At 42.0% G+C, this 123,882-nt stretch overlaps 1 protein-coding gene across 2 annotated transcripts; it reads left to right on the forward strand.

The window, feature by feature from the left end:
• The first annotated feature begins 5,314 nt into the window (after positions 1-5,314).
• Positions 5,315-82,454, forward strand: LOC150075697 (uncharacterized). Of its 2 annotated transcripts, none has more exons than XM_090388236.1 (23): positions 5,315-5,393; positions 54,522-54,904; positions 55,176-55,330; positions 56,284-56,449; positions 61,828-61,976; positions 62,253-62,458; positions 62,577-62,783; positions 62,915-63,007; positions 63,089-63,307; positions 63,425-63,685; positions 63,829-64,035; positions 64,136-64,327; positions 66,394-66,535; positions 66,732-66,892; positions 71,070-71,150; positions 71,307-71,486; positions 73,042-73,114; positions 74,599-74,796; positions 74,907-75,080; positions 75,259-75,437; positions 75,547-75,724; positions 76,893-77,098; positions 81,351-82,454. In XM_090388236.1, exons 2-23 carry the CDS (start codon positions 54,597-54,599, stop codon positions 81,513-81,515), a joined length of 3,900 nt encoding a protein of 1,299 aa, XP_090244362.1. In that variant the 5' UTR covers positions 5,315-5,393; positions 54,522-54,596; the 3' UTR covers positions 81,516-82,454. The 2 variants fall into 2 exon arrangements, with proteins under 2 accessions (XP_090244362.1, XP_090244363.1); XM_090388237.1 differs by lacking the exon at positions 5,315-5,393 and adding an exon at positions 54,312-54,405.
• The last annotated feature ends 41,428 nt before the right edge of the window (positions 82,455-123,882 follow it).

Consider the following 123,882-nt stretch of genomic DNA (forward strand, 5'->3'; position numbering starts at 1 on the left):
CCACTGGAATTGGAATTTTTCTTAAATAAGCACACTTTCAGAAAGATTTAAAAGTAAAGCGTAAATATCAATCCAGTTGCAATTCCTTTTGGCCTCCATGAGAATGTAGCGGTTTCACAACTTGTCCACTCGTTTGAACAGCCGTGAGTTCGAATCCCATCGATGACTGGAGTTTCCAAGAATCTCTTCGATGCGGCTGTAGTTGGCCAATCACAGACGTAGGGAGAAGGAACCGCAACGAGTTATTTCAGTTTTTTTCAGTCCGAAAAGAAAGGAAACACAACTGTCAACAAGCGCCAGCTGGCCAAAGTGTTATTGATTTTTAAGGGCAGCACCACTTACAAGTTGCTCTGCTGTGTCTCTACAAATGGGCGTTGAGGGCTCCATTTTTTTTCCATTTATTAATACACACAGTTTACATACATTCATATACACTGTGCTGCCACTTTATTAGGTACACCTATCTAGTAGCGTCTTAAGTTTCCTTCAACCTTCAAAACTGCCTGAATTCATCTAAGCATGGATTGAAGAAGATGCTGAAAACGTTGTGCAGGAATGAAGTACCATGCAGACATAAGTGTGTCACGCAGTTCGTTGAGATTCGACGGAGATGTAGTCCTACAACGAACAGTCCTTTCTAGCTGATTCCAAACATGTTCAATAGGATTGAGATCCATGTACTGAGCTGGCCACTGCAGCAAAGAAAAGTCATTGTCATGGTCCTGGAACCATTCCATAGTGTTTCAGGCTTTGTGCACCGGCGCATTATCCTGCTGGAAATAACCATCTGACTGAGGATAGTCAACATGAACGGATGCACTTGGTCAGCAACGATGTTTAGGTACAATGTGGCATTCAGACGTGAATCTATGGGTATCAATGTACCCAACGTGTGCCAAGAAAACATTCCCCACACGATAACACTGCCCCCACCACCTTGTACAGTAGTCGTCAGACATGACGGGTCCATGGACTCATGTTGTTTTCGCCAAATTCTGAGCCTTCCATCAAAATAATGCACAAGGAACTTCGACTCGTCAGACCAAGCAACTGTTTTCCAATCCTCGATAATCCAGTGCTGGTGTTGTTGTGCCCACAGGAGGCGTGCTCTCTTGTTCTTCATTGATAACAAAGGTACGCGATATGACCGTCGGCTGTTGTAGCCCATTCGCGACAAAGTGCGACCAGTGGTCCGTTGCGATATTTTGTTCTGCGCACAAAGGTTGTATTCTGACGTGATGTGCAACATTGTGGCCCGTCTGTTTGCTTGCACAATTCTAGCCATCCTCCTCTGACCTCTCTCTCTCATCAACAAGCGATTTTCTTCCACAGGAGTGCCTTTGAGAGGATGCTTTCTGTTCGTTGCACCATTCTCGATACACCCTTGAAACTGTGGTGCGTAAAAAGTCAGGAGAACTGCAGTTTCAGAGATGCTTTGTCGAGCACGTCTTGCACCTACTACCACGCCACGTTCGAAGTCCGTGAAATCACTCCTTTTCCCAATTCTTGCTACGGTTTGTATGTTGATACTAGAACGGTTGTTCCGCTGTATTTCAATCCACAACTGTGGTCATGTGACTTGCAACGTTGTGGGACAAACCATTTGTGTGCAGAGCAGGGTGTACCTAATAAAGTGGCAGCACAGTGTATATACAAAACTTACATAGAAGATTTATATACCATTAAATATGCATTTCCTTTCACATCATCTAGGGCATGTGTTCGTGTGTACGTATATAAGGTGTCCATCTGCACCTTTGTTCTCTGTGATGATGCTGAAACTCTAAGCCACTTCGCCTAGAGTTCCAGCGCCATTACAGAGAACAAAGGGTGCAGCCAACACCTGGGCAGTTGCCGCCTGGTGCCCGTCCCGACGCACGATGAAACCGGCCTGGCTCTACTCTCCTACGTGTGTACAAAATTCCGCAACCACCGGAGGTAGTGCAATGCCGGTGGATGCCAGCGGCATAGTTACCCATATTAGCAGCACCACTACCTATTTTTAGGTAAACATGGCACTCATTGCTTAAATTATAGCAATTTAACATTAATCACTACTTAATTAAGTGTAGTCATAATAGGGACAAGTTCAAAGGCCTGGAGTAACATCAAAACGAGTACACACAACGGCAACCAACACAGCATCTTACGTTTTAAGTCTTCTCACAAACTGAAGGATTCTTTACAAGTGGTCCCCTCAGAGCCATGTACTTACACAAAATCATAGCTGTAGTTTGATTGCAATTAGGACACGCTCGCTTCAGTCTTCAAAGCGTATCAGATGTGTCCAATAGATAAGATCCAACACAGAAAAAGCAGAAAGTTCTTTTGTCTGCAGTTTTTTTTTTCCAAAACAACAATGATGATAGTATACAGAGCTGTCTAACGCGTTTCGCCTGAAGTCCACATCCAAGAAGTCACTGAGAATAGAGTCCAAGTCACACCAGATCTAGAAATTGCACCCGTTGTTTTATACTGTGGTTCTAGGTTAGGTGACTTGTCACAATATGGCAATTATGCCCCAAAGCCGATTTCCATCTATTACTTTAGATTTTCAAGATCTACTAAGTGAATTGCCTGGCAGTTTGAGCTCTCAGCTCAATTCTCTTCTTGAAAGCCAAGGAGGAGAAAATCTGTAATGCCTCGAAATTAGTTTTATTTTCCACAAGTATGTTTACATTAGCCTCCGTGAGATCTGGAACTACGGTTTGTAGGTCCAATCTGACCTGTGAGTATAATAGGCAATGGAAAAATACATGATCCCACTCCTCCAAGCCTCCGCAGGTGCAATAAGGATCAGGTTCCAGTCCTCTATCGAAGAGCTTAGAACGGAGGGAACCATGACCTGTAAGTAAATAAGATGTGGTCACAGAGCGTCACCACGGGAAAACTTGAATCTTTGATACAAAATGAACTTTATTAACCGATTTCCTAGTAATAAATCAGTGCTCACTTTCATCCCAACGGAATTTGCTACACCTTTACAAGTTCCTCCCAAATTCTGGTCTTTTATATCTTTAAGTTGTTTGCTGGATCCGAGGAAATCCCCAATATTTCCGTAGATAAACAGGTCAAGGGGCATCATCCACCTAACACCTGTAAAGCATTCTTAGATACTGTTCTAGGAGCACAATTGATAGCCAAAAGAACAGAGCGTTGTAAGATTATCATTTTGGTACGTATTTTCACTTTGATAAATTTCTGAACCATACACTGGGGGCATAAGACACTATCGGTAAGAATATTATCTTATAATATAATGAAAGGCAGGCACAATATGGCCTTAGCAGCCCTTGCGCTATTAAACAACAAACCAACAACAACATGAATTCGGAAAATCATAAAATTTTTCTTGCTGGTTGAGATCTTTAGTTTATTCACTTGTGCCCAAGCCAATAGATCGTCCAGTATGGGTTGTATTCGCTCTTCAAATATCCTCTTTGACCGTCCTTCCACTCCAATAACCAGCTCGTCGGCATAAGCTATTTTGAGAGTGTCCTCGTGATCTTTGATCAACCACTGGTCCAGCACTGTGTTCCATAGAAGAGGTCCCAAGACCGACCCCTGGGGGCATCCTCTGGAAACAAGTTTTAAATAGTTTAAGTGCCCTGCACAGACCTTAATTAATTTATCACTGAAGTAAGATCTGATCACTCGATCAATGTAGTTATCACAGTTGGTTTCACGCAGCGTCCTGAGGATGCTTTCCCACCATAGTGAGTCGAAAGTGCCCTTGAAGTCAATGAACACAGCTATTACATATTTTGAAGTAGAATTTTGAATGTAATCTCTTAGGGAGTTGATGGCATCTTCTGCTGAACATCCTTTTTGGAAGGCAAATTGATAATTAAATGTGGTGCGAGAAGCCTCTCCAACAATTTACCCATATTTGCTAATAAAGATATTGGCCGGTATGCTCGTGGATCAGATTTAGATGTCCCTGCTTTATGAAGAATTTTTAATAAAGCTATCTTCCATTGTCTGGAGAAAACCCCTTCTAGTAAACACTAGTTCATAAGATTCAATAAAATTTGAGGAAAAAAGTTCGAAGAACTTGACCAAAGCTATATTTTCCAACAAGTCCAAGCCGGGGCATTTTTTAGCGTTTAATTTTGCAATAGCCAATCCTAGATGAACAAGTGTGAAAGACACTATATCCGACTGCCCAACGTATAAGGAATTATCATGGTAGATTTGTTCTTGCTCAAAGGAGTCACTTTCAAAAGAATCCCTTGGGAAAAGTTTAGAAACAATATTATTATTATCATCAGTTTACCGTCGACGTCCGACCCTGTGTTCCTTGTTCACCAACCATCAGGGTGTTGTGTATATCTCCGCATAACATTTTATTTCCAGATAGCCTGTGAACGAGACCCTTGTTTACAGGATTGTTCACTTTTAGATCTAATTCCAAAAATGGCTCTATAATCGCTGTTTACAAGGTTAGGAGCCACATCCCAATCAGAGACAGAAATATTCATCCATTTTGCTTGTTGTTACCGTTACATCTACATTTGATTCACCATTCATGGTGGAGAAAGTGAATGGATTATTAGGTAGATTCTGCACATACGAAAGGACTGAATCTTCAAGTGGAGAACCTTTGGAATCCGTATATCCACAGTGCCATAAAAGTGAATTTGGATTAAAATCTGCCAGATAATTAAATTTCTGTTTCCAAATTTTGGACAAATCCTGTCTCAATAGTGTAAAGCTTGTTGAATATCTACAAGGGGGATAGATGGAAACCAAGTAGAAGGTAATGGGGGAAAAAAAGGTGGAGCCCTCAACGCACATTTCTAGAGACACAACAGAGCAACTTGTAAGTTGCTGTTGCCCCTAAAAATCAATAACACTTTGGCCAACTGGCGTTTTAAATGCCTTCTTTTCTTTGCACTTCTTCGCTGAATTGCAACTCCCATCTGGGAGCTCGAAGTTTAAATAAATTAACAACGAGGGACAACTACGACTCGGTGGGACTACTGCTTGTGTGTGTTGGGGGGAGGAGGGGCCTGTACTTCGTGATGCGAAGCAATTATTAGTGAGGAAAGGAAGTTTCTTTTTTAATCCGTGACTTTTTCTCCGTGGCCTGGTGTTCCGTGCTCGTTTCAGTTGCCGTCCCCATCCCACTCTGTTCCTTCCCCCCTTCCGAACTTCTCTTTTCTGACGTCATCGGCCGCTTCCAATTAAGCGCGAGGCTAAAATCGCGCTAATCTCGTACGACGCTCGCCACGCATGACAATCGGTGCGTGCACGCGGTTGCCATGGTGAACGCGGTGCCGTGTTTGTTGTAGTGTGGACCGAGCTCGCGAGGCGTCAAACAATTTCTCGGCGTCTGCGGTGTCCGAGTGAAACGGCGTCTTAAAGCCAGCCTTTGTCTTTTGGCTTCCGAGGTAAGTTTCCGTTTCCAGACCGCGCGTGCGTCAAAATCGCGCCGAAAGATGCTTCGCGAACGTTCTAAGGGGCGAGAGGGGAGGCGTAATTTCGGTCGAAGTGTTCTCTGGGGCGTAGTTTCTGTCGAAGTATTCGCAACATGCTCGAACATTTCTTGTATCCCGATACCAGCACTCTTCTCCCTCCCCCAACAGTCAGTGAGGTTTCGAATCTGCTGTTTCGTTGAGCACCTCCATGATTTTCGCTCGCGAGTAGAACGCGGCTCCAGTAGTGCCGCATTTACGAATTGTGATAGACTAGAAATACGCCTCCCCCCAACAGCGATGGTCCCTCGGGTCGATCATCACTGTTGGTGGGAGGATCGCGGACGAGCATTAATTCGGGCTAATTCCTCCATCGTTCCTCAAATCTTTCGCCGGCCCTTCCTTTGATGGTTGAAAACATCGAAATCTCGATTTGCTTCGCAGCTACGAGTGCGTGCGGCACACCAGCGCCCTCTACAGAGTTAGAACTGTCCTAGTGGTAGCTGTAGATTATCGAGTCACGTCCGAGTGGACGCTGTAGGCGGCGAAGGGGCTTTTTGTTCCCGGAATAGCCGCTGTTTGTCATCACTCGCCGCTGGTATTCGTACGGTATCCTGGTAACACCGCCGTTGCGTGTTTTTGGCTTCGCCGTCCCTCACCAAACGAAGAAAATTCAATTAATTGATCACGGACGGTAGACGTTTGCTGGTGGGAGGGGGAGGGGGTCGCCACGTGCCATCGCATTACCGAAGGTCTAATTTCCCACGGGGACGCATTCTTCGGGCTACTGGCGGCCCAGTGCTTTGTGGAAGGGAGATCAGCAGCGTGGCCCGTCGATGCACCTGAGCACACTATTCGACATTCAGGCGCTAACCCCCACCTGGGGCTCGCTGCTCCTGTTCGGATTTCGTTTTTCTGCACTCGTAGAATTCATTTGAAAAAGAGAGGCACGCTGCAACGCTTTCCATTACAAATAAAAACAAGCAGAAAGAATTATTATCAAATCCGTTTGCTATTATCTCGAGTGACCCCTTTTACGCATCCGACCGGCTAGAGGGATGTACAAAAATGCAGGAATGGCAATTTTTACAATATTTACAAAATTGCAATTATTTTACATTTAAAGAATGTAATTATCGACAAAATTAAAAGAGGAAATTATTGACAGCTTCATTTAAAAATAGATGTCCAACTCTTATTTTATATGTTGGTCATTCCATCCTATTTATAAAGTTCAAGTTCCTAGTTTCTTCTTTCTAGTTCAAGCTTCTTCTTCATACTTCCATAGTTCAGAGAGGGTCTTCACTCTGTACTGCTTGCCTTCACAATATTTCACAGGGTGGTTGGTCTATTGCCAATGAATTGAAAAGGGGGACTGCGTTGTTCGGAAAGAAGTTCTTCAGACAGCAGGTTGGGCAGTGTAAGTAGGGATTGTCATTACTGCATCCAGCACGTGGAGTAGCGATAACTCCGTAAAGACTGGAGGCGTCAATCACACCAGTAAGCATCTGAGACAGAAGAAGAATATTCCTGAATGCAATGTGAACTCTCCAGGGAGTGATATTTACGTTGTTTGGTATATAAAACAGCCCTGGGGTCAGATGGCGAATGCGTTGCCCGTGACCCTGTTCATCCATCGCATTACCCACTACTCGACTGCCAGGAATCTGTTTAAGTACGACATCGGGGCACAAGACCAGATTGGTGATGCATACACGTGATCACAATGAGTTGTAGGCATCGCTGGAAGTAACCGACTACATCAACGTGGAGTAACCCCGTCAGCTCGCCCACATCGACGAGAAAGTCTTCGATTTCATGGTAATGGGGCTGAAAAGTGAGGCCCTCGAGGTAATCAAGCCGAGATCAGTGTGACACTTCACTTTCCTTATCTGCATTCCGTTGTGATTTTTGATTCTCTTTTTTGTAAATGTGATTTGGGCTGATGTAGATATGTTTAACTCCAGACCTGTCTGCAGTAGATAGGTTACAAGGCTGTTCATCAGGACGGCAGATCGCTGATTTATCACATGAGTTTGTTCAGGGTCTTTTGATTTTATATATAATTTGAGGTAGTAGTAGCAGTGGCATGTGATGCAAGAAAGCAAGTGTATGAGCTTATGCAGCATCAGCCAAAAAAAAAAAAAAAAAAAAAAAAATCACACCATTCCCTCCAAATGCCTGTCCAGTTCCTCCTTAAATTTATTCAACCTATCAACTTCCACAACGACAGATGGAAGTTTGTTCCAGCAATTAACCACCCGCTGGCTAAAGGCAAATTTCAGCAGATCTGTCCTTTTTTAATTTGAATTTATGCCCCCTTAGGTTCGTAATCTGAACAAGTGGAAGGATCCCATCAGAATTCAGCGTGCTCAACCCATTCAAGGCCTTATACACCTCAATCAGATCACCGCGCAGGTGCCTAGTCTCCAGCCACTGCAATTTGCAGAACTTAAGCCTCTCTTGGTAAGAGGATCCCTTCATTCCCCTCACCAATTTTGTTGTCTGCATCTGATGAAAAATCAGCCTACCTTGCGAGGAAAGGTTCCAGGGCCGTGGCGAACAACAAACCGAACAGGACACCTCCCTGCGGTACTCCTCTCGTTATAATGCACTCCTGTTGGAAGGATTTATAGCTGCTGATGAGTTGTCTTGGTGTAAGGATGGCTTTTAACAGGCTTCCTGTAATACCGAAGTAATTTTCTAGAATGTAGATGGGAACGGGAATTGAGAGCTTATCATAAGCAGATGAAATATCAAGGAAGATGACGTCCAGCTGACACTTACTGTTGAGAGCAGTTAGAATTTTAAATAGGGTGTCCAGTAGGTTTGTATATGTAGATCTTTTGGGGATCACGGTATGAAGATGTTTGGGTCTATGAGAGACGTGTTGATAATATAGTTTTCTTAAACATTTTTAATAGAGAGCAGTCCACTGAGATCGGTCTGAAGTTCTTAGGTTCCTTAGGGTTTCTTCTTTTGGGTATGGGTTGTACCTGTAATGATTACACATTGTAGGGATTCTTCCGAAATTTAATATCTGATTAAAGATTGATAGAAGGATCTCCACAATGAAGGCACTACACACTTTAACCATGAATAGAGGGAAGCCATCAGGACCAGTTGTACATTTATTGGTAACTCTATTGATGGTATTTATAATGTGCTGTTTTGTTACAGTTATAGTTGAAAGGGAGTGTATGAAGAAATCGCTCAGGTTTAGGGTGTGCTTGGGTCTGATGGCACCTCGTCGAAAGTCAAAGATACTCATTCCTAAAATACCTACTCTTCGTATGGAAATCCTTGTTGCATTTGGATGTAATACGTTTGTAGTGAATTATTCTGTTGAGTACCAGCTGCCGGATTCCTTTTCGTTTACATTTAAGGAAGGTTGCCCGCTGTTTCTTGTACATCTGGTAGTCAGCTGAGTATTGAAACTTTTTCCATTTTCTGAAAGTATTTTGTTTCCTCTTGAATGCTTCTCTGACTTCAGCATTGAACCATGCATTGGATCTGTCAGATAATTTTATTTGCTTGGATGCTCCATGGGAGGCAATTTCAACTAGCTGGTTAGCAAGGCTAGATATTGCGAAGTCCATTGGTTCTTGCTGTAGATCCTTCCAGTTTATTTCTGTGAGACGTGCCAAGATGATCTCTGGGTTTAAGTACTTGATGGAGTATACTGTTTTGGTCAGCACTTCATTCCCGAATGCTTCGCCAGCGTTTGAGTCGTTAGTAACGTTGAACTCAAACGTGATGGGAGAGTGATCAGAAGGGAAGCTGTAATGTTCAGTGGTCACATTAAAGTGTGGGAGATTGTGGAATAATTGAACCAGTGTGTGGTTTTTCCCTGGTAGGAGGTGTGGTTTGATGAACTAAGCCAAATGTGCTAATGACTGATATGAGATCTTCAGTGACTTCATCTTGTCTAGTTTAACGAAGGTCAGGGTATTGGGGGCTAGGTTGGCTGCTATCCATGTTCGTAGTTCACTGCGGGAATCTTCTGTATGGTCGAACAACAGACAAATTTGTAGTAGTATAGCAGCCTTTCTAAATGTGGCACACAGGGCTTCGAAGTAATCTGATTTTGTCATCGAAATCTGGATTGCTTAAAACTGGATGAATATAGCAACGCAACACTTCCACCATGTCTGCTATCCTTGGAGTTATGGAGGCTGAGATAATCGAGAGGTTGACCTATTACATCTAATTGCCTTCCCTGAGATAACCAGGTTTCGGTCAAGCAGATGAAGTGCTTGACCGAAACCTCAAAGAACTAAGATATATTGGCACCGGTTGTTAAAGGCTGAAGTCTCGATATGAAGATTTTCGATTTGGTTTGAATGGATGTTATATCGTATATTTTCTCCATTTTGTTGGATTGGTCGACTGGTTTGGCTTTGTTGGGCCATGCTTGGGTTGTACCTTGAGTGGGACTAGCCCTCAGGGCGACCATTCTATTTACAGAGCTATCTTGGTGAGAAGGTGGATCATTAACCATTAATGTCACTTCCAGAGGGGATTTAGGTCGCCATTGTTGTAAGGGTGACTGCTGGGAGGCAATATTTGCATAAGTGGGTTTTTCATTGGTGTCACAACTTATGCTTGAGTGTAGGTACGAGGTATTTTGAGCCTCATTGTGAGAAATAGTTGCATTTGATGTATAATCGATATCACACCTAGGTTCACAAGGGTGCTCTGATACAAGTAATTGACTTATATCTGGAAGGGGGGGAGGATGGGCAGGTCGTTCATTAGTTGAAGACTTTCGCTTTAGTATGGCTGGGTTGAGATTTAGTGGGTTTCTTCATACTTTGTTGGCTCTTAGTATTAGTATTAGTATTAGTAACGGCCGTATGGTGCAAGAAAGCCTATGGCTTATGCTGCACCAGCCAAAAAAAAAAAAAAAAAATCCGAACAAAACAATGATAAAAACAAAAATTAAATAAATAAATAAATAATAATAATTAATAAATAAATAAAAATAATAAAATGAAATTAAAAATTAAATAAAAAGGAAATTAATCCTATCATCCTATGCGCTTCCCTTACCCGAAAGTACTATCCAGATGACCTTTGAATTTCCCCAAACTGTCGGCCTCTACCACCCATGAAGGCAACTTATTCCAGTAATTTATAACTCGCTGGCTAAAATAAAACTTCCTGCAGTCCAATCTAAACATTTCCCCGCGTAACTTGAATTTATGTCCCCTAGTTCTAGCATCATTTATAATCTTGAAAATTTTGTCCTCATTCATTTTACTGATGCCTCTCAGAGCCTTAAACACCTCAATCAAATCTCCTCTAAGGTGTCTAGTTTCCAAACTCTGCAACCCACATATTCGAAGTCTTTCTTCATACGGACGCCCTTTTGCCGATCTCACCAGGCGAGTTACCCTTCTTTGCACCCTTTCAAGGAGCTCGATGTCTTTCTTTAGATGCGGTCTCCATACTTGAACACAGTATTCCAAGTGTGGTCTAACATAGGCCTTATATAATGGGATTATCACGTCCTTATCTCTACTTGCAAAAGTTCGATAGATCATCGATAGGACACCATGGGCCTTCCTTGCAACCTGTTTACAATGCTCAGAGAATTTCATGTCTGACCGTATCGTAACACCCAAGTCCCTTTCCTCCAGTACTGGGTTTAGTTGAACTCCACCAAGTGAATAAGTTATTTTGGGATTACTGTTTCCCAGGTGTAATACCTTACACTTTGTTGGATTAAAGCACAGCTGCCATTTTTCTGACCATTCTTGAAGTCTATCTAGGTCTCTCTGAAGAAGCTCAGCTTGACAGTGATCATTAACTACTCTCCCAATTTTAACATCATCTGCAAATTTAGACATCACGCCCTCTATCCCTTCATCAATGTCGTTTATGAAAATTAAAAACAACAGTGGTCCTAATACTGATCCTTGGGGAACCCCACTTCTTACATCAACCCAATCTGAGGAATAGCCATTTATCACAACCCTCTGCCTCCTGCCCTGAAGCCATCCTTCTATCCATCTAAGGATTTTTCCAGTGATTCCAACCTGTTCCAGCTTATAAAGCAACCGCTCATGTGGGACTGAGTCAAAAGCTTTGCTGAAATCTAAATAAACAATGTCGAAATTATTCCCTAAATCCAGCTCGTGAGTGACCCTTTCGAAATAGTGAACCAGATTTGTTAAACATGATTTTCCCTTTACAAAACCATGCTGAGTATCCTTGAGAATTTCAATTCGATCCAAATGATCCTGAATTCCACCCTTGATCAATGCCTCCATGATTTTCCCTACTACTGAAGTCAGACTGACAGGTCGATAATTTCCCACTTCACTTTTAGAGCCACCCTTATGTACGGGAGATACATTTGCACTTTTCCAATCCAAGGGAATCTCCCCAGAGTCTAGTGATGCTCGCATAACCAGCCTCAGTGGTTCAATGCACTCGCGTGCCGCCTCTCTCAAGATTATAGGGTATATTCCATCAACTCCAGGACCCTTACTGGTGTGTAGGGTCGAACGTTTTTTCATTAAATAATCTTGCGAAATTTCAATATCATTAATTACATATTTTTTAACTTCGCTCCCACAATTTCCCTTTGCCACAAAAGGCTTTTCATTTGTAAATATCGATGCAAAATAACTGTTGAGTTCATCTGCAACGGCAGCTGGTGTATTTATTACGATGTGTTGGTGTTATGTATTCTTTTATTGTAGCTCCTTTGCCATTTTTGAAGTTGGGTTGTATGGTAGAAGGCTGGTTCACTACGGTGAACTTACTTGTAACTACTTGTGCCTTGAGTAGTTGTATTTCTTCAAGTAGGCTTGAACAATTGCTTTAATTTGCTTAATCTCATTAATAAGAACATTCAGCCGACTGTTTTTGAGCATCACATAATCATCACTTATCTGTGGGCAGTTTTCTCCGTGCATCAAAGTTGTTAGTTTGTGGCCGAGATAGCTACGTCATCCATGATGCTTCCAAGGTGGCGTGAAGCTGTCGTGTTTTGCAACTGAGAAGTGGAGGTAGCCCCGTCATCTGTGGAGGAATGATTGTCACCATCGGCAATTTGTACCTGCTCATCGGTAATTTCCGATGTGGTGGGGTAGCTGGGGTGTGGTAGGGTAGCTTTTTTCCCTACCTGTGCAGATGTTCAGTTGTTGTGCAGGGTATCTCATTACTTTGGAAAGGTGCCCTTGATTCACTGTTGAAGGGCTTACTGTCCGGTGTTTCATTGTAGGAAAAACACAAAACATTTCGTCTCCGTTGCTTATTCGTCTTTTTTTTTGGGTGAATTTTGAGGCATGACCCACCAAAGGTAGAGCAGCACGTAACGCAGATAATGCAAAGTACACTGTTTAATTTACATAATTTACATTCAGCTGTGGTAAAGACTTCATTTAACTCGGTCATGTTTGGATGTCTGATGTCACAACGTACCAAAGAATTGTGAGTAAAAGTGAAACTTTCTGCTTTAAGAACAATAATAATTTGGTAAGCTGTTTTGACTGGAAAAATATACCTTCTCTAACAGTTGTGCGAATATGTAAGTTGTATATGGAATTACTCATTTGTAAGTATATGATTTGTATAATGTATGTACACAATCATTAATGTGTAAATATTAAATATAAAATGTGTACAAAATGTATTTCGGGACGAGACTACGTGTTCAGCCCATATAACCCATAGCTAATTACAAAGCCAGTAGTACTGTGCTTTGTAATTAGCACCATCAGGGCACTTAGCCGACCCTGTGTGGTTCCTTTTGTGGAATGAACAGATAATAATAATAATAATAATAATAATAATAATAATAATAATAATAAAGGCCCTAGCAGCAATAGGTCTTCCAGTGAACACCTACAAGGAACTTCAGAAAGTCGCAATCCTGAACACCTGTAGGATAATCAGAGATTTCCTTGACCAACAGTAACACAAGACATTACAACAACCACCCTGCGTACTTGGCATCAATACCCGTCACGAGGGAGAAATAATGTAAGAGCAAGAACAATAATAATAATATTTATTAGAGTTAGTTTGGAGAGAGAGAGAGAGAGAGAGAGAGAGAACATGCAGCAGAAACAGAACGTCTCTGACGCACAGTGAAGCACCTTTGTGAGGTTCAAATTGAGGTAGTGGATTTGTTGAGATGCGCTTACGAGGTCTGAGGTTGCGTCTGGAAGTTTTGCGAAGTTTGGCTCGACGAAAGCATAAAAAGGCGCGTTTTGCTGCCAGTTGGTTCTTAAGGAGAACCAAATCTTTGACGATCACCAGGGTATTAGAAAAGAACAGCTTGCATACACTCGATGCAAAATAATTTGGGATTCTCTCTGTAATCGCTCGCGAAAGCACCGAAGCCGCAAATGCCGTTAGAGACAAATTCATTCTTGCTTTCACGATGGATCCCAGGAGTGTCCCCAACTGCAGTTATGTGCAGTGAATTCAAGGGAAAATCTGTACAGAGGTGTAGCTTCGTTACCGCTTCCTCACTTGGTCCTCTTCGCTTCAGTCACCCGACGACTCGACGCTAAAACTTCAACATGAAAATAACGCTAACTAAGCGTTTTCTTCATCAGGTGTGTGCTGAATTACAGGTCCTCAAAACCGCCAATGATGGGCATTAAAACATTCTTTCCCTCGACTGGCTCCTTCCAGTAACATCAGTGGTCAATGCATTCCGTTTCTTTCAACTGCCAAGTACGCAGCACTAAAATTGGACAATGTTCTCACCTTTCTAGATGATGTTAGTCATCTTTCGGATAAAATTTAAAAGTTCTCTTCAGTGTTGATACGTTTCTCCATCCAAGAATGGGGACTTCAAAGGCCAGTGAAAACCTGTTGTCCTAGCATCGCTACGTGTGGTGCTGGAGCTTCATTTCTGGCACAATATACTGTAATAAAGTATATTGTGCCAGATACTCACATACTGAACTTTGCTCCATTCAGTGGTCTTTTCTACTTGGATTAGCTCATGTGTGTTACATAGTCCGGCATTGCAAATCGTAGCTGGCTGCCCTGCCCCTCGAATCTTCTTAAAGTACGGATTCGTTTCTTTTTAAATCAGCAAAATTCGAACGGTGGATTTCGATGTTATTTCCGCAAATCTTCGCCCAACCTCGAGAAGTCCCGTTGTTTGCTGATCTTGATTTCAAGGTTGTCGAATCTCTGGACCACTCGCCCTTCTAAACAAAGAACCGTTTCAGTTCGCCCCCACCGTGCATCTCTTTTCTTTAGTTGCCTCCGTGTTCACCACACGGATCTGTTAATCCAGAGTGACCCGCTTGTGACCTTCGTTTGTGTGGTGCCACGGAAGACTTCCCGCATTCGTTTTCGACGTGACGCCTCGTCTGTAATAAAAATTGTTTTTCACAATTACCAGAATGATTGTCAATCTCTTGAGGATCATTCCAGTAAATAAGACCAACTTCTGGCAACATCAAGGGTTATGTGGTGTTGCTGAACGTGGCTTGTTCCAGTTGTGCCAGTTTTGCTGCGAAATACCATCGTCGCATTCGAGCTTGACCTGCATTTTAGAACCTTCTGTGATGTCAGCGCCTAATGTTTCTCGAAGGGCTTTAAGTTTGTCGAAGGTTTCTCAGGCATCCTCCCCGCATGACCTCCCCTCCCCTTCTCGTCCATCGAATCGCGTTGCTTCCTGTTAAGTGTAACCTGTTGCGTTTGCAGCAATCCTTCCTCCTCTCCCCACTTCAGGGACTAAAATACCTCCCCTAACGGTCGCAGATGCGAATCGCCGGTAAATTATGGGCTTCGGACGTACTGATCGATTGCACGAGCGACGCTTGCAGCTGGACTGCGTAACGCTCAATTAGGGTGGGGATGCGTCGGTCCCTCTTTGTGCAAAATGGCCACCCATCCACCGTCCCTCCCCCATTCTTCTTCGAAATGGTTGCCTAGGACGGCGAGAGAAGTGCAAACAGCACGTGCTGTCGTCATGAGTGACAACGGTCTCTTTCGAGGTGTTCGGTGGAGGGGATACGGGGGAGATCCAGCTCCTCGAAACCACAGCGTTCATCGAACACGCATTGTAGTCGATGCGGCAGTTCGACGAAGTCGCCCATTGCGGAGGGGAGGGGAGGCACGAAGAAATCTTTTGTATCTCTGCTTCGTCGAGTCCCTCCCCTCACTCCTTGTCCCTAGCGCCCCCCCCGCGCCTCATTACTTGCAATAGTAAGGCAAATCACGCGATGATTATGGCGGTACCGAGAAAACTACGAACGTCTCTAGTTTTGTATCGTTGAAAAGGAACTGCTCGTGCAGGCGACAGGAGAACTATCAGCAAAATATCGGACATTTATTCTTGAGAATCAAGCTCGTGATTTCTCGTGTTTAAGACAGAACATTCTCTCGTAATTTAAAAGTTTTTGCTGAAATCGATGTCAGTTTTGAATCATAAATAAAGATTCGAGTATCAAAGCTGTCCGTTCATATCAAATTTCATTCTGCGTTGCTTAATTCGAAGTTTTAAGCGGAAATATGGTGACAGTGAAACTTTATGTCAGTGACTTCTTTAATTGGCCCCGCGTGCTCCCAAGCGATCTCTCTACTGCGATTTTCTGTTTTTTTTTTGTTTTTTTTTCCTAGCTTGGGTTTTTTCCCCTCTAGTAACTGCTGTGATCGATTGGTCACTGATTGGCCCCGCTCCTGCCTCCGCGTGGCGGGATAGAAAACCTGGGTGGAAAGCGCAGTTCCCTGAGGGCTAAAAGAGGCAAATCACGGATTTCTACAATCACCTTCCATTTGAGCCTCGTCATACTCTGAACCCGGTTTGAATTCTCGTTATAAAACTGATTCTCACTGCCTGTCCGTCCCTCGTACTCAACACTTATTTGGAAGTCTTCTGTTTCGTTTCCTTCAGGTATTGAATAATTACAACATTAATTTACATTTCGTCCATCTATCTATAAGAATTTGTTCCTAACTCTGTTTTCTTAATCTAAATTTTGTATTTTAATTCTAGTTTTCTATTGATTCTGTAACTCCGTGTTTTCACCATTATTTAGGGATTGTGTGCCCTGTGGGTGAGAAGTATGTATATAAATAAATAAATAATCCATGCGGTTCTCTTTTTATATCTCACAGTCTGATTCCCAATATAATTCGTTCCATTCTTCGCTGTGTAGTTCTTAGCTTCTCTTCCATTCTTTTGGTGAGTGCCCAAGTTTCACTTCCATAAGTCATGGTGGGGAGTATACATTGGTTCATTATTTTACGTTTCAGACAAACTGGGATATTGCTCTTCAGTATGTGACTATATTTCCTGAATGCTATCCATCCAAAATTTATTCTTCTCTTGACTTCCAGCCATTTATCATTATTACAGCTAATAACTTGTCCCAGATAAGTATATGACTCCACCTTTTCAATTACTGCTCCTTCAATCATTATATCCCTTCCTATGACATACTAGTTCATCATTACTTTTGTTTTATCCATATTCATCTTTAGTCCAAAATCCTTACTAACTCTGCATAAATGATTAAAATTTTCCTGTAATTCTTTGGGATCGTGGCTTATGACCACAATGTCATCTGCAAATCGTAAATGGTTTAGGTACTCTCCGTTCACATTGACTCCTTTCTGCGACCAGTCTAATCTTCTGAAAGCTTCCTCAAGGGCAGCAGTAAACAGCTTCGGAGATATTGTGTCTCCTTGTCGAACTCCTTTCTCAATTTAAATTTCCTACTGTCTTTGTCTAGTCTAATAAAGGAGGTAGCACTCTCATATATTTTCTTCAAAATCATAATATATGGGGTATCAATGCCTTGTCTTTCCAGTGCCCGAAACATTGCCTTATGCTGTATGGAGTCAAATGCCTTTTCATAATCCACAAATGCCAGGCATAATGGTGTTTTATATTCATTTGCTTTCTCCATTAGTTGAGAATCGTGTCCTAAAGCCAGCTTGCTCTTTCGGTTGATTCTCATCAAGTATTCTTTCTAATCTGTTAATAATGACCATTGTGAACAACTTGTAGATGTGGGATAACAAGCTAATTGGTCTATAATTTCCAATTTCTGATTTATCTCCTTTCTTATGCAGCAAAACTATGATTGCATTATTCCACTGCTTAGGCATCACACCTTTTCTAATGCACTTTGTGAAGAGCCTTGCAGTTTTTGTGTTATGCCTCTTCCTCCCAATTTTAACAACTCTACAGTAACTTCATCTTCCCCCGGGGCTTTCTGATTCTTCATTTTCTTCAACGCATGTTCTACCTCATCAGGAAGAATATCGGGTATGTCGTATGTGTTGCTACTTTGCAATCCAGCTTCCCCACTTCTGGTATCATTCCCTCACTCCTTGTATAATTCTCTATAGTAGTCTTCTGCTATTTGAATTATGCCTTCTCTGCTATTTCTTTTATTATTATTGTTGCTCTTAAATTATTTCTCCCTGTGTGGGGGGTTCCACCTCGTGATGGGTATTGCTACCAAGTACACAGGGTGGTTGTTGTAATGTCTAGTGTTACTGTTGGTTGAGGAACTCTCTGACTATCCTACAGGTGTTCAGGATTGCGACTTTCTGGAGTTCCTTTTAGGTGTTCGCTGGGAGACCTATTGCTGCTAGGCTCTTTGGCACCATACCTGTTGTTGACACTATAATCGTTACTTGTTGCATATGCCACATCTCCTTGACCTCATGTCTTAGGTTCGTGTACTTCCTGATTTTTTCCTCATGGGTTTTCTGGAGGTTGCCAGTGTTGGGTACCGCTGTGTCAATCAGATAGGATTATTATTATTATGATTATTATTCACTGACAGTGGGCTAGGAGGGCGTACAGATATTTTGAAATATACAGCGTACAAATTAAGATATTAACAATAATTATTAAATAGATAATCACATTTAATTAATTGCAGTACAATTCACCTTAAAATAAAATTGATCTCAATAATTAGAGAGATAAATATACAGGTTGACTTGTATATCTTTTCTTTAGCAACTGACACTACAAATTTACATTTTTTTTCATTCTATTATTGCATTTAATTATTTTCATCATATAAATTTCTGATAAAAAAATTCAGCTCAATTTTCACGGTAGTTCTGGTGATTTAGTCCAGATTTGGTCCATAATTTGGCTTCTGTATGTTTTATTGACTTCGAACTTTACTGGATCAATGGAGGTGTTGAAGAGTTCAATGGTGTTACGTGGGAATATTCCTTTTTATTAATCCAGGTTAGATAGCTTCATCCTAAGTGGGGGAATGCTGCCTCTGGTGGTTTCTATTTCTTGATCTTGTGAGTGCGTTAATATCTATCGATGGGCCATCAATCTGGTGAGTTAACAGCTTGACGAGTGTTGACAGATTCTTTTTGAGGATAGCGAGCTTCCAGAAGGTCATGCCTAGATTGACTAGGAGAACGAATTTCGAGATGGTGAACGGGTTCCCTCCCAAACGGTTGATCCACCGCACAATTCAATATTCCATTGTCAGAAATGCGTTACACTGAGAGATAGATGCAGAGGACCAGATTTCGGAGGCATATAGTGGTATAGGTGTGGGTCATCCATTGATGTATTGTCCGTTCAGTTTGATGTTCTCTCACCCTGTGAGCTCTTGGCTGTCCGACAGCCCAGAAAGCAGCACAGGTCTTCTTCTTTACCTTTAAGAAGTGTTCTTTGAAATTTAAGTCTTCATCCCACGCTAGCCGAAGATCAGTATGAGAGGAAACTTTGGGGGTTGTCGCACCATTAACTATAACTCGGATGTCACGTGAGCTGACTTGGCATTGTTTAGTTCAGTCCAGCAGGTTGTAGCAAGTCAATTAATTTGAATTTGCTTGGAGGTTTCATTATTAATTTCCTTTGGGTTCTTTCGAAATGAAAGATAATTTTAGATCATCAGCGAAGGATCTAAAATTTGGATTTTTTTTTTTTTTTTTTTTTTTTTTGCGAGAAATGGTTCAAGTAGGATTGCAAAGAAAGTTGTCGACATCACCAGGGGTGTACTTCAAGATGGTACACCACGAGTGGTGTAACATCTTGAGGTACACCCCTCGTTGCACAGGTTGTTTTCTGGTGAGTTCCATTTGCTATAATTAACTGTCTCCGCTGCAGTAAGGACTTCAGAATCCTGACAATTTGGTCAGATACTTTGAAATATTCTGTTAAGATGCCTATAAGAGTAGGAATGGAGACAATATCAAAAGCAGAGTTGATATCGAAAAAGATTATATCCAGTTGAGCTCTTTCATTCAGGAGAGTATCGAGGAGATTAGTGGTCATGGACCTGTGGTGTTGGACTGTGTGGAGGAAGGGTGGTCGGTGAGCAAAACAGTGTTGAATAATCAGTGGGCGTATAAGTTTTTCAAATATCTTTAATAATGTGCATCCTATGGAGATTAGACGGAAGTCCTTAAGAGTCTTGGGGTTTCCAATTTTACACCATTGCTATTTTTCAGTTTCAGTATCATGTTATCCTACAGTTTCACTATCAGTTATCTCACACGCAACATTAAATTCCTCCAAAGGGCTAATTGTAGAATGGGACTTCAATGTCATAGAAGATGAACTGGTCCATGAGTTAAAAGATCAAAGAGTTCAAAGAGTTAGGCAAGCTAAGTGAATTACGATCAACAAAAGTAGTAAGCTCCTGTCACATGGAACATTATTCTTACGTTTGGTGCGCCAAATTTATCTCTCACGGTTAAAACTGGCTATATATATATTTTTTTTTCTCTAAATTTCCATTCTCATGGCCATGGTAGACAACGCAGTAGAGGAATCACTCAGGCAACGTAGGTCATATTTTGGTGCATTTGCCAACACATATGCCTTTCCTGAAGGGCGCGGACTGACAAAATTTTGAACTTGGAGGACGTGAGTTCAAGCGAACGAAAAAGGGAAGCTGCAGCAGGATTCCAATCAAGCGGAATCGAATTGCGATGGTAGAACCGATGGGAAAAGTACCCATTTCCTGCTGGACTCAGGCTTCACTTGGAATTTGATTCGTAGTAACGGAGCTTCAATTTATGGACGAAATCCAAATCACTTCCATTGCACAACAGATCACGACGCCGGCTCTGACTGCTGTAACCAATGCCATTCTAAAAATTCGTCCAGGTCCTTTTAAACATGTTAATCAGGGGAGGAATGATGCGTGCCAGCTTGTCAAAAAATAGAAAAACCGGGCATGGGATCTGCTCGTACGCATCCAACAACTGAGAACCTTATAAATTTCAAGAAAACAGTGTGCCCAGGATTGCCCTTTGGACGTCCAGGACATCGCTACTCCAAATCCAATGAACCTTCACTTCACCTTAAGAGAAAGATGATGTCCATTAATTATGCGGTTAAAATACATCGCCTTCCTTCCTTCTTATCCTATCTGGTCATACCTCTATGATCTTCAATTGGGTAAACCTCTTTTGAAATGGACCTCATGAAAACAAACCTAGAGGAGCTCGCCTACAAGAACTAATTCAACAGTGGAATATACATCTGACCAATGTTCATCAAGATATAGAAAGTGTACAACCTCCATGGGAATTATGCGTATCCTCATGCGATAACTACTTCCATCGTCGGGGGCAACAGTCTCTGGAAAATCAAACCTTTCAGAAACTACACGCAGCCCACTCCTTGGCAAATGCAGAAACTAAAAATTTATAATGAAGGCGCCAAAAGTGACACAGTTGTGGGAGCTGCTGTGGTCCTACCAACATTAACAGTCTCTGTCTTATTACCACAGGAATGCAGTGTGCTCACCTGTAGAACTCTGGGCCATTAATGATGGCTTTGACCTTTCTTACTAATGATTTCAGTCGGAAGATTAAAAACTATACAGACTCTTTGAGTGTAGTAAGGTCCTTCAAGACAATTTTCACTCTTCGCGTCAATTTTAAATCAAATAAGACCTCGAATATCGAAACTCGATAACAATAAACAGACTGCCATATTCTGTCGGATCCGGAAATGAGAATGCAGATAAAGCAGCAAGAAACCCCCTCTGACAACCACCGCATCCAGATTCCTTATATAGATTAAACACCAATGGTGTGCCAAGTATGCATTGAAAAATGGACAGGAATTTGACAGTACCAGTTATACAAGAAACACAAAACGGAATCCAGAGGAATGGAAATCCAGCTTCCGATCAAAATACAGGAATTGTGCTGACCAGAACCCTTATTAGTGGCACCACTTTTACACATCTGTTTATCGCAAGGAAATGATCCCTCACTGCGCATGCACTGCAGCTCACCACTAACTGTTCTTACGTTCACTGACATATTCTTATAGAATGCATTCATTAGCAGTCTTCTGGATCCATGCCATTCCGATACCTCTCTTCAGCTTCGTCATGGCATTGGGGACAATTCCAATCTGATTCTGTTTTTCCACTGTCCAAAACTGATTAATTGATATTGCTCTTCTAAACTTATCTTAGCAGAGCCTTCTCTCTCTCTCCGCAGGAAGGCCCCTTTAACCCGTAAAAAAAAAAAAAAAAAAATCCAACAAGAACTTCGTTAATTGAAATGAATTTTTTCCCTTTATAAAAAGTACTTCATTCATTGTGTGATTTAATTTTCTTTAGCAGATCTGGAAAAGAGATTTCGGAAAGAGAATTCTTTATTAATTGAAAATTGCAAATCAAAATCGTATTGGTTTAATGTTCCTGACATCTTGAATTCGTGTATGACGTCATAGAGCGCGCAGGTTTTTCTTGTTGCGCGTCACGCGGGTACCAGAAGCGCTCTTCCGTGACTCCCCCACCTGCTCCGTTGAATCACTTCCTGATGACGAGGAGAAGTTGCTTTCGGGGATTCCCCTTCCTTCCTTCCTTCCCCCACCTTGTTCACCACCACTGCACTGTTCCGTGAGTCTCGTGCTGTTCATCTTCGTGCGTTTCTTCTCCTCTGCCTGTTTCCAAATGGACTCTTTTGTTTAAAAGCACATCTAACGATACACTTTGAAACTTTCTCTCTCTCTCTCTCGTTTTCTCATCTACTTGTTATAGAAGTTGCGAACTGCCACTTTTTAGTTCTGCCAAACGGACAAACCGACCTTAACAACACGCACTTCATAAGCAATGTCATCTTTTGCAGTATACATTCTTTATCTTAAGATTTTTTTATTATTTCTATTTTCTTTCATTTAAGAAAAGAATTTAATATTCAGTTAACAGTAATGTAACAATAAAACAAAATATTTACAGTAATTAGAATAAAGTATATAAGCTATTTACCCTTTATTTACAATGTGTATACGAGGTGTAGCAATAAAGTTCTAGGACTGGTACTAGCGGTCATGTTTGTTGGGTTTGAAAATAAACGAAAGTGGTGCGTTATAATTCAAACTTCTTCCAACAGATGGTGGTACAGAGATTGTCCAGTAGGCTGACAGGTGACAACTGCAACTAACAACCAGTTTCATTAGTAGCGTTGACGTACCTTGTTATGATTTGCAGTGGAGCAAAATTTGCGTTAAACTTGAAAAATCTGCAACAGAATCGTAAGAAATGTTGAAACCTGGTTATGTTGATGGAACATTAAGTGGCACAACTGTGTCTGATTGGTATCGGCGGCTCAATGACGATCCCTGAGGATGTTTGCGATGACCCAAGAATTGGGTGTCCATCATCCTCTACGTCAACGATTAAATTAAGCACGTGGATCCCAGTTCTGTGATCCATCCGAGGGAATTCCTTAAGGTTTGCAAATCATTAATAAGCTCCAGTTCATTAACAAGGATGTTGATCGGAGCAGAAACCTGTTCCCATGAATGTTGAGTTCGGATCTGGGAATGTGAGTTATTGTCTCGTGCCAGCAGAATGTGAAAAGAGAGGGATCTGAAGGAGATCTGGTGCCGTGCGAGGATGTGCCCAATGATTTGTGGAGCAGTTTTAAATCATTCTGATGAAGGGACTTTGAACTTGTTCCAGTTGGTATTTCAGGAAATTATTGTTGGATTCTAGAGTATGAGACAAACTCTCTAAATGAACCGACTCGATTCAGTGATTGTACAATTATCTTGCTGATGTGACGATCAAACTTGCAGGAGCTCGAAAATAAAACCCCTAGATCTCTGACTTCTGGGGCCGTGGCCTCAATTTGAGCCTCAGTCGAATACTGGAAGCCACAGCGATCTTTCTTTTCAGGACCAACGAATGAGAGGATGCAGCATTTGCACTCAACATTCTTTTGCTTGTTGGATCATTGTTGGTACCCCTGTTAGTACCAAAAGGCTATAATAGCCTTGTGGTAACGTCGAACAAAAGTGTTTTCTCTTTTGTAAATTCAAATAAGCAAAAGAATTAAGAGCTTTCTCAAAGCAAATGCCATTCCAAACGTTCTTTGCAGACCCGAAAATTTTGACATCTGCGTGTAACAAGAATTTAACTTCGATGTTGTCCAATGCGTTGCTAAGGTCGCCGATAAAGGCATTCAATAGAACGGGACCGAGGAAAGAACCGCGTGAGGCTCCGCTCTAAAGGAAAAAGGAGTTGAATTTCTTTCACTTGGATGAGAACACAAAGCTGCTGTTCCTGAGATAATTTATTATCCTAGCATGCCGAGGCGTAAGTATTGCGTAAGGCGCAAGTTGGGGGCTTAGAGGGGAACAGGTATCCTGTGTGTTATCAGACACTCAGCCTAAAACACTGATGGATCCAATATCTCTCTATTACAGAAGATTTAGGAGAAGTCCGGTTGGCCTGCCTCCCTAAAATCCACTCATGCACACCTTCTCGATGGTAAGCCCTGTTACGTCACTTAGGTGGCAACGAACGTGTAGAGTGGTTCTCTTCAAGACGCCTGGTCAGCGTGAAGAGGAAAAGACCAAACCCTCCAGCAATGAGAGCACAACAATACAAATGGCCCTCAGTCCCCAGCAGCTTTCACTCTCCCTCTTACGGCAGCGAGAGGATCAGAGTGGAAGCAGAGGGTGCTAAGAATCTCTGGGTACGACCAGGCTGCCATGCACGGAAATTGAACTTGGCCTGTTATAACGTACGATCACTCATCGGTGAAGACAGGATATTAGAGCTGGAAAAGGAATTAGAAAATGTGAATTGGAATATCATCGGTTTGGCTGAAACAAGAAGAAGAAATGAATCACTTATAACTTTATCAAGTGGAAATCTGCTGTACACCAATGGAAACAGTGAAAGGAGTGAAGGTGGAGTTGGGTTTCTGGTCCATAAAGATTTTAAAAACAACATTTTGGAATTCAAAAGTACATCACCAAGGGTGTCAAGACTAATACTCAAGATTTCTAAGAGGTACAAGCTAAAGATTGTAATGATTTATGCACCAACATCGAGCCACGATGATGAAGAGGTTGAAGACATGTACACTGAAATTGAGAGTCTTCTAGATGAGCAGAAAACCCACTACACTATTATTATGGGGGACTTCAATGCTAAGGTTGGAAAAAGGCAAAACAGCGCAGAAAGAGGAACTATAGGAAATTTTGGAATTGGTGAAAGAAATAAAAGAGGTGAAAGACTTGTGGAATTTGCAGAATCTCAAGGACTGTCAGTAATGAACACTTTTTTCAAGAAAAGGGTGAACAGAAAGTGGACATGGAAGAGTCCAAATGGATTAACAACTAATGAAATCGACTTCATCCTCACTAACAGAAGATTGTGAATGATGTTACCATCCTGAATAAGGTAAATGTTGGAAGTCATCACAGAATGGTAAGATGTACACTTGATATAGATGTAGGAAAGGAAAGGAAAAAACTGACTCGAATAAATAATACAAAGGTCTTTGAGATAACAGAAGAGGAGAAAAAGCAGTATGTACTGGAACTTAAGAACAAGTTTGAGCTTCTGCAGACTGCTCAGGACCAAGATATCGACGAGGAATATTACAACTTTCTGAAAGTGATAAAGCCCAAGAAACCTATAGGGAAAAAGAAATCCAAAGAAGAAAAAATTAGTCAAGAAACACTTGTCATGATGAACCGAAGGCGAAAAATGAAGAGCAAGAAAAACACTGACAGGGAGAAAATTGAGTATACTGAGTTATGCAAAGCCATTAGAAAGAGACTCAGAGAGGACATAAGAAGATTTAACACAAGAAAAGTAGAAAAAGCATTAAGGGAAAACAAAGGATTTAAATCAGCAGCCATGAGCAGTAATACAGAAAGACAAATGATACTGAAACTGAAGAATAGCGATGGTGTACTTATAAACAGCAGAGAAGGCATAATTCAAATAGCAGAAGACTACTATAGAGAATTATACAAGGAGCGAGGGAATGATACCAGCAGTGGGGAACATGGATTTCAAAGTAGCAACACATACGACATACCCGATATTCTTCCTGATGAGATAGAACATGCATTGAAGAAAATGAAGAATCGGAAAGCCCCGGGGGAAGATGAAGTTACTGTAGAGTTGTTAAAATTGGGAGGAAGAGACATAACACAAAAACTGGCAAGGCTCTTCACAAAGTGCATTAGAAAAGGTGTGATGCCTAAGCAGTGGAATAATGCAATCATAGTTTTGCTGCATAAGAAAGGAGATAAATCAGAAATTGGAAATTGTAGACCAATTAGCTTGTTATCCCATATCTACAAGTTTTTCACAAGGGTCATTACTAACAGATTAGAAAGAATACTTGATGAGAATCAACCGAAAGAGCAGCTGGCTTTAGGACAGGATTCTCAACTATGGATCACCTTCACGTAATATCACAGCTAATGGAGAAAGCAAATGAATATAAAACACCATTATGCCTGGCATTTGTGGATTATGAAAAGGCATTTGACTCCATACAGCATAAGGCAATGTTTCGGGCACTGGAAAGACAAGGCATAGATACTCCATATATTATGATTTTGAAGAAAATATATGAGAGTGCTACCTCCTTTATTAGACTAGACAAAGACAGTAGGAAATTTAAAATTGAGAAAGGAGTTCGACAAGGAGACACAATATCTCCGAAGCTCTTTACTGCTGCCCTTGAGAAAGCTTTCAGAAGATTAGACTGGTCGCAGAAAGGAGTCAACGGAGAGTACCTAAACCATTTACGATTTGCAGATGACATTGTGGTCATAAGCCACGATCCCAAAGAATTAGAGGAAAATCTTAATCGGTTATGCACAGTTAGTAAGGATTTTGGACGAAAGATGAATATGGCTAAAACAAAAGTAATGATGAACAAGTATGCCACGGAAAGGGAAATAATGATTGAAGGAGCAGTAATTGAAAAGGTGGAGTCATATACTTATCTGGGACAAGTTATTAGCTGTAATAATGATAAATGGCTGGAAGTCAAGAGAAGAATAAATTCTGGATGGATAGCATTCAGGAAATATAGTCACATACTGAAGAGCAATATCCCAGTTTGTCTGAAACGTAAAATAATGAATCAGTGTATACTCCCCACCATGACTTATGGAAGTGAAACTTGGGCACTCACCAAAAGAATGGAAGAGAAGCTAAGAACTACACAGCGAAGAATGGAAAGAATTATATTGGGAATCAGACTGTTAGATAAGAAGAGAAACACATGGATTAGGCAGCAAACTCAAGTAAAGGACATTCTTATCAAAACTAAAGAACTAAAATGGTCTTGGGCAGGACACATAGCTCGAAGACATGATGACAGATGGACTAAGAAAATAACAGAATGGTACCCAAGAGGAGCTAGAAGAAAACCTGGAAGACAAAGGCGGAGATGGATAGATGAAATTCATGGGTTTTTGAGTAGTAAATGGATGGACAGTGCTCAAACAGAAGGAACTGGAAAGTTGCTGGAGAGGCCTTCATCCTGCAGTGGATTGAAAATGGCTGATGATGATGATGATGATGAAGGCGCAAGTTGGCATCAAGCAGGTGATGTGGAAGTGTAGCGAAGGTTGTGGCAAGGTTGAGATGCACATCAACTGGATTACCACTGCCAACCTTATTGATGACAAGGTTCCGGAAGGAGCTGAGGTTGGTGATCGTAATTGTCATTCTAATGTACCAATGAAGAGTGAGCTAAGTTTCCTTTGCTGGTTTTTTAATTCTTTATCTCGCCCTTCTTCTGCGCATGCGTTCCTTCCAAAATGACCGTCGTCTGTGACATTTATTTCGATCTTCAACCAATTTACTACCGCGTAAATTTCTTCTTAAACCCGGCGATAGTGAGCACCCAGCAGATGTTACATACACGACAAGGGGGAGGTGTGTCCCTGCATTGATGTGCGTCAAATGCTGGTGCCAAAAAAAAGTATTTTTAATACCGCAAAGCTTGGGGGGGACTTCTCTAATGAAAGGGGCACGAATGGTAACATTGATAGGAGCGAGTGGAAGAGACAGAGTTCTGTGGAACTGGTTTCGTGCGAGGTGACTTTGGAAACACGTGAATACTTATGCACATATTGTCTCCCAGCAGTCATCCTTCAAACGATTCGGACCTAATTTCCCTTTGGAAGTGACATTAACGGCCAATGATCCAAATTCTCACCAAGATAGTTTTGTAAATTGATTGGTAGCTCAGAGGACTAGTCCCACTCAAGAAACATCACCAACATACCACCAAAGCCAAACCAGTTGGCCAATCCAAAATATACAATATAACATCCATCCAAACAAAATCCAAAATCTTCATAATAGAGATTTGGACCATCCACAGTCGATGCATATAGATCTAATTCTTTGAGAAACAAATAGGAATCAAGGTGGCTGTGAGACCTGTGAACATAAGATGTCCCTCCTATGCCTCATTCACAATTACTTCTGGCAAACAGGATGAACTAAAAGTGCTAGACACCAGCACCTGGTCTCCAGGAACTCTAATAAAAATGTACAAAGAACGGACCTCTTCCATATCCTACCGCATGAGATCAACAATAACACAGGGACAGCACTCAACCTCATCTTCATGCCAACTTGTCCCATTTTCTCCCTTAAATGCTTGTACCAAAATGTATGCTGTATCAGCAACAAACTACACCCTCTACAAACCATCATGTTACTAGCTGCATATCAGTTCATCTGCTTGACCGAAACCTGGTTATCTCACGGAAGGCAACTGGATATCATAAGTCAGCCTCTCGATTACCCCAGCCTCCATAATTCCAAGGACACTAGACGCGATGGAGGTGTTGCGTTACTATACTCATCCAGTTTCAAACAGTTCAGATTTCCTTGAAGCCCTATGTGCCACATTAAGAAAGGATAAATAAATAAATAAATAAATCTTTATTGTGAAGTAGAGTTACAGCACAATATCCCATCACGGCGACGAGCGCCAGCGGTTCACAGGGGATGCAATACAACCCCAAATTTGTCTTGTATATCTACCCCACCCCGACCATACGGAAGATTCACGAAGTCAACTTGACCGAAACCTGATTATCCAGGTTTCGGTCAACTGTTAGCATGGATAGCAGCCAACCTAGCCCCCCAATATCCCTACCTTCATTATAGGCGATTTCAACATAATGCCTAATTATAGACATGATGAGTCCACTGAAGATACTCATATCAGTCATTGGCGCATTTTTCTAAGTTCACCAAACTACACCTCTTACCAGGGAAAACCAGATGCTGAATCTATTATTCCAGAATCTCCCACGCCTTGGTCTGACCACTGAACACCACAGCTTCTTGACTGATCACCCTTCCATCATGTTTCAGTTGAACTTTAATAAAAACTCAAACGCTAGTGAAACTTTCAGGAATGAGGTGATGAGCAAAACAGTATACTCCATCAAATACTTAAGGCCAGAGATCATGCTTGCACGTCCCACAGAAATAAACTGGAAGGATCTACAGCAAGTATCAGTAGGCATTGCTATATCTAACCTGGCTAACCAACTACTTGAAATTGGCTCTCAAGGAGCTTCCAAGCAATTAAAATTTTCTGATAGATCCAATACATCGAATTCAAAGATGAAGTCCGAGAAGCATTCAAGAGGAAACAAAAAAACCTTTGAGAATATGGAAAAAGTACCATAACTCAGCTGACTACCAGATGTACAAGAAAGAGCGGGCAACCTTCCTTAAACATAAACGAAAAGCAATCCGGTAGCTGGTACCGACAGAATCAACCACTCTAAACATATTGCATCGAAATAAATAAGATCTTTATTGTACAGTTCACCGGTACACGCAGGTACCACGACCATACAATACCCTTCACGGCACAATGCCAGAGGTTAATACAACAAGGATTTCCATATCGATGAGAAGGCATTTCAGGAATGGGATTCTTTGACTTTCAACGAGATGCCATCAGACCCAAAACCCCCAAACCTAAGCGATTTCGTCATGCATTCCAGACAGCCCCTTTCAACTATAACTCTAACAAAACAACATCTTGTAAATACCATCAATAGACTTCCTAATAAATGTACAATTGGTCCTGAGGGCTTTCCTCTTTCATGGTAAAAGTGTTCAGTGCCTTCATTGTGGAGCTCCTTCTATCAATCTTTAATTTAAAATATTAAATTCCGGATCCTTTTTCATAACCACAGACGAAGAAGAAATATCGTACAATCTAAGAAATGAAGCCAACCTGAAGATTCCGCTTTTCAGAAAAGCATAAAATAGAGAGGTGCTAAAACGTGGAACAAACTTCCTGCAAAAATCAAAAATGTCACTTCACTAAATGAAATCAAGAAACTACTAATGGAACACATCACCAGGGATGTCTGATTCAAATTACCCTCCACTCAACTCCTGGATTTACAAACACCAACGTGGAAATAATGTACAAATGTTAAAGGAAGCAGTTGGCAAATAGTTTCTGTGCAGACATCTCATCATTTTCCTTTTCTCTTCTCATTTAATTGTAAAAATGTTCACAATGATGTTATAAGTACTGATGCTTTTTGAAGTCTTCTATAAAGAAATGTACAAAAAACTCCAATTTATTTATGTCTTTCCTGTTGAACATTACCTGTACAATTTCAGAGCTGTACATTTTTCAATTGTGTACATTTGTATTTGTATATTCATCATTTTTTAAGGGAACACCCCTAAAGGGAGGCTTATGTGTTCTCCCTCCCTTTTTGCTGTTATCTCCCAAAAATGTGTAACATAAAATAGGGATAAATAAATTATTAACAATCCCTACAATGTGGAATCATTACAGGGTAAAACCCATACCCAAAAGAAGAAACCCAAAGGAACCTAAGGACTTCAGACCGATCTCAGTGGTCTACTCTGTATCAAAAGTGTTTGAGAAAAGTATCTTATCAGTGCTAATCGACCAGTGCTTCTCTGATAGATCGAAACATCTTCATATAGTGATCCCAAAAGATCTACAAACCTACTGGACACCCTATTTAAAACTGAAACTGCTCTCAACAGTAAATCTCAGCTGGACGTCATCTTCCTTGATATTTCATCTGCTGATGACAAGTTCTCAATTCCCGCTCTCATCTACATTCCAGAAAAGTCCCCTTGTATAAGGCAATGGTCAGGCAACCCCTTGAGTACTGTATACAGGTCTGGAGGCCTCATTTCTAGAAGGATGTACAGCTGCTGAAACGAGTACAGAGAAGGGCAACAAGATTAGAGAATGGAACAAAGGGGTGCTCTTACGAAGAAAGGCTTAAGTTTTTAAGTTTTGCAGATTACAGTGTCTGGAGACTAGGCACCGGCGAGGTGATCTCATTGAGGTGTATAAAGCCTTGAATGGTTTGAGCATGCTCAATGCCGATGGGATTCTTCCTCTTGCTCAGAATAATCACCTCAGAGGGCATAAATTCAAATTGAGGAAAGACAGATGTAGGATAGATGTGTGGAAATTTGCCTTTAGCCAGCGGGTGGTTGGTTGCTGGAAAAGACTTCCATCTTTTTTTGTGGAAGTTGATAAGTTAAATGAATTTATGGCTGAGCTGGACAACAGCTATTTGGAACGAATGGAGTAGTGAAATGGGAGCGGTTTTTTTTTTTGGCTGATGCTGCATAAGCTTGCTTTCTTGCATCATATGCCTCTTCTAATGCTAATGTGAAGTATTTTGGAATTACAGGATGCCTTTTAAAAACCATCAACTATCATCCTTAACATCCTTATCATCCAAGACAACTCATAATCAGCCATAAACCTTTCCAACAGGAATGCATTATAACGCGAGGAGTATCTGTTTATTAATGTAACACTTTCTACCTTAGTTAATAATAATAATGTTAACGCTGGGTGAAAAGTCGAAATTTTTTACGAACGATTGAATAAAGAAGGAAAATTCCAGTTGATGGTCATTGCAAACGGATTGCATTTCGCCATGCAGCTGCTTGACACACAGGAGAGTGAAGTAAGAGGTCAACACTTCCCGATGCATGTTTTATTTTTGTCGCGGGGCTTTGTACAACCATCACTTGACTAAAGTAAGCTAAAATGGCTTCTTGAGGTCTCGTCCCGATGAATCTTCTAATCAGATTCAGTTAAAGTAATTTGAAATGAGCTTGAAATGAAATAATTTCCTGCAGATGGAAGAAGGCGCCTTCTGGTAGCTTTAAATGAACTGAAAAGCGCTCTTTTGACTCTTTTTGAGGGTCATGTGTAGCACAACGAGAACAAGCTGTTTGCGCGATTCAGGAAATAAACCGGGAAGAAAACGCGTTCCACCTGTTCTGGCTAAGGTCAGACGGAAACCTCCCATAAATTATGGATACGCGCTTTCGACGCAGCTGCTCGGCCCCTACTCACGAACTGCGTATCAGTCTCTGTTTGTCGACGGACCAAGGTGAAGGCCGCACTAACGGGACTCGTGAATCGACCACGGAAAGTTGAAGAGAAAAGAAAGAAAGAAAACGACTTATAATAATAATTTTCTGTTTATACCCCGGAACGGCCACACAGTCAGAGGACTTAAAGGTGCTTAGGTGGATTCTTTGGGTTCGTGGGGTGGGGGGAGATGAAACGAACGTCGCGGAAGACACAGAGAGAGAAAATGTTTATATTGCAACTGGATGAATACAATGCAAACAGATGCAACTAAAGTTGCAACTGTCCAGTCATGACCAAAGACCGGAGGCTCACATCAGAATTAAATAATTAATTGTGCACACAACGATTAAAAAGTAAAAATTAAGAAAAATGTAGTAGTAGTGGCAAGAAAGCAAGCGTATGAGCTTATGCAACATCAGCCAAAAAAAAAAAAAAAAAATACAAAACAATTTCTTCTAAATATTTATCCAGTTCCTTCTTGAATTTTTTCAACCTATCAACTTCCACAACGGCAGATGGAAGTTTGTTCCAACAATTAAAACCCGCTGGCAAATTTCCGCACATCTAATCTACATCTGTCTTTTCTTAATTTGAATTTATGTCCCCTTAGGTTCATAATCTGAACAAGTGGAAGGATCCCATCAGAATTCAGCGTGCTCAACCCATTCAAGGCCTTATATACCTCAATCAGATCACCGCGCAGGTGCCAAGTCTCCAGCCGCTGCAATTTGCAGAACTTAAGCCTCTCTTGGTAAGAGGATCCCTTCATTCCCCTCACCAATCTTGTTGCCCTTCTCTGTACACGCTCAAGTAAATCTACATCCTTCCTAAAATGAGGCATTCAGACCTGTACACAGTACTCAAGGCGTGACCTGACCATTGCCTTATATAGAGGGACAGTCACCTCCTTCTCCCTGCTAGCAAAATTCCAATATATCATTGACAAAACCCCATGACCAGCCCTGGCAGCCTGTCTGCATTACTCAGAAAACTTAATATCTGACTGCACAATTACTCTCAGGTCTTTTTCATTTTCTACCACCTTAAGTGTAGTACCACACATTTTGTACGTTCCTCTGTGGTTACTTCTACCCATATGCAGTACTTTGCATTTGTCAAGGTTAAACTTCAGTTGCCACTTCTTAGCCCATCTGCCCAAATTATCTAGATCCTGTTGCACTAGCACACTGCCATTACTGTCGTTAACAACCCTGACAACTTTGTATTGTCTGCAAACTTGGACATTAAGCCTGGTATGCCTTCATCAATATCATTTATAAATAAAGAAAACAACAATGGGCCCAGCACCGAACCCTGTGGGACTCCACTAATAACATTAGTCCAAGAAGAGCAATACCCATTGATTACCACCCTCTGTCTTCTCCCACTCAACCATCCTTTTATCCATTGTAGCAACTTACCCTTAATACCATTCTGCTGCAATTTGTACAGCAGCCTTCCATGTGCAACAGTATCAAAAGCTTTCCTGAAATTCAAGTATAGGATATCAAAAGTATTTTTTTGCATCCAGTTCCATTGTGACCACATCATAGTATCGAATCAAATTGTTATTACCATTCCTCACGTAATGAATTATGACTGAAGGTCTGGCTTGGTTATTCTTCAATTAGACGAATCCCAAATGGACGGTGTTCAGAGTTGGTCAGATTTGCAAGAGTAGCTCATGGAGTATTGTCAATGATGTACAGGAATTTTTCCAGCAGGGATAAGGAGGTGATTATTCCATTGTATAAGGCAATGGTCAGGCCACACCTAGAGTACTGTATACAGGTCTGGAGGCCTCATTTCAAGAAGGATGTACAGCTGCTGGAACGAGTACAGAGAAGGGCAACAAGATTAGTGAATGGAACAAAGGGGTGCTCTTACGAAGAAAGGCTTAAGTTTTGCAAATTACAGTGTCTGGAGACTAGGCACCAGCGAGGTGATCTGATAGAGGTGTATAAAGTCTTGAATGGTTTAAGCATGCTCAATGCTGATGGGATTCTTCCTCTAGCTCAGAAAAATCACCTGAGAGGGCATAAATTCAAATTGAGGAAAGACAGATGTAGGATAGACGTGCGGAAATTTGCCTTTAGCCAGCGGGTGGTTGGTTGGTGGAACAGACTTCCATCCCTTGTGGTGGAGGTTGATAGCCTAAATAAGTTTAAGGCTCAGCTGGACAGGTATTTTGAACGAACAGAGGGGTGAAGTGGAAGTGGGTTTTTTTTTTTTTTTTTTTGGCTGATGCTGCATAAGCTTGCTTTCTTGAATCATATGCCTCTACTAATGCTAATAAATAAATAAATAAGTTCTTTATTGTACAGTTCACCGGTACACGCAGGTACCACGACCATACAATACCCTTCACGGCACCATGCCAGGGGTTAACAAACGGCAGAGATAATAAAGGAATTGGAAAGATTAATTATAAGCAAATTATATAATAAAAAAAAAAAAAAAAAGTACTCATAGCAGATAACATTGACTTGAAAGGAAAACTAATACAAAATAACAAAAATAACAAATTGTGATAACAAAAGATATTTTTGTCGAGTCCAGTTTTTTGAGAGTCTCTTGCCCCGCCATAACGATCTGAGATCAGTTGGTAGTTCTGGAAACCCCGTGCAGATCTAGGATGATCCGTCTATACTTTTTATCATCTATGATTTTAAATAAGTCAGCATCCAGGGATTGAACCAGATGATAAGGGAGGAACCGATCTTTCAAATGTAGTCTCGAAGGAAGAGCAAGAAGCTTGGGAGTGGAGCGGAGACCTGGTTGGGGAATCCGCCAGCACACGGTGTCCCAAACGTTGGGTGCTGAGACTCTCCCGGCAATCATTTTTACGGTGAAGATGAGTCTTCTCTCGTGCATTAATGCTGAAAACCTGGTTAAATTCAGCGCGTTGGCCATCGGTGTTGTGCGCTGCTGTGGTGGGAGATGACACTTCCAGGTTGCCCACTTCAGGAGCCAGTATTCAGCGGCTTTTAATGGTTTAATTGTGGTGTCTGCAGCTGAGCCCCACAACTCTACTCCATACAGTACACTTCCAAAAATCATCATCCTGATATACATTTCTATCAGGTTTCTGTTGTGAATGTGTAGCAAGTGCTGCTTGGCAACCCACCGTTTCTTGTTGAATTTAGCACAGAGTTCTTCTATATGGTGATGGAATCGTAATTTTCTGTCGAAGATTACACCCAGATCTCTTTGCTTTTCAACGCAGGGGATCGGGACTCCGTCAATCGCAGGCTGAATTATGGTTGGTATGGGTTTAAGAGAGAATACCATGATGGCAGATTTCTCAGGGTTCACTTGCAGTTCAAAATTCTTGAGGTACTGCTGTACTTCTGATAAGGTCTTGTTGATGGTTACTGTGGCGTTTTTGGCTTCATCAGTCAAATTTATTTTTGTGAAGATCTTTAAATCATCTGCATATGATATCATATCTGTTCTATTGTGTATTAGTGGGTAGATGATAGCAGTGAAAAGAATTCCGGACAGGACTCCTCCTTGTGGAACGCCTGCTTGTATTTGTCTAGTATACCTTTGATTTCCTATGTACATTTGGATGATTCTATTCTGAAGAAGGGATGTCAGAAACTTCAATACTGGGCCTGTGATGTGATAGTAATTTCGAAGGAGTTTGAGCAAGGCTGGGATGTGAACACTATCGAACGCAGTTTGTAAATCAAGATATGTGATTGCCATTTCTTCTTTCTCCTCAAATGATCCAAGGATTGCATTAGTAGTCATAATCAGGTTACTAACTGTTGATCTGTTTTGCAACGAATAATGAATTTGCTGGGGCCTGTGCGGTAGAATGTGCGTGGTAAGTGTTTTCAGTACTGTTTTTTCAAGTAAATTCAATAGACACGAGGAACGAGAGATGGGTCTAAAGTGCTTGGCTTCAGTTGGCTGGGAAACTTTTGGGAGTGGCCTAACAGAATATAAATTCCATATTGGAGGGAAAAATTCTCCTTTTAATATGCTATTGAAAATTATTAGGAGGGGATCACTTAGAAATGGACTCAAACATTTAATGATAAATTGTGGTACTTTGTCGATTCCCGCTGTACCAGTTGCAGGCAACTTATTAATCGCAGATAAAAGGTCTTGTCTTGTTAATTGAATGGTTTCAAGTGCATCTCTGGGCACATCATCATCAGACATGGGAATATCACTGGGCTCATGTTGGTTTTGCTGAACTCGTGCAATAAAGTCCATCCACCTTTCAGGATCAAACTGTGGAGGGAGTTCACAGTATTTCTGTCGGTATGATGGACAGCCCTTATGAAGTGTGGTTTCAATGTGATGTTTTATGGCTTGAGACTTGAGGCGGTTGAAGCTTGCTCGTCCTTTGGAGTACGCAATTCGGTCCGGAGCTAGTCCTGTCATTTTCCATTGTTTGTACAGTTCCTGTTTAAGCTTAAAACTGTTGCTCAGCTCAGGAGTCCACCATCCTCTCGTACGTTCAAAGATCCTTATTTTCTTTGAGGCTGCATAATTAGAAATTGTGATGAGCCAGCGAGTTAAAAGGTCTAAGGCAAGTTGATTATCACATTGCTCAAGTGCATTCCAAGGAATTGCAGTGGCTGCTTCTAGACATTTAGTAATGTTGAGTAATTTTGGGCTCGTTATTATCTTGGTGTGGACCTGAGTCGAGACGTTGTAATTTGGAGTCGGAAAATATAAGTTAATTAAAATTGGCATGTGATCAGATTGAAAAGCTATTTCTGTTGTAGAATCAAGTTCACAATTGCTCGATGATAGCACAAGATCAAGATGGTGATCACCCTGGTCGGGAGATTATTAATCAGTTGGATTCCTAATGGGTGAAGATTATTTAGCAATCTGGACTGAAGATGAACAAGTTGAGGGGAAAAGTTAAAGTCTCCACAGATAACATGCCTTGCTGAGTGATGGAGCCCATGAATGAGCCAATTAGTTATCTCGTCGACGGTTTCAGCATCGGGTCCTGGAGGGGTGTATATAACTGCAAAATCAATGTGAGCAGATTTAAATTCGCATGACACAATTAGCCCTTCGAACTTAGTGGACTGACTTTTATAATTCTTAGTAACAAGTATGTGCGGTGTTTTGTAGAAGAGTCCCACTCCACCTCCCCTTTTGTCTTGTCGGGAGCAGAGAATCACATTATATCCAGCCGACACTGCATATGGAAATGCTCCTCGTTTTGGCCAAGCCAGGTTTCTGTTAAGCAAAGCACATCAAACTTGTGCGAAAGTAGAAGTTCTTCTACAGTTTCAAGCTTGTTACGGATGCTACGGGCATTCTGATAGAATATAGAGATGCTATTATGTCTGGGGATATTCCTTAGTACCCTCTGCGGTCTTTTTCTCTCTTTTTTTAAGGTGTTTCTTTCAGATATCCTAACAGGAATTATTGTGAATTGGCTTCCATTCATGATTTCGGTAGTGAGTCAGCTAGTGGGGTTTACTGGACCCTGAATGTGATCGTGGCTTCATTGGCTGTGCCTCTGAAGTCTGGTGGGGGGGCGAAGATTGAAAGTAGGGCCTGATGAGGAGCCCTTGAGGCCAAGTGGATGGCTGACACAGGATTTTATATTGGGTACTGTTGCAGTCTAATCTGAAAGATGAATAAGAAGGCCATTTTGTGGGTAGTTGGTATACATCAACGGATATATTCAAATTATCACTTATGCCATTTTTAACTTGCTCAGAGGTTGTGTGTGGAGCCTATCGTGAGATGAATAGGCTTTTGCGAGTGGGTTGTTGGTCGATGTGTGCTACGTTGCCACTAGTCTTGAGCCAAGTAGTTGGGGCTGTCCCAGTTATATATGATCTTCTCGATCTCTTGTTTCTTCGTGTCTCAGGTACCATCCTTGCCGTTTGGCGCTTTTCCTTCGTTGTGTTTCCTTTGGATACATGAGGGGACGGCCCGACGACAACCTCACCCCACGAGTGGAGGCCAAGGTGAGTTTCTGTAGGAGTTTCCTGACAGTGTCTACGGATATTTGCCCTCCGCTTGCTTGTGACGATTAAAATGATAGCGGGTGAAGTCAATACGCCAAATTTCTGGCAGATGTGCAATTGGAGGATCCCACCAAAACCCTTAAGAGCCCTCCCCTCTCTGCAGGCTGTGGCGTGGAGGCTCAGAATAGGGGATAGATTCCTGCCCATGGATATGCTCCACAATGTCCAGGAGATGGATGTGGACTACAAAAAGTTCATAGAGGACAAACCGTACAGAAGACGCATCATCAGGGACCAGCTTTCGTCTTCAACCGAGTGACTGTCATCGTCCTTTCATGTGTCTTCATTTCACATGTTAATATTAATTTTATATGTAAAATATGTAATTATACGATTTATGTCCTAATATATGTTTTAAGTAATTTTTCCTGTATAAGTTATTTAATGTTAAACCCCTAGCATTGTCGCTGTTGTGGGTATTATTGCATCAGGCAATCATGTAACCAATCACTGCCTGCAATAAAGATATATATATATATATATTAACAGAATTGGGATGAATGGTATTTGTAATCATGGATCTATCCAAAATTTGATTCGGTGCGTCAAGCTGGTGAGGTGTGCACGTTCGGCCTGCTATAAAGAGAGCTAGGGGATCTACACATGCAGCGTTACTTTCATACGTTGATACCTCATAGGTTTCTTTTTGATTCCGCATTGGGTTCTTTTTCAGTGCGGAAGTCTGATTGTATGCTGTTACATCATTCTCGTTATGTGTCATCCCATTGGTGAGTATAGAAGAGGTGAATGGGAATCCTGCACCTTGGCCAGGCTTCGAAGTGAAACTATTCATAGTCATGCTCTTAAGTTCTTCAAGTTGGCTCTTCAGATGAGATACTTCCTGCAGGATTTCTAAGTTTTGAGCCCGCAGAAACTGGTTTTCAGTGAAGAGATCAGCGACGCATTCAAAAATTCTTTCCATCTTGTCTAACGTAATCCTTGCAATATCTGTTTGTAGGGCTGTGATAGTTCTCGTGTGTTCAGTGATGATTTCTGTAAGGCTTCTACTAATTAAATCGTTGGTGATTACTTGGTCAGTATTGGCCATCGGGCTTTCAGGCATAATAGTTTTTGTGTTGGAACCATTACAAACAACCTCTGTTCCGTTTTCGTTAGTAACAAGACAGTTAGAAGGTTCGGCAGGCGGTAATGATGTCAGTGATGTGGAATTGTCGAGGTCAGTGTGTAGGATGCTGCTGTCTGCTTTCCGTGGGTTTACGGTTTCATTCTCTCTGTTGATTTCGCTCGTTCTGTTACAAATATCACATGTCCACACCTTTCGCCGTTCTTTATTCAGTTTCCATAACACTGTGGGGGTGCACGGCTTACAAAATCCCCTCTTGCACGAAAGACAGCTCAGAAATACAGCTGATTTCAGCACCTTACAGATAGCGCAGTTGAATTGATTATTTGGCATTTTTTCGTTGAGTATTCTCTTTCCACAGCTTTAAGTTCAGTTTGCACAAACTGCGTGATCAAAAATGTTCAACCAAGGGAATGTTCTGTAAAGTTTTCGGCAAGGATTAACTTTACTACCCTTTAGCAGGTTACTCTTGGGAAGCGTGTTAGGCACACCTTTGACCTTGTTTTTCTAGCATTCAGAAACGGGGTTAGATAGGCTTTGAGCAACTTCTATATACAGTACTGTACTAAGCGATAGTTTCAAATGAAATTAATATAGAAGATTACCTGAAAACAATCATATTCAGAAGACGTGACTATGGGATCTGCGACGATGAGACGAACCATCTGATATAAATTGCTTACTTGCGAGAATAAGAAACGCTAATATTGCATGATATAGGGAGAACTTCGTTCAGGGCGACCTTACACTACTCGCACATGCACTCTATATCTTAACTTTAATCGGAGCTCATTCGCAGGCTGCCACACACTATACGCGCACGCACTTCTCCAATTCAAAACTTTATGGACGTATTCCCAGCAATATCCACTAGGCCTAACTGTCCACAATGCGTGTGTGACTACAGCAAAGCGTTAGCAGAATGCTAAGCCTAAAGGGATTAGGTAGATGACGAGAGAGTACAGACAAGATAACCCTCGTAATAACAAAAATTTCTCACCCACGTAATCCTCTTGCGAAGTTCTTTGAGCTGGCACACTTTTCCGGTGGAAAAAAACACTTTAAACACATTAAAATAATGCTAATGCTAATGGTCTGTGACGAAATGAACTGTGCTACCATCGCTGTACTTGAATTATATCAGGCAGTCGTTGCATCCCCAGTGAAGTGGATAAGGTTATAGTTCTTTCGTGCTGTGGGAGGCAAGCTTTCTGGTCAGCCCATTTAAGGGACTAGAATTAGTCAGCGAGGATTGGCTTCTTCGTTGTAGTAGCTGCTGATGCCCAGACTTCAGCGGCATAGAGGAGTAGAGAATAAATTAGTTTTTAAATCCCAAACCACCCTGCAGATGCAATGGTTGCCAACGCATTGAGGCTCGTTGTCACAATTGAAGATACATCAATAACTGCCACTGAGAGCATTAAGCACGTGGTACTTAAACAAATTCGTACAAATGAATTCTGTCATCAGAGGAGCAAAGTAGGGTTGGCCAGAGATTCCATCTGGAGGGGGATGATCGTGAAATGTTGCTGGATAGTCCCTCCACCAGCTATTAGGCCAGCTCCTCAGCTGTGCACCCCTGAAACTCGACCTTCAGACCGTTTTCGGCCAGCTCAGATGCTTCCAGCAGCTGGAAGCTTCTGAGCTGACCGATAATCACGCGTTCCTTTTTTAGAATGGAGTTCTTCTTAGTTGTCTCCATGTGAGCCGTCCATATTTTTCTCGGCTTGCGCGCGTTCATTTGCGCACTTTGGTGAAGATAAACATCGCTGAGTGACCCCGATCGAGGTCACGTAATTGTGATCGCGTGTCACACGAATTGTTAAGCCAGCTCAATTTGCTTTTCGCGTCCACTTCGAAACATTTGCGTTCTTCTTTCATTTCCCTCCACGAGTTACGTCATCCCGCTCGTTCTTGTCAAATAAATAAATGTACAAAAGGATGTATACAATGTACTCTTCACGGCAGGAACACCAGAGGCTTCACATTGGCTGGGGGACAAAGGCGTTGAGGACAGGGCCCACATTAAAGTTCGTGTTCATCCCCCAGGGCCAACAATATGATAAGTTTCAGTTAAATTATTCACAATATATTCATAAAGGTATCATACAGTATTTTTGACATTATATACAATACACAGTATATATATATATATATATAATCTTTATTGTATACAAACATGGTATATACAATAGACCCTTCACAGCAGTAATGCCAGGGGTTTTACATTGGCTGGTGGACAATAATAGCCTTGGGGAGACGGGGCCCACATCGAAGTTCGGGCTCATCCCCCAGAGCCAACAATAAAATAGAATCAGTGTCAGATTGTTTACAGGATATATGCTTTTGACAGTATTTACAATGAAATAATAAAGATATTCGTATTTACATTATGTTATATTAATATTTATATTCATAAAGACATCGTGCTTTGAACATTATGTACAACACATTGGGCATTATTATGCTGCCCTTATTAATGTGCACTTTGCCTGGCCAAGGTCAGGCTCTTAAGGATCTGTCTTCGGTACCTCCGATCCTTCACAAACCTACAGAGGTCGCCGTCAATTGAAACGATTGTGGGAAGCATCTCCTTGGGGAGAAAGCGGTCACTGAGCGATAGTCTGTTATAGTGAGCTGTGAGCATGGGAGCTGACCTCAGTCCGGGTAGAGGGATCCTCCAGCCACACAGTTCCCAGATGCTTGGCTCCGAGACCATTCCGGTTGTCATCTTAACAGTGAAAACGAGGCGTTTTTCTAATACAAGATCTGGAAGTCGGGCAAAGTGAAGTGACGTCGCCATCGCAGTTGTCCTTTGCTGGGGTGGACGACGATGTTTTTGCGTGATCCAACGAAGGAGCCAGTATTCGGCGGAGTACACGCGCTTGATGTTGGTAGGGGCCGCGGACCCCCAAATTTCCGAGGCATACAGTACGACGGAGTATACTGAGGTGTATACGTATCGACGAGTCACATCCAGATCCCTAACGTGGAGCAGTTGTTGTTTTGTGGTCCAGCGCATTTGACAAAATTTTGCTATGAGCTTGTCAATGTGGGGGTTGAAGCTCAGTTTATAGTCGAACACGACGCCCAAGTCTGTATGCATCTTGACCGCTGGGAGGGGAATGCCGTCTAGTGAAGCTTGGATTTCAGTGGGTTGGCGCTTCAGAGAAAAGACCATTTGGGCTGATTTGGCGGGGTTAATGAGGAGGCCAAATTGATGGAGATAGGATCCTAGGTTATGTAACTTTTCACAGATCTTTTTATTGATGTTTGAGAGATGTTCGCCGGGGTTAATCTGAGTATATATTTTAATATCATCGGCATAGCAGAGTATGTCTTCTCTCTGTTGCACAAACGGAATAATAATTGCGGTGAATAATGCTCCGGAGAGAACTCCACCTTGGGGAACTCCCGCAGTGATCTTTCTCCAGATTGTGTGTTGATCCACTTTGAGAAGAATGGTTCTGTCAGAGAGCAGGGCTGTGATAAACCACAACATGTCACCTTTTATGTAGAAGTAGTTTTCTAGGAGGTGAACAAGTGAGGGGATACTGATGGAGTCGAAGGCAGCTTCCAGGTCGATGTAGGTGACAGAAAGCTCTGCTTTCGCTTCTAGTGCACTGAGAATGGTGTTGGTTAACGATGTTAAATTGGTGACTGTGGATCTACCTGGAATTCCATAGTGAATCTGGGGGGGTTTGTGAGGCATGATTTGATTGATGATGGTGGAAAGTAATGTCTTCTCCATGAGCTTCAAGAGGCTGGAAGAATGAGAGATTGGCCTGAACTGTTTAATGAGGGTTGCAGATTGGCATTTAGGGTGTGGCCTCACAGTATATCTGTTCCAGAGAGGGGGAAAGTATTGCTGCGTTAATACACGGTTAAAAATTGATAGTAGAGGACCGATTATAAACGAGCTAAGACATTTAATCATGAATTGTGGCACAAGATCGGGGCCTGCAGTTGCAGTGGGTGGCAATCCATTTATAGCAGTTATAAGCTGCTTCCTGGTGATGCGAACGGTGGCGAGCATATCAGTAGGGACGTCGTTGATGGGTAAGTTGCCTAGGTGCATCGGGGCCACATTGTTTGAGAACCGTGCAATGTGGTCCATCCACAGTTCAAGGTCCAGTGCTTTAGGGATTCCTGTGTGCTGAGAGTCATAAAACGATTTGCCTTTTCGTAGGGTTGAATTTAAATGCTTTTTAATTGCAAATATTTTCTGACGGTTGAAAACTGCCCGGGCTCTGGAGAAGGCAATACGATCTTGTATAGCGCCTGATTCTTTCCATCTCTTATGCAGATTTTGTTTTTGTTGAAAGCTGTTGTTCAGTGCTGGTGTCCACCAAGCTCTCGAACGGGGAGTGATGCAGACAGTCTTTGTAGCACCATAACTTGCAATGGTTCGAATCCATCTGGTCATGAGGTCCACAGCTAGCTCGAGATCACAATTATTGAGAGCCTCCCAAGGTATCGAGGATGCAGCTTCTAGACATCGTGGTGGATCAATGAATTTGGGTGCTGTGATGTCTTTTTTCTTTTTTGGGCCTTGGATATCAAAGTTAGGTGCGGCTAAGTGCAGGAGTATGGCAATGGGTTCGTGATCGGATTGAAATAGGTTTTGAGGACTGTCTTCGAGGTCGCATGGTGCTGAAGAGAACATTAGATCCAAGAGATTAGATCCTCTCGTGGGGTGGCAATTAAGTAGGCCGATACCCAGTGAATCCATTCTTCTAATGAGTTTCCTACTAAGATGTGTGAGAGTAGGTGGAAGATTGAAATCTCCACAAATAATGTGCTTAGCAGAGGCATGGAGGTGATTTACCAGCCAGTGGATCACATCTTCAATGATGTCACTGTTTGGGCCTGGTGGAATGTATACTGTTGCTATGTCTATCAGGTTGGCATTGAGCTTGAGGGATACCATAGCGGCTTCAAATGCAAGGGATTGGGTTACTACAGAATGTGCCAATGAGAAGATAGTGGTATTATAGAATATTGCGACTCCCCCACCTCTACGATCCTCTCTGGAGGAACTGAGCATCTGGTACCCAGCCTGAGGAGCACAGGCAAGGGAGTCCCGCCCGTTCCCAAGCCACGTTTCAGCAATGCAGAGAATATCAAAGGTTTTAGAGAGGAGAAGCTGTTCGACAGTGTCTAGCTTGTTACAAATACTCCTTGCATTTTGATAGACAATTCGAATGGTGGTAGCCATAGTAACTGGAGTTAGTACAGGTGGCTGGTCTCTTTTTAAGGTTCGCACTGGTCTACTGTGCATTGCCATGTGTACAGGGATATTCTTTACAGGTCTGAAGCTCTGGGGATTATCATTATAATCTGCTGAGAGTTGGATTGAATGATATGTGGACAGTTTGTTTCCTATGGTAAGTTTGTTCTCAGTGAAGTTATTTGATTTCTCATGCGTTTTGTTGGCTTGGGAGCTTGGTAGCTTTAATTGCTATTGCGTTTGATGTTGATGGTTTATTGCGGTTCTTGGCTTCTGATCTAGGAAGGGTTTGATGAGGGTTCCAGGGGGCCATAGCCTTGGATCCAGTACGAAGCTCATCTTCTCTGGGTGGCAGGTAAGGATGAAAGAGGCATAAGTTGGATACCTGGTTCTTCTCTGTCTCACATCAATATTCATCCCATGTACTTCTGTAAACATGGCCTTAATGCTGTCTGGTTTAGTAGTCGGTTCCAGTCGAGATATAAAGATTCGACCACGAGTCTGAACTGCTGTGATATTGTACGAATTAGCACGAATACCCTTAGAGGAAAGTTCTGTGGCATCTCTATTGCCGTGTCGTCTTCCATGTTCCATGTTCTGATATGTTGAATATGTCATCCGGGTTTCTTTTGAGTGAACATGTTGGTCGGTGAGAGATGCCAGGGAATAGAGGCTGCCTATGTGGCCTGCTGGTGGGATCTTTTGGTTATTCTCAGCATATTTTTTGCCGGTGACTACTTCTGCAAATGTGGGTCTTGTTGTACCCTTTCCAGTATGGATTGTCTCCTTTAACCTTTTAGATTTAGTAGTATTTTGGGTCGGTATTGTGGAGAGGGCCACCTGAGAGGTCTTTGCGTGGCTTCCCCCAGTGTTGTTAGATGCAGGTTTGGGTGAGTTACTGTCATTCAGCCCTGTGTCTCTGCTATTAAGCTGATTATTATCTCCTTGTGTTATAGCTACCATTGGGCTAAGGGTGACAGGCATATGAGGCATTGCATTATACAAAAATTGGGGAGTATAATTCCTTTTAGCGTTGGAATCATGTATCAATTCTACTTCTTGTGGCTTGTTTTCCGAGGTTCCCAGAGCCACGTTGTTGGATATACTATTTTCATTGGGAAAAAATAAGGTTGTTAGTTCACGCACTTGATTGGTTAGCAGACCTATTTCTTGTTTCATGTCATTGTTCTGTACACGAAGCTGCCGGTTCTCTTCAGATAAATTCTGCAGACTGTCAGAGATTGATGTGAATTTCCACATTATGTTTTCCAGAAATTCTGCAGTTTGCATGTGGAACAATTTCATGTGTTCTGTACAGATGCCATCAATGTATTTCAGGAACCTGTTTTGCTCATCATTAAGGAGGGCACTTTCCCCTTGGCTTTCTTTCCTGCATTCCACAGGATTTTCATGTGTCGCGATGATTGGTTGTTGACTGCAGACCTCTGGGTCCATTTCACACTGCGGGTTAACCGCTACTGAGTCAGTTTGACTTGCAGCGTGAGTCTGACTAAAGCTTGATGTTTGGACGTTTGTTTGGTTATTTTCGACCTCCGTATCATTCTGGATATCCACATATTCCGTTGCATTTGTTATTTGTTCTTTACTTTCTTTGCAGAATGGGCAAATGTACTTTTGACGTCGCTGCTTGTTGAACCGCTTGATATCGCATTTGGTACAGGCCGCGCAGTAAAATTGCCGACATGACGTACATTGGATTACTGCTTCCTGATGATCCACTTTACAACGGAAGCACGTGGGGGGGCTTGTCGAAATTTCTGATTCTGCCATTCTTTGCCTTTAGGTTGAAATTTGTCCGACTAATTACTTTTCTGCGAAGAATTAAAACCGTTTGTATTTTAGGCGTTCTCTTGACGATGGTTTGCCTGTGGGGGTCGGAATAAGGATTAGTATTCTTACAACCACTGTATTTCTGCTGAGAGGGGAGGTTTTAAAGCTGAAAGGATAGGAGAGTTTAACGTACCCTGCGGGTTCAGCAGCGCAGGACTTTGTGACTTCTCAAGGTTGACCACGATGTCGTCATATGCCTTTAGGGCACTATTGTTTGCTGGCTGTATACGGGTTAGAACTAATATAATGGAAGCAATAGCATAAAAAAGTATAAAACATGAAGTACCTGTTTGTTTGATGATGGTGATGATGGCTCATCCGTGTTGGGCGGAAGAAGAGGAATCTATTGGTACTTGAATCATGCTGTACGGTCAAGGATAAGTAACTAAAACTTGTTATCTATGAAGAGCATAACCGAACACGACATACATCAACTCGCGCAAGCGCACGCATACAGACATCCTTTCTAAATTTATTATACTGCCCACTTTACATGGTTGAGTTTAGGTCATCAAGGATCTCTCTCTCTCCGGTATTTTCGATCCTTGACAAATTTGTAGAGGTCGCTAAGGGCTAGTCTGTTATGGTTGGCTATAAGTGTTGGAGCTGACCTCAGCCCGGGTTGAGGGATTCTCCAGCTGCACAGTTCCCACATGTTTGGCTCCGAGATTATTCCACTGGTCATTTTGACAGTTAGGGTGAGGCGTCTTTCCATTATAAGGTTTTGGCAGTCGGGCAAAGTTCAATGCGGTTGCCATCGCAGTTATTCTTTGCTGGGGTTGATGCTGGGACGATGATGTTTATGTGTGATCCAACGAATGAGCCAGTATTCGGAGGAGTACACACGCTTGATATTCGTGGGGCTGCAGATGCTCATATTTCTGAGGCGTATAACACGACGGAGTATACAGAGGTGTATACATACCGCCGAGTCACATTCAGATCCTTAACGTGGAGTAGTTGTTGTTTGGTAGTCAGTGCATTTGGTTGAATTTCGTTATGAACTTGTCAATGTGGGATTGAAGGTCAGTTTGCAATCGAAGACGACTCCCAAATCCGTATTTTCCTTTCCTCTGGAAGGAGAATGCCATCTAGAGAAGCTTGGACTTCAGTGAGTTGGTGCTTTAAAGAAAATACAATTTGAGCTGATTTTGCAGGATTAATAAGTAGTCCAAATTGATGGAGATAGGATTCTAAGTCGTGTAGCTTTCGATTGATCATTTTATTAATTTTTGAGATATGTTCCGCCGGGTTAATCTGGGTGTATAACTTAATATCGTCAGCATAGCAGATTATGTCTTCTCTCTCTCTCTTGCACATAAGGAATAATGAATGACTGCAGTAATCCTCAGGTGGATAAATATAGTCATGTTGTACATATTTCGAGATCTCGCTGAAGTCCAACTAGCAGGATGTCAAAGATTTCGAGGACCTCTTTGGTCCGGGAGCAAAAATAAGGATATCGCATCCGGGCCGCCATTTGTACTCCCACTTTCAGCAAACAGAGAGAGAGCTGCCGTCGTCTGTCCGCATTTACATCGTTCGTGTTGCCCCAAGCCTCGCTCAGAGCGACCTCTTCCCCACGTGCTGGCTCTGACGGGGAGGCCGCGGTGTCATCATTTCGTCATCGAAGCGTTGAGTGCGGAGAGGAAAGTGCACTCTGGCATCAGCGGGGTGGGGAGGAAGGGGGATGGAAATCGATCTCATCCTCCCGACAGGTGGGTGCGCCTTTCATGCGCGCATTAAGAGGACGCTTAAGAGGACGCTTTGTACGAGGAATTGATTCCGGATGTCGTTTGGCAATTTGTTACAATTTGCCGGTAATAACCCCGCGGCGAAGAAGGGGAGTGAGTGTCGCTACTGCTCCGTTGCCGGAGACAAACTTCGAGAAGGAAAGGGCACTGCTGAGAGAAAACGGCGGCGGATCTCGAGAAACGAAACCAAGTTGCGGGGAATCACTTTCTTTTATTTTCTTTTCAGCTGCACGCGCTTCGCTACAGCGATGAAAATCGTTCCTTCGCGCGACCAGCGGTGCACGTTGACTAGGGTTAGCCGGACATCCTACGGAGCGTGACGTCACGCTTCATCGGGAACCCCCTGAGATTTCCGGACGCAGCCATGCGTTTCTCCAAACAGATATTCCGAACACGGTTCATCTCGCCGTCGCCGACTCGGGTGTCAATCGATAAACGTCTTTTCTATTTTCTTTCGAGGACCTTCCCCCCCCCCACTATCCGTACAAACGCCAAAAACGCCTTTTAACGCCATTCGCCGCCCGCGAAGTTTGCGACGTTACCCTGGAGACGACACACATTCACGCGGCGTGTCGGTAATGCCGTTATCAACGGACCTAGCGAGTGTGCACGTGACCCGAGTGGAACCCATCGCGCACTTTGCATTTGGAGGCCGTGGTGTCGCGGATCACACGCTGCAAACGCCAGCAGGGTGGCTGAAACACCGAGCCGGATTGAAAGGAGTGACCCACGAAGGAGCGAAATATGATTTCAAATTTCACCAGCCCAAATGGGTTACGTGAATGCTCTGTCCGGCCCCGTAAATGGTTCCCAATGTACGTTGTAAGCGGCGTGTTTGTTTCGTGCAGTGTCCACCGGACGTCGTTTCCAGTGGAACCACTTCAACAAACCTCCCCCAACTGGCGCAACACGGATTTCCCGGCGTTGTTTTTTCCCAAAAGTAAAATTTCCCAGCTTCACCCCGATGAAGCTGGGGTCTGTTGTCCGCACGGGATAACTCTGGTACGAAACGGCTTTCTTTTCGAGGCCGAAACTTCACCGAAAACCCGAATCGATGGGTGCTCGGTGTTTAAATCGATCATCCGTATTGGCTGTGAAGCGCGCACGAAAGAGTTCTTTTAAGATTAAAGAAAATAAATTTTATTTATAGAAATTATATGAATATCGATTTATTTTTTAATACCATCATTGGGTGGACAGAAGTCCGCTAATAATAATAATGATAATAATAATAACCCACCATGGATCACACGGATCACTTCGAGCTGTACTCGGCAACCGAGAAGCACCTCCAGCAACTACTCCGGATCACCGAAGGATTCAGCGAGGACATCAGGATGGAATTTGGTGCAGACAAATGCAAGATGGCCCACACTGCACCAGCAAAAATTAGTCAACCGGAAACTACAGCTGCTGACTGGAAGAGAGATCGAAGCCATGGCAGAGGGAGAGGGAGAGGCCTACAAATATTAATATTATTAAATCCGTTTATTAACGTTGCGAGTGTTTACTTTCACCCCTTGTACACAGCCGACCCGGATAGAAGGGTGTACAAAATGCAAGAATTGCAATTATTTGCAATATTTACAACATTTTACACAAAATTCAATTATTGACAAGATTAAAGTTGAAGTATTCAGAGAGGAGGCTCTTCACTCTCTGCTGCTTCCCTTCAGAGTATTTCACAGGGTGGTCACAGACCAATGAATTGAAAAGGTTGTTTGGGAGGAAATTCTTCAGAGAGCACAGGTTGGAAAGTATAGTATGCAACTGTAAGTAGGGGTTGTCATTACTGCGTCCAGCACGTGGAGTGGAGATAAAAGAAATCCTCGAAGACTGGGGGGGGGGGGGGAAATCACACCAGTTAGCATCTGAGACAGAGGAAGAATATTCCTGGATGCAATGCAAACTCTCCACGGAGTGATATTTTTTATTATAATTATCTTTTTCTCCCAGGAGACAGCCATTGACAAGGGGATACATATTCTGTTATGCAACACAGAATAATATTATATACAATTTCACATTATATGTAACACTCGTTACTAATACATGTAGCACTTATTATCAGAATTAAACGTTAATAACTGTAATCTGCTTAACGCTTAATAAATAAACGAGAAAAAATTTATACTACTGCGTTTAAAGCATAACATCACCATATTTACATTAGCACGGATATTCGCAGCTGAACAGAATGCAATTTAATACAGAGTAAAATGTTCATTTTTACTGTTTTCAGCAGTCTGTTTTTTCTGTGGGAGTAGAGTGGGTGGAGTAGGTGAGTCATATCCAGGACAGTGTTTCCAGATGAGGTCGCGATTCCTGTCAGCTACTCTATGGAGGTTCTTATTGCTCTTTATTTTTTCTTACATCTGTATCTGCAGGTAGCACTTTTCGAGAACTTCTTTTCTGTATGTTTTGCTTGTGCAGAGTTTTTCAGGGTTGATTTTTAGGGTATTAAACAGCTTTAGAATGTTTGCTGGAAAGAATCTTCCCAGACTGTGTAAATGCGGGCTTCAGTTGCTGTTCCTTACCTGCAACTCGTCTTTGTTTTCTCCGGGTGTTACTGTCCACTCTCGGGCTTTCGGTGAATCCAGCCGTCCCTCCCGTTAAGATCTGAGCAAGTGTCATCTTATTCTTTGTAGTGATCCTTAGTCTCCACCAACGAGTGACTTCTAGATTGGAGTATAGTATACCTCTTGAGATGGTAAAAGACAGCTGAAATTCTGTTCAACCATCTCAAGAGCCAGTATTCTATTCCTAGAAAAGCCTCGGTGCATTCCTGAGCTGAAGACCATATTTGTGACGCCTATAGAGGAATAGGGATAACACCTCTATTGATATACTGAATCATTAAATTGCGGTTTCTAATACCGGCGAGCTCCTGCCTGGTTGTCCAGAGCGCCGCAAATTTCAGTCCTTCGTTCCACTTGAGTCCAAGATCAACGTGTGACTGAAACTTTTGGACAAGGATGTCGTTCACGTATATTCTTATTTGTTTGGATTTATTTCATTTGTGAAGGTCATTTGCGCAGTCTTGTCTTCATTTAGGTGTAGCCCGATAGAGTCGAGGTATTTTTGTAGTTCTTTTATTTTGGCGTTGGCCACTTGGTTGCAGTAGCTGGCAGATTTCTGGTCTTCTGAGGTAATAAAAAATTTCATATCGTCCGCATATGTGATGAATTGCTTCCTGTTTTGAGCTAAGAAGGGTTCGAGGGCAAAGAGTGTGGCGAAGAATACGCCGCTTTGTGGGACTCCTTTATCTACTTCGTACGTAGCGCACACATTCCCGTTTGTTATTGGGATTTGTCTGCCCAGAAGAGTGTTCTTTAAAAAATGGAGGACATTTCCCGTAATGAGGAAGTAGTCCCTGAGAATAACTATTAGAGCTGAGATGGATATGTTGTCGAATGCGGCTGCCACATCTAGAAAAACAACATCCAGTTGCTGCTTGTTATTTACCGCTTGCTGGATCCTTAGTAGTGTTCCCATTAGGTTGGTGATGGCCGATCTCTGACGAAGTACTGAGTGCAGATATTCAGGTCTGTGTTTGAAGCAATGTTGGATGATGATGTCCAGGATTGTTTTTTCGAATATTTTTTGCAAAGCGCATCCAGCAGCGATTGGTCTGAAGTCTTTTTCAGATTTAGGGTTCTTTATTTTGGGGATATGTTTTACGTAATAGCTTTTCCACAGCTTCAGAAAATCCTCTTCCACCATTATTCTCTGAAATAGATGTAATAATATATCGATGACGAAACAGCTACAGATTGTAATCATAAAAAGTGGGAATTTGTCTGGCCCGATTGTAGCTTTATTTGGGAGACTGTTGATTGCTCTTTTTAAGTTGTCTCTGCTGATACTGATTTCCTTCAATTCTTCGTTGTTAGTCACAATTTTAATTCGTGTTGATAATGTCTTTAATTTTCTCGATTACATCCTGCATTTTGTTAATGTTATCTCCTTAAAGGCTTTCTCAGCCATTTCATGCATGTAGCTTTTTTTTTTGTTGACAATTCTTTTGTCCTTTTTTAATTTTGTTATAATCATTTCAAGGTGTGCCTGTTTCTTAGCCTTCGTGAAACGTACTTGTTATTTTGGAGCCATGTTTCTACTAAACACAAGCAATCACTCTCGGAGTTAAGCAATAAACTTTGTACTGTGTGCAGCTTATTCGAAATCTTTCTTACATTTTGAAGGAAAATAATGATCCCATTAGATTCTTTTTCGCAACCTGAGTTGTTTGCTGATTGCCCTTGGGCAGTTCGCAAGTTCGCTGCGTTGTTCCTACATGTGGGCTTCCCAGCCCTTTCTCTGTATGGTTTCACAAGCAGAAACGTGAAAAAGGGGCACTTCATTTAACATTAAAGGACTATTATCTGTACAATGGGCCATTCACTTAGAGGAACTCAAAAAGCGCTCTCACACTTTCTAAGGCAAGTGCAGTTGGACCAGATGGCATCGATTATGAAATGATTAAGCACCTTCCACCAAATTCCATGGATCACCTGCTTCTTCTGTATAAGAGATTCTTTATAGAAGAGCAGTTTTCAGATGCGTGGCACAAGTCAACCGTTCTTTGTTAAGCCAGAAAAGGATCCTGAAATCCTACCAACCATCGACTTATCGCTCTAAGGCGTAACTGCTTTTGCAGAATCCTGGAGAGAATGGTCAATTCTCGTCTTATGTGGTCTTTAAAATGAAATGGCAAACGACAGGTCCACCTCTGGACCATTTAATTAGACTGCGCTAATCCACAGCAGGAGCGAGTTTCTCTTTCACACAGAATTCTTGATTTTAGCGAATATTGTGCATTACGCTGCAATTCACTTTAAATGAAATAAATTAACCAATCAAAGTGGAGTTTTGTTTACAATACTCGTGGTGTTGCGGTACAGACAAATTCCGTTTTGTACTTTCTGGCTTTTGGCTCTCTCGAGACAGTCCTTGCAGTTTCTTGTCTTTGCATTTGGACATCGAGTTTCGGTGGATTTTACAGTTCTGGTTGAGCTCCCCAAAAGGGCTAAAGTGCGAATTTTTTCACGCTATTAACCTAAACCGATCGTGTGCAGACTTACCTAATCCCCGGAACTAACTGTTTGCCCTGACCCTTTAATATCTCCTCGATAGCACGAGCAGAAACCTTTTTTGCGCCTCCTTTGGTTAAGCGAACTGAAGAATTGCAGAACAGAAGAGGAAAACTTTCAGAAAGACGACTGGTTAGTCCCAATTTATCAGCCTAGGCGAAATTGGAGAGATGGATTCTTCCTGAGGATTCAGGAAGTGTTTCTCGAGCTGTTAGAAAGCATTCAGAGGAAGAAATAATTATGGTTTAACGGAGGACTCTCCTCATTTCATTTCAGACATCTTTCAAGGTGACGGATTTACTCTGTTTGCGGAGTTCTTCACAAAGAAGGGGCCCACTTCTCTCGGAGCCCACTGTTCTGATGGACGTGTATTTTTGTAGAGGGCGACTCCTAGAACACCAATTTAACTCCGCCTCGGAGTCGTGAACTCTGAGGTCTGCACCTACTGCTCTCAGATTCGTTAAGGTTACGAAGACTGAGGATAGGTTGATTTGTTGGTTGTTGTGGAATTTCAGTGGGATCAGGAACTTAGGCCATATTGCGCCGTATATAAAAGGTCTGTAAACTGTAAATGAAAAACCAAACTACCTCCCCCTACGGAGCTAGGTGACTAGAACGAACGAGGGAAAAATAAACAACAAAAATTAGCAAACACTGGATTTTCTTGTGGAATTGGAGAGAAGCGACCGGCTTCCAAGTTGGCAAGGGACAGTGTCGATATTTAGTGCACTTAAAGGGTGCTCAGAGGACAGTTTTTAAAACCGGTTGCTAGAACCATGAGAAGATATCCGACAGTTCCATCTCCAACCTTTTTTGCAAGGGCTTTGGCACACTCTTCCAGATTAAACTTTTCCGCAGTTGCACTGCTGTACACTGTATGCGGTCCGAGGACATTCTGAATTGTACACAGCGTGCAGTACAAGGAGGCAGCTGTTTCACTCGTGCTCGCTATTCTTTTCCGATTGCACGATTCCCACTTTGAGTTTCTCGTTTGTACCGCTCTTTATGCACGGCCAAGGTCACCGGGCGGGATGCATTGATCACCCAGAAATCAAGTTGTTTTGCGAAAATTGTCTCGGCAGCCATGGCAATGGTTCCCTTGGAAACCGGCGAAGAACGTTCTTTCTGACGTCGCTGGCATTCTGCAGTTAAGAGATTAAGTGGAGAGTCCCACGTGCGCCCACTTGAGCAGGATAAAGTCGCTGGAACTGTTAGTCCGTAGATGCACAATGCTGACCTGTACAGAAGAATTCACGACCTCGAATAGTCATAAAACATGCCATCTTCACCTTAAAATTGACCTTGTTTAGTGGTTGGTAAGACGGCGTCTCTCTTTCTCGCTCTGTATCGCGATGGGCGTGTTGTAGTGGGCTATTTTAAGGGGTCCTCTTCTGCTCGTGCTTGATCTCAACGTTTCTCTTTCTACTTCCAGAAGGGCAGAATCTACGATGTCTTCAAGAGCGCCGCCTCGCGTCAAATCACGGAGTGAGGATGTTCCTCGCTGACGATGAGATTCCACAATATCCATGGCAACAACATCGTGGTTGATGAAGGAGGAACGCGTGCCTTCCGTACGTCTTCCTTCTGCGACGCCGTCACCTTCAGCTGCAAGCCCCTGCCGACCAACTCGAGGATCTCGGTGGTGCTGGGGGCCAACGAGGAATGGACCGGGGCACTGCGGGTCGGGGTCACCTTGCACGACCCTTCGGTGATAGGAGCTGCGGGGGTTCCCCGATACGCCTGTCCAGATCTGACGTCGAGACCGGGTTACTGGGCGCGCCCCCTGCCGGAGAAATGGGCAGCCAATGGGACCAGGTGAGTTATTTTTTCCACGAACGAATCTTGCAGAAAAGAAATAATTTTTTTTTTTAAATTTCAGTTTGAAAAGGGTTGCGTCGAAATTTTAGAGATGGAACGAAAGTTATAGTGAGTGATTGGGTGTTAAAAATAGCTTAGATCATATTAGCTCGCTTGTAGTAAATAAAAATAAAAATAAAGCCAAAATTACCCCCGATTGCAGTGAGTGGAGTGGATAATTCGGGGGTGGTTTTGGCTTTCTTTTTTGAAAATCAACTTTTCCTTGCAGGCTTACGTTCTACGTGAACTCCGTTGGGCATCTGCAGCTGTTTGTAAACAACGAACACAAGGGGGCTCTGCTGTTAGGCCTGCCCGTCAAGGAGCAGCTCTGGGTCATTTTGGATCTGTACGGCATCACAGTGTCGGTGAAATTCGTGGCCACAAGTGAGTGAAGCTTCCCTTCGTGTCGTCTGCTACTTGCATCCCCATCATGCACTGCGCCGAGTTTCCGAGTGAAATACCCGCCTCTTCGTTCTATCGAGTATCTTTTAATTGTTCTCCTTTTCAGCAGGAGCATTTAGACTTCACTTCAAGTATGAGGTGACGTCACTTCATATCAATTTAATATCGTGACTTTTAGTAACTTGTCACTCGAATTGCATGATGGGAATGTTCAGCTTAAGTTTTTTTTTTGATCTTTGAAGGAAATGTAATAAAATATTGTGTTCAATATCAAGTTTAAAAATTATTAATTTTTGTATTTTGAAATGCAGTCGATGTTGAACGAGTCCGATTGTATTTTTTTTCGATTGGACACTTTCTTGAAATTGTGGAGATTGTAAATTTTCGGGAAACACGTGCAAAGGGAGGTTGCAGAAAAAATGAGGTTGGAGGGATAAATGAAAAAGAAGAATAGTGGATTCTGTGAGTTTGGAGTCGAAGTGGATTCCAAGTTTGGTTTGCATACTTCTTGCAAAGTGGTCAGCCTCAGACATAAATCTTCGGGTGATAGTACAGGCTTCACATTTTCACCTAAAAGACTCTTCTTCCACGAAGCCCACATATTTGTCGCAGCCCTCTTGACCTCTGTTCTTCAAGAAGAATATCTATTATAAAAGCGCATTATCTTGTTTATGTTACATTTTTTCCCAATAAGGACTTTGATTCCTCCGAGATTCAATAATGGTACTTTGGATCTGTAGCTCTGTAGCATGGCAGAAGGCTGTTTGTAGCTTCATCGATGTTTTTATAAATAAAACGCGGATCAAGTAAGAAAACAAACTAAATACGATTACTAAATACGATAAATATTTGTATTGACGATTTATTTGTAAACTCTATTGGCATGGTTGTCGTGCCGGAGTAAAACAGAAAATTATTATTATCTTCTTTTGCAGCCGGAAGTGCCCCAATAGAGGTCGTTGCTCGTGGACCGGAAGCTCTCCTCGCTTACCAACAAGCGTGTACAAAAGGCAGCGTTTCCTCGTACAGAACACGCATTGCGCTAGTGGGGCCACCTGGTGGCGGAAAGACTTTCCTCAAACGGATCCTGCTGAACTTAGGGTGAGTCGAAATTTCCAAAAAATATTTCATCGGAAAAATATCTTTTTCTAATTAATAAAATTATTTTTGCACATCTGACGCTTTATTATTATTATTTTGTATAAAAAAAAATGTTTTTTTTTATACAACTATTTACTTTCCTAAATCGTATAGGAATATAGCATAAAATATAACTGGTACTACGATGAAGTTAATATTTCATGTTCACCATTAGAAAGACACGATATTGCCCTAACAACCTATGTCTCATTAAACTCAACAACAACCTTTATGGGTTTTGTTCCGCCCCTTGATGGGTACTGATACCAAGTGCATGGTGTGCTCGGTTGTGTCCCGTTTCTGTTATCATTGTTGCTGTTGGTTGAGAAACTCTCTTACTATCTTACATGTGTTCTGGATCGCGGTTTATTGGAATTCCATGTCTTAGGTCTGAGAACCTCTTGATCTTTTCCTAGTTATACAGAAAGGATAGACAGGATAGACAGCATAGCTAGGGTGGAGGGGTTATGCTGTTAGTTAAGAAACGCATAAAATCTGAGGAAGTGCATCCAATTGATGTTGGTGTACAATGCAGTGTTGAGTCTGTTTGTTGTGAAATAAGCACTGGGAAAGGAAAAATGAGAGTAGGTGTGTGTGTTATAGGCCTAATGAATCTGACGAGTAAAATAATAAACTGTACAGGGAAATAGAGTGGGCCAGTAAATCAGAGTGTCTTATAATGGGGGATTTTAACTTTCCAGATATTGACTGATCACACGTACCCTAGCAAGAATTTTGTGGATTTATTGGATGATTGTTCTCTATACAACATGTTTAAGGGACAACCAGAGGGAGTCATATTCTACATCTGATTATCAGTAGTGATTCTTCTAGCAATAAGAATCTGCAGGTAAAGGAACCACTAGGTGGCAGTGATCACAGTGTACTAATGTGGGATTTATTTAAAGATGTAACTACCATCAAGGCTAAAGGGAACGGCTTTTGCTTTCGCAAAAGTGACTACAGGGGTCTCGGACAGTTTTTAAATCCTGTGCAGTGGAATCAATTGATGATGTTACCAACGTTGAATTCTAAATGGGAAGCCCTCACGGATTAAATTTTGGAAGCTACTAGGCTTTTCATACCAACTAAAAAATACTGTTCAAGGTTTATGTCTAAATGGATGTCAGATGAATTAATAAGGCTCGTGGCAGAGAAGAAGAATGCATGGGATGCATATAAAGTATCAGATGACACAGAAGCCTATGATAGATATAAGCTGGTCTGTAACCAAGTTACGAAGGAGGTTAGGCAGGCGAAGGTAGATTACGAGATATCTTTGAAAAAGGATGCAAAGAGTTCTTTACTTATGTGAACTCTAGAAGAAAAGGGATGAATCAGATTGGTCGACTTAACATAGATTGTTTGGCTATTTATGATCCTCCTCAGGTAGCTGAAAAACTGAATGAGTAATTCGCATCTACATTCACACATGAGGAGTTATTCAAGGAGGAGAGGGCAAGATGTTTATCAAATTCTAACAGAGAGTTCAATGATTTTGAAATAACTGAGAGCAGAATGGAGGAGAAATTGTTGAAGTTATACACAAGAAAGGCACCTGGGTGGATGGGATCTATCCAGTTATATTAAAGGAGACGGCAAAGGAAGTAACAAACCTTTAAACGTAATTATGAGAGCAACCCACGGGCTGGAGATGTGCAAATGTGTCCCCAATTCACAAAGGGGGACACGAGAAATTACAGACCAGTTAGTTTGACTTTTTTTCCAGGGAAAATAATGGAATCACTGGTTAAACAAGCATTGCAGGACCATCTAGATAAGATAGCAATAATAATTCAGACAAAACGTGGGTTCGTTAAGGGGAAGTCTTGTTTGACCAATTTGATTCAATGCTACGATGTGGTCACAAAGGAACTGGATGCAAAGAATAATTTTGATATCGTATACTTGGATTTCAGAAAAACTTGGTACTGTTGCACAAAGAAACAAAGACTACTGTACAAATTGGAGCAGAATGGTATTAAGGGTAAATTGCTACAATGGATAAAAGGAGCGTTCAGTGGGAAAAGACAGAGGGTGGTAATCAATGGACGCTGTCCTTTATGGACTAATGTTATTAGTGGAGTCCCACAGGATTAGGTGCTGGGCCCATTTTTGTTTTGTGTATTTATTAATGATATCGATGAAGGTATATCAAGCTTAATGTTAAAGTTTGCAGATGATACAAAGGTTGGCAGGGTTGTTAATGACAGTATGCTGGTGCAACAGGATCTAAAAAAAGGTGGGCAGATGTGCTGGAAGTGTCAACTGAAATTCAGATTTAACAATTGCAAAATACCGCATATGGGTAGCAGTAACCCCAGAGAAATGTACCAACTGGATGGTGTTTCACTCAGGGTAGTGGAGAATGAATGAGACCTGGGGGTTATTGTGCAGGCAGATATGAAGTTTTCTGGGCAATGCAGACGGGCTGCAAGAGTAGCTCATGGTGTCTTGTAAATGATATATGGGAATTTTTCTAGCAGGGATAAGAAGGTGATTATTCCCTTGTATAAGACAATGGTCAGGCCACACCTTGAGTACTGTATATAGGTCTGGAGGCCTCATTTCAAGAAGGATGTAGAGTTGCTGGGACGAGTACAGAGAAGGGCAACCAGACTGGCGAGGGGAACAAAGGGGTTACCAAGAAAGGCTTAAGTTCTGAAAATTGCAGCGTCTTGAGACTAGATACCTGAGAGGTGATATGAATGAGATGTATAAGGCCTTGAATTGATTAAGTAGGCTCAATGCTCATAAGATTCTTCCTTTTGCTCAGATTACGAACCTAATGGGTCATAAACTGAAATTGGGGAACGACATTTGTCGAAAAATGTGCGAAAATTTGCGTTTAACCGCTGGTTAGGTTAGGTTACGTTAGGTCTGTTATTGTGGAAGTTGATAGCTTAAAATAAATTCAAGGAAGAACTAGACAAATATTTGAAGTGACTGGATGGATGAAAGAGGATTTTTTTTTTTCACTAATGTTGTATAAGCTTGCTTTCTTCCATCATATGCTTCTACTAATGCTAATGTATGTTTTCTGGAGGTTGCTGGTGTTGGTCACTGCTGTATCGATCAGGTAGGTAGCCGTAGCCATTTCTTTCTTGTCAACGGGGGGTTATGTCTGGTCTGTTGTACGAGATTCTCTTGTCCATTATGGTACGGTCTCAGTATAGTCGTGGGTTTCGGGTCTGTAGTACGGCCTGAGGCTCGTACGTGTAATATGGTAAACTTTCCTTGATCATCTGGAATGTTTGTGCTACCTTCTGCTGTTATTCTGGCCACCTGGTGGTGTCTCTGAATGTATTCCTTCTGGGTGATCACCCTGCATTGTTCCGTTCGTAGCCAATTGTTGGAAGCCATCTTATCTATGTAGTTTAAATGGAACGTTATTGTAGTGTCTGCCATGGAGTCTCTTCTTCGCCCATCTTTCTGTTTTTATTTAGTGTGTGTAGTCTCCTTGTTGAGGTTGATATTGCGCGCCGTTTGTTTACCTTCCTTATGGCTTGGTAGATTGGTGCTGTGTTTTCCTCGAAGTAATCCCGCGGGTTCTTAATCGCTTTCTTTTCTTGTTCAAGGAGGTCAATCAGTCCCCTTCCTCCATGGGCTGTGTTCAGTCTCTGGATGGTCGACTTCGTGTGGTGTTGGCGCCTCTTGGTCATCAGTATTCTGGTCGATGTTGGTCCGATCTGTGATCCAGAAGGGGTACGTTAATAGTCGGACTGCATGAGTATTTATGGCTGTGACCATGTTCCCGCCATTCAGCTAAGATTTTAGTAGGCTTCTCAGTCTCTGATAGCGTTTCTCAGTCAGGCGAGCCATGAATCTCTTTATGTTCTGTCATGGCTTTATTTTCTTTTGTGTTCTTCAGCTGGTAGTTTCGTCCTACTCGATGTCCATGATGCAATTCATCGGTCTTGAATTTGGCTGGGCCAAATTTCTGATGGCAGTGCTGAACACTTCGGTGATCCTGAGTAGCTGTATTGATTGATTCTCAGTTGCGGCATAGAGTTTGATTTCATCCACGTACATCAGGTGTAGAGGTTATTCCTTCGTTCTCTTAGGGTATATGATATATACATTCTTTTATTGAGCATGGTGGACAGTGGGTTGAGTGCTAGATAAAACTATAATGGGCTCAGAGAATCTCCCTGCAGCATTCCTCTTTTGATGGGTATTGGTTTCGTCTTGATGTTCACGACCTTGATGGTGGTCCTCCATTATGCTATGGTTACTTCCAGGAGGTGTGTCCCAGTCGGGTTGACTTTGTAGATCTTCAGTGTCTCTATCAGCCAGCTATGGGGCACGGAGTCGAAGGCCTTGCGGTAGTCGATGTAGACCGTGTACAGTTTGTGGTACTTCTTGTAGGCTTGCTCCATAACGGTCGCGTCAATAGTCAATTGCTCCTTGCTTCCAGTGGTCAATTGCTCCTTGCATCCTTTGCTCATCTGTTTACATCGCTTTTGCTACTCGGTAATGATGTTTTGGTTCTCCAAGTGATCTGATATCTTCTTGGTTAGCTGGTTAGGAACTTTTACATTGCTGGGAGACAGGTGATGGTCTGTACTTTGCCGGGTTTGTGGTGTCTTTGTCCTTGGCGTTCCAGTAGGTGATTCCTTGAGTCAAAGACTCTGGGATTGTGTCGTAGTGCGTTATTATCTGGATGAAGAGCTCTACTGTGTGCCTGTGGTGCAAGTGAACTTCTTGTACTAGTAGTTGTGGACGTTATCTATTCCTGGGGTTCGCCAGTTGTGGGAATTCCTGATCGATTTCTGTACTTCGACCTCCTGAATCTCCCATTCTGTCATCTCTTGTATGTTTTTGGTTTTCTTCCTTTCCAGATCTATCCAGGGGGACTCGGTCGGTATGGCTAACTGGGCTGCTCCACAGGTTACCCCAGAATTCCTTGATGGTGGGTTCGTTGCCCTCCTCACCTTGCCCGATTTTCCTGTAGAAGGCTCTCTGGTTTTCTTTAAAAATCGTGTTGTCTGTTATCCTCTGGGCACTGTCCCTGTAATGGCGAATTGTCTTACTGGGTGCCAGGAGTGTTTGCTTGTGGGTGTAAAAGTATTCTTTGGTCCTCTTATTTTTATAATACAAGATTTAAAAAAATGTTTTATGTAATTTTAATTGTTTTGTTTTTTGTTCCATTGAATCATCCAACTCCGCTTTTTTTGGGTCTCCGTATTTTGGCATTGACACATTCAGGGCTTCGCCCTCCACCCATTTCTACCTCTACAACTGAGGTGTGTGTGGGGGGAGGAATTGCCATTGTAGACATAAATCCAACAGGGCGCGTGTCAAGGCAACGTGTGACCAACGCTTTCTTTTGTTTCCAGCGAAACGGCGGACGACGAACAAATCGATGACATTATCGTCACGTGCTTGTGCCAAAACAATCGCGATGCTCAAGGAGAACCCTGGAAGGTGCTGACATCTGGTGGAAGCGTGCATAACAAGACGGACAATGAAGATTCGTACGCCTTAGGTAACTATGAAACAAAGCCGCGTCCTTGGCTCGTTTTATCGATTTTTTCATTCGTATTTTTAACCCGCGTGCCGTAATGCGTGCGCCAGCCAAAGAAGTATTTTACGGTGTCTGAAATTTAATGGAAGCGGCTCTTAAATAAGAAATCAACAGCTGGAAGGTCGTTCTTAAAAATGCAAGGGTTGTCTAAACAAATGTTCTTTTGAAGTTGCTCAATGAAATGTCACTTATTTTGCCTCATTTTAGAATTAAGAGAGAGTTTTGTGCATTGGGCAGGTGAGGGGACGGAGGAGGATTACTTCTACGCCATTGCAACGAATGTGGTCCGAGAGTTGATGGTGCAGAAGAAAAAGAAACAGGAAGAGCGCAAGAGGACGCCACTGGTCAGAAGTGCCTTCCGGCTGCAGTCCAGCATCTCCAAAATTGCCCCTGCGACCAGGGCAAACGGCAAGGAGCAGGAAAGTGGGCCCAATAAGAACGTGGTAAGTGTGATTCTTAGGGTAGGGGAAATCAGCTAGCTATGGTGGCCTGAAACTGCGCCAAAATTACTTTGAATTCGGGTTGGATTTTCATCCCAAAAAACCATTTCTCTTCTTGCAGAACGATGCAAAGCCTTCAAAGAACGATGAAATTCCCGAGGACCTTCCGCAGCGGGTGGTGGAGCTGGTGGAGGCGATGCTCCGGGAAGCGGAAAGCAGCCAGGACTGGGAAAAGAGGGACAGCGAAAAGGGGGACTCCGGGAAGTCCACGGTGACCTTCAGCTTGTGGAACTTCAACGGGCATCCGAAGTTCTTCATCCTGCACCAGGTGAGTCTTGTCTTCTCCTTCTCCTGCTGCACTTTCGCACAAGTGCCATCTGTCGCGATAAATCGAAACCTTCCTACCAATGGTGTTTTTGTTTTCGCATAATTTTCCTTAAATGTCTTTTCTTTCCGCAGCTGTTTCTGTCACCGCAAGCCATCTACGTTTTGGTGTTTGACCTGAACGGCGACCTTGACGCGCCGCTGCCTCTGGGCCCAGGATGCATTGGGGTGAGTGCGCACATTTTCCGCTTTAACTCCGCATTAAAAATTAACACCATTCGTGTTTCTAACGACGTTTTCTGATTGCAGATGGAGCTGCCGTCGCGAGGTCGCCTGTCCGCCTTGTGTTTCCTCCACCTGTGGCTGTCCGTCATCCACACCATAGTGTCACACACGAACAGCGATGACGACGTAGGGAAACCGTCCGGACACGTCAGCGTTCCAGGTTGCACCCTCTACCCCACTGTTGTGATCGTGGGCACGTTCAAGGAGCCCCTGGACCCCGATCCCGAGGTCACGAAGACAATGGTGAGTTTCAAATGGCTTCTGCTGACGAGGACACAAATTGGTAAGAAAAAGGCATTGTTGTTTTAGTTTTTCATCCCGAAGTGAGATAAGTAAAGGGAGGTCATTTGTTCGTTGCAGGTCGAGCACAAATTCAACAGAATCAAAGAAAGTCTGCAGAACAAACCCTACTATCAGCACGTGCTTCCATCCTACTTCGCCATCGGGAGCGACGCCAATGCGGGTGACGAGGCCGCTGTCCGTGAACTGAGAAGACACCTGGAAGATGTGGCAATCCAGCAGCCGCACGTGGGAATGGAGATCCCGCTGAAATGGATCGCCTTCGAGCGGGCCCTGGAGAGACTGCTGGAAAGGGAGGTCTTCCAGGCGGACATAAACAAGGTGAGAACATATCTTTTACCCCTACGCCTTGTCACGTGCTTGTAGAGGAATCAAACAAGAGATTTCTTCCCCATCACCAAAGGATGGATTGCACCTTTTAAGGACTCTTTAAAAGATTTGATTTTTTTCCCCAACTGTTCCAGCTTTCCGAGGTGGCTCGTCTCGAGGGAATCGAATCCGAAGAGGAGTTCCGCTCGATGATCCACTTTTATCACCACCAAGGGAAGATCTGGCACCTCGGATCAGAGATCGTGGACGAGAGAGAGGCGGAAAGGTGCGCAGAGGTGGTGCTGAAACCCCAGTGGTTTATCGACTACATTTATAGGCTGTTCGATGTGTATGGGCAGAGGGTAAGCATCTTCCCGCTTCTCCCCTCCCCTACTGTTTAGTGATTCTCATTCGAGTGTGCCCACTGTGACAACTGCGTTTTCTTTCCTTTCCCCGCTGCAGAAAATGCACCGTGTCAGCGACAACACCACGGACACGGAGGTGCAAGCGGACTCCGAGGGCCAGCCCATCGTCAACGGAATCGTCCACGGAAACTTCCTGGAGAAGCTGTGGCCTAATGCCTTCCACCACAAGATGGCACTTCTGAGGATTCTGGATGCTGCGGACATCGTTTCTGAGATTGATATAACCAAGGTGTTGTTTTTTTTTCTCTCTCTCTGTCTTCTAACGTACTTCCAAATTCATTTTTTAAAATTATGCTTCGACTTGGCACAACATTTATCGTTGCTCCACTCGTCATTGAAATCGGCCCAGCTGGAAGCTTTATGCATGGAAAGTTCGAGAATCTTTTCTCAAAGCAAGCCCAACTCGATTTGCTTTTGGTGAACTCGAGTTTGGAGTGGGGGGCAAGAATATCTATAACTGATCGTTGAATTTTGCGCTCACTAGGGGAAGGGACACCGAAATCTTTTCCCTGAGGAGCTCAGACACCAATTCTTTATGCAAATCGTAACTAGACCTCTTCTGCAATCTGAAGATGATGCTATGAAGGAAGAGGCGTCTGTAACAGCGATGGATGGTGAATAGCCAACAGTCCGTTCGTCTGTTAGTGGTGCCCTTTGTTAGTCGCAATGTGGGGTTCGACATAGGATGCATGAAATTCGGGGAGCAGTCACGGATCTGTGCCTCTCACCAATCAACGATGTCGTTCATCACCCCGTGTTGTTATTTGTCTGCTCGCGTCTGAATACGGGTCCTTCCTGTAACCACTGTTATCAACACTCGTAATTCTCGCAGTTTGAAATGCAGTTTGCTTCTTTGACCTCTGGACTTATTTCAGTGACGAACAAGCACTTTTTAAAGTACTTAAGGTTTTAGATAGATAGATACATGGAGGAATTACTTTTAACTTTCGCACCTTCCATGGCAATATTCCTCCCCTTACACGAAGGTCTTGCAGAAACCTGTCCAATGACTTTCTAATTGTTACAGATATTTATTGGGTGAGTATTTATTTTGATGTTTAAGAGAATTTGTTTTGATTTTTCAAAGTCGTGACGATTTCAGTGGGAGGAATTTGCCCCATTCGAAAAGGGTGAGTATTCCCTCTTAGAATTACATTAATTAGTGAAGCAGAATTTGTGCCATTTCCTGATAGTCATAGTGAAGAATTATGTCCTTGTAATTTTCAACTGATCAGGAGGGATAGAAATAAAAGGAAAAGTGAGGGAAGGGGGGGAACCAGTGAACTGTGGTACCAATCTGGATTGCATCTCAACGGCTATTTGCAAGAATTGCTACGTAATATTGTCTAAACAACTGCTATTGGATTATCATCAAATATCAGTTGTTACATTGGGATGCCCACTTGTTAAAAGAATATATAAAATTTTGGATTTAGGGGTGGGTGCTAAGAACCAGCAATAGTTCTTAAACCCCTGATCCCATTAAAATAACTCCAAATTGCTTAAAAGAGTCTGCTTTAATTTTCTTGGCCCTCGCATTCCAAAATTGGCTTAAACTACGTGCTGCGTAGAGCAAGATGCGCTCGAAGACATGAGGAAAGATGGACTATGAAAATAACAGAATGGTACCCAAGAGGAAAGGAAAAGGAAACGTGAAGTCAACAATGGAGATCGACAGATGAAATTCACGAGTTCGTGGGTAGTAAATGGATGGCCATTGCACAAAACTGAAGCTGGAAAGTTGCTGGAGAGGCCTTCATCCATCCTGCAGTGGATTCAAAATGGCTGATGATGATGACGTGCTCGCGTTTATCCAGTTTTGGAGTATGCCACAAACGTGTGGAAAAAATAATATAAAATTGTTGGAGTGTGTAGAGAAATCTCTCATCGGGAATTTGGCTTACAAATCTGGTGAAGATTTCAATTCTAACAATTACAAGGAGTGGTGGAAGGTTTTTGGTATCCACACTCTGAAAGACAAGAAATAATTTCGATTGTAAATTGCCATGTTCTGTAGTGCAAGGTAAAATCGATACTTTTATCCCATATTCATTTTAAGTGTCCACCCTAGCCTTTTGGGGGGAACAAAATCCATCAGTGAATTGAGGACAAATCATCTTAAACGTCAATATTTGAAGAGAACCGCTGCCTTTGTTAATGAAAACAAGGTGGATGAGTTTTATAGTAAAACTAAAAATGAATTCTCTTTTTTGTAGTTTATAAGATCTTTTATGTTCCGTACTATTCAAAGTAATATTTTCTTAAAAGGACGTTTACTCTCCCTCTGCCCCTCAGGAGCAAGTGGAGTATCCAGAGGGCTCGACGAAGCCTCACTTCGTTCCTTGGCTGACGGAATCTGAGCAAGATTGCACTCTCTGTCCGGATTCGTTGTGCAAATGCCTTGTGCTGGTCGTCGAGTTCGTCCCTCTGCTTCCAGGCAAGTTCACGCGCGCGCACGTTTGCGTCTTAATGTGATTTAAGGTCACGCGAGGTCGGGCGGCGGTTCCAATTTTGTTCAAATTGAAAAGATAACTTTTGCGCTCACTTACAGGGGCGCATGCGCTCGGAAGATCTTCTGATTTGAAAGATTTTCATTTTGTGGGGTTTTTAAAGCGCTTTTGTTCGTTCTTCAGTGGGGCTCTTCACTCGCCTTCTGGCGCGGATCTGCCGCTGGTCCGGGAAGCACAGCTGGAGGAGGAGTCCGCAAGTGTGCCACGGGGAAGGCAGGATTTACGTCGACTATAACCACGAAATCGTCTTGAAGAGTTACCCGCTTTCCTACGCGCGCATTCAGGTACGCAGAATGTTTTATTTATTTATTTATTAAATCTGTTTATTGCTCTGCTCACGAGTCGAGCCCTGGACAGTAGTAAGCGAGAGGGGGGGGGGGTGATATTTACATCGAGGTTCAGGTTGAGGTTAAGGCGGTGACATGTGTCCTGCGGTTACGTGGAGCACACGTATGCTTAACCTGGAAGGTTACAGTGTTTATTATTTTACGCATTTGAAAGTTGTGCAATACCGAAGAATCACAAATTAAAGGATATTATTATATCAAAAGTGCTGTAAATTACAAAAATATAAGGATTGAGGCAGTCCTTCGCCGGTTGTTGATATTTGATAATTTATTTATCCCTATTTTGTGTTACAATTGTTGGGAGATAACAGCAAGAAGGGAGGGAGGAAGAACACATAAGCCAGAGGCTTTTTAGAGGGTGTTTCCTTTGAAAGAGATAACAATAAAACCAGACATGAAATTACACTGGTGTTATTTAACAGCTACATCACGAATCGGACATATTTCTACATTCCATTACAGAGACTTCGTAAACCAACCACACATGTCGCGTGGTGAACAACAGTACTTATAATTACATCGTGAACACTTTTACAATAACAAGTATGAAAGAAATTATGATGAAATAATTGGTTACAAGCTTTTTGACAACTGTTCCTTCAACTCGTTTACATAATTTCCAAACTGGTATGCATTGTGGAAAGTTCAGGAGTTGAGTGGAAGGTGATTTAGATCAGACATCCCTGGTGATGTGTTCAGTCAGGAGCTTCTTGAACTTGTTTAGTGAAATGGCATTTTTGATGTTTTCAGGAAGATTATTCCAGGTTTTTGCGCCTCTGTATTTTATATTTTTCTGGCCTATGGCTTTTCTAAAAAGCGGAACCTTCAGGTTCGCTTCATTTCTTAAATTATATCTTATTCCTTCTTCTTCTATTGTTATAAAAAAGGATCTAAAGAGAGGAGGAATGTTTGGTGTTTTGAAAGCATTGTAGACAAAGACCGCCTCAGCTTTTTGTATCAGTTGGTAGATGCTTAAGAGTCTCGCTTCCTTATATCTCGAAGTCACCGATGCATTCCAGGGAAGGCCCAAAATTGAACGAACACATCGATTGACAATTGAATTGATTCTCGTAAGGTTATATTGACTGGTCGTACCCCATGAGATGATTCCACATGTGAAGTGAGGCTGTATTAAGGAAAGGAATACTAGTCTGAGAAGGGAAGGAGGTACCCAGGCAGAGGCTCGGGCGAGTGTTTCTGCTAGTGACGAAGTCTTCTTTCGTAAGGTGATCATTTGTTTATCCCAACTCAGCTTGTCATCTAGCCAGATTCTTAGAAACTTGGTATCATTCACCCCTTCCAGTTGTTTTCCTTTGGATGTTATTTCGAAATCAATATTTAATGGTTTATTTTTCGTCCTAAACACCATAATTTGGATTTTTCTGGGTTTAGTATCAGCTGATTCTTTTGAAGCCAAGTATGCACTTCAGAGAGCAGGGCAGAGATCGTGCATTGAAGCTGGTTAGGGTCTTTATCAGTGATTAGAATGGAAATGTCATCGGCATACGCTACTAGGTGGGAAGATGGAAGATGAGAGAGAAATTCATTAATGTAAAGAACAAGTAGGATAGGTCCGAGAAGTGAGCCTTGAGGTACTCCCCTGGAGAAATAAGAAATGTCTGAAAAAGACTGGTTTGTTTAACGACAAATGGCCTATCAGTAAGGTAGTCTTCAAGGAGAAGGTTAATTATTCCTCTCAAGCCAAGATTGTTGAATAGGATTTTATGATTTATGTAGTCAAAAGCTTTTGATAGGTTTACAAACAGTGCTATTGCATAGTGACCCTTTCAAGACAGTCCGTGATCCTAGAGCAGAAGTAAACAATTGCCAGGTCAGTGGATCTTTTTGAACGATAAGCGTACTGTTGTTGATGGATAAGCTGATTGACTTCCAGGAAGCCCATGAGTCTGCCGTGAAGAATTTTTTCGAATAATTTTGCAAAAAATTGAGAGTAGAGCTATTGGACGAAAATTGTTGATAGAGTTACAATAATTTTTCCCCTTAGGAACAGGAACAGGAACATCTCAATTCAAAGAAACGACTGTTTCTTTGAATTGAGACGTGAATTTAGCAGACTGAAAGGAAAGATTGTAAATATACTTCAGTGGTGTTAAAATTGAGTTAAGGAGATTTTTCAGCAGAGCAGGAGATATTTCATCAAAGCCAGGGGCTTCCTTTTCTTTTAATTGATGTCCTGCTTCTGAAATCTCTTGATCTGAGAGCGGAGCGAGAAAAAACGAGCTCCTCACTGAGTGCTTGACAGATTCTCTCGTTGCATTATCTCTAGAGTCAATTTGGTCTTTAAAAAGGTTATTCACACTTCAGATAAAGTGATTACAGAAAGCTGCGGCTTTTTCCTGGTCATCTGAGATGAGTTATCTCTTCTCTTCAATTTTGACTGTCCTAGTGCTCACAGATAGGCGACTCTGGAGTAATAGATGCCAAGAGAGGGGACCAGTGACGGCTTCATTTTATTTTATTTTCATTCATCTTGTCATGAGATGCATTGTTGTGACAATTTTCCCTGTGGGGGCCTCTCATATGTGTAAGTTTGTATATGTGTCAGTTAGTTTCTGGCGTCTGTATGTATGCTGCTCGCAGAATTTATCCAAGTCGATGGCTAGATTGTTGATCGAATCACCGTGTTTCCTGGGAACATGCGTCTCAAGCCTTTCAGGTTGTTGAAACTGATTCTGAGTGGGAGCCTTGGGTCCACTTGATTTCTTCCAGCAATGCGCGGAGTTTTAATGAGGTCAGTGATGTCAGGGGCGTCGAGTCGTCCTGTGATTAGTCTGGCAAGTGTAAGAAGGTTTGCTGCCAAAATCTGTACACAATCTGTTTTGTTTCCATGGTACGACTTTGAGATTTATGATAGAGTTGGGCCCTAGAAATGGTGTATTGGTTCCCATTCCGCCAGTTAAGCCATTTCAGGAGCCAGTATTCCAGGCTGAGGAACTTGTTGAAGGAACTTGTTGTGGGAGCAGAGGACCGAATGGTTGCGGCATAGAAAGGTATGGGATAGATAAATCGGACAACATATTTCTTTACCAGGTCGGCGTCATGAATTCCCGTTAGTTCCTGGCGGATCGCACACATAGCGGAGTACATTTGGGTTTTTGTGTTCAGGAGGTGAGCCTGGAATGTCAGCCCCTCATCCCATACTAATCCGAGATCCATGTGTGTTTTAACTTTCTGAATGGGTGATCCGTTGATGGTAAGATTAATGTCATTGCGTGATTTCTTCCGGGTGAAGGACATTTGAGCTGTCTTTGCTGGATTAATCTGTAGTCTGATGGAAGCCAAATATTGTTGGAGGTTTTATTTGCCTGCAAGGTAGTGCTAAGAAGATGTGATATAAAGTTTCAGGTCATAAGCGTATGATTGGAAGTCAGTTTGGGATGCCAGGAAGGGCTCCAGCGCTGCGGCAAATAGGGTTGGTGATAGGACTCCCCCTTGTGGGACGCCCCTATTAGTAATGCAAGTTGTGCGAAATCTGCGATGTGAAATGATGAGATGTCTATGCTCGAGGATTGATTTAATGATACTGAGAGTCCTTCCAGTGATGTTGAAGTAATGCTGGAGAATGGTGATTAGAGCTGTTATGTCTATTTTGTCATAGGCCGCTTTCATGTCAAAGAAAATAACATCAAAAGGTGTGTCCTGTTTTCTCTCACGGTCGCGCCATTTGGCGACAGACGGAGCTTAATGCGACGTTTTCATACCAATTTTATTTCCCGCCTTTAATTCAAACAAAAAACGGCCGAGAAATAGTTTGCAGTTTCAGCCAAATTGGGCATTCAGTTCAAATATTTGCACAATTATTTTCGTTTTTTTAGTGCTAGCGCTGCCCTCTACTGTACGTTTCTGCAAATATAAAAAAATAAAATAAAAATAAAAATAAAAATATTACAAATTTCCACCGTGTATTTAGATAATCTGAAAGATTATTTAGACAATGAAAATATTTCCTCTTTCTAACAGTGCATATGTTTATTATTATTATTATTATTTTTATTATTATTATTATTATCAGATTTTTTTTTTTTTTATTATCATTTAGAATTCTGCGCACTTAAAGCGCGTGCATTTTCACGATTACCCGTTTCTTGTTCAGGTTTACGTGGTGCGGAAGCACAGCTGCGACTCGGAAGACATCGTCGAGTTTTCATCGCCATCTCCCCACGTGTGTGCCAAGGTATGTTTGCCCGTTTCTGCAGTTTTGCTCGGTTCTATGGAATCGATTTCTTTCATTTACTCTTCACGGGAATTCGTACGCACGCTCAATTTTTGCGTTTGCATTTTGTGTTTTGATTTTTCTTTCGTTTAATTGTGATTCACGAAAACCAAACAGGTGCGCCATCTATTGGAGACGGAGCTGGAGGCCATCCGAGACAACTGGTACAAGCGGATATCGTTCAAACTGTGCGTTCCGTGCCCCTGCGACAAGAACTGCGACGTCCACAAGACCACCCGCTGTCAGGAGAACTCGTGCCTCCACTTCTTGCCTCTCAACGACTGTTTGGCACGAAAGGTAAGCCGCCCCTTGCTGCTCCGCATCTCTTACCCTACTTTAGTGCACTCTAAATCTGTCATCGGTAATAACAGAGATGATACGGCCTTCATGAGGAGGGACATCGCTGGAGTTTCTACTACACAATTTAAATTCCAGGTTCGCGCCACAATTAATGCGTGTTCGGGATTCCTATAGAAGTAGGGGAGCGGCACTGACTGCGTCTAATTTTATCCAATTTGCCAGGAGTCGATGAATAAATTCGATCTGATTCCCTTTTTTATCTTTCGTTTTGTAGAATGTGCTAATTTTGAAAGAGAGATCGCTTTAAAGATTCTATTCTATTCTCGCTGTTAAATTTTGGGGACTGTTTCCTTTAGCCAGGTTTCGGAATGGATCTGAGCGCCCCAGACGGCATTCTGGTTTGTGATGGTAATCGTGTACTCACCCAACTATTAAAAATAAGATTTTATTAAAGAGCGTTCATAAAATTTTTGTGCAAGTTTTCCATTTGTAGCTCCGCCCATTCTTCTCTAAATTCCAATTTTCTTTAATGTTGAAGTTTTCAATTTGCAAAACATAATTTTCGCCAATTTCAAATAGGGAATTTACAATATGTACAATAGGTGGCGCGTGGCGCCATCTATTCTATAAAAAAGCAACTATCATTTTTATTTCATTGGGAAATACACTGTTTTTTATTTGTTTATTAGCGTTTTACATGTTATCATTCAACAACGGCGCATTCATTAATTTTATATTACGCTATAAAATAAATGCGACATTAATAAAACAATGCGAAGTATTTATTACGCTTAATTTTAGTATTTTTTTATTTACAAAACATAATTTTTACGTATTTCAAATAGGGAATTCACAATATTTACAATAGATGGCACCACGATCTACCTATTCAAGAATACTGTACAGTAAATCAAAGGATAATTGATTTACAGTAATTCACTGTAAATCAATTATCCTTTTTATAATTTTGGAAATACACTGTTTTTTATTTGTTTATTAGCGTTTTACAGGTTTTTATCAATCAATGAGGCGCAACTATCAATCTATATTACGCAATAAAATAAATAAGACATTAATAAAACAATATAACGTGTCTGTTAACACTTCATTTTAGTGTTTTGTATTTACCACACAATTTGTGCACGTTTCAAATATGAAGTTCCAATATGTACAATAGATGGCGCCACTTAATGTAAAAACTTATTTCAATGAACTAAAACGGAATCAATTTCGATAAAATTAAATTAAAACATTTTAATTAAAACATTTTGTGATTGCTTTAAATGACTAAATGAATCAAATTTATAGTAGACCACGAAGTGAGCAGCGAATAAAGTGGGTCCCCATCCCCAGATCCCCTTACGTTTAGTAATTAATATTGGCAGTAAAGCAGTTGTTAAAAGCCCACGTAGAAGCATTTAAAGAAAACCAACTGAAAGTTATTGAATGCTTTTCCTATTATGTAGACCCCGATATTTCCATCCCGCATCAGAGCCCATTTAATTACGCAGAACTTTGCGCGTGTCCTGACACGTTCTCTGTGTTTTCGCAGGTTGTCGAGTGCGACTACCGACGAGTGAAGACCGAATTTGCTCAGAAGCAGTTTTCGGATGCGCCCCCTGACGGTAAGTAGTCAAATTTGAAAACTCTTTTAATTATCGCGGTAATCAAATAAATCCGCAAATATTTTCCAATTTATTTTCCAAGATATTGTACTTGCCCTTTCTGTAATTGCCGAATATCTGTTATCGTAATGCTGATCGTCACGTGCTGCAAAACGAGTATTTTTATTACAGGTGATGGAAGTGCAGAAGCAGTACGAACCCACACGTTCAAATCGGGGTGTCTTTTCCTATTAAATCCACCGTTTGCGTTTAGTTTACTTTAAAAAAAAAAAAGCCCCATAAATTTATGAAGCTGAAATTAATAAATATAAAAAGTAGAGTCTCACAAGGTTCTTCCTTCGGCCCATTACTCTCAATCGTCAAATAAATCCAAGTTTCCTTGTTCGCATAATCTCACTGTCCTCTCTGATGACATAAGAACTTGCATTTGGTGGTCTCAATGTCTCATTTTCCCATTTAATCTAATGGGGGAGGGGGTAATTAAGGTCAACAGAAGAAAGCGAGGTACTGTTATCTTAATACTCAATAATAATTTTAAAGAAGACCTTCGAGCCTTACGATTTAATCGCTAAAATAAGATTTGGGTGCTCTTTTGATTCTGCCGGGAGTTGTTACCAGTAAGATGTTTCTTGTAAATTGTACTTTCTTAAAATAATACATTTTGTGAGGTCGAGCTCCCTTTGACACGCCTTTTTCTTTCTTGCTTTGCAGAACTCGAGTCTTTGGCTCTGACAGGTAAATACCCGCTGCTGATCTCGCTGTCTCGCCGCACGCCCACCCCTACCGCTTCAGCGCATGTTTTCTGGCATGAGTCAGCGTCTTAAACTGAAGACGAATCTGACGGGGCACTTTCGGAAACAAAGCACGCGTCACTGCTTTCCGCTTGCATGCCGTACCACGCATGTTGGCATGCGACGAGGTCACGCTCTGGCAATCTCTCGGAAAGGACCCGCTGACACTCTGGAATCGCTAGATCATTTTAAACTCGAACTTCATTCCAAAAGGTCCGTTGAGTAACAGAAGTCACCCCCGTACCCTTCGCAGGGTGCAGTTGACAGTTGGGTTGACTTCAGAAACCTCGTCACTCGCTACCAGAAATTGCATTCTCCGAATCTCCTCCATGGAGATTCACCCGAGATTTGCGTGGGTCAACAGAAGTCCTTGAGTTGAAATCACTTTGTGGTTTTAACCTCGAGTTGCCGACTGCGGACCTGGTTGTTGACTCCGGCGGTCCTGGATTAAATGACAATAAAATGACGGTCAGTTTATTGAGGTCCAGTTTTTGCCAATCATTCAGAAGCCATTTGGGGGAGAGATGGGGAAAGCATTGCAATGGCGCACACCGCACCCGTAGTGAATGAGATCATTTGCGTAGAATCTTCCCAGTAGAGGTAGGCCGCATGCTTGTGTAGGTATAGTTGTTAAAGATTTTTACCCTGACCAGCACCTTCTCAATCAATTCAACTCCCCTTAAACTGTTGCAGCGTGCTCCGATCCTCAACCTCACTCGGCAAAGCTGCGTTGGACCGAAGAGTACCCGCTGATGCCAGCCGGAGAAGTGAAGTCGTGCTGGACCCATCACAACGGAGGTCGAGACAAACCGCAATGGTTGAAAGGAGCCGCGAAAATGCTGACGTCAGCCAACACGGGTCGAGACTGGATCGCCTTGGCGAAACGACTGGGTAAGAAATGAATCCGTGAAAGCGTTTACTTTAAAGGCATTTCCTGAGATTTTTTTATTTGGAGGGGGGGGTAGTCGAATTCGTTGTTTTCATGTCCGTTTCGTCTGCAGGTTACAGCGAGCGAGAAATCGGCAGGTTCGAAGACGAACTCCATCCCGGAACGCTGCTTCTTCACGACTGGTTGGAAAGTAATGGGCGGACGCGCTACTGCATCGACCTTCTTTCCTCGTGCCTGGAGCAGATGGGCAGGCAGGATGTTTCCGAGAGAATTCTGGCCGAAGTCGGTGAGTTTGTGGGTCATAAGTCATCATAGATGGAGAGATGAATCTCGCGTTCAGGCCCCTTTGATTTTTTCGTAATCAAACGCATTCTGTTCCCGTGAATGAATCAAAAACATACATTTCTGATTACGACTTAATTGCGCATGTGCAACTGATAACTCGATATTTTTCTTTCCCAAAGGACCTGAGCTGCCAGCGCCCCCTGTCTTCATCAGCTACCAGTGGGATGCCCAAGAGGCAGTCCTCAGCCTCCGCAAAAGGCTGGAGTTGGCGGGGTTTCCCTGTTGGATGGATGTCGGTCAAATGGGGGGTGGCGACCCCCTCTACGGAAGGATCTACGAGGGAATTAGCAAAGCGAAGGTAGGCATTTCCGGGGGAGACGATAATTATCTCATGAAAATATTTAGCTCGCAGTTTTGGTTCTTTCAGCTGGTGCTGCTCTGTCTCACCCCGCATTTGACCCTTTCAGGTGGTTCTTTGCTGCCTCACCCCACGTTATGCTGTCTCCCCAACGTGCTCGAGAGAAGCGAGTCTGGCGGATGTGCTCCGGAAACCGATAGTGCCTGTGATGTTAGAACCCACCCCGTGGCCGCCTCCCGGTGCCCTGGCAATCATCTTAAGCTCCCTGGTGTATGTGGACTTATGTGGTGAGTGACCCCTCTTTGCACAATAATTCTTAGAATTTTTAACAGCTACAAGTTCATTTCCAATAGTCCACCTTCTTTGAACCTTCTGTGCAGAAGCCCACTTCAAAGTGCAGAGGGCTTCCTCGTTGCCTTTTAGTGCAGAGGCAACGGAAACGCAGTTTTACACCACACTAATTTGAGAAAGTCTTTTCGAACTTTTTCAATGGCGCCACCTTCATCTGAAGTTCTCAAATTCACTTCTAAATATTCTGCCCCACCTTTGGGTACCCGGAGCACTCTTTAGCAAAGTCGCTCGTGGTCAGAGAATCGTTTCTTCCATCTTGTTTATCAGATAAAATTCGAGGTTTGAATGGGCTTTTTGATGTCAGTTAGATGCACTGGTCATTAAGTTGACTTCGAGTGTTCCAAATCTGTAAATAATTGTACAAAACGCGTACATGTTCTTCCGTGTACAAATTTTGTGTACATACAAGAACAGGGTGGTAGGGTTCATCGGGGATGAAGGAAAGATGTTGATCGTGGTGTTGACATCATTCCCATCGGCATCCACATCCAATAACGCTGACACATTTTATGAAGGTGTGTATGTGGTAAATCGGGAAACGAGTTCAGTCACCTTGAGTCCTGGGAGTCCATTGCTCAGAGTCAGACAAACAATTACTAAAGTAGTTCCGTACAGTTCAGCATTTTGCTGAAGAGGTAACTTCAGTTAATGTTTACGCTCCGTGTTCAGTCGACCTTTCGGGTCCTTTTTTAACATCTGCCAACATCCAGAAGAGTGGCAAGAAATGGAGAAGAGTTCCGATGTCGATGATCGCATTTGCATATAACGTTGTGGAAGAAGACGACGAGATGAATAGTCCTTCACATTAAGAAGAAGATCAGATGATTATAACATTTGTGTTTGTAGAAGAAGAAGTTGAATCTTTTATCCCACTAATAAAAAATTGAAATCAAAAGACGCGTTTCTGATTGGCCAAAACTCTTAGTAGGTCCTTGTTAACAATATGCATGTCCTTTTAAAAGAAGAGAGCCAATAAATCATTTATGATGCTCTCTCTCTCTCTCTCTTTCTCTCCTGTGTATCATTAAGACCAAACCCTATTTTAAAAATTAACGTATTTTTTATCCTTTTTTTCAATTTTAATTGCTTCGTTCTCTCTTTCAGGAATCGGAGGTCATGGAGGCTGCGGGAAGCAAGCCGACTGGGAGAGCAGGTTCCAGGAGATCGTGGATCGCGTGTCCCATTTCATCTCTCCTGCCTTCAACGCCACCCAGATGTCGCCCCAGTCGGTGGGCGGGATGATGCTGCCCAGCACTCAACCGAGGAGGCTCGCGAACTATCCCAGCGTGTCCGTCCACGCGGAGGAAAGGGTAAGTGGGCGAAGAACCCCCGGGTACGTCGCTACATTTACATATTTATACTTAATAAGGGGTGGGGGTCCTAAATTATAGGACAAAATTAAAGGGGATGTTTTTAAACTTGTCAGTCGTATCGTGAACATGTGGACGGATCTTTCCCAGAAATCGCAGTGTGGTCGGAGGTAAACAGAAGAATTTCTTTTAGTATTAGCAATGGCCACATTGCTAATACTAATACACTGCAAGGAAGCCTATGGCTTTTGCTCCACCAGCAAAAAATAAAAATAATAATAAAATAAAATAACAAACAATACAGAATATAAAATAAAAAAATAAAAACAAGTTAATAATTAATAAGAAGAAAATTAAAAAAATATAATAATAATCAAAATTAATAAGAGAAAAGGAAATGAACAACATGTGCATTTCCCTCCTCCTGTAGGTAATTATCCAACTGACCTTTGAATTTCCCCAGACTGTCAACCTCTACCATCCACGTAGGTAACTTATTTCAATAATTTATAACTCACTGGATAAAATAAAACTTCCTGCAATCCAGTCTAAAAAACTCTCCCCCTCGTAACTTGAATTTATGTCCCCTAGTTCTAGCATCATTTATAATCTTGAAAATTTTGTCCTCATTCATTTTACTGATGCCTCTCAGAGCCTTAAACACCTCAATCAAATCTCCTCTAAGGTGTCTAGTTTCAAAACTCTGCAACCCACATATTCGAAGTCTTTCTTCATAAGGACGCCCTTTTGCCGATCTCACCAGGCGAGTCTTTGCACCCTTTCAAGAAGCTCGATGTCTTTCTTTAGGTGCGGTCTCCATACTTGAACACAGTATTCCAAGTGTGGTCTAACAGTAACCTTATACAGTAAAATGGGAAGTTGACGTCCTTATCCCTACCAGCAATTGTTCGATAAATCATCAATTCGACACCATGGGCCCTCCTTGCAACCAAACTTTAATTTTTAAGCCATCCGAATAAGTAAATTCTTCTGCCGTGCTGTGTGTCTTATGTCTTTTAATTGCATGTGTTCTCTGGTCGAATTGTCTCTTTTTTGCTGGATAAGAAACTGCGGTTTCTGGGGGAAAAACCGCGCTATCTACGCCTGAGATCGACTAACTCATCCACAGAGTAAAAAACCCATTAAAATTCCTCGCGTCATCGATGGGATTCGAACCCAGGCCTTTTTCACCCGATGTGGGAACCTCCTTGCAACCAGTCTACAATGTTCCGAGAACTTCATGTCTTACTGTATCATAATACCAAAGTCCCTTTCCTCCACTACTGGCTTTAGTTCAACTCCGCCAAGTGATAGGTTATTTTGGGGTTACTGTTCCCCAGGTGCAATACTTTACACTTTGCTGGATTAAAGCATAGCTGCTATTTTTCTCTCCATCTCTGAAGTCTATCTAGGTCATTCTGAAGAAGTTCTGCTTGCCGGAAATCATTAACTAATCTGTACACCATCTGCAAATTTAGACATCACGCCCTCTGTCCCTTCATCGATGTCATTTATGAAAATCAAAAACAACAGTGGTCCTAATACTGATCCTTGGGAAACCCACTTCTTACCTCAACCCAATCTGGGGAATAACCATTTATCACAAACCTCTGCCTCCTGCCCTGAAATTTCCTTCCATTTGCTCCAGCTATCCATCTAAGGATTTTCCCAGTGATTCCAACCTGTTCCAGCTTATAAAGTAACCGCTCGTGAGGGACTGAGTCAAATGCTTTGCTGAAATCGTAATAAACAATGTCGAAATTATTCCCAAAGTCCAGCGTTTGAGTGCCCTGTCAAAATAGCGAACAAGATTTGTTAAACATGATTTTCACTTTAAAAAACCATGGTTAGCACCCTTCAGAATTCCATTACTATCTAAGCAATTCTGAATTCCACCCTTGATCATTGCCTCCATGATTTTCCCTACTACTGAAGTTAGACTAACCGACCGGTAATTTCCCACTTCACTCTTAGAACCGCCCTTATGTATTGGAGACACATTGACACTTTTCGAATCCAACGGAATCACTCTCGAGTCCAGTGATGCTCTCATAATTAGCCTCAGTGGTTCAATGCACTCACTTGCCGACTCCCTTGAGATGATAGGGTATATGCCATCAACACCAGGAGCCTTACTGGTTCCGTAGGCTTGAAAGTTTTTTCATTAAATAATCTTGCGAAATTTCAATATCATTAATTACACATTTTTCAACTTGTTTTAACTGGCAGTTCGAAATCATTCATTTTATTGACGACACTTCTAACGTTACTGTATAAACAATTAAGATTTACTGTTCTTGTATATTTAACAACCGTTGATGTTTTTTAGTCTCTCTTCCCTGATATTAGCTACCCACTCACGTGAAATGTTTCTGCCCCCAGAACATCTAGATAATACGTCCAGTTGGGGTAACAGATAAGAACTCTTAAGGTATGTGCAAGAGTTACATTGACCAATATTATCAGATAAACGCGTGTCAGTATTACCCACATCCCCCCTAACTAGCAGTTTCCCTGAACCTTTAAGGTATCCTCAATAATACTGGCAAAAACTTTTGCACCACCTTTGTTTAAGTGTATCCCGTCTCTACAAAACAAATTCCTTCTACCTACAAGTGTGGGCCATGTTGATAGAAATTTACCCCAAAAAGCCTTCCAGAGTCCTTCAAGTGTTGAGTTCATCCACAAGGCTCTTAACATATAATCCCTCCTATCGTGTCTGGGCAGGATTGCAGACACATAGACATTATGGCCTAGCTCGCGACATTTCTTCAGCATGGTCCTGTATTTGTCTAACAAATCGTCAGATCGTGTATGCTTAATGTCAATAGTCCCCACATGAATAATAATATTCTCTTTAACCCCCTTAAAGTCTGACAATCTGTTGGGGACATCCTTAATAGTTGCACCCAGACGAATACATATCCTGGTTCTAGTCCACCTATCTTTATTACAAAAAAATTTCCCGTTTCACTAACAGTGGAGGCTCCTAATCGAACTAAGTCCTTTTGAACCATAGTAGTGTGAACTTGGTTATTCTGGGAGCCGAATTGGGAGTGCATCACTTGGTAGGTTGCTAGAGTCTTGAGTCCCTGACGCACTCCCACTTACATTATTCTCGGGGCAAGCATCCGTTTTTCAGTGACTCAAATTGGTATAGCAATGCACCGAATTGTAACCTAAGATCTGCACTCCTTACAACGGACAAGGATCTCCAAGTGAGCTAGAATTATCCACTAAGTCGACCTTGGAATACATGCTACAGGTTCTGCAAAGGATAAAATCATGACTCACCCGGGAATCGCCATCGGCTATTTCTGTTTGTAATAACCATTATGAAATTTCTAATTATTAATAAAAGAAACTTTCAAAAATTATATTTATAATATAAAAAAATAAATCAAACTATTACGGAGGAAAACTTATTAAAATAAACTTTACAATATACTAAAAACCTTTGAAATCCTGCTCTACTTCACTAATCCTGCTTTAATCCCCCTCTTATCTGTGCTTCTTTAATGTCTCTACGAAGAGCTGTAATAAGCACGTCTGCTCGCCATGAATGCCAACAGCAGAATTTAGAGATCTAAGACAGGACTGAGTTTTAGAAGAATTAAAATCGACTAAGTTGTCTTTGCCCCCTGGAAAATTACCTGGAGATCACCATTTAAGGAATTGGTAGCGGTTATATTCGAGAAGTTGAAGTTGATTGAGCACGGCAAGGTTTCTGAAACAGATATATCTCCCCCCCCCCTAACAGTACCCTCATTTAAAAATCGAACAGTGAATGAACGAGGAAACGAGGAGTTCGAGGACAAATCGTACAGAAGACGCATCATCAGGGACCAGCTTTCGTCTTCAACCGAGTGACTGCCATCCTCTTTTCATCGCTTTTCATGTTTCTTCATTTCACATGTTAATATTAATTTTATATGTAAAATATGTAATTATACGTTTTATGTGCTAATATATGTTTTAAGTAATTTTTCCTGTATAAGTTATTTAATGTTAAACCCCTAGCATTGTCGCTGTTGTGGGTATTATTGCATCAGGCAATCATGTAACCAATCACTGCCTGCAATAAAGATATATATAGAAATACTACTGCAGGAGACCGGTGAAAATCGAAAACAGAAAGAAAAGTTGTCTCTCCTTTTAAACGCATATTTTTATTAAATTTAAATTCGATCTGAAGATGCAATCAGATGACTTTTATTTATTTTTAAATAAATTTCTTTTCATGGGGTTTCAGAGCCACCAAGACGAAGCAGGGCCTCCGGACGAGTCTGGGGATGAAGAGGACGGCAACTCCGAAATGGACGGAGAAGGAGAGAGAAGAGCCGTCCCGCCGATGGCCTGGGGTCAACCCGAAGTTCCGAACCGTGTGGTACGCTGCTCCGTGTGCGACATCCTCTAGCCTCTCTCCAAGTGCCTGCGGATTTCAGCGTCCTTTGCTGCTCGACGTCGGTCCTCCCTCGATGTCCTCCTCGTGAAATGGGGGTGTACAGTGTCAGACAAAAAGAACTCACCGACGAGTTTAGTCAGGGTCAATCCTTCGCCGGATTTTTCTCCCGCACGCATGTTTCTGAAGAATTCACACGTCCACCGTCGATCGCGTCCCTCTTCGCAAACGGGATACTCCGTCGATGTCGCGCGGAAACTCCCAAGATTCCACTCGAACAATAAACGTTCCCATAGCAACGTGTCACCATGATGATGCTACCACGCACGTTCTCTGGCGATTGGTTCCATCGGGACAATGTATCGATCGTCGCCACGAGAAAACGACAGTCAAGGTTTCCGTGGAAACGTAAACGAAGGATTTTTATCGTCGGGCGAAAGGAACCGTCCCTCGTGCCACTTTTCAATAGAAGACGCGTTCTTAAAGTGACTTCTGCGTCTCCTCCCTTACTTTTCTGAGGAATTCCACCTTGGAATGAACGCTGTGTTCCGTCCAAGCCTCCCTCCATCCTCTAGTGCCGCCCCTTCAAGGACGCGCGAGAGACTTCTCAAATGCCTTCAGCCTCCGGAGGAGATCTTTTTCGCATTCTGTCTCGGAAGTGGCCAATGTCGAACTTCTGCGTCACCCACTGGATCACGCTGTGATGGGTAATGTGGCAGCATCCCCCGTGTCTATCTGCCTGGCGCTGACCCGTGGCCGAAACCAACCGGCCAGTTTGTGCGCGTGTATTTTGTGCAGGGGGAAGCGCGTGCGTTTCTTTTAGAGAAGTCCGGAGTTCCGGGAAGAAATCTTCATTACGTACGGGTCATAAATTTGTCGTGGGAGCGATTTACATTCGCTTGAGTGCAAACTTCCACTGACGGTGACATCACCTGGCGGATTTGCCTTTTTCGTTTATCCGAGGTCCCGGCGCCAACCACGAGACAATAAAAGTGAGTTTTTGAATGAAATTTTGTGTTTGTTTCACAACTAAACAACACCACCACCACTACCACACCTTTGCAGACACAATGGGGTCGAAACCCACAGAGATGGGTGGGGGGTTAGTGTTGCTTGTTTGTCAAACACAACGAAATCAAATATAAAAAAGTCAAATCGAACACAGAAAAACAATAATTGTGATCGCTCTTTGTGAGTTAATTAGAACTTGACGAGTGCTATCAAACCCTGTTTTGCTTTTAATTTAAAAAGGACATTTTCGGAGTCCCCAAGCCACACTGGGATATCTGGAAACGAATGTGCAGACTGTGCTGCCAAACATCCATAGGCGGTTAAGCTGGTGTCGAACCCGGATTCTTTTAATTCAGTTGCCAAAGACGCGGGAACTCAGGACATCCCTAAAGTTCTGCAGACGTAGTTCGTTGAATAGAAACGATCGATTAAAAGGGATTGGGGTGGGATGGTGAAACCTGTGTGTCCACTCAGCCAGAGTGCGTGGTTTCTGACCGCCATCCCCCCGGTGACGCCCCGAGATGAAGAATTGCGTGTCGCCGTGCAAAGAGTTCGTGTAGCGGTCAAATCCCACGTCATCCGATGTAGCATCGCTCTAGTTCAAGGAGGCTCAGGCGGAGGTCGTGAGGACAGTGGCAGTGGCAAGGCTGCGCAGCAACGTGATGTTGTTGCGTATTTGCCCTCATGAGTTAAAAACCAGTCTCACTCCGAAGTACAGAACTTCTGTAAAACGGGCCTGACCAATGTGTAAATGGGTATTCTGTAGGGTGTGAACACAATATGCCAATCAACTGAGAGTGCTCCTCCAATCACCCGTAGGGCATTGGTCGAGACTGTTCCACGAACTCTGTTGATCGTTAAGCAACATAATTCTTTGGATTGACTGTAAGTTATTTCTGAATTTAGCATTGTCCACTCTTCTGTACCAACTACCAGCGGCAAATGACACTATTGGAAGGAAGACCGCTTTATAATAGTCTCAACGTTCTCTTCTTTAGTCCCCAGACTGGTTTTGAAATTCTGATCAGAGCAGCTGCACCAAATGCTTTCATTTTATTCGCTACTGCTTCGAAGTGATTGGTAAAGTTGAGTTCACCATCCCATCAATATTTAATCCTAAATGTTTCTAACATTTATATGCAGATGTGGGGGCCAATCGTAATTAAATGATTTCCGAAACACCTTCCTATTGGTTTTCTTAACAGAGACGCTCAGTTTATTTGTAGATGCCCAAAAAGTTAAATCCTCGAAGATGCCCCTACCACCGTTCTCTAAAATTGATCTCGAATCACGCGCGACACATAAAACTAAAGCATCGGCATTTGCTATTTTGTGGCAATGTTCATGATCACGAGAGAGCCATTGATCCAAAATATAATTTTGGATCAATGGCTCTCTCGTGGACAGAGCTCTAAGGATCATTTTCTCGTAACTGAGATGCGTAGTTTTAACAGATATTTTTACGTTACAAAAATAAATAAATTGACCTCGACATCTCATATTTGCTAACGATGCCACAACCTCTCCCACCAAAGGGAATCAAATGTCCCCTCGAAATCAATGAACAGTGCCATCACATACTTCGCCGAGGAATCGCTGACTTAACTCCTCAAATCCTCAACTTGTCTTCTGCCAATTGCCCTAATTGTCAACAGCCTTTCTTAAAGAGTACATAAATTACTTAATATAACTTTAAGAAATCTTGGGGAAAACCCAATAACCCAAATCACCAGTCTGGAATCTGTAAGTAATCTCTTGATCCACTTCCTCCTTCTCAAAGCCACAATCTTCAGAAACTCTCACAATATAAATCCTCTCTAATTTCGTCCCAGGTATATCGGAGAAATATTCCCTCGATATACTAATAAAGTAGGATCCCTTAACTTTGGCCTGTCACACTGAACCCCACACTACTTGAAAATTTCCAGTTGACAATCTTAATTGCACCTTCCGTCTCTCTATTATCTATTTCAAATTGTTTTTAAGTTCCTAATTTGAATATCCCCGAACTCCTTTTTAAATATCTTCTCAACTGCCCTCCTCACCTCTTGACTGCTTTGCAAATTTCAGTGATCACCTACTCTTAATATGACACCATTTTGCTTTTGTCCAACTAACCCCTTCCTTCTGTTTTCTCCGCAATTCGCTTTCTCTGCGTAGGTCATTGGCGGGTCACTAAAAGGTTCATCGTTGACTGCGTCTTCAATCAGAGAGGATCTGGCCTCCTGCAATCTGGCTTTTAACTTTTTGGTTGAAGTTTGGAGACCTCTCCAAACTTAAACCCAAAACCTGGCCAGTAATACCTTTTTTTTCTTAACTCCCTTTTTTTCTCCTTGGGCCTTACTCTCCATTGTAACAAAATACCATAACTCAAATTATAATTGAGAAAAACGTTTCTGTATTTATATTTTATATCCTTCTTCGGGGAAAAATAAATATACCTTAACCATCCAATCACTCTTTTTAAGACAAAATTGTTCTCACAAACTCTCTGAATCTGAAGTATCAACAACCAACTGTTTACCCGCGAAATCCGAGGTCGTGAACAGACGATCGTTACCATATGCCGGCCATTTTGTACCAGCCAACGTGGTAACACACCAACCTTCTTCTTTATTTCCTCAAACGCCAGATGTTCCCTACCAAATAATAAACCGATACAAAATTATGTTCCAAATACACAACTTTCGATGGACACAATCTCGGTAATCCGTAGATTAACCCGATAATCCGAAGTGTACAGAAAAACACAATCGCTCACTTCAACAGTGAGCACACCACTTTTCCGCAAGTGTAAGTAAAGTGTAAAGTGTGTTTAGGGTCTAACGGCACCAGGGTTCCCCCCCCCCCATCTCCGCGTAGTATATATTGTCGTGTGTTACAACGTTGTAAAGGCCAGAGATTTAAAAGTGTATGGATATTGTAAAGTGTAATGCCATGTACCGTTGTTCTTCTGACCCTTTTAGCTGTTGGGCCCCTGATGGGACTGACTGTTGTCCGCACTTTGCCCCGTGGAAGCAAGTCAGGTACACCAGTACTTTTAAATAGTACTGCGGCAGGTCCAGCCACATAGTTTCCTGAGATTTCTGTGGGTAGGACCTAAAAATAAAAGAAAGGGGCTAGAGGTTGGGTCAAGCCAAAGGCGTTTTAAGTTATACAGCGTAGAATTAAGAATTTTGAGGGCAGGGATAGGATAATTTTGACACGGGTTGAACGCTAGTTGGAAAGCTAGAGGCAGAGAAGAGACTGAAGGCTGGTGGGGTGAGAGAGAGAAGTATAGGGTCGGTAGAGTAGATGACCCCAAAATCAGTGAGGCAGGCCCATGCCCCACCAAGCAAAGAACGGACTTGGCAGGGTGAGACGGTGGACCGTCTCCCCCTGCCAAGTCCGCTGCATAGGGAAAGGGGGAAGTTAAAAGTGGGCAAAAAAAAACCAAATTATGATATTAGTGTCACCCGGAAATGATTTCATATATTTATTTTGTCTGTAAATTGCGTGCGTTCTCTGGTCGATTTGCCTGTTTTCTGGACGAAAAAACTCCAGTTTCTGGGAGAAAAAACCTTGCTATCTACATCTGAGACCGACTAACTCAGCCACGGAGTGAAGAAACCCCACTAAAGTTCCTGCATCATCGACTGGATTCGAACCCGGCCCTTTCCCACCAGGTGTGGGGAGGACGGTGACCATACCACTATCCTAGAGTGCCCTGCTCAGATCGCTAGTATGGCGTTTGGCAGCAAGCTGCAAACTTGACAAATCCGGTGATCGCAGTCCAGACGCTGAAGATCAGGTCAGCGAAAAGATAGCAGGACGCTGAGAATCTGCAGATCTCAGTCACGGCAGTGAGTATTGTCCAATTGGTCAGATCAGGTCCAAAGTTTCCATCCATGGGACAGGGTCCCGTCCAGGATATTCTTACTAAATCTAATGGGTGGTGTCAAAATCAGTGATGCAGCATTAAGTGGGGCATTGATCTCATTCAGGTTGAATTTAATGGCTTCCAGCTTGATGACACAGACACGTAAGAAGTGCAGGTTCCGTCCTAGGAAGGAGTCTAGTTCCAACAGTGCTATCAGATGCCGTTACTCGGTTCCAGGGGAATTTTCAGGCTTTCAGTTTCGTAGTTGCACGGGCTTCGGAGTTTGGCGATGTTATCCAGTTTGAATTATGGTCAGCATGTTCTAGGATTGCTTGGGTCTCCTGTGCTGTCGTAGGTTGAAGAAGAGTTCTGCCTTGTGAAAAGTTCTTGGGTGAAAGTGTAGAAGGCACGGTAATGCTCTTCATTCTCGAATAGGTATCTTTCTTCCCCTTGCGGGAGATAATGGATCTGGGTAATTAAGATGCGTCTAAGGTCCACATACGTCATGCATCCTCATGCAATTAAGGTCCTCACAGCGTGGGCACTTGTACATCAAATGTTTCCATGTTTCTCGAGACTCACAATTGCAGAGTGGGTTATCCGTTATGTGAAAGGCTGGCGTTTTGCTCTAATAGAGCCATGTCCCTTCAGGAGGAATATTGTTTAAAAGCCCGGAGAGAACCAGGTCGGGCCTTTGGGATACACCTTTTGGACATCAGGGATAAATTTCCGTGGAATGGCGCCATTCGTGGACTCGGCCCATCTAGGTTGCCAGATTTCAGTTAGATGAATGATTAATCTCTTTTTCTCAGCCTTCCTCTTCTTAAGTGGATTCAGCGTGAAGCCTAGGATTGTGTCCATTTTTCCCCTTGGAGAGTTGGTGAACAAGAACAGTAAGTACAATTTCCAAATCTAAAGGAAGCACACCGGCCAGGACCTGCAGGGCATGAGTTGAGACTGTACGGCATGCTCCGATTATTGTTAGAAGGATTGAGTGCTCTATGGTTTCAATTGACAACTGTTAACAACCATCTGCATTCCCCGAAGGCATATGTGACGACGGGGATGAATACTGCCTTATAGAAGACCGCCATGGAGCGCTTCTTGAGGCCCCAGTGGCGGGTCACCCTGGCCACAAGGGCGGTGTAGTTAGTAATCTTCTTATGAATATGGATCAAATGTGGTAGGAAGGATAGATTTTTATTTGGGACTACTCCTTGATAGTGATGGCTGCAGTTTGATGGTAGTAACCTGTATCTTTATTTGTAGCTTTCTCCTTTCTTGTAGTGTGCCTTTCAGTAGCACAGAACAAGTCTTGGCAGGTGAGATGCTTAGCTGGTTGTGGGAGGTCCAATCCTGCAATTTTTCCAGGCATGGTTTGTATGGCTTTCCAGAAGTGCCCTAGAGTGCGCCCGGAACATAAGGATCAAATTGTCCTCATAAGCCTGCGACCGAACCTCCCACAGGTCAATATTTAAGAAATCATCCAACACGTAATTCCACAGCAGGGGGTCCAGTACCGAAACTCGCGGAGATCCTCGGTGCAGTTGCCGTCTCGCTTGACTGTAGAAGGTTTTGACCATGACGTACCTGTTCGCTAGATAAGATTTGATACAGTTGTGGAGGTTCTCCATAACACTTGCCCACCATTAGGCTTCGAATGCCCGGGCGAAGTCCACGGATGACCAGGAAATATTTCGATTCGCAGCTTCTGACTGCTGTAATAATATTCTGCAGAGCGTCAGCAGTGGATTTGCCTTCTTAAAGCGGTATTGACCCAATGCCATAAGCCCTGTCGACTTATAATGCGCCCTCTAATCTTGTTCGAAGGAGTTGTTCCAACACTTTACTGGGGACAGACAGTAGGGCAATAGGTCTGTATGACTGGAAGCTCCTGTGATTTTTGCGGATTCTTTAATATTCCTCGCGTCATCGACGGGATTCGAACCGCGGCCTTTTTACATATTAGTTTCTTTAATATCTAAAGAATATCTATTATCTAGTGCTGCTGCACCAATTTGTCATCCAGTGGAAGGAGTGCAATACCAAAGGACAGGAGCCCTCAGGCTGCCCAACCCGAGGGAAAATATAAATAAATAAAAAATTCTATGTATAGTTAATACCATTATATACATTCTATATTATTACAAATTTAAGAACACAACATTTAGTTTCTAAGTTAACAGCTGTTTGACCTAGTAAGGTAGAAATATAAGTTCGTGAATACATCAGTCTACTGTCCACTTCTAGAATTAGTAAACAATTAGTAAACACGTCTTATTTTGAAATTTTGGACTTGTCAGAAAAGAATTGGAATGCTGCAAAGTTCTTGGCATCTTGAATCAAAATATCGAGGTTGTCAGTCCTAATAGGTTGAGTGCTGTTAAATAGTTCTTGTCTGAAGTCGTCATAAGCGGGGCAATGAAGCAGAACAATCTTCTACTGCCCCACAGAAACACAAAGGGTCAGGTTCAAGTCCAAATTTACACAATTTATCCCGCAGTGAACCATGTCCAGTTATTAAATATGACGTTGTCATTGAAGGATAAAACCATCCCATAACTTTCTTATTTACAGCAAACGTTGCGTCTTCAATGAACTCCCTGGTAGTGAGTCCTGTTTCACTGGATTGCCATCTGTATTTCCACTTCGCAGTGAATTTTGTCCAAAGATTAATTTTCTCCTGCCGAATGTCCTGGGCTAGATATCTTGCAATGTCGAGGATTTGAGTGGGCAAAGCTTTCTTTAAGTTAGAAATCATGCCTCGGTATGCCACATAAAGGTCAATCGAATTACAACCTGAGATCACTGGTTGATGTTGTTCCTGTGTGTTGCCAATATCTTTCTCTGCAATGATAAAAGTTTGGGCTTCACTGTGACATGAAGGTCAAACTTTACCCCATTCAGCTCTTGAGAGCCTAATCATATTGGCAGTAAACTTGTTAATCTTTTCAGCTAAGTTCTTTACATGGGGGATAAAAGAAAATTTATCATCAATTAAGAGACCAAGATATTTATTTTGAGAAACATAAAGAATTTGGACATTGTTGATATGAAGTTTAGGAGGTCTGTTATAATCCAGTTTATTGTTGAAGATCATCATTTTAGTTTTCGTCTCAGAAATGTTTAATTTGTTTATTCTAGACCATTCCAGCAAATTATCCAGGATTTCTTTGAACCATTGTTCTAAAACAGAATTCCAGAGGAGATGCCCAAGGACCGAGCCTTGTAGGCATCCTCTGGAAATGAATTTTGAAAATACCAAATGTTGTGAGATGACTTTTATCTGCCTATTTGAAAAATTTGATCTAATAACCTGATATAGTAAATCATCACATTCTGCCTCTCGAAGTGACCTGAGGGCGCTCCTCCCACCAGAGTGGGTCGAAAGCGCCCTCAAAATCGATAAAAAATAACCATCACGTATTTCTTTTGTTGTTTTACATAGAGTCTCCAAATTTCTGTTGTGGCTTTGTACACACTCCGTAGGGGTCATTGTTTTCCGTTATTCTTCTCTGAATCTTGTCTGTATACTGGTTTCTTGCTGTCCTGTATAATTGTTTTAGTGCCTCAACCTTGGGTGCCGGCTACATTCTACGGGCTCGCTGGAAGTCCTTTCTTCTTCTCGCTGCCTCCTTCTCAATTCCTGCAGCTCCTTGGACCACCATGGGACCGCTCTGGGCATAGGATATTTTTCTTTTTATTACAATTTCGGGAACATTTGTTATGAGATCCGTATTCTTTTGTTGTCGGGCATCAGGCTTAGTCTCTGCTTGGATTTCTTGATATCTAGAGTGGATTGCTTCAGTTAGCATTTCTTTCAGATTCAATTTCAGATTGAATTTGTGTTCTGCTGTTATATGTAAGTAAACTCATTTATGTTCAATCACCTGAAAAAGGACTAAAATCTAGCCATTAAGGAGAATAAATCGCCATGTGATTTTCGCGTGTGTGTGTCGTTAGGGTCGAGAATGGGCAAATATCCATTTTAATTCCAAAGAAGAACAATACAACAACAATAAAATCTAATTGTCTAGTTCTTGATATTCACAAATTCTAGTTTTTGAAAAAATAACAATCATTGCAGATTAACTTCATAAACTCCAAGCATACAAACAGGTTAATTTTTTTTTCAACTTTTTAAGAACAGATGGATCTTTCGTCAAGAAAAACTAAGAATACAGATAATTTTATTTTCAGGTCTCAACAACAGATGGAAACAGCAAGGAATTTTTTATCTTTCAGAGGGGAAAAAATATTTTTCATCCCTCTCACAAGGTGCAGCGTCTGCGACGCGATGGGCTACGTGGTGGGCGACGGCCAGGTGGCATCGGCCCTCACACAGCATAACCAATCCAAAATAAACTTCCCAGAAGAAGAAGACCCTCCCCAACAGCATAACCACTTCAAATAGACCTTCCCAATTAAGACCACAATTCAACTCTACAAATTTCATGCTAAAAATATTCACAAAATTCACTATGACATCACAACTGATACATTCAAAGACTACGTTGAAACCTCCTGGACATCAATGATCCCAGTTCCGGTCCCGCCCCAAAATAAAAATAATAATCTGAAAATTAAATTCTGAAATTACAACTAAAGCCATCTACCGAGGGAAAAACAAATTAATTCCAGAAAGTAAAAATTTTTTCCTGACCCCTTCAAGACATGGTCAAGTCAAATGCATGTACTGAAAAGCATTCTGTTCAAATACTCTCCCGATACTACTCATATGCTCACTGATGACAACCTCTCCCTCCAAATGTGGGGAAAAAACCTTTTTCCACATACCTACCCATATGCCTTCAGCCGTTGATCTTTCTATCTGCTCCACTGCCTTCCTCCCTTTCTTTAGCTGGGGGGGTGGCATGAACCCGTATGGAAGCTATCAAATATCTTTATTGCAGGCAGTGATTGGTTACATGATTGCCTGATGCAATAATACCCACAACAGCGACAATGCTAGGGGTTTAACATTAAATAACTTATACAAGAAGAATTACTTAAAACATATATTAGGACATAAATCGTATAATTACATATTTTACATTTAAAATTGATATCAACATGGGAAATGAAAAGCGATGAAAAGACGATGGCAGTCACTCGGTTAAAGACGAATGCTGTTCCCTGATGATGCGTCTTCTGTACGATTTGTCCTCTATGAACTTTTTGTAGTCCACATCCATCTCCTGGATATTGTGGAGCATCTGTGGATAGGGACGTGATAATCCCATTATATAAGGCTTATGTTAGACCACACTTGGAATACTGTGTTCAAGTATGGAGACCGCACCTGAAGAAAGACATCGAGCTTCTTGAAAGGGTGCAAAGAAGGGTAACTCGCCTGGTGAGATCGGCAAAAGGGCGTCCTTATGAAGAAAGACTTCGAATATGTGGGCTGCAGAGTTTGGAAACTAGACACCTTAGAGGAGATTTGATTGAGGTGTTTAAGGCTCTGAGAGGCATCAGTAAAATGAATGAGGACAAAATTTTCAAGATTATAAATGATGCTAGAACTAGGGGACATAAATTCAAGTTACGGGGGGAAATGTTTAGATTGGATTGCAGGAAGTTCTATTTTAGCCAGCGAGTTATAAATTACTGGAATAAGTTGCCTTCATGGGTGGTAGAGGCCGACAGTTTGGGGAAATTCAAAGGTCATCTGGATAGTACTTTCGGGTAAGGGAAGCACATAGGATGATAGGTTTAATTTCCTTTTTATTTTATTTTTTTTATTTATTAATTATTATTATTTAGTTATTTATTTATTATTATTTTTTTTTTTTTGTTTTTATCATTGTTTTGTTCGGATTTTTTTTTTTTTTTTTTTTTTTTTTGGCTGGTGCAGCATAAGCCATAGGCTTTCTTGCACCATGCGGCCGTTACTAATACTAAAATACTAAAATACTAATACTAAATCTCCATGGGCAGGAATCTATCCCCTATTCTGAGCCTCCACGCCACAGACTGCAGAGAGGGGAGGGCTCTTAAGGGTTTTGGGGATCCTCCAATTGCACATCTGCCAAAAACTTGGCGTATTGACTTCACCCGCTATCATTTTAATTGACACAAGCAAGCGGAGGGCGAATATCCGTTTGGAGACTTTTCTGTAATTTAGAAGTTCGGTGATATCTGAAGTATGTATGAGTGGTGGCAGTTTACTCTTGAAGAGGATCCACCGAAGAAGCCACTACTCATCAGATGCAATGGTTTTTAGCGTGGTTTTCGTTGCCCACTCCCAGATTTCTGAACCTTAGGTGATGGCTGGCTGCAGAAACCGGTATATGTATTGGAGCGTGTACTCAGGCTCTGTGACATGAAGGAGGTGTTGTTTGGCAAGCCATCTTGCTCTGCAGACTTTGTTGTGAATGTCTGCAACATGGTGTTTGAAACTGAGTTTAGGGTCGAATATAACGCCGAGATCTTTGTGCTTGGTGACTGGGGTGATGGGGGTTCCTTGGATTTCCTGGTTTAGTTGCATTGGGTTTGATTTGAGAATACCATTTGTGAATATTTGTTTGGATTTATCTTAAGAGAAAACTGTGCCAAGTATGTAATCAGATTCTTAAGGCTAATGGTTTCAGAAACAGAATCAGGTCGGGCGGTCCCGTTGATCCGATAGAGGAGCTTCAAGTCATTATGCATTTCAAGGCATAATGAATGTATAGTGATTCACTTGGCAAAACCTGGCTGGTTAGGATGGGAAAAAGGCACTTCTCCATGACTTTGAGGAGACATGAGGCTTTCATTATTGGCCTGAATTGTGAAAACGATGTCGCTCCTTGTGTTTTGGGGATTGGTCGGGCAATATATTGATTCCAGGCTGTTGGGAAACTTTGCATTGTGAAGATTCCATTAAAGATACCTAGGAATGCATCAATGATGAAAACACTAACGCTCTTAAGAATGAACTGTGGGACCCCATCATATCCAGTGCAGACGTTGGTGGGATATCATTGATGTTCTGTACAAGCTCTCTTTTTGTGATGATGATGATGGAAGAGAGGACATCTCGCTGACAACTGTTGTGAATGCTCTTAAGGTCTGACGCTGACTTTGGCTTAAATCTTGTGATGTAGTCTAGCCAAGCAATTGGATTAAGTTGTTGAGGAAATTCGTCATGAATTGCCTTAAACGGTGTCTTCCCGATCTTGACTGTTTTGTCGATGTAGGCATTAATGGCTTCAGATTTGCTTCTATTGAACTTTGCACAGGCTCTTGAGTATGCAATCCTGTCTAGTGGGTCTGATTTTGCTTTCCATTTTGTATGTAGTCTTTGTTTATTCCGAAATTTAAGGCTGAGATCTTGGGTCCACCATGCTTTGCTTCGACAGGAGATTGAAACTGTTTTTGACGCTGCAGTTCGAGCAATAGACTGCAGCCAGCAGATAAGAAAGTGCAGCCCGAGCTGTGGATCACATTGGTTTAGGGCTTCCCAAGTGACTACTTCCCCGGGATACACTGCTTTCATAGTGGGAGACCGAGCCTTCCTTTAAGTTTACCGCAGTGGAAGATTAATCAGGCTGACTGGAATGCCTTTCAAGATTTGCCAAATTTTGACATCGCTACAGTCAGGAGCCTATCAATGATGAAGTCACGTACATCACCGAAAGATCTTCCACGCAACTGCAATTGCAATTCCAAAAAAATCCACCCGGTTTCCATCATTTCTTAATCCATGATGGATTTTAGAATGCAAAGCAGCAAAAAAGGTGCAAAACAAAGCAAGGGAGACATTGCGTCGATATCTCACCGTAATCAATCATAACTTTTAAACGCGCATGGGCTAAAGCACGTTATATCCGACGTCAGAGGAATCAATGGATTTTGGATCCGTTTTACATTTTTCTATTAACGAGCTGTAAGGTTGTCTGGAAAAACGTGCTGAAAATGAAGGGTAAGTACACTGAATACCTCTCACTAGTCCTGGAATGTAATGAATGTACTATTGCAGAACCCACTGCAATAGCCAATGCTCTTGGGGAAACATTTTCTACTCAAAATAGGCTCTTAATTTTGCATCTAAGGGTTTTCACCCGTATAATGGGCCTCTTACCGTCCACGAGCTGAAAACAGCACTGATAACCTTACAAAAGCTAACGCTGTTTTACCAATTGGTATCGATTATGAAATGATCAAACACCTTTCACCAAAATCCATGGACCACCTGCTCTTACTATACAACAGACTCTTCCTTGAACAACAGTTGGGAGGAAGATGATCGTGTACCCACAGGGCAATGGACCCTTCCATCAGGATGAGGCGCTTCCCCACAGGGCCAGGGTGACTAGAACATGGTTCGAAGAGCAGTCCGCAGATTTTACTGCCATGGAATGGATTCCCTGTACTCCGGACATGAACTATGTGGAGCATCTTTGGAATGCTATGGAAAGGTACGTTCCAGCTTTGGATCCTCCACCCAGGAATGCGACACGGAATTATAGAGAGCGGTGCAGCAAGCATGGATGGAAATACCCGTGGAACGGTTTCGTGAACTAGTGGATTTAATGCCACGTGACTGCACTTAACCAGGCGAAAAGGTGGTCCTACCCGTTACTTGGTAGGTAACCTATGATTCCTACCAAGTAACGGGTATCCTATATATCCTTTCTACTAAAAAATAACTGATTTAAGAATAAATCTTGAGTACAATACGAATAATTTAATTAATTTTATTATTATTATACTTTTTTAAATTTTGCGTGTGAGCGATTTTTGTATATTAGGAAAATGAACGATTTTATGGAAAATTCGAGCGTTTTTTGTGTGTTGTTAAAAGTGGAAATTGCTCTAGGTCATTCATTTTCCCAAAATAGTTAAATTAACGTAATATACTATTTTTAATTATATATTGACAATTTTAAAGTCACTCGAGTTAAAATATACCTTATTTTGTTTAAAAAAAAAAGAAATATAAATAATTTTTTTTAGCAGCTTATTTTAGGAAAACGGATGATTTTATTGATAAAAGATATTTCTTAAATCGGTCGTAAAATTGTAAAATCTTTCATTTTTACAAACGTCTTATAATATACTATTTTTAATACTATTTTACTTATATTTTTTGTCATATTTTACTATTTTAAATTACACGATAATTATCTATTGTTTGTTTCATTTTTGCGTTAAAATCGTCTCTTTAATTCAAACAAAGAAAAAACTGAGCGATAAATAGTTTTTAGATTTAGCGAATTTAGCCTTTCGCAGTTCAAATATTTACAGAATTATTTCGATTGTGCTGCCCTCTAGTGCGCGCGTGAAATATTATATTTACGTCTTCTCAAATCAATTTAATCTTACGTAACGTTTAGGCAGTATATATAGAAATAATTTTAAAGAAAGTGAGGAGAATCGTTGCAGTTTCAACTATTTATAGAATATAATTAGATTATTAACGCGCCTTCAGGGATCCCACAGAAGTAGGGGACCGTAACTAGATGCGCTTATTTTTTATCCATTACTGTTTGCCACGACCGATGAATGAATTCGATCTCATTTCGATCTCATTCCATTTTTTCTCTATACTTTTCTATAGCCAGAGTTCAGAATGGACCTGAGGGGCCCCCACTTTGTTATATGCGTCGGTAATCTTGTACGTACTCGATTATTATGTGGACATGTGCGTGTGTGCACTCGATTATTAAAAATAAAATTTTATTAACGAACTTTCCAAAATTGTAGTACAATTTTTCATTTCTAGTTATTGCTTTCATTGCTTCTCTAAATGCTGGCCGCTAATTTTCTTTAGTTTTGAAGTATTTTTAATTTTGAAGTATTTGAAGTGTCTATATTTAAAAACATAATTTTGCAATTTTCAATTAGGGAATTTCCAATATCTACAATAGATGGCACCACAAGCTATCTATTGTAGTAAAAAAGCAATTTTTATTTATTTATTCAGTTTTGTTATTTTGAAAAATGCTGTTTCTATTTATTTATTAGCGTTTCTACAGATTTCTACCACTCACAGCGATTAATTTTATATTGCGCAATAAATTAAAGAAGAAATTTATAAAAGCAGTATAAAGTGTTAACTCTTAATGAAAAGTCTTATCTGAATGACCTAAAAAAATGGTCATCATTTTCGATATAATTAAATTGTATCATTTTATATTGATACTAATTAATTTAAGAGACTAAATGGATTACATTTATAGTAAGTGAGCAGCGAGTTATTCTGGATCAACTTGGTTTTATTAATTAATGTTCGCAGAAAGCAGTTGTTAAAAGGGCAAGTTGAAATATTTAAAGGCGAGCAGTGTGCCATCTGAAAGTTATTAATGCTTTTACTTTTAAACATCCTAAAGTTAAATTTGCATTTCTTTTAGACTTAGGACAATCGTCGTTTTTTTTAAAAGTAACTTGGCCGTGGAATTCTTTTCGATGGAAGCTCACAATAAATAAAGAGCATCCGCTAAAGCTGAATAACACAAGGGATTAACGGGCATTTAAAAAGCAGTTGAAGCGTATTTTGTGCAATCAGCATTCGTGGATGAGCAGACAGTGAGGTTTCCTCTTCGAGTTTATCAAAAAATTGTGTTAGAGCGCGTACATGTCGAGAGAGAGATATTTCGTGTGTATGTCAGTTAGTTGCATCAATCATGCACACTTGACCTTGATCGGAATGACGGAGTGATTTATGCCGGTGTGTTTTTGAAACGTAAATATTTTTAGAATCAGCGGCGAGTTGTAGCAACGGTGCACTGAAAACTTAGTTTCACTTTAATAATTTCCCGGAAAAATTATTGCGGTGACTTCAGAGAAAAGAGAACATCAACAGCTCCCCCTATTACGATCATTACCATTTCTTTCAGATTATCTGAAAATTGCTTCGAAGAGATTTATAAAACCCCTTTCTGTCCGAAAGAGGGTTCCCAATTACTTTCTGTAATAGAGCTGCGAAATGCTGGGAGGGGGGGTGACCCAGTTCAGACTGTGAACGGTTTAGGACGGCGAATATATTAAAAAGAAAAGAGAACATTTACGCACTTCAAACTGCATACTGTGGGGGATGAAATGAAGGTTCATTGTTTATATATTTAGTTATTGTTTTATTGTTCTTATTCTTTATTTCGTTTTGTTCCCTATTGTGTTTGTCCACTTTATGCTTATTTCCCCCACTTACGCATCTCAGTTTACTTCCTAGGAGAATTCCAGATTCGAGGGAACTTCTCAATTAATTATAATTCCCTTCGAAAAGGCTGAGTGTTCAGGAATAACAACTCACAAATTAACAAACAAAAAACATGTAATATGCATACAAAGTTAAATCAAGGATACCTCGCATATATTATTCTTATATTAACCATCAATACGCTACTTTCATCATTATACTCTGTGTTCTCGCCATTCTGTTACAATACACTGAAGACCAATCTTAACTTTCCTAAAGTCTCTATTTGTTATTAGTCTTTCAGTTGGACCAACAATTCTTCATTAATACAAACACTATATTCAATAATCTATCCTTAGAACATTCGAAGATGCTCACTATAAACTTTATTATCCTTCTAACATATAATCATTTGAACAACAATTTAATCTATTACTCATCTTTCGTTTCTCTGGCATTTTACAATAACCCTTTTTTTTAATTAAACTCTGTTAGTATATATATAATTTACTTAAGAGATAATTTAATTAATCAGTATACTGTTTCACTAACAGTCCTTGTTAACTTACAGTACTTAATAATATCTCACCTACTTCTATCTTTTTTCTTTCCTTTGCTTTCCGGGGTGGTTTCAAACTTTCCATTTGGCTCTCTGTAGATCTCCTTCATCTGCTTCACCTGAATTTGCTACAGGGGGATATTCATGTGTTGTTGTGGCGGACCCCAGGGTTTCCCCCATTAGCCGCTACTACTTCTTGTTTTGAGGCTCACGCCAGAACCGGCCATTTGTATGTAGTTGTTGTGTGTGTAAATGTTATGATGTGTTCTGTTGTTATGTAGTCGGCAGGTACCCGGCTCTTAGCAAGTGGGAAGCAGCAACACCAGGTCACAGCGTCCCACCCCCCATCCCCGCCACGTGGAGGCGGCCAGGATCTACTACCTTCATGCTAGTCTATACCGGAACAAAGTTCCAGGATAGGCAAAGTTCGGGAAAAAAAAAATATATATATATATAAAAAAAAAAAATAATAATAAATAAATAAAAAAAAAAATAAAATAAAATAAAATAATAAAATAAAATAAAATAAATAAATAAAATAATAATAATAATAATAAAATAAAACAAAAATAATAAAATAAATAAATAAAAATAGCTGGAAAAGTTAGGGTGGTGCGGAAGTAAAGAAGTGCAGCGGGGGGTCAGAGAAGGGACCCGCCGTAATAAAAGGAAGTTAAGAGAAATTGAGAAAAGATAAAAGTGAGAGAGAAAAAAAAAAAAAAAAAGGTGGAGGCAATTTTCAGCCTTTGTAGAAGGCACATGTCGCGGTGCAATCCTATCCTAATTTAGGATTAGCAGTTCCTATCCTGTGAGCAGGATTAGGAGATGTCGAGGCGCATCCTCAATAGATCCTTCAGCTTCAAGGGAAGCTCTTTCAACGTTGAAGATTTCTTTGGCACTCCCATCGTTTGATAGGAGATCCTCTAGGAGCAAAGGCATATCAGAACTCTACAACGGACCAGGAGAAGGTTCGGTAGTTGCAGCAATCGCTTAATTTCATTGTTAGATAGGTATTCAATGGCATGGCACAACTGAAGCACTAGAAATACACTAGAAATAGAGTCAAACGACATACTATAAACACTATTTACGATTTCTAACACAGTAGGTTCGTCATTCCAATCGATAAGGATTTAGTTTCCATCCTGATGTATCACCTCAAGTTCGTGAGACAAAATGCAGGAAGTAGCAGTTGAAGCTTCTTTGAAATATTGAAATACTTTATATTAATGAATTCTTTCTGGTTAGCAGTTCTTGTGAAAGTCTGAAAGTCTTTAGAAATAATATCAGTCTTTGATCAAGTCTTAAGAAATAATGCAGTCCTTGTTCAAGTCTTCAGAGATAATTTCAGTCGTTGTTCAAGTCTTTCTCTTGATCCGGGTTCAGGCTATCTCAGGGCAGCAGCTCTCGTTTCCTCTCGTCGCTTAAATGCTCGTGTTGCAAATAAGTTAAAAGCTTCAAATGCATCTTGTGATTGGATCAGAGAAGGCTTATTCTCCCTGTCATAAGAACCAGTAATGAGTTGTAGTTCATTCCGTAAGTCGGTATAATAGTGACACTCCAAGAGGATGTGATCTGCGTCCTCTTCACCTCCACAGAGACAAAGAGGGGAAGGAGACAGTCCAAGTTTATACAGCTTGCTATTGAGGCTGCCGTGACCTGACAGAAGGTATGTTCCATATAGTCCAGGAGCAAACCACAATAGTTCCCTTTTCCTGAATTCCCTTACATTCGGCAAATACTCTCTTGTCACCTTTCCTGTCTCCGATACAGACCAGTCAGCCTGCCACTTATTTACATAAATAGTGCGCAATCTTTCCTTTTCTGTTGTTATTGGAACATTCAGGTCAAGTTCCACGTTATCAAGAGAAGTAGGATGTGCCTTTTTCAGGTGGTATCTCAAATATCTATACTGGACCTCATATTGTATTGGCATCCTTCCTGTCAGGAGCTGTAAAGCTGCAGTAGAAATTGTCCTACAAGCTCTGGATAACATAAGAAGGGCGGCACGCTGTGCTTGTAATAGCTGTTTGACAATGGCACACTTGGTTGCCCTATAACCCCAGGCACCAGCACCATATGTGATAATGGGCAGGAATATACAGTTATAATACAATCTCAGTGAGTGACCTTTAATCTCAGTGAGTGACCTTTAAGGCCCCACTCTTGTCGTGTTACTTGTCTCAATCTAGATAATAATGACTTGCATTTTTCTTTAATGTATTTTGCATGGGGTATAAAACTCAAACCATCATCCAGAATAATTCCCAAGTATTTTGTGATTGAACTGTATTTAATAGCTTGTCCTTTATATTTTATTTAAGGGGGACGGCCTCTGTCTAACCTGCCTTTAAGCAACATCTGGGACATTTTACTTGTAGATATCTGGAGTTTATGCTCGTCAGACCACACAGACAGCTCTTGCAGTACCCGGTTGGCAACATCTTCGAGAGACTTCCTGGAGTTTCCTTGGACCATGATGGTTAGGTCGTCTGCATATGAGATCATGGTTGTTGCATCAAAATGTTTATTTAACCAGGAGTCGAACACTATGTTCCAGCACAGGGGCCCAAGAATAGACCCCTGTGGACACCCTCTGGTAACTTTTCTTGACACTTGAATGGAACCACTCTTAATAACTAGCGAGCGCTGCGAAAAGTAGCTCATCAGCAACCGGTATATAGATGAAGACACTTCGGCCTCCCGGAACCTCTCCAGGGCACTTTGCCACCAAAGAGTGTCAAAGGCCCCTTTGAAGTCCACAAAGAGACCGAGCAGATATTTAGTCGTGGTTTCCCGCTGTATTTCTAAAAGAGAAGCAATGGCATCTTCGGTTCCTCTACCCTTTGTAAAACCGAACTGTACAGGCGAAGAGAGTCCTTTCATAACATAAGTAGTCAGAAGTCGACTCGCAATAACTTTTTCAAGAGCCTTGCCCATAACTGGGAGCAAGGCAATAGGTCTATATGACAGTGGATCAGATTCTGGCTTCTTTGGATTTTTGAGAAGAATTTTTAAGTTAGCAACTTTCCAAATTGCAGGGAAAATACCTTGATTAAGACACGAGTTGAATAATGTTGCAATAACTACAGGAACCGTTTTCCATACGCGCTTGAGCACTTCCACTTCAATGCCATCAAGTCCAGGACATTTGCCCGAACGCATAGACTGGATAGCAATATCAATCTCCTCAAAGGTAAAAGAGGGTTCAACAGGCGAGCCCAAGTAACTAGCGTTTTTCACTCTGATGTCTATCTGTTTTGGATCCGTGCATTCTTCTTCTTCTTGATATGTAATAACATCTAGGATCCTGTTCATAGTGGGTACCCAAGATATGGTTTCTTGATCATCAGTAGTTGTAACCGCTGCAAACACTTCACCAGTTGGAATTTTATTGTTTATTAATCTGTAGACGAGCCCCCAGGGAGAATTGTTTCCCTGGGTGCTCACTAGTTGCTCCCATGAAGCTTTTTTCCTCTTGTAGATTTCCTGGTGATAGTTTCTACGGGCTTGTTTATATCTGTTTTGCAAAAGTACAACCTCCAAAGTGGGACGAGATCTGTCTCTCTTCGCTTTCTGGAAATCTCTTCTTGCCTGTTTCGTCAATGATTTTAATTGTGTCAATTCTGAGGACCACCACGGCACATGGTAGGGCTTTCTTTTCCTATATCTCATGGACTGTCTACAAGCAGTAATTATTATGTTTTGAACTACTCGTGCCTGTTCATCTGCAGTGAGAGTGGTCAATTTTTCTATTTGGTCTTGTGTAAAGGAGTCTTTAAGTGAGGAATCAAATTTATCCCACTTTGCTTTCTTTGTGTGAAATCTTGGTATGTCGGTAGGATCAAATCTGGATCGCCTATGATCACAGTTAAGTTGAAACGTCATGATGTTATGATCGCTGGTAGACCAACTAGTGTGCAACTTCCAGTTGGAAAGTCTCGGACTAATAGCAGAAGATGCGAGAGTGATGTCGATGTGAGAAGAACCCATAGGTGTCACACACGTTGGTGGATGGCCAGGGGTGTTTAATATAGTTAAGCGGTGAGATAAGATTAGGTGTTCCATTAATTCACCCTTTTCATTTGTAGTTGCAGAACTCCACAGAGTAGACTCAGCATTTGCATCCATCATCACAATAACGTTCTTCCCACGCAGAATATTAAGTGTCATATCCAGGTAGTCCACAAATGGTTGTATAGAGTCTCTGTATTGGGAGCATTGACAGTATAATGAGATAGCATAGACTTGGCCAAACTGGCCCTCCAAACACACACAGACAGCATGGGTGGAGCAGAGACCGGGAATTCTTGTAACTGTGAGACTTGGATCTAAGATGACAATTGCAGCCCAGATCCGAAATCGGGTATTTCCACCAGTTCTAACCGTAGCTGGATTGGATTGTACTAATCTATAGTGAATGGGAAAACCCTTTAGAAGGCCCTTATGTGAATAGGGCTCTTGAAGAGCCATAACCTGAATAAAATGTTCTTGCGACACTTTTGTTAAGTCATTTGTAACTGCAATGGATCGTTGGCAATTTAGCTGCAAAAACCTGATTTCTGTTGATTGTGAAGTATTAGAGTTAATACCTGATGTTGTGTTTCTATCCATAGAATGCCTTTGAACGAACAGCATCTACGGCTTTTAAGTACTCTTGGCATTTGGGATCTCTGAAGGAGTGGGTGCAGTTTTTTCTTTCGCTTCTTACAGTTTGGACATTCAGCTGGTTTCTCCTTATTTGGGCAATCTATAAAGTTGTGACCGATTAGACCACAGTGCCCACATGTTTGTGCTTCTTGATGACATGATCTTATTGAGTGCCCATATCCCAGGCATTTATAGCACCTGGGAACTATGGTATAATCCTTAACCGTGTGAGATGTCCACCCTAGATAAATTCTACGAGCAGACAATAGAATCTTGCGAATCGTTCCAGTGACTTCTAAAATCCAATTTATGTTGGACTTATTAGGTTTTGGCTTTGTTGGAAATCGAGGCTTAATTTGCTCTTTTACATCCTCAAGTGTAAAATCATAATCTTTTAAATTTTTCTCATAGATATCTTCTATTATATCCTCAATCTTGGAGTCTTTGTGAACATCATAAATCGCAATAGTTGGGCCCAACTTTCTGGGCAATTCAGGTTTTAACCCACCTTGTAATTTGACACAGTTTTTGATCTTTTCAAGATCTTGAGGGGTCGCAGTTTCAATTAATACCCCGTTTGCCCGAATTTACCGCATATATTTAACCTTGACATCCTTTATGTCTGAGGTTAATTTAGCTTTAATCTCTTGTTTTACCTCCTCACTTGTAGCACAGGTGCTGCCCTCCTGCGCCTTAATCAGAATTACGTGTTGCTGCTGTGTAGGTTTACCCGCTATTGATCTTACTGTCTGAGTCGGAGTGTATAGCTGCGTGGTTTGAGCATATGTTAAAGATGGCTGAGAGAAACCAGGATGAGAATCCTTAGGCGTTATGTAATTCTTTTGTATTTTATTCAGCTGGAATTCTTTTTCATCCAGCTTGGTTTTAAGGCGCTCGTTCTCCATGATCACATTGATTAGTATCTGCTCCATAGCAGACCAGATGTCTTGTATTTCAGTGGTTACTTGTTTTGTTAGCCTGCCCCCTTCAGAAAGAATGGTAGAGAGGCCAGTTCTTAAGGAGAAAACTTGCTCCATATGTACTCCTAGTGTTAGGTTGGATTGAGACTGGTCAGGAACAGAAACAGAATCTCCTAGGGCAAAGGAACTAAGATCCTCTGAAGACTGAGACAATGCCTTCTCCAAGGGTGGGGGTAAGTTTTTGGGTTCTAGGCTAGGGATTTCCATTGTCGGTTCTTTACGAGTGGAAGCAGTCACTTTGGTCACATTATCACTTCCAGCAACAGTCTGTGCAGAGGAAAGTAATGGTGGGATATCATCCAAGAATTCATTTTGATGGTCCGATTCCATTTTATATTAATGGTTCTTGAATTTAGTTGAGCTTAAGATTTTTTTTTTTTTTTTTTTTAAATTTTAATGGCATCTATAGCTGAGTTATGGATTTTAATTATCCTCATTTATAAAAGAATTATGAACAACGATATTCAAGTAATACAGACGATACTATATTCAGGCTTGAGAATGTTGGCTCCCTTCAGTTGGGCAAGTTCCACCAATCAGGTTGAGGCCTTGGGGTCACGTGACCATACAACAACAAAGGCTGTTTTCATTCGTCGAAGAAGAAGCAATGGCTGCCTCCAGGTAACATAATTATTTTAGTCACTAATTCAATCACCCATAAAGCCAAAATAAGTAACTCTAGCATTACTAAAACCGTGGTAATACTCCAGAACACGGTGCCCCTTTGACAATTACGTCGAGAAGAAGAGGGGGAAAGCAGTGACGTACGGTTTGTAACTCCGCCCACTCACTGCGTTCCCCCTCTTCTTCTCGACAACTGCACGTGGCGAATGTCACGCAACATAACAGTATGGCGGAACCGAAAAATAACGAAATTATCGGCAACAGTAATTTTTTCGGAGCAGCAGCCAAAATAATTGCAAATTAAACACTAATTTCGTTCTTCAAAACGAAAAAAAAATAATGAGACGCAGCAAACGACCAATTTTCGACAAAACTGCCTTAGTCCCGCAAAAAGGTAACCTACCATTTTTAATTAAACACAAACGAAAGACAATAAAAAACATAATTCCCAATATACATTTTTTTTTTTCGTCCAACGACTGGTTTTTGCTTGAATCCTTCCCGAAGTCGCATGAAAACCTAACCTTTTCTGGCTAAACAGGAACGAAAGTCAATTAACACGTGCAACGAACAATAAAATTGCTCTTCGCATAAGCACAAAACGGCAACATATAATTTTTTTTTTTTTTTTTTTTAAAAACGCAACGGACACACTACTACGTTAATAATACGTGAAAATAACACAGAAATACAAGAGAAACTAAACTCACCTCACAGCAGCAATAAACAAAGAAACAGTTTAGCAGCAGGATGGAACGGGATAACGACAAACTGAAAACCACGAGGCAATAACCAGAGAAGTAACAGCTCAGCACCGTACGCACTAAAAACCAACATTCAAAAGAAAGAACACGCAACGAATTTCGCATTTAGCGCTCCAGTGACGTCGTGGCACGTGAAACGAAGAGGGGACGCAGTCAGTAGGCGGGATCAAAACCTGTCAATCACTGCTTTCCCCCATTCTTACAGCCAATTACAAGGGGGCACCGTATATTGTAGTATGGCCAAAACCGTATATAGTTGGAACGGAGTTCGAGTATGGTCATCTTAGTAAGGTTTAATCTAGTAGAAATTGTTACAAAGAGCACTGATTAACTTTAGCAACTACCAATGTTAATTAACGGCCGAACCTATATGGCGTTTCCATGTTGCAGATCGCCGGAACGAGCGACATGTAACAAGGAAATAAAAACTCATACCTTTACAACGCCTTAAAAATTCAGCATGGAATAAACGTCTGTTGACTCACCGACACCAGGAGATCTTGACAGATACAAAATAAATCCAATTTGAGCGAATAAAAGCCACTAAAATACTAAACTATACGGAACACTGTGTTCATGCAGCCTTCCAATACTTGGTCAGCGCCACCTGAATTTGCTACAGATAATTTTTTTTTTAGGAACTCTTTGCTGCATGGGACTGGCGTTCTTTCTCCACCTTATTCGGGCTACTTCTATCTTTTCCATTCGCTGCTTCCTTCCTTCTCATCGAGCTACTAATTTCGCATTTTCGCTCCTTTCTCTCGAGCTACTGATTCTGCGGATTTCGCTCCCCTTCCCTCCACCTTATTAAAACCTATCACAAGGAAAACTCATAGGGCATCTCACTCTAACCCCTTCTCCACTCCACTTTATTAAAACTTATCACAAGGAAAAACTCATAGGGTGCTACCCTCGTTTTTCCGCTCCACCTATTAAGAACTCTTTCAAGAAGAAAACTTCCCAGGGCGCTACTCTTCTCTTTTCCCACCACGACCAAACACTCCACTGTTAACTGACACATATTTCCTACTACAACAGAACCCTCAACTGTCCATGTTACTAACTCCTTTTTACTTCTATTGACGAAAATCTCGACTGCTGTGTCCGCTGACTATTTCATTTTCCCTAGCACCAACAAAAAACTCAACTTTGTCTCCCTCCTAACTCATTTTCCTAAACACCCACATAACTCAACTCGGGGATCTGTCTCTATTCACGTATTCTAACACGACAAAAAAAAAAAAAAAAAAAAACTTCAACTGTGTCCCCCCTAACTCATTTCCATAAACACCCACATGAATCTCAACTCGAGGTTCTGACTCTATCTCTCCCTCTTCACTCACTTTTTGTTCATCTCCTTTTCTATACCGCCTACATATGTCAATTTCGCCCTAGTTTTCTGTTTAACCAATCTTACTCATTTTATCAACTTTCTCTCTCCTCTTATTCGCTAATTTTATTTTCTCAAGCTGATTCCTTGTTGCTCGATCTAACTTCTTATTTTAAGAAATTTGTAAACTTTCTCAGGCTGTCTGTACCTTTCAAGTCAGCCGCTGATAGTTATACTGTAGCACACTAATTTCCCACGATCTAAAAACTTGCCATCATCAACAGCCAGACGCCAGTCTTAAATCTGATTCCCAGCATTTGTTCCGTTTTTACCACCTTATCATCCTCTTCAGGTGTAACCGATTAAAGAAATGTCCCGACAGCACATGGTCCACCGCGCTATTGTTTACCAGAGTTGACACCTTCTACTAATAGCCGTTGCTACTCGTTTCTATTGTTCTGGTTTGCCTGTGTGAGCTGGGAGTCGAGTTTAACCAGGTTGCTAAAAGCTTTTCTGTTACCGCTCCCCTTGTATAGACGGTGTCTAAATTTAATTCCTTGGCTGATCTTAGTAATATTCTTGACGTATGGTTTCGCTCCCCCATATTGCCATATTACTTTAAATTTAGATTTTTACTTTAAATAAATCTCACTCCTCCACAAAATATTATATTTGTAAGATTTTACAAATTACAATACAATATAAGCACCTTTCATTTCTGTTGGGAATTTTTTTTTTTTTTTTTATGTGTTTTGTAAAGGGCGGCTCCTAGAACGTGAGTTCATCTCCTCCTCTTATCTCTGTGAAGAACAGCATCACTACAAATGGGCCAGAATGTGAATGACGTACGATTGTGTGTTCTGTTGTTCTGTTCTGGCCTCTTGGCCACCCAGAAGCATAAGTCTCCTGGACAGATGATTCTGGGTACTCGTCCACACCACGGGAAAGTGGGCCAGTCCCAATAAAACACGTACCATCTCAAAAGAAACTCTGACTCACCTGATGTTGTCAAAAGGTGGACCAGGTTCCTTTCGGGGCCCATTCCAGAAGAAGTGAAAATAAAAATAAAAAAAAAAAATCCCGTGGTGTAAACTAGTGGAGAGAGGAATGAAGGGGGAAAAAAAAAGTACGCTACCATGAAGAAAAAATAAAATAAATTAAAAATAAAATTATTAAGCTGCTGTCTGGGGATTCCCATTAGCAGCCTGCGTTATTGTGTAGGAGGCTTTCCTGTGCATGAATACTTGTGTCGAGAAGTTCTGGAAGGCAGCAAGGTTCTGTGGTGTCTGTAACAGAATGTCCAGTTGGTTTTCAGTGAGAGGGATGGTATTTGCCAGGTCTTGCCTCAAGTCCTCATAGAGAGTGCACTCGAAGAGAAGGTGGAACCAATTCTCCTTGGCCCCGCAGTAACAAACGTCTATGGGTATTAGGCCTAGTTGGAAGAGCTTCTCGTTCAATGAGCCATGTCCAGTGACTAGGAACGATGTCTCAAGAGTTAGAGAGGGCCACTTCTGTGCCGATCCGGCAGGAATCTCCTTGTAACTGCTCCCTTGGTGGAAGTGTCCCATCTTGTCTGCCAGATATTTATCATCTCATTGTAACAGTGTGTTTTCTCTGCCTTAGGGTCAGTGTTCAGGTTTAGCTCAATGTCTAAGATCTTGGTTGGAATTTTCTTGTTGATTCTAAAGGTCAGGCCACGGAAGGTTACATACAAGTCCAGTGGAAGGGTCCCAGCTAAGACCTGGATAGCAGCAGTGTATACTGTCCTGCATACTCTACGGGTAGCCAAAAGCATTGTTCGTTGTATAGAGCCTAATTTGCCTATCATATTAACCAATCTAGCTCGGTGGAACCAAGCACCTGCAGCATACGTCACGATCGGAAGGAAGACGGCTTTATAGTACAGCTGAAACGACCGCTTGGACAGGCCCCATTCATTCCTGGTGATTCTGATGATTGAGCCTGAAAATTTTTTCACCTTGGAGCTGAGATGGATCAGGTGGGGGTGAAAGCTTAATTTGTGATCCAGAACCACCCCTAGCACAGTGGTCTGTGTGACAGGGTTGTTGGGAATTGAAATAAACAGGTAATAATAATAACAATAATAATAATACATATCGACGATGCCACCGGGCCACAGAAACGATCCAACACATCACCGCGGGATGCAAGGTGATCACCCAGAATGGTACACTTATAGACACAACCAAGTAGCCAGGATATTACATCAGAAGCTAGCAAAGAAATACCAGTTGGTCGAGGAAAGTGTACCGTACTACAAGTACAAACCCCAGGCAGTACTAGAGACCCCAACTCACAAGCTGTACTGGGACAGCGCCATAATAACGGATAAGGACCATCCCGCACAACAGACCGGACATAACCCTTGTGGATAAGATGGAAAAGGCTACCTATCTGATTGACATAGCGGTGCCGAACACTAGCAATGTCCAGAAAACCCATCAGGAAAAAATTAGGAAGTACACGAACCTGAGACATGAGGTCAAGTAGATGTGGCATATGTAAGAAGTATCGACCATCTGAATTGTCGTGTCAACCACCGGAATGGTGCCAAAGACCCATCATAACAGACTAGTAGCAATAGGTCTTCCAGAGAACACCTACAAGGAACTCCAGAAAGTCGCAATCCTGAACAACACCTGTAGGATAGTCAGAGAGTTTCTCGATCAACAGTAACACCAGACATTACAACCACCCTGTGTACTTGATAGTAGTACTCGTCACGGAGTGGAATCCCCCAATGAGGGAGAAATAAGATAAGAGCAACAACAATAATAATAAAAAGAAGACGAAACCCGGCGAAATACAGGCCAATCACATGCCTCCCAACGATGTACAAGATCCTGACCAGCTGCATAACCAGGAAGATATCAGACCACTTAGAGAGTCAGAACATAATGGCCGAACAGCAGAAAGGATGCAAGGAGCAATTAACCATAGATGCTGCAGTTATGGAGCAAGCCTTTAAGAAGTACCGCAACCTATGCACGACCTACATCGATTACCGCAAGGCCTTTGACTCCGTACCTCATAGCTGGCTAATAGAGATCCTGAAGATCTACAAGATCTAATCGATAGTGACCAACTTGCTAGGAGCAATAATGGCGAAATGGAGTACCGCCATTAAGGTCGAGAACATCACAACCAGGCCAATCCCCATTAGAAGAGGAATCTTTCAGGGAGATGGTCTGAGCCCACTATGGTTCTGTCTAGCACTCAACCCGCTATCCACCATGCTCAACGGCAGCAAGTATGGATATAACCTCAAAGAAGGAAGAAAGAACCTGTACACTCTCACCCACCTGATGTACATGGATGACATCAAGCTCTAAGCGGAATCAGGAAGCAACTCCAGATCACCGAAGAATTTAGCAAGGACATCAGGATGGAATTTGGTCTAGACAAATGCAAGACCCACACACTGCACCAGGGAAAATTAGTTGGCCGAAACTACCAGCTGCTGATTGGAGATCGAAGATATGACAGAAGGAGAGACCTACAAATAACTGGGGATGATGAGGAGAGACCTACAAATAACTGGGGATGATGCAGGCTCAGCAGTTAGAACACAAGAAAATCAAGAAGTGCCTGAGCAAAAAATACCATCAAAGACTCAGGAGCCTGCTGAAATAAAGCTGAAAGGAGGGAACACAGTTAAAGCCATAAACGCATATGAAGCCTCAGTACTAACATACACATTCGGGGTCATAGATTGGACTAACACCGAGCTAGAAGACATCATGCGAAAGACAAGGACAATGATGACCAAGAGTCGCGAACACCACCCGAAGTCAGCAGTTGAGAGACGAACAATACCTCGGAAAGAAGGAGGAAGGGGCCTGATTGACGTGATAGAGCAACAGAAAACAGCGATAGTTAACTTGAAGGATTACTTCGAGAACAACACAGCATCACTGCACAATGAAGATAGATAAGTGGTATACCCTACTTAACCTAAGTGAGGAAACACCTCCCGCCCAGACAGTACAAGAAACGAAAGAAAGATGGGCAAAGAAGACACTCCATGGCAGACTCTACAATGACCTCCATCAAGCCATCGACACCATTGCTTCCAATGCATGGAAGCAATGTTTTGTACCTAAGTGGGGGACAAGAGTTTTAAATCAATTAGATGACTTCTATTTGTATCAACATGTCAGGGAAAGTACCAGAGAAAAGAATATCCTAGACCTGATCGTCACCTATGAACCAGATGACATAATACGGCTGACAGTAGAGGAACCAGTTGCAGGAAGTGATCACGGAGTTCTACGGTGGACGATGAAAAGGGAAGAGAGAGAGAGAGAGAGAGAGAGAGAGAGAGAGAGAGAGAGAGAGAGAGAGAGAGAGAGAGAGAGAGGCAGCAGCAGTTATAGGCAAAGGAATGGGTTTTAATTTCAGAAAAGGAAATTACGACGCTTTAAGGTGCTACATGGCGTCTATTACCTGGGTACCTTAGAGAGAAATACAATTGAACTGTGGTATACCTTTAAAACATTAATCACAGATCCCTTGAATGCGTATATACCATTAAAAAAATACTCCACGAGAAGGATTCCAAGTTGGATGAATAGTGAAGTTGCCGCATTACTTGAGCAGAAAAAGTGGCATGGAAAGGTTACAGAACAATAAAAAGTACTGAGCAATGAAAAGTATTAAAAGAGCAATAAAACGTACAGCTACAAATTGATCTGTATTATTGGGGGGAGGGGGGGCACAGAAAATGTTAGGGTGGCAAAGGCAGATTATGAGAAATCGCTGGCCAATAGTTGAGGGGAGGACAAGGAATTCTTCACATATATAAATGCAAAGAAGAGAAGGACAAACCAGATCAAACCCTTATGTAATGAACGTGGGACAGTATTCGATACCGCAGCTGAAGTTGCAGATGAACTCAACCGTTACTTTGCATCGATATTTACAGAAGAAAAACCCTTCACGTCAAATCATTATTATATTTGGGTCACCCGTAATTGATTACACATTCTCTGGTCCATTTGCTGTTTTTCTGGACGAAAAATTTCCTCGCATCATCGACGGAATTCGAACCGGGCCTTTTCCACTTGGGTGGGGAGGACGGTGACGATACCATTATGGTCCGCACAGACACCCTTCATGACAAAGAGACATTATGGGGGTTAAGTTGAAAAATATATATTGAAATTTCGCGGGATTATTTAATGAAAAAACTTTCGAGCCTATAAGACAGTAAGGCTCCGGTGGTTGATGGTATTTACCCTATAACCTTAACGGAAGGCGGCAAGTGAGTGCATTCAACAATTGAGGCTAATGAGAGAATTATTAGATTCAGGAGAGATTCCGTTGGATTGGAAAAGTGCCAATGTGTCTCCAATTCATAAGGGCGGTTCTAAGAGTGAAGTGGGAATTTACTTATGACAAGTAAATTCACTTATGATTGAAGTGGGAAATTCTTATGACATCAGATAGGTGTTACAGACACCTATCTGATGTCATAAGAATTCCTTGCGAATGTCTTCATTTTTCTATTTATATTTACAAATTTCAATCACCGATTTAACAGTAAAACTTTAACAGGGGGAGTGAGGGCAAACCTAGATACCTCTTAGTATCTTCTCGGTTTCACTGGTCTTTTCCAGTGGGAGTAGATGTCAGAGCTCCATCCACGTGAAATTTTCCTGTAGGTTCTCTGTTCTGTATCCTTTTGAGTCACAGAACTTGTCCAGATCAATGGCTAGTCTGTTGATCAGCTGGATAGTGTTTCCAGGGAACATAGCACTTAAGCGACCTAAATTGTCCAGCCCTGTTTGAAGAGGAAGCCAAGGGTTCGTCTGGCAGCGTCTTGCTGTCCTTGGGGTCCTAACGATGTCGTCCATTCTGGGGGCATCTATGCGTCCGGATATGAGTTTAGTAAGCGTTAGAACATTTTGGACAGCAATCTGATGCTTCCAAGGCATCACGTCTAAATTCGAGTAGAGCACCGATCTAGAGATGGTATACTGTGTCCCTGTTGTTATTGTGTTAAGCCATTTAAGGATCCAATACTCTAACCCGAGAAATTTGATAAAGTGGGTTTTGGGGCCTGAGGACCAGATGATGGAGGAATATAATGGAATGGGATAAAGGCAGCGTTGGACCTATCGGATGATTAGCTGAGGTTCATGTATTCCTGTGAGCAACCACATTGCTGCACAGGTCTTCGCTTTGGTATCGCTTAGATGCTGCTGAAATGTGAGGCCCTCGTCCCACGTTAAGCGTAAGTCCTTATGTCAGATGACTTTTGGTACAGGTTCACCCGCGATACAGATTTATATATTGTCTCTTAACCTTTTGTTTGTAAAGTTCATTTGGGCTGATTTAGCGTGATTAAGTTCTAGACTGATTGAATCTAGATACATTTCTAATTGTTATTTTTTGATTGGGCAGCTGTTGATTAGGATTAGATGACGTTATGTAGAATTTAATGTCGGCCGCATAAGACAGAAAGTCTTGCTGTGATGCAAGGAAGGGTTCAAGGGCTACAGCGAACAGTAAGGGGGAAAGGACCCTTCCCTGTGGTACTCCTCTAGTGACCAGGTACCTATATTGATAGTTTTGATGAGTGATTAGAAGCTACATATGTTTTAGAAGTGCTTGTAAAATTCGTAGAGCATTACCAGTCATATTGAAAGAGTTCTCCAAGATATGTATCAATGCATCAATACTGACCTGATCATCTGCTGCTTTTACATCGAAGAAGACGACATCAAGTTGCACTCGGCCGCTGAGGGTTCTTTGTATTCTTGTAAGTGAGTCAAGAAGGTTGGTACTGGCAGACCTGCCTTTGATTACTGTGTGGAGGTAGGGAGGCCTGTGGTTGAAGCAATGTTCTGTAAGTGCTGGCTTAATGGACTTCTTGAAGAGTTTCAGGAATCCACAGTTTATGGCGATCGGTCCCTTCGGATGCTTACATTTTGCTACTGCCCGCACAAAGTACGTGTTCCAGATTTCTGGGGGAACTGCGCTACTGATGATTTAATTGAAAAATATGCACCACAATATCAACAATGCAAACGCTGCATAGTTGCACGATGAACAGTGGAAACCTGTCTGGACCTACTACTGACTTCAGCGGTGGCTTCTTTATGATCTCGATCAGTTTGTCTCTCGAGATAGCAAAATTTGAGAATACAGGGTAGCTGGTGGGTCCTACCACTGGAAAGACGGACTGATTATGCTGTTGATTGGGCTACTTGAAGGTCAGTTTTGTCCATTCCATGAAGGTCTTCTCTTCCATTGTAGTCTGATTTGGAGTAAACGCGCGTATTCTTTTTGAGTGCCGTATCCTGTCGATAATCAGCTTCCTGTGAGCCATTCTTTTTTGTTTTAAAAATAAAGCTCTTTCTCTTTTGTATGTGACGAGATCTTGTTGATTATTTGTCCATGGCCATTGTCGGTAGGCCTTTTGCTTGCGATGAAACGAGAGTTTGATGCCTGAATTGAACCACGGGGACGTTCTTGATGTTATTGGAACTCCTTTTGATGCCCCAACCGGCACTTCTTGTCTGAGTTCTTCAGATAAGCAGGATAAAACCTCTCTGGGCGGGAGGGTATATAGATTCTGCCAGTTAAACTCAGTTAGGCGTTTAAGAATTATTTCACGTTTCAAATACTTCACTGAAAAGATTGTTTTTGTCGTTAATTGCCGTCTAGATTGATGGGAGTGGTAAGTTGCATCTAGCGTTTGGATCAAGAAGAATTTGCATGCGATCGGGATATGGTCTGGTCAGACTGGAACGTAAGGGCGATATGATATGCATGGCGTCCAAATTGTGATAGAGTAGATTTAAGGTATTATCGTTTCTAGTTGGGGTATCTACCAGTTTGTGTGAGCTCCACCGTATCAAAGATTGAGTCAAAATCCCTTCTAGCATCTTGCTGCCTTGGCAGTGACATGTTAATTATTATTAAATCCGTTTATTAAAGTAGCGAGTGCTTCCTTTCACCCCTTATACACAGCCGACCGGGTAGAAGGGTGTACAAAAAAGGAAGAATTACAATTATTTAGACAAATGCGTATATTTACAATATTGGTTACAAAATTCAGTTATTGACAAAATTATAATTGAAGTAAGCTGTGTGCTCCAGAGAGGCTCTTCACTCTGTACTGCTTGCCTTCACAGTATTTCACAGGGTGGTCACACGCCAATGAATTGAAAAGGTTGACTGAGTTGTTTGGGAAGAAATTCTTCAGACAGCACAGGTTGCACAGTATAGAATGCAACGGTTGGTAGGGGCTGTCATTACTGCGTCCAGCACGTGGAGTAGAGATAAGTCCTCGAAGACTGGGGGGGGGACAATCACACCAGTTAGCATCTGAGACAGAAGAAGAATATTCCTGGATGCAATGTGAACTCTCCACAGAATGATATTTAAGTTGGTATATTAAAGTCTCCTGTGACAACTGTAGGGATTACAGAATCAGTTACTGATAAACCACGTGTGGAGTTCCAACCTCATGTCTTCAATATGGTCTCGGGGTTGGTAGATTGCACATACTTCCACTTTATTTGTCTCCTTGGCTAAATTTACACACAAAGGCCTCAAAGTTATCTCTTTGGCTGTATTTCATTTTCCCCATCAAAAAGGCATCTTTAAGGAGCATGGCTACACCCCCACCTCTTTTGGAGCCTCTGGAGTTTACTACAGCATTGTACTGAATGAAGTGGGCGATAACTTCCAGCTGGTTCCTTTCAAGGAGAAATGTTTCGGTAATGCAAATAAGATCGAACTCATCTAGATGAAGGAGAGACTGTAATGTCTCAAGTTTGGTCACAAGGCTTCTGCATTTTGGATAAACAATTTGACTAATGCAAGTCATCTCTGCTGGTTTCCATGCAGATGGGCTGCTCATGCGTCCGGCAGTAGGAGACTGATAGTTGCTGGCCAAATAGGGTTTGACCAGGTTCCTGGGTGCCACCGCTCGTGGTAGAGCGTAATACGTTGTTTGTCAGGGGCACATGAAAAGATGAAAGAGGCATGTTGGGTGTCTCGTCTCCAAGGCTTTTACTTCCACCTGTACCCCATATTCCAAAGAAAACAGGGACTTAATATCCGACCCCTTTTTGCTATTTTCAGTTTAATTATGAGTCATGTACTAGCTATATTTAATATTAATCGAAAGTTCAGAAGTGCCTCCATCTAAATATACAAACTAAGGAAGGAATACGCAGTCAGATAAATTATGATTATTGTTTTTGGTCTCGTGCATGAACTTTGCTGTATGTGGTACAACCGTAGATAAGTTTTCTTGTCTGCGGAAAGTTCAACTACTCAGCTTTCCCCACCACTAATCCTCTCTCAAGGTCGCTCCTTGCATTAAAGGCTCCAATTAAACCGTAACTGGGTGTGGAGTGTATAGCTCTCCCCACTACAGCACCTTTCATCCAGAAATAAGTGAAATTTCTGGCCAACGCTCCAGATTTAAGTAAAACATATAAGTAACGCTTCTACGGTCTCAATCGTTACAAATATGGAAAAGAAACCATCTGATATGACGGAGCAACATTTGTAACGTTGTAAATAAATACGCCATTAAATGCTCGCGATGTGGCAGCGTCATTGGGAGCTGCTGTTCCCAAGTTGACATCGTGCGCTTAAATCAAAGCAGAAGAAAGAAGTTCCTTTGCTCAAAATGCAGGTCACACAACGAGAACAACAGCGCAGAACAACGGGAAGAAATAAATGCAGCAGAATCTCACGTCATAGACAACGATGACTCAGAAACTGAGGAACCTTCCCAACATGTTTCCGACAACCTCGCAGTAACGGAGCTGAACGGGAACATTAGTGGCTCATTAATTGATATCTTAGGTTGTGACGCATGCCCAGACGACTGCGTGCACAAGAAAACATATGAAGATGGAAATGATACTCTTGACTACATTAAAGAAATAGGCTGTAATGCGTCTCGGAATGATCAAGAAAGAAAAACAGGTCAGGATTACTTTAAGCATGAGTCTCAAATGCTAAAAGATTTACTCGAGGAACTCCTTCTTCCAATCCACAAAACTCTGCAAGGAATCAAAGAAGAAAACCATGAACTGCATGAACAGAATAGAACTTTAATAGCCAAACAGAAACTAATTGATGATAAATTAGACACAGTCCTAACTCAACTACGCGCAATTAACGGAACAATCGGACGAAATATCCCGATACTCGAAAACCCACAGGCTTGCCCAGCTGGCATTTCAAAGGTTGCAAGAGGGAAACCGATGGAGAACCCGCACCTTAAATCACAACGGACGACAACCCTCAAATGTAGGGCAGAGTTGCAAGATGCTGATCCCTGCAAAGAGCAGCCACCTCCTCAAAATTTTGATAATTCAAAAAACCAATCCTCCAATAAGGTATGCACAAATGCACAGGTCGGAAAACGGTCCAGCGACCGCTATCCCAGCTCTACTTCTTCTGCAAACCAAGATGGCAATAAAAAGAAATCAACCCCTCCATCGGAGCCAAACATGAACCAGAAACCTACTTTTGCTCAGGTTGTTTCTCTGCCGACAAAATCGGCCCCTCAAAATTCCACTAAAAAGGACCCCCCTCACCTAAATGCCCATCAGCAACAACATGCCATACGGACAAATGGCGATCCTACCGATCATCCTCCAACATCCCAGCCATCTGATTATCACTCTTGTCTTGCAGAAAGATACAGAATCACCTCAGTTGAAACAAGAGGAAAGCTATTTGTCTCGCGGATTGAACCCAGTATCACACCGAGCGTCATTAAATAAATGTGCGTAGAGGGGATGGGTATTGACGTGGAAGTACGACAAGTACGAACAAGACATCCAGCATATTCCTCCTTCACTATCTCATGCCCTATTAATTGTGAAGCACGATTACTAGACAAAACCATTTGGCCCACTGGCACCCTGGTTAAACGCTTCAGGGAACGTGCTTCGAGGCTCTCAACCAGGGTTGCTCAGTAGCAATTAAGGAATTCCTCATCAGACTCGAAAGAAAATATGCGAGTCTCTCTTTACCTTCAAAATGTGCGCAGCCCAGCCAATAAACTTCACACTTTGCAGAACCTTCTATTAAGCTCTGAATATGAATTCATCTGCCTGACAGAAACCTGGCTTCATAATAATAGACAGCTAGATGCTCTGTCCGAGAATTTTGGCTTTAAATGCGTTACAAGAGGAAGAGAAAACAAAAGAGGAGGAGGAGTAATGATACTCTATACGAATAATTTCTCTGTAACTAAAAACCAAGAGTCACACTCGGAAAATTTTGAAGCCGTCTGAGCAACCTTCAGAGAAGGTACAAAGAATGTACAAATTTGTATTATATACCTTCCACCCAACCATGACAGCGAAGCCAGAAATGAACTCCTTGCTTGGCTCATCGCAAACTTGAACCCAAATGTAGAATCTATCGTCATGGGAGATTTGAACATGCCTCTTCCTGAGCACAAAGATGCAAAGATCGAATTGGATGATACTATGGAAACCCTCTCGATGAAACAACTAGAAACGCCCTTCACAAGAGGCACACAGCGCCTTGACCTGGTATACTACAATACTCTAGGCAGTTCGACTCGCTTCGCTTCTGATCACATCCCTCTCTCAATCCAAGCCAACCTGAGAAGTCAAGCTTGCAGACAAAATGAGAACAGGAGGTGGGAAAACAACGCTGATGTTATCTTCTCAACCAAGTGTATAAAACCAAACGTAATTTTGAAACGGCTCGTGAATTTCAACTGGCAAAATCTCTTCCAACTCCCCGTAGACGATGTCTTAGAAGCACTTTCGGATAACCTTCAATTTATTGCTCTTCAGGGGGGCATCAAAACGCATTTAGTCCACAAGTAAAATATGATTTCAAGAAGAAGCAAAAATCTTCAGAAAATGGAAAAAACTGAACACACACCTGATTGTATTCGATATAAAGAAGATCGAGCGCAGTTCATTCGATTGAAACGTCAAGTTCACTATGACATGGTGCGATCACATTTAAAGAAAGGAAGCAGGATATATAATAAGAAAAGGAGTACGGGTATAATTCCCGAGCACATTTTCTCAGAATGGACCCAAGCCACCATTGGAACTCCTCTGGCTGAAAATCAAGTTGACAGTGAAGTCAACGAAGAGAAAATCCGTGAAGCAATCACCAAACTGAAGACAGAGGTCTATGCTGAACTGTCTCAAATCAGTATCGCTAGAGATGATATTAAAGCCGCTGTGAATAGCCTCAGGAATAAAGCCTCAATTGGGCCTGATAAATTCCCGCTCTTCATTATTAAGATCAGCACTGTATATATCATGGATCTGCTCCTTCACATTTTCCACAAAATTTTAAGTAAAAACCACTTTCCGAAGATATGGAATACATATTTCGTTAAACCTGTTCCCCAAAATAACAATCCTAAATCCGCCAAAGGACTACAGATCTATTGCAATTGGATGTTCGTTTCAAAAAATATTTGAGAAATCCATTTTAAATACCATCTACCATCACTGCTTCGGGCATAGACCGGAGTACCTTCATTCAGTGATCCCACAAAGATCTACTACCACCAATCTCATAGAGACTCTATTTCGAATCCAACACTCCCTTAACTTCAGACAGCAATTAGACATTGTCTTCTTAGACGTTGCATCCGCTTTCGACAGAATATCCATCTCGGCTATTACTACCATCTCGGAGGAATATTTCCACCTAACTGGGCACGTATTCGAAATAATAACGAGTTCTTTGAGGGAGAGACACATCACTGCCATAAATGGAATTTCCAAAGAGACCTTCCAAGTCAACAGGGGAGTCCCACAAGGTGGTTTCCTCTCTGCTACTCTCTTATCAACAGCACTGCATCCTTTCCTGACTTCAAAACAAAAACAATTTGTCGTATATGAAGACGACTAGAAATTTCCCTCGAATGACCAAAACACATCCTTACAACGCAACAACGAAGCAAACTCCAAAATCGCCGAGTTGCACGAATACCTTAATTGCATGGGGCTCTGACTAAATGAACACAAGACAGCACAAATGGTCTTCACCAACAAGGTATTAAGGAACCACATATCAATACGCGTAAATGGCATCGTGGTCAAATAAGTCAGGATACATATTGATCTTGGTCTGAAATGGGACGAAAACCTAAACTTCACACCCCATTTCGGACATGTAAAGAAGAAAACTTACGCAGCGCTATGGACCTCCAGACAGGAAGTGGTAGGTATCAGGAACCCTGACCTTTTTAAACAATATGTTTTAACATGCATCATCCCCATCCCTCTCTACGCATCTCAGATTTGGTCTTCTGCCCCCGATGCTACCATCGAGGCTTTCCTGGGTTTAGAGTATTGGATGCTGAGTTGGTCTTCTGCCCTAGATGGTACCATCAAGGCTTTCCTGGGTTTAGAGTACTGGATGCTGAGATGGTTAAACAGGATCACTACGCAGCCATTTACAATCTTAAGAACCATTTTATATGCCAACTTGGATATCACGCCTTGGTCTCACATTATTGTCACCAAGAACATCCTCACGCTTGCAAAACTACTGACCGGGAGACTCGACTGGCCGAAAACTGACTACTTGCTGACTCGGCCCTGCATGACGCAATGGTGGGCGAATAGGACACCATCCCCTCCACTCAGTAGCGCACTCACGCAGCTGGGAAGCCTTCAGCGATTTTTTCCTTCTGACAACATTAAGTTGTACAACGATCTTCAAGAAGACCCAGAAAAGCTTTGCACAGAGAAGAGGTCCAGGACTGAAATGTTTCAGAATGCATTACTCCACCTATAAATGTTGAGTGATGCCGACTGAGGGAAACAAAAGAGAATGCAGGAAATGAAGAATGAACTGGTCCGGACTGTTTCTGCTCCTGTTCTTTTTATATTGGACGTCTTATCTTTCTGTTATTTAGCTCTGAATAGTGGTGTAGATGTGAACATTCTCTAATTCCTTGTAAAATTGCAAATCATGCTTGTGCTCTCTTTCTATCTGCCTGTCATGTAAAATAACGCAGTGATATGTATGATATAATTAATTAGACAATGTATGATTTAGAAAATGTATAATTTATAAACACGATGATTTGCGTAAATTAAAAATAGATAATTCTGTATATAACTTGTATTTGTATATCTGAATGTGCACCCCCTGGTTAATAGCCATAAGCGGGTATCTCTTACGACAAAATATGATTATTGTAAGGTTCCTAGGTAGGTACACGCAGGTACCCTACTTTTACGAACTCTTCACGGCACTAAGCCAGGGGTTAACAAGCGGCAGAGATATCATCTCGCCGGAAATGTAATAAATACACAATGGGATGAATAAACAGCAGATTGAATTTAGTTAAAAATAAAATACAATAACATCGGATTAAAATAAATTAAAATAACACGTGACACTTTTCTTGAATTCAAGTTTCCCTGAAATTCTTGCCGAGCCGGAGCGATCTCACGTCAGTTTATGGTTGTGGAACGCACGTGCAGATCCAGGATGCTCCGTCTGTATTTTTTGTCATCGACGATTTTGCACAGGTCGGCCGCTGTCCAAGGACTCAACTAATCTAAGTTGAAACCGTCCGCCACGAACACGTGCGGAGAGAGAGAGAGAAAGAGAGAGAGAGAGAGAGGCTAGTGATGTGGGTCATTTGTCGAATGTCGCTCAAAGATCAATGAGCTAACTGACGTTCACTTCTCCGTAGATAATCGTTAATGTGCAATCCTCCCCCACTTCCGCTCTGCAGGCCATGAACCCTCTCCTGTCGATCGGAGGAAGTGGGGCCGACACCCCCGATAACCTCATCGTGCGTGTTTGTTTTCCAGAACACATTTTAGAGGATTAATGAGCGGAGAAAGGGCAGAGGTCATGCGCATATCTCTCGGAGCAAACACTCGCGTTGTTTGCGGAACATCTTCAGCGTCCGAAGATAGCGACGAAAAGAAACTTTTACAAACGCCTTTTCACGCGAGTTAAGAAGCCAACAGAATCGGAGGAAGGAGAGGAGGGAGGGAGGGAGGGAGGGAGGGGTGAGGAGATACTTGTCCCGAGGAGAGTTCGTCCATGGAGATTTCCACCATTCACTTGGCGCAACAACAAAGACAATTGGTCGATCAACTACCCCAAGCGGGTTGTTCTCCTTGAACTCCCACGCTGCGAAGGTCGACCTCTGACCCGCAACGCGTATTTTAATGCGAACTCAAAAACAACGCCAGTTTATAGAGAATTGCGTTCAAAACTCGATCCAAGGGCGGAGGCTCTCGTGCGCTTCCGGGAACAGAAAAACGTCACACTTGAATCTCGAGCGAGGGCGCCGTACACTGACCTCTTTACCCACCCGCGATTCGTATAAGGGCAGTCCTCGCGCGTTTAATGTGTTCCGGTTGTTGTCAATATACTGCGTTCTGATCCGCCATCCCTCATCGGAAACGAACTCCGCCCTACCCGGAAATGAAACTCCGACCATCAGCTCGTGTTAATTGCGCACAATGTGTTCGGGAGGAGTGGGGGGGGAGTGCCAAAGAGTTATTTCGTAAAGAACGGATTAATGGGGGTCGGCGACCTTTCCATTACTGGTAATTGATTCGTAATCTACGCAGGCGCCGGATGTCAAAGTCTATCGGCCACCGCCGTGTCGAACTCATTTATCGGAACCCCCAGATCTGAATCAGTCAAGCGACAAGCTGACCAAGCTGACGATTTCACTGGCGCGCCATCTTGGTTTCGGATCTATTTGAGGTCAAAGGTGAGCGGGTTTTCCCGTTCTCATTGACTGTTCAAAAACAGACACGTCGTAGGATTCAGCGGCACCAAGAACGTTTGTTCAACTCCGCCATTTATAAATCTGTACCTTTTTTATATTATTGTTGTTGCTCTTATATTATTTCTCCCTGATTGGAGGGGGGGGGAGTTCCTTGTAGGTGTTCTCTGGGACGCTGCTAGACAGTTACGTAGGGTCTTTGGCACCATACCTGTGGTTGACACGATAATCGGCCACACCTCTTTGATCTCCTGTCTGAGGTTCGCGTACTTCCTCATTTTTCCCTCATGGCTTTTCTGGACATTGCTAGTGTTGGACACCGCTATGTCAATCAGGTAAGTGTGCTTTTCCATCTTGTCCACAGGGGTTATGTCCTGTCTGTTGTGCGGGATGGTCTAATCCGTTATTATTAGACGATCCCAGTACAGCTTGTGGGTTGGGGTCTCTAGTACTGCCTGGGGTTCCTACTTGTAGTATGGTACACTTTCTTTGGTCAACTGGTATTTCCTCGCTAGCTTCTGATGTATTATCCTGGCTACGTAATCGTGTCTATGAGTGTATTCAGTCTGGGTGATCACCTTGCATCCCGCGGTGAAGTGTTGGATCGTTTCTGAGGCCAGGTGGCATCGTCGACATGTGTCATCGGACATTCCGTGCTCCTTTGCGATGTATTTTCCATTTCTGGTGTTGATTACCTGGTCTTGGATGTCCAGCATGATTCCTTCAGTCTCTGGGAAGAGCGTCCCGCATGTGAGCTATGCATTGGAAGCAACGTTATGGATGTGATCTTGATGGAAGTCATTGCACTGTCTGCCATGGAGTGTCTTCTTTGCCCATCTTTCTAACTTCGTTTCTTGTGCCATCTGGGTGGGTGGGGGGGTTCCTCGCTTAGGTTGAGTGGGGTATACCACTTATCTATATTCCTTATTGTCCCGTGGAGTGCTGCTGTGTTGTTCTCGAAGTAATCCTTCAGCGTATTATTATCATTATTATCATCATCAGTTTATTTCTCTTAGGAGAACACCCGGTTACAGCCACTGGCTAGGGGGTGATCATACATATACAACTATGTTACAAAATGTCATACAATTGTGAAATACAGTACATAATATCTGATTTATAAGTACATTTTATCTGGAATATAGAGTATTTGAGTTATTAATTACTCGCAAAGGCTTTTACTATTTAACTACTGTAAACTGGTAAGAACATACCGTGACAATTGAAGCATACCTTCTGCTTAAACACACATAAGGGGGAGTTTTACCATATTTACATAAACACAAATATTTACAGCCAGACAACGTACAGCATATGAAACAACAGGAATGACCGCGATACAGCAAAATAAAAATTTTGAAAGTTCAAATTTCCAGCAGTCGTCTTCTCCTGTGGGGATTAGAGTTGTGTAGTTGTGTAGGACAATCCTGACATCTATTTCTTGATGAGGTCGGGTTTCCAAACGTCCAGTGGCTCGTGCCTGGCCGAACAAGGTGCTGAAACTGTATCCTTACATCTGTATTTGCAAGTAAGAGTTTCTGAGAACTTCCTTTCTGTAGGATTTGCAATTGCAGAGCTTTTCAGGATTGATGTTGAGGTTGTTGAATAGCTGGATGGTGTTTCCTGGAAGGAATCTTCGAGGCTATCCAACTGCGTAAATGCCGCTTTCAGTTGCAGTTCCCTATCTGCAACTCTTCTTGGTGTTTCTCAT

This window comes from Mastigoproctus giganteus, chromosome 14, assembly GCF_048544385.1.
Source record: "Mastigoproctus giganteus isolate SK-2022 chromosome 14, ASM4854438v1, whole genome shotgun sequence".
Classification (NCBI taxonomy): Eukaryota; Metazoa; Arthropoda; class Arachnida; order Uropygi; family Thelyphonidae; genus Mastigoproctus; species Mastigoproctus giganteus.

Coding starts and splice junctions, on each gene's coding strand:
- LOC150075697 (XM_090388236.1), top strand. CDS start 54,597: ATGAGATTCCACAATATCCATGGCAACAACATCGTGGTTGATGAAGGA. Junction 54,905..55,175: donor TGGGCAGCCAATGGGACCAG/GTGAGTTATTTT, acceptor TTTTCCTTGCAG/GCTTACGTTCTACGTGAACT. Junction 74,797..74,906: donor CGCCTTGGCGAAACGACTGG/GTAAGAAATGAA, acceptor TTTCGTCTGCAG/GTTACAGCGAGCGAGAAATC.